The 144,179-nt window shown below is 39.0% G+C and overlaps 6 protein-coding genes across 18 annotated transcripts; 1 reads left to right on the forward strand and 5 right to left on the reverse strand.

The window, feature by feature from the left end:
• Positions 1–2,330: 2,330 nt before the first annotated feature.
• On the reverse strand, positions 2,331–41,258 carry dachs (unconventional myosin-IXb-like dachs). Of its 6 annotated transcripts, XM_089701873.1 has the most exons (19): positions 40,930–41,258; positions 36,225–36,333; positions 34,959–35,168; positions 33,963–34,042; positions 14,523–14,807; positions 13,783–13,964; positions 13,154–13,319; positions 12,730–12,902; positions 12,136–12,335; positions 11,620–11,809; positions 10,617–10,868; positions 7,403–7,639; positions 6,931–7,115; positions 6,315–6,516; positions 5,489–5,737; positions 4,788–5,057; positions 4,258–4,476; positions 3,967–4,143; positions 2,331–3,711 (listed from the first exon to the last, which is right to left on the reverse strand). In XM_089701873.1, the coding sequence occupies exons 3-19, from the start codon at positions 35,105–35,107 to the stop codon at positions 3,619–3,621; spliced, it is 3,309 nt and encodes a 1,102-aa protein (XP_089557999.1). In that variant the 5' UTR covers positions 35,108–35,168; positions 36,225–36,333; positions 40,930–41,258; the 3' UTR covers positions 2,331–3,618. The 6 variants fall into 6 exon arrangements, with proteins under 6 accessions (XP_089557999.1, XP_089558001.1, XP_089558000.1 ...); XM_089701875.1 differs by lacking the exon at positions 36,225–36,333; XM_089701874.1 differs by lacking the exon at positions 40,930–41,258 and having other exon boundaries at positions 34,959–35,165; positions 36,225–36,767.
• A 10,930-nt stretch (positions 41,259–52,188) lies between these two features.
• Positions 52,189–93,128, reverse strand: FASN1 (Fatty acid synthase 1). Of its 3 annotated transcripts, XM_089701872.1 has the most exons (26): positions 92,722–93,128; positions 85,034–85,195; positions 82,461–82,643; positions 76,778–77,544; positions 73,957–74,187; positions 73,516–73,692; positions 73,265–73,405; positions 72,527–72,836; positions 69,590–69,783; positions 69,272–69,500; positions 67,410–67,885; positions 65,374–66,081; positions 64,556–64,795; positions 63,206–63,820; positions 62,897–63,100; positions 59,268–59,401; positions 58,636–59,056; positions 58,067–58,285; positions 57,750–57,861; positions 57,222–57,342; positions 56,949–57,148; positions 55,391–55,798; positions 54,829–55,163; positions 54,519–54,749; positions 54,180–54,347; positions 52,189–53,834 (listed from the first exon to the last, which is right to left on the reverse strand). In XM_089701872.1, exons 3-26 carry the CDS (start codon positions 82,624–82,626, stop codon positions 53,466–53,468), a joined length of 7,176 nt encoding a protein of 2,391 aa, XP_089557998.1. In that variant the 5' UTR covers positions 82,627–82,643; positions 85,034–85,195; positions 92,722–93,128; the 3' UTR covers positions 52,189–53,465. The 3 variants fall into 3 exon arrangements, with proteins under 3 accessions (XP_089557998.1, XP_089557996.1, XP_089557995.1); XM_089701870.1 differs by lacking the exon at positions 85,034–85,195; XM_089701869.1 differs by lacking the exons at positions 85,034–85,195; positions 92,722–93,128 and adding an exon at positions 82,720–83,278.
• A 20,587-nt stretch (positions 93,129–113,715) lies between these two features.
• LOC149484304 (NAD(P)H oxidoreductase RTN4IP1, mitochondrial) lies at positions 113,716–123,767 on the reverse strand. Of its 3 annotated transcripts, none has more exons than XM_089701885.1 (6): positions 123,570–123,767; positions 118,070–118,218; positions 117,535–117,758; positions 116,314–116,627; positions 115,856–116,147; positions 113,716–113,985 (listed from the first exon to the last, which is right to left on the reverse strand). In XM_089701885.1, the coding sequence occupies exons 1-6, from the start codon at positions 123,764–123,766 to the stop codon at positions 113,839–113,841; spliced, it is 1,323 nt and encodes a 440-aa protein (XP_089558011.1). In that variant the 5' UTR covers position 123,767; the 3' UTR covers positions 113,716–113,838. The 3 variants fall into 3 exon arrangements, with proteins under 3 accessions (XP_089558011.1, XP_089558010.1, XP_089558009.1); XM_089701884.1 differs by lacking the exon at positions 123,570–123,767 and adding an exon at positions 121,029–121,292 and having other exon boundaries at positions 113,716–114,471; positions 118,070–118,258; XM_089701883.1 differs by lacking the exon at positions 123,570–123,767 and adding an exon at positions 118,753–119,147 and having other exon boundaries at positions 113,716–114,471; positions 118,070–118,258.
• Positions 123,768–123,772: 5 nt separating this feature from the next.
• TrpRS-m (Tryptophanyl-tRNA synthetase, mitochondrial) lies at positions 123,773–127,778 on the reverse strand. 4 transcript variants are annotated; one of them, XM_089701880.1, is made up of 7 exons: positions 127,464–127,778; positions 127,112–127,333; positions 126,430–126,669; positions 126,130–126,274; positions 125,492–125,643; positions 124,362–124,445; positions 123,773–124,045 (listed from the first exon to the last, which is right to left on the reverse strand). In XM_089701880.1, exons 1-7 carry the CDS (start codon positions 127,743–127,745, stop codon positions 123,788–123,790), a joined length of 1,383 nt encoding a protein of 460 aa, XP_089558006.1. In that variant the 5' UTR covers positions 127,746–127,778; the 3' UTR covers positions 123,773–123,787. The 4 variants fall into 4 exon arrangements, with proteins under 4 accessions (XP_089558006.1, XP_089558005.1, XP_089558007.1 ...); XM_089701879.1 differs by having other exon boundaries at positions 127,458–127,778; XM_089701881.1 differs by having other exon boundaries at positions 127,588–127,724.
• A 255-nt stretch (positions 127,779–128,033) lies between these two features.
• On the forward strand, positions 128,034–132,097 carry LOC149484306 (serine/threonine-protein kinase MAK). Its single transcript, XM_089701888.1, has 5 exons — positions 128,034–129,196; positions 129,282–129,344; positions 130,212–130,322; positions 130,404–130,648; positions 131,993–132,097. Exons 1-5 carry the CDS (start codon positions 128,358–128,360, stop codon positions 132,052–132,054), a joined length of 1,320 nt encoding a protein of 439 aa, XP_089558014.1. The 5' UTR covers positions 128,034–128,357; the 3' UTR covers positions 132,055–132,097.
• A 2,627-nt stretch (positions 132,098–134,724) lies between these two features.
• LOC149484307 (TAR DNA-binding protein 43-like) lies at positions 134,725–135,931 on the reverse strand. Its single transcript, XM_089701889.1, has one exon. The coding sequence runs from the start codon at positions 135,705–135,707 to the stop codon at positions 134,808–134,810; it is 900 nt and encodes a 299-aa protein (XP_089558015.1). The 5' UTR covers positions 135,708–135,931; the 3' UTR covers positions 134,725–134,807.
• Positions 135,932–144,179: the final 8,248 nt, after the last annotated feature.

A 144,179-nucleotide genomic window follows, 5' to 3' on the forward strand; every position in this document is an offset into this window, starting at 1 on the left:
GATAGAGAGTTGCCAAATAACTGGTACTCAAAACATACAACTCCAGGCTTAGAAGATTTATATTTTCAACGAAAGTGTATATTATTGTGATAAGTTTAGAAATAAGTTTTATGTATGTATGGTTTGGCGCATGTTGTAAATAAATAAATCATTATAAATATCAAAAGGGTTTTTCATAATTTCGTATATTTTGACATTTCATACAAAATTTTCCATTTCAATAGGTACGTAATGAAATTATTAATTTGCTCAACTTTTCCTACTTCTCGTATTACTCTCATTGCTATTATCTCAAATTTAGATTGAAAATTGCTTCTAAAACTTGTAAAACACAGCACAATGTACTAAAAGATATGTTATAACTCGGTTATGTCAGACTTATACTAGGGTGGTAGCCGTAATAAGGACGGAATAGCATTAGTATGAATACTTATTACGAAGTTATACTAGGTTACATTTATTTCGTGTTTATTTGTATGATTTTTCCTTATTCTTAGTTTATTCTTTGCATAAAATGTTATAACTCGTTTATTTGTACGGCTGTATGCTTATTCTAATTGAATTGTCAAAATAGTATTACCATTAACCACCTATTCGGAAAGCAGTTTCTCAGGAGAAGAACAGGCAAGAAACTCCGTAGTTGCAACAAAATAACTGCGCGTGTGAAAAGTATTATTAATTTTCTAGTGTTTATGAATTCCCTCATACAATACATATGACATTGTGCAAAACGGCCAAATTTTGCTTAGTTATCGAGTTTAGTATCGTAATATTGTATAGTATCGTATCTACCTCCGCTTAACGACGCGCTGCCAATGTCTTGCTTCTGTCTTCTGTACGTAGAACTTATAGCTCATACCTATTATATTACTTTCGTACGTATTTTGTAGAAAAACTCAGGTTTAAGAAGTTTGAGAATTTTTGGATTTATCTCATAGAATAGTGTAGTGTTTAATCAATTTTTTACATTATAAATGTGTATCGATTTGTCTTACATTTATGATGTTGGTCTGGCGGTTGCAATGAAATGAAATTACTTTTTTATGTAACAAAAAGTTATGATGAAATAATTCCAATAAAATTTAACGAATCTTCATAATGTCTTTTGACCGTCAGACTGACATTAAATTTCAATTGTTTACATAAATTCAACGAAATATAATAATGTTTATTGTATATTTAATTCGATGGGACCTTAAATCTTGTTGTCTGACTTTGCTATTAATCTCTCGGTGCAAACTTGGAAGTTGTTTATAAATATGTACTTTTATAAAAAGTTTGTGTTATAATGTTTTAATAGATCAACTCAAGAAATTGCAATAAATGCAAAACTAGAATAATTATGAAATGTATGAAATTTGTTTAAGATCATGATATGTTATAGCAAATAAATGCTACCAAATTGTTATTATGAAATTGGCCCTTACAAGATATAAAATATCGTATTCTTCCAAGTTTGCTCTGACCTCTAGTTGTTGTGGAATTTAAACTTCTCTATATAAATTATAACTGTTTGATATAACGAGAATATATGAAGTTTATCGTAGACATTATCGTAGGAAGCCGGGTTGTTACGTGTTACTGTATTGAATGCTAGCTTTTCTGTGAAACACGAGATTCGAGAGCTTTTTAACACGCGTTTATTAGTTTTACCTGTATGTAACCGACTCCTAAAGACTATTTTGATCCACTTTAAAACAAAGTAAACAAAATTTTAATTCCAATTTTGTAAGTATACTTTATCAACGGTGACAATACAGTAATTTCATGAGATTAAGCGTGTTTTTAAATAAAGTCTAAGATATCAATACTTTCATTAATATTTTTTGCTCAGACGTGTCAATAAATACATAGTAAAACAGTCTCTCGAATACCGTGTTGGCGTTCGCTGTGTGTTCATATAATATTGTATAGGTGTAGCAAACTGGACGCGATGTGGTCGGACGAAGGACCCGCCGCGCCCCGCGGTGGCGTCATGCGGGAACTATATAACCCTTCTGGAAATATATTATTAATGCTATGGTGTTATATCGATTATGTATTTAAATTGTTGAATTTACTTTCCGTTGATCTCATAAGTAAAAGTAATTTGGTATTTTCAAAACTCAAAACTTTTTGTTAATGTTCATGCATTATTAAACTACCTCCAAAAACTTTTCTTTTCAATTGTTCAAACACCGAGGTTATTGCTTGGTGGATTGAACTCGCAGATCGCGCCGTGTGTGACAAATAAACGAGTCGGTCCCGGAATAGCGCGAGACCGCCCGACGCCGCCGCGTTTACATTCCATACTTTATTTACTGTTATATTGTAATGGGTAAATAAAACTATTTTAAATTATTATGCCTTTTATTATAACCTTAATCTAGTTACCATCTCAGTACAGTAAGGTATCAGACTCATGTTGGCAAGCTTTGATTTGGAGTTTCTTTTTCATTTCCCCACTTATTACATTCCAGATACAGAATACATGAAATAATTTGTTTGAAATGTTTCAATTTAAATAAAAACGCAATATTGAAATACATCTACTAATAATACAAATTATAACACTTATTTTGTCGTTACAATGAAATTGTATTTGTTAGTGTGAGAAAACATAAATTTTATACAATTATCCATAAAAATATGTAATTTAAGGTAACAGCATTCGTCTTAGATATGGTACGTAATTATAGTGAGTTGGTAAATTGTAAATACTGAAAATATTCTTTTAAATTACACTTAAATGTAAATATTTTATAAACGAAAATACAATATAGGTATCCTGCAAATAAAATATGGTCAGCTTACAAATGGCTTAAAATATTCGAATTCAACATTTATAACACAAATACTTTTCATATCTAAGCTTTTTAATCGCTATTTATAGATTCTTACCAAAACTGACCCTTCTAAATTTATACTTAACCGAAAGATAAAAATATCTTACTTTCTCCACTAAAGTTACAGGCGTGTCACGTGACAGACTACAGAACATCCACGCTCTAGCACAAATCTCATCGCTCTCATAAATACTTAACCTACTATTTACAATAAGGCACCATTGATTGTTCACAACGCGATTTATATTATCAAAGATTTATATAAGTTATCATGTTGAGTATGGATTAGTCTTTCAGTTTCGATTGTCATCACAGGCCTCAGCCCGGACTCGTCATAATACTTGAATCATTATTTAAAGTAGCGTGTTATTACTATCGGTAGTGTAAATGTATTTCTCAGTAAAGTAAATAGTCCTGTCTATAGATATCAATACACTGTGTTAATGGAACCAAGAAAAATGGCTGCTTGCAATCGTGATTACTGGTACTAATAATTATTGTAATACCATTTTGTGAGGTATGATTTTTGAAATTACTGTTTTTCAATTTCCTGTATTGAAATTAATCGACATACACATTATTTAACTGTTTCAGAAATTGAGCAACCATACAACAGTGTCATGTTTTGAGTCATTAGCCTACGAGTATGTAAGTCTAAGAAGATTGATGATGAATTTTTTTTCGTGTTTTATATTTTTTCACAGAATTCTGCAGAGTCGGCTTATCGTGAATGTGAAACGATTTCATTAATACAGTTTATTATGTACGTGTTTGTGTTAACGGCTGAGCAAGTCTATGCGGGTGCGGGCGGCGGCGGCGGCGCGGGGCGCGGCGCGCGCGGCGGCGCCAGCACGCTGTGCGGCACCGGCACTGTGCGACCGCACACCTACATACAATATACAGTTAATGATAGGTTACGTTGATACTTATAAATTACTAGCAAAAAAACGGTCTGGGATACCTATTATTATATTTTATTATATATGTGCTATTCTGTAACGAACCGTAATGTAAGTACGATTATCAAATAGGTAGGAAATATTATGTAAGTATTTTTTGTTCAAGTAACTTGAAATTTCTGGGAAAATTTAGGTAATATTTATACTAATGTAGCAGTGATACGTTGTGTAGTGTGGTGTACCTGCACAGTGACGTGTCCGCGCGGCGCGGCGCCGAGCGCGAGCACGGTGTCGCCGGCGCGCAGGCGCACGCCCGCCTCGTCCCAGTCGGCGGCCACGGTGCGCTGCTGCGGGTAGCCCAGCTTCACGCCGTTCGACACCGTGTACGCGCGCGACGGCGGCAACGGCGGCGGCCGTTCCTGCACATGCGACTGCGTTCACTTTACTATCGCACTAACCTTTCTCGATATAACGACAAACAATATCATTACGTATGTGTAATGAACAGTGTAACTGTGTAAGTGGGAACTAACCAAGTCGAGGCCGAAGAGCGAGCAGGTGCGCTTGACGAGCGCGGGGTCGCACTTGGAGTGCGCGGGCGGGAGCGGCGGCTCGGGCGGCGGCGTGCCGGCGATGGGCGCGGGGCGCGGGCGGCGCGGCGCGCCCGCCAGCCGCGCGCGGTGCCGCCGCCACGCCGCCTGGATGCACTGCGCCGCCGCCGCGCGCCGCGCGCGACGCATGCGCTCCAACACCTGTGCGCACAATCAATTTGATTGATAAAACTTGCACACACTATTTAAGCTGTAAAGTGCACAGTAAAAATTGAAATTGTTGTTCTCAACTACATTTTTTCTTAAATAGGTGTTTCATATATGAAGGATAGATTGTTCAAATGCTGCAAGCAAAGACATAGGAACAATGAACACGCTCTCCATGATTGATTGATTAGTAATAATAAGAAATCGATCTGCTCGATTGTTTTATCCAATTACAACAGAGATGTCAGTTCTTATTCGTTAATGTTAAATGTAAAATAGGTTTTATATCGATAACTAGTAGTGACCTGTCTCATCCCCTCGCTGAGGAAGACGTGCCGCTTGCCGATGGCCCAGCGCACGGCGGCGGGCGAGCGCGGTGCGGGCGGCGCGCCGCCGGCCGCCACGGCCCGCAGCACGCGCGCGCAGCCCGCCGCCTCGCCGTCCCACTCGGCCCACTCCTCCTTGCCGCGCGCCCACAGCGCCCGGTAGCGCCCGCCGAACGCGCGGAACCGCATGCGGTGCGGGTACCCGTTCGCCATCAGCTGCACCGTCTCCAGGATTTGTAGCGCTCGCACCTGCCAATCAAATATATCAGTTTAACTTTTTTTTTTAAATCAGGATAGTGATAGATAAAAATACACTTAAGAAGAATACGATACAAAGAAGATAAAAATATTCCACTTGAATTGAAAAAAAAAATATTTTTGCCTTTAAATTCAAAGAATATAAAGGCCTATTCAGATCAGAGCGGAATCCGCTACCGCCGTAGCGTATAGGTAACGTAGTATATTATAGAAACTCTTATCACGTACCGATCTGAGTACGGTAGTGAACAACGGCTGTAGTTTGAATAGGCATCGACAATCTTGATTCAATCTTCTTCTTGTAATAAAAATTCAAAATCTTTGATGTAATGAAATGTTAAAAAACACTTTTAATAAAGATATCCTTGCTTCTGTAGGAGGCCCGCAAATAAACAGTTATATTATTATCTAACAACACGTACCTGCGTAGCGACAGTAGCTCTATCGAACTGCATGGGCGCCTCAGTGGCGTTGGCCCGCAGGCAGCGCACGAAGTGGGGCCGCGCGTGCACGAGCGTGCGCAGCAGGTTGTCGAGGCGCGTGTGGAAGTCCTGCGTGAGCGTGGAGGCGCCCGACAGCGGCGCGCCGGGCGGGGGCGCCGCGCTGGCGCCGCCCGCCGTCGGCGACGCGCGGAACTGCGCGCCCGACGGCCCGCCCGCTGCTGACAGCGCCTGCAACCAAACCAGAATATTATCTTCTTTGTATACTCTGTTATTTTGCATATGCATAGTTTATTCGTAACATAATATTATTAAGCTATTGCATAGCTTCTATAGCGGGCCTTGAGCGCGGGGACCGAATCTAGAAATTGCGTAACGAAAAACCTCACACTCCCCACCACAGTATTACAATAGGAAATAATATTGTAATACTGTGCTCCCCACTCCGACGGGCGTGGAGGAGTGGCTTGAAGGCATAGCATGCAATAGCTTTACCGCAATTACCGCGGCAGTCCCCGAGTGCCACACGTCTTTTTATAGAAAAAAACTTAGAAGTAACTCTGTCATCTATAATATTATTAATTGGAAACAAGATTTTTTTTTTGCCTATAGATGCTAGTTACTAGTCATCGTCCTGATTTCACATGGAGTTAATCCCCTATCAAAAATCCACTAGTTTTAACAAAAGCTAATATTTATTTATTATTTGCTACGTAGGCTATAACACTGCCAAGTTTCATTGAATCTCTTTCATTACTTTTGCCAAATTACACACTTCCATATTCAGTATAAATGTATAATTCTGAACCTTAAGTTCAGCTCCAAACAGATGTGTCGCAAAGCCAAATTCGCAAGCCCTCGTATCGAAGGCAGCCAGCAGATCATCAGGCACAGAGTCGCGGTTGGCATCGAGGAAGTCGGTCGCGTCGTACGTGACCTCGCCCGCGTAGTGGCGCACGGCGAAGCGGCGCGGGTGCGGCGGCCGCGCCTCGCACAGACGCGGGTGACCTCTGGAGAATTATTAAGAATTATCATTTGTGATATTTAGCTATATGAAAATGATAAATAATATATTACAGTGGTTTATGTTTAAACTAAGTTATCTCGTTGAGTTAAGTCAATTAAAAATTAAGATTTGATTCGATGTTCACATATATGTGCATACAACTAACTCAACTTTTTCATAAAATCTTTGTATAAATTTACGATTTAGGTACTAGTTGCCTCTGTATCTTGTTACCCATATTTTTAACTCAATCATAGGTCCCTTAAATAATCGGAGTTTTTATTTAAAGATTAGCAAGTGGAAACATAAACATTTAAAAAACATTACCTATTAATTACATTTGAAACAGTGCATTGATAAATTATTACTTATTTTGTAGAAACTTGGATAACATATTTTGCAGGCTTTAATTGAATACCTGTGTGCAGTCTTGATCCTAGCGACGTACTGGTCGGGCGAGCCGCGCGCGGCGCACTCGGCGTCGAGCGCGGCGAGCAGGCCCGTGCGCAGCGACGACACCAGGTCGATGCACGGCACGTTGTCCACGTACTCCACCTCCAGCGCGCCCGACACGCCCTCCTCGCGGCACGACTCCGCTGACGACTGTTCAAGTGTTATTCATTATTATGGTGCAGCTGGGGTAAGTTTTTTTTGGACCTCTTCAAAAAAGCCACCTCTGTTTTTGATCATATGTGTAATATGCATTACAGTTGATGCAACGAAAAAAATATTAAAAAAAAAATAAATAAAGGAGCATATTTTTTTTAAGTAGGAACGTTACACTTGATAGATTTATCATATTATATTTATGTGTGCATATTATTAATTCATAAAATTAATAGCTGATAATAAAATTTAGTTCTTACTTATTTATAGAACAATCTAGTTACCTTAAATACGTGAGTGTTGTAGAAGTGTTGCATGGTCTCTGCGCACAGATTAGCGCACAAGTGTTCCAGGCGGCTGGGCGCGGCGTCCTCGAAGCCGAACATGTCGAGGATGCCGACGAAGCCGTCGGTGGCGTGTCGCACGGCGTCGTTGAGCGCGGCCATCGAGCGCGCGCCCGCTCGGCTCCGCGCGCCGCTGCCGGCCGTCGACGCGCGGCGCGATGCGGCGTCTTGGTGCACCTTATCAATACAAATACTTTGGTTGTGGATTGTGGTCCAATGATAGTTAAAAAATGTTACATAAAGTTTATACGAATAAATTTTTGATTGAGATTGAGTTGTCATTAACTAAGTATACAGTATTTAAAACGTTCGTTAGTACTGAGAATATTTTTGTTTATTTGTGTAAAAGAACATAAGAGTCATGCATGCCTTAAATTTAAAAAAATGTTTTAAAATTCAAAATGACCACATAACATGTTCTATTTCTAAAAAACAACATATAAAATAACAAGCTTCAACGCATATATTAGAACACCAAATAATAAAATATAATTTTCACATTTTTATAAAATAAATCTCATCCGTTCAACACAATGTGCAATTTTTTACGGTTTGAAATTCAATTGTCAATGAATTATTATCGAAGTTTAGCAAAATCAGTGAAAATAACGAAAATAGTATACCGTATACTATTTTCGTTATTTTAAGTGACGGGAGGTAAAGTAACGGGAGCTAAAGTGACGGGAGTTAAAGTGACGCGAGTGAAAGTGGCGGGAGTTAAAGTTAAAGTGAAAGTTAGTTAAAATTATTTCGATTTAGGGTATAGATACTTAGGGAAACTTTAAATGTAGTTTAAAATAACGCATGACAAAAGTGACGGGAGGTAGTGACGGAAGTTAAAGTGACGGGAGTTAATGTGGCGGGAGGTAAAGTGACGGAAGCTAAAGTGATGGGAGGTAAAGTGACGCAAGTTAAAGTGACGGGAGGTAAAGTTAAAGTGAAAGCTAGTCAAAATTATTTCGATTTAGGGAATAAATAGACACTTAAAGATAATAAAGGGAAAATTTAAAGCTTCACGCGTCCTACGTACATTATTTGCTCGTAACTAAATCAGTATTTTATAGTAGGACGCGTGAGGGGTTATATGTAGTTTAAAATAACGAATGACAAAAGTGACGGGAGGTAAAGTGACGCGAGTTAAAGTTAAAGTGAAAGCTAAAGTCAAAATTATTTCGATTTAGGGAATAAATAGACACTTAAAGATAATAAAGGGAAACTTTAAATTTAGTTTAAAATAACGAATGACAAAAGTGACGGGAGGTAAAGTGACGCGAGTTAAAGTTAAAGTGAAAGTTAAAGTCAAAATTATTTCGATTTAGGGAATAGATACTTATAGATAATAAAGGGAAACTTCAAATGTAGTTTAAAATAACGAATGACAAAAGTGACGGGAGGTAAAGTGACGGGAGTTAATGTGGCGGGAGGTAAAGTGACGGAAGCTAAAGTGACGGGAGGTAAAGTGATGGGAGGTAAAGGGACGCTAGTTAAAGTGACGGAAGTTAAAGTGACGGGAGGTAAAGTGACGCGAGTTAAAGTGACGCAAGTTTAAGTGACGGGAGGTAAAGTGACGCGAGTTAAAGTGACGGGAGGTAAAGTGTCGGGAATTAAAGTGACGGTAGTTAAAGTTAAAGTGAAAGTTAGTCAAAATTATTTCGATTTAGGGAATAGCAACTTATAGATAATAAAGGGAAACTTTAAATGTAGTTTAAAATAACGAATGACAAAAATGACGGGAAGTAAAGTGACGGGAGTTAATGTGGCGGGAGTGAAAGTGACGCGAGTTAAAGTGACGTAAGTTTAAGTGGCGGGAGGTAAAGTGACGGGAGGTAAAGTGACGCGAGTTAAAGTGACGGGAGGTAAAGTGACGGGCATTAAAGTGACGGGAGTTAAAGTTAAAGTGAAAGTAAGTCAAAATTATTTCGATTTAGGGAATAGAAACTTATAGATAATAAAGGGAAACTTAAAATGTAGTTTAAAATAACGAATGACAAAAGTGACGGGAGGTAAAGTGACGGGAGGTAAAGTGATGAGTTGTGAGTGTGTTGTTGAGTTGTCCCAATATATCGAGATGCAGATCCATTCGTTTTCTGGCGCAATGACGTTTTATGATATAGGTACGTATTAATGACGAAGCTAAAGTGACGGGAAGTAAAGTGACGGGAGGTAAAGTGACGCAAGTTAAAGTGACGGGAGGTAAAGTGACGCGAGTTAAAGTGGCGGGAGTTAAAGTGACGCAAAATTAAGTGACAAGAGGTAAAGTGACGGGAGGTAAAGTGACGCGAGTTAAAGTGACGGGAGGTAGTGACGGGAGGTAAAGTGACGGAAGCTAAAGTGACGGAAGTTAAAGTGACGGGAGCTAAAGTGACGGGAGATAAAGTAACGTGAGTGAAAGTGGCGGGAGTTAAAGTGACGCAAGTTAAAGTGACGGGAGGTAAAGTGACGCCAGTTAAAGTGACGGGAGGTAAAGTGACGAGTTGTGAGTGTGTTGTTGAGTTGTCCCAATATATCGAGATATGCAGATCCATTCGTTTTCTGGCGCAATGACGTTTTATACCCAAACTTGAAAAAAATTGCGCAAAAGTACTTTAGTTTCCAAATGAGTTCTGACTTCTGTTGCATCTGAGAGACTATTTTCCAGACATTCAACCGACTTGCGAAATCGCCTTTCTCCGCAAAACTTAAGATTACTTTGTTTTTTAAACAAAAATCTTATCAATTTTAATTTTAATTACTAAAATTTTTAATTGCCTTATTATTAACCTATGTCTCTACTTTTTATATTAATAAAAGAAAAATCTGACTTGTGATTTATTTATCATACCTTCATTTTTTAATTCACATTAAGCGTATCGGTATCGGTATCGGTATCGCCGATATTTTTATAAGAGTATCGGTATCGGTATCGTATCGGCGAAAAGGCGTATCGATGCATACCTAGTAGTAATTAATAATATCAATCTTTTTTATTTTTTGCTTTTCCGTTTTTGAAGTCGGTTGTTTTTAACGTAGTTATTTTTATTTTATTTTATTCTCGCTTTAAAAAATATTGAGGCGCGAGGCCCCTTGTACCGCGAGGCCGTAGGCGGTGGCCCACGTCGCCCATGCCTTACGCCGCCTCTGAGTATACGCTTTCTAATTGCCATTTAGTACGAACCGATTCATTAGAGTCTGAGGACAAAGTTCCGAGGGTAGAGCCGAGGCGCTTGAGCGAGTTGGCGCGGCGCACGATGGTGGCGACGGTGCGGCAGTACAGCGCCTTGGCCAGCGCGTCGCGCGCGGCGGCGGCGGCGGCGGCGCTGGCGGGCGCGCGCACCGCCCGGCCCCGCGCCGCGCCGCGCGTGCCCAGCCCGCGCACCAGCGCCGCCGCGCCCACGCCCAGCAGCGCGCCCGCCGCCGCCAGCTCCGCCTGCGACGCACATGTGCATTAATAAACACATTATATAAACAATTATACCTACAACGAAAAAAGCTAAATATTTTCAGTTTCCTATTATGTTCTACGAGCATTACACGTTTCTAATTTTAGCGTTACTACACCCTAAAACCAAACTCCACCATAACAGTCAAATTAACTATTACATCGTCTTAAATTAACTACAAATTGCCTAGAATGATTTTCAGTTTATAAGGAACCTACTAAAACATTTTTTCATCTTAATGCACTTTCCAGTAAATTCACTCAATTTTATGAAATCGTTATTCACAATAAACTTATACGAGGGAAACAATTAACTGTAAAATTGGAGCTGCCCTAGAATGTATCTTAGAGTCGGATAAAAGTAATTTACACGAGGACTGCTAGGTAATTTTCTTGTGTTTATTATTTTTACTTGAATGTACATAAACTTTTTAAAAGCAATTATTATAATGGCACAAGTAATTGATAACATAACTTATGGACATAAGATATCCGATTCGATTACATTTACGATTATAAATGTGATTTATTTCTAAAGACTTCCTGCGATTTTAATTCTACTTCAATGCTCCCAAATGAACGTCATAACATTATAACGACATAACTTACTACAAAGATGGTACAATAACACAATCATTGATACAAGTCATTTCGAGTGACCTTACTATCAGATGGCCTACGAGTTACACGCCTACCTGTTCTACCATGATATGGATACAGTATATGGTAAGGTACATACCTCGCCACTGGGCTCAGCGGTGCCGTCCGCGCCGTCAGTGAAGGTGACGTTCCCGAGCAGCAGCACGGCGGCGAGCACGCGCACCACGTCCAGGAAGGGGATGCCGAGCACGCCCAGGCAGCTCTTCCACGCCGCGAACCGCGCCGCGTCCTCCGCGTCCGACCGACGTGACACAGATGAAGACAGATAACTGCCAGAAATAAACATATTACTTTGATCCAAGTCTTTAAACGTCCTATGAAGTCAATATACTAGCTATATTGCAACATTTCCAAATACATCATTGAAAACTGCGTTTGAGTTTTCAACTGAAAATTTATTATTGGTCTATTCAGGTGTAATGTAACATTAACGTTATCCTTTGCTTTGTTTATTTCTGTACCGTTATTGTCGTATTTAGTTGTTGCATGCGACTTTATATGATGGGGTGAAATAATTCGTTCTAGTAAGTACTGTATAACAAAACTGAACGGAGGCATTAGCAGTTCCACATAGGAGAAATTATTAAATGCTAACCGTAAGTCTTGCGGCGTGTAGGGGTCGAGGTGCAGCTGCGAGCGCTCGTCCGCCGACAAGCCAGCCAGCATCTGGTAGAAGATGTGGTAGTTGCGCTCGCCCGCCGGCGGCCGCACCACGCGCGTCTGGTCCAGGAAGTAGCAGTGGATCTTCGTGCGGTACAGTGCGCCGTCCGTCACTTGCACTTCGATAAAGTGACCCTGGAAATACAAACAACACACGTGTAAAAAGATAAAACATATAGACGTCTATTGAATACCTGTTTACTTTATTTAGTAGTCAGTTTATGAAAAAAATGTAAAAGATATAGCTATAAGTATCACATAGAGCTACCTAGCTCTATTTCTTCTATTTCTGAATAAAAATTTGTTGGAGTTACATTTCTGTAATAAATGTACGTTATATTTATATTATATTATATGATGATATATTATTTAGATTGTAACAATTACTGACACTGATAAGACTGTTTTAATAAGTAACATATTATAAACTGAAAGCTTAATTTAAAGTTGAGGAACACATTAATCAAATGTTAAATATTGCTAATGCATATCAGACTACATGTAATTAGAGGTATTATCATGAACTAACAATGCGGCTGGAGTGCGAGTTGGCGTGCGTGGCGGCGGTGCCGAGCGAGCGCAGCACGGTGAAGGCGGCGGCGAGGTGCTTGAACGCGTCCGTCTCGGGCCCGCCGCCCGCCACGTCGAACAGCCGCCGCAGCAGCACCATCGACGCGTACGTCTTGCCCGACCCCGACACGCCTGCACAATAGATTATTATTATGTTAGCTCTTTGGTATTGTTTTTTAAATGTATTCTATGTGTTGATACACATATTTTATTACATAATAATATAAATATATAAACAAAATTACGCTAATTCGTATTTTGATTCAATTCATCAATTGACCCATTGATTTTTCGAAAAGCTATTGGATTGAGGATTTTTCATAACAGCAGTATTCAAGTTAACATTAATAATAATCAATTGATAATAATTATATGATGAGCACCGGATAGTATGATAGCTTGTGGGCATCCCGTATCAGCCTGGTGGCGCACAGCGTCGTGCACGAGCCGCGCCAGCTCGGGCCGCTGCGCGCGCGCCGCGCCCGGCGTCAGCGCGTTGGCTGCGTCTGTGTATGCGTTCATCGCCACGACGATCGGACCCACTGATGTCTGAAATTGTGTTATACATAAATTAGAAATATAGAAGTCGAGAAACGAAGATAAGTTCACTTACATTTTTTTTTTTTTTTTTTTTTTTTTTACCTAAAATAATGAACCTAAGGTATCATTATTGAAAATTACGATCTAGCCCTTTACTATAGGCTAATGAGTAATATAAATCTAACTTAATTTGCTAGGTATAGTATGTCTAAGAATGTGAGATGAGTAATGAAAGTTCACTTACATAAAAAAATAACTACAAAGTATGCAATAAGTAGGTAACTGAAATATGTTGTATTTGACTAGATATCCAATATGTTTTGGAATATATTTAGTGCTGGGAAGAAAATACTCTTGGAAAAGATTTTTTAAAGATTTAAAAACATGTTTTCAGCGTTAGGAATTTTGATCCTGATAGCAATATTTGTGTTATAAGAACCTTAAAATGACATGATATATGAAGCATACTCACATAAAACTTATTATGGTAGAACCTGGTCTGCAGAGCCCGTACGAGCGCGTCCTCCGTGAGGGGCCCGCGCAGGTGGATGAGGTCGTCGACGTCGCAGCCGGGCGCGGGCGCGGGCCCGCTCGGCGCGCCGCTCGCCGCGGCCGCCGCGCTCGCGGGGCCTGACGAGCTGCGCCATCTTGCTTCTGGAACATTACGCGATTAGATACTTTGAAAAGATCGCGTTAATTCATGAGCTATGCCTTAAATGCGATTTATTCATTAGTTTAAAACTGGGACAATCAATAGAAACAAATGATTACTATAACATGACTATAACGTATCATTATTTGTTTTTTTTGAAGTGAAAACTTCTTTAGCGGCGTTGGGTATAAAATCTTAAACTCGCGTCAGGACACGTGGCCTGATCGAAAAAGCATAAGACGGATGTTTTTTTTTTTAGCCCTTATATTCCATGCGTAAGACGGATACCTACCATTCCAAAATATCAAACATGCTGAACGTTAATAATCAAGTTTTCACTTCTGCCGGCACTCCCGGAGTGCAACCCGTCTTTTTGAAGTGAAAACTTCTTTAGCGGCGTTGGGTATAAAATCTTAAACTCTTGTCAGAACACGTGGCCTGATCGAAAAAGCGTAAGACGGATGTTTTTTTTTTCATTATTTGACGTACCTAATACCTATTTGACGTGATAAAGCTTGATATCATAGAATGGGCAAGTAGGTATATCGTGGTTAGTTTACCAGGTGGAGGTGGAGGTGGATGAGCCTGATGCGGCGGCGCGGGTGCCGGCGGCGGCAGCAGCAGCGGCGCGCGCGGCGGTACCGCCGGCTGCCCGCCGCTCGCCGCACCGCCCGCACCTGCCGCACCCGCCGCTCCTGCCGCACCCGCCGCTCCTGCCGCACCAGCAGCACCCGCCGCACCGGCCGCCCCGCCCACGTGCAAATGGTTGCGGAGCGTCACCAGCTCCGAACTGAGGCTTAGCAGCCGTCGCTGCAAGTGCACCGCTTCGTTCGAGGATGATGCGTCTGCAAGTTATCAACAATTATAGATAATCGTCATATTATGTCTAGAGTATTTATAAAAAGTTGTGACACTAATGTGCCTGCATTTTTGAATACTAATGAAATTGAATTTATGAATTTAAACTGCAATTATAATTAAAAAAAATTCTACACGCTTTATGGATTTAACCAAGTAAAAATCTTTCAATTCACATCCTCTATTGCAGAAAATAACTGCATTCCATAAGTCGGAGGAAATGGATGCGATCCATAGATCGATCTACGATAAGATTGAAATGAAGTACATTTTTATTTTTATTACAACGTCTACATCTTGCACAAAAAATAATGACTGCAAATATTTTTTAAAGCATAAAAATTTGAACAAGCTTGACAAATTGTATAAACTTTCACTGTACGTCAGAGAAAATATTTTAACGAGCCGGATGCGATGCAACGATTGCAATCGTGAATGAGTCGCGTACCTTGAGCAGCTCTCATAAAAACTGCAAAGCATAACTCGCAACATATACATATATTCTCTTAAAGCTTATACTTCTAAAAAGTTATATCCGATACACAATAAACATAGCAGCTTTGCGTAGTAGTAGTGTGTGTGCGGGCGGCGGGTGCGGGGCGCGGGGCTCGACCGGTCGCCCGCCCGGTGCGCGCCAATGTCGACCTTGTCCCACTCGGCCCAGGAGCCAGATTGCCGTGGAATGCCGCACACGTGCCGCGTCAAAAACCTTTTTATTGTTACGTGATCGAAGGACATCTCGCTGCATCACCCTGCTCAAATATTTTCTCGTTGAGCCTGAGAACTTTATCGCAGCTCAATACGTTACTACCAAATATGCGGTTTGTACTATATGACTATACTACTTATTGACTTTTTTGATCGAGTTACAACAAAGGCTTTATATTTTTAATATATATTTATATATTTCATACGTCACTATGTATTTGAATAACATAAAATGTTTTTACCTACTACAATAGTATAATAATTCCTATTTCCGCTTCTCTGACAGTGCTAGAACGAACGTAACGTTTTATTATTATAGTGAAGATCGCTCCTTCTGAATACGAAAGCTGTTATCAGGTTTTTCCGTCGGAGGCTCACGTTACAATATTAATTATCGCACACTTCACGCGCCATGCCAGTGCTGTGTGCTTTGAATACCATATATTTACGTTAATCTTATCTTATGTTTCGATCGCGTTTTGAATTTATTTATCATGTAAATGTAAACCGTTTAGTAACCTAAAGAAACATATATTTTTTTAGAACTGTAGTAATGTAATTTATGTGAGAAAATCATCTCGAACGCAACGGTAAAAGTAACATCTGTTTGAGAAGCTGTAAATAACTATTTTCCTCCTACGTTTCTTTGAACAATTTCAACAATTTGTTAAACACGGTCACTACAAAAACATCGGATAGGAAACGAAAAGAAGGAAGTAATCATTATAAAGTTAATGAAAGTTGAGCAAAAAATGGTACCAGTGGCTAAGAGGCGAGTGCGGTGGCTCGGCCGCGGGTCAGCCCGCAGCACACTGCCGCGGGTTTCTACTTCATCGCTTGTTATGCACATTCAACATTAACTATCAAAGGCAATATCCTGCTGTTTTATGATTATTAAATGTTATAAAATATCAATTATGATAAAGATTGTTCCCTTATTTAAACTTTATAACTATTTGCTTTGTAACTAAGTATTTAAAATAAAGATACACTATATAAGAGTGTATATTTGTTTATTTAAATAATAAAGTAACAAAAATCTCCGAAACCACTTACGATTTAAAAATTATTCCACTAGCAGAAACATACATTATTCCTTGACGACATTTTATTTTTGCCGTCGCAGGTCAGCCCGGGAGGAGCTTTGACGAGCGTGTAGTTTCATAAACATGAGTAATATTTCCATTATAACGTAGGATTTAAAATTATTAATTACCATGTTGTGTGGAAAGATTAATAATGATTTTACAAAAACATTTTAGAAGGTACATACTTCAGTGTCGTTTCTAAACATTTTAAATAGAACGCTTCATTGTTTCTATAAATTATTCATATTTTTTTTAAAACTATACTCGCATGTGAATGTGTAATGAATTGTTATATATTTAGCAAAAAAACTAGTTTTATTAAATTCACACAGTTGTAATGGTAGCATTGGTAGCATGTTGAGATGACTGCGATATAGGTACATACTTATACAAACTACAGGCACACACACACACAGAAAGCACAACATCACACAATGCAGTATTGTTAATACTCATTCATCATTACACATACACCTCGTATCTATTCGAACAATGGAATTAGTTAAGCTTTTACTCAACGCTTGCGTAATGTCGTTATATTAAAGAAATTCGCAATTGAAGGCATTCAAAGAGAATTGTAACAATTTTCTAATTCTCATCGCATGAGATGCGACAGCCCGAGATACAAGCAAATCACCGAGTGATCGTCGTAATGGTGGAAAAGAGCAATCTCAGGAAAAGTGTACCAGAGCAGGTCAAATTATTTAATAATAATATAATAATTGGATGAGACGATCATCAATAGATGCCTTCTGAGGTATTATCGCTCACCACAGTGAATCGGCCAAAAAAGCTAATTTCAATTTTTTAAGTTTAATTTGATATAATTATAATAATAGGTTACATATCATTTTAAAAAACATATCGCATTTGTTAATGAAATATACAAGTGTGAATTGAATTCATGTTTAACAAGCGTCAAGCACGTATCTTGAAGCTTAGTTATGTAAAAAACTAACAATTCTGACAATAAAGCTGTCTGTATCGCGTTATATCTTGTCTTGTATTATAAATTGAAACTACCATATGTGTTGTCATGTAGTTAACAGCTTGTCATCACGCATCCGCTCGCTTCCCAAGCTATGACATAAAAAAATGCCTTCATACACTGCTAGTATATTATGTTATATGTTCATTATTCATAAGAATGAATGTACATGTTATTTTGCCGACAGCTACGTTATAAACTTAACATTCAAGTTCTAAGCCACACGAGCTTGAACATTTGTTTGAACTTTTTGCGACGGTATCAAGAAGTCATCTCGTCATAAAATAAGATATAGATATGTTATTTGAAGGGTCAACAACCTGTAACAGTAGAGGCTGGTGTGGTCCGGCGCGGGGCGCGGGGTGGTGGTGCGCGCGGGGAGGGGGAGGGGGGGGACGTGTTCCCGCGCACGTGGCTAATCTACGCGATTATTGCTATCGATACAAGATCGGATACATCATTAACTTCGTGGATGTGGTTAAATTCCTCTCTCTGCACCATTTCACATACCTACCTCAAAAGTTAAAACTAACTATTATTTAAATTCTACTTAAAAATTTCGTTGTTGCAGTTTGAATGTTCAATTCCAATGTGTTCATCCCAAATAGGTGGTAGACATATCAAGATAAAATTGTGTTAGTTTAAAAAAAATTAAGCATGAAACCACGGCTCACACATGATCTTCTATTAAAATTTATAATACAACTCATTGATTTATGATCCTTACCTACAATAAAATTAGAGATAAAGGAGTGTATACGATCAAAATATTACAAAGACACACGTCCGCTATAAGCTACGACAAAGCTCGTCACTTAATTCCAAGGTAGTAAATAAAACAAAGGTAAGTGGGATAAGCCGAGATAAGCAGCAATTCTGTGGATTCGCGGAACGATGACAATCTCGCGCGCTCCGGCCGCAGAGACTCGTTACACGTTCCATTGTGATAAGGACATTTGGGTATGTTTATGATAAAGAGGCTGAAGGTAAACGAGCAATCGTGTACGCAAGGGTTTACAGATACATATATAACGCATATGTTTTATTGATAAAATGTCATTGGGTATATTTTTGGAATTTAAGTCCGCGACTCTGTTATAACTATCTGGATAACTGCGACGAATATCTTCGATTTCTTTACTAGAACTGGCGTTAAACTAAATAGAATCTATCACCTAATCCCTTTCCATAAAAGGTAAAAATTTTAATTAAAATGAATCCTCTACAAGAATTCGTATACTATAGTTTAATGTTACTAATTGGTATTTCAATAGTGACTAGTACTTAGCTAAGTGTATGTAGGTAACCAGTTGAGAGAGAGGCAGGTCGTGCGGCGATAGGATCGCGGTCCGCAGGGCGCTGCCGCGCCGCGGCCGCGAGATGCAACCAACTCTCTGCCCTCCACACTACTTATATTTAGATAAAACGTTACCTAAATGACAGTACATATATTACACATAATAAAATAAAATATATATGACCGTTCATATTCATAACTAAAAAAGAACAACGTCTGTCGGGTCAGCTAGTTTTATATATATTTGATGTCGCTATATTACTAAAAGATTCGTTTATACAGCGAATACAAATTGTTACGATGCACTTAATAAGCCTTTTCATTTATTGAATTCTCAATTTTTTATAAACATTCCATCATTACATCATGTAATTTACACCATCAGTCCCGACGCTAATAAATACCAGATGCATTCCAAGCTCTATTGCTTCCGTTAAGCTTTGCGCGCGCGTTGATGTCTTTTATAGCAGCGCTGCGGAGATTCTCATGACTGCCGCTTTATTACTGATTTATTCCTTTTTATTGTCTGTCTTGATATAAACTGGCTTTTATGTGTAAATTGTAATGATTTATTTTTAGAAAATAAAATGTTTTCAATTGCATTCTCTTGCGTAGTTCGAATAAACTTGGCATAATGCAACAACTGACCGTAATGTATATTTATTTACAGGAGATATAAAGTCTGTGACCATAAATGTAAACAGTTATGAAAGCGCGAGAGGTCAGACGAAAGTAAGGGCGGTCGGACCGGTCCCTCCCCCGCCCCCGTCCTGCGCCCGCCGCCCTCACAACCACCTTGCACGATCAGCCAACGCTATAAATATACTATCTTGCTACTAATTTGTCAACGTATGAAACAATTACAATAATATAGCATTAATGAATATATTATGAAAGATAATCCATTGAAACTTGTCGCGTAAGAAGAATAGGACAGTTCTTTGGCATCACTATTATTATATTAGGTATATGTAGTTACATAGGTACCTATTTTGTAAAATTAAAATTTTATATTGACATGCTTTTAAAAGAACAACTATGGAGTTTCTTGCCGGTTCTTCTCCGTAGATATACTGCTTTCCGAATCGGTGGTAAATATTAAAAAATGTTATATGACGAATCAAAAGTACTTCTAGAAGAAGTCTAATTGAATTAAATGTTTGGGTTTGACTATTTAAAAAGGGGCATTTAATTTCATAAATACATATTTACATTTCAAATCATAAATATTCTTACTAGGTAAATGTTCTAACCTGTTAAACCTTTCTTTCGTTTATTAGGCCCTGCGCAGACGGCACACTTTTTGTGCGATCGAGTCTGCGGCGCACAAAAAGTCTGCATGGCGCGCAAAAAGTCGGTCGCGGATTTTTCACAGACTCAACGCACACGACGCACATCTTCGATCATTTTGTCGGCAGAGCTGTAGGGACGTAGACGCTATGGAAATCGTGCAGAGATCGCGAATTATTATTTTGTACATGAAGTACAGAAAAAGAAAAAGAAATAGAGAATTTTGGGTACATCCTATACTTTCGGAAAGCCATGATAATAGATCGCGTGCGTTACGTCCACCCCTAGCAAATGCAGATTGCCTACTAAAGTGTGCGCCGTCTGCGTTAGCGCGCGTTGAAGCAAACGTTCAATTCTTTTCACACACTTTTTGTGCGGAGCGGCGCGCCGCGGCGCGGTGCGATCTGCCCGAATTACACGGATTTTTTGTGCGCCGGACTTTTTGCGCGTCGTGTGCGTTACTGCATATAATTTCATAGGTTCTATTTTCACAGACTAAAAAGTGCGTCACGGATAGTCTGTCGTCTGCGCAGGGCCTTAAAGTGCATCAGTGTCGACAATGTATATGCTACAATTTGCAACTCACAAAGACGAGACAAGTAATGCAATATAATTCCCCACAACACTCTCAGAGCGAAAGGCAAAGCAATAACGACATACGCAAATCAATAATTTCCCCATTATTGCCAACGGGCCGCAGAAACAACGCATTCCATAAGCTCGCCCCGCGGCGCGCCTTGCGTGCGATTATTCTCGGAACGAGTCGTGAAGCAAAAAGCTCCTTTGTGATGTGTCAGCGCGCGGCTCTTTCTATGTCAAGGTATTTTCAGTTCCATGTATATGTCACGGCTAAAGGTAGGTGAGAACATAAACTTAAGATTAGCCGGCTAAACTTAGGTTTATTTTCGACGAGGTGTTAATGTTAGTTTGTTCTATCTTTAGCCGGCTAAACTTAAGTGTAACCGCAGGCCCGTGGCTAAAAATGTCGGGGTGGGTAGATTTGGTTAGCGCCGGGCCGGTGGAGGGCTTGAGGGGCCCGCACAGTGCCAGAAAACACTCGCCCTGTTCCTTACATGTATTATAGTAACCAAATCTACCCACCCCGACTCAGGGCAGAAAGCTGGTGGCTGGGTTAGGTTAGGTTAGAACTCTTAAGACCCGCACGAGCCGAGCGAGCGCAGCGAGCGTGCTGCGGCAGCAGCCGGCGAAGTGCCAGAAAACACTCGCCCTGTTCCTTACATGTATTATAGTAACCAAATCTACCCACCCCGACATTTTTAGCCACGGGCCTGCGGTTACACTTAAGTTTAGCCGGCTAAAGATAGAACAAACTAACATTAACACCTCGTCGAAAATAAACCTAAGTTTAGCCGGCTAATCTTAAGTTTATGTTCTCACCTACCTTTAGCCGTAACATATACACTATACAGGCTTCACTGCTCGTTTATTGCTAACTATCTGAATGTACATGCCGATTGCCGGTTTAATACTATATTATTTAGTACGTAATTTGCTCGTTTCCCTTATTATTTTAACTTAATTTCTATGGAGATGGGATTCTTAACTCAAAAACACTTTTAAAGGAGCCTAGTTGAATAACATGTGATCCAAAAAGGGTTAGGAGTATTTTGTAGAGTTCAATAGAGACATTAAAAATATTTTAAAGAATTTGGCTTTTGTTATAATATTACCATTATTGTTATAGGTATTCTTATGAAAATCGCTTTTTAAGCACGATTTACGTTCAAAAAAAATTTTACACCGTTAGATGATTAAAATTCGCATGGTTGCATATTTATAATTTAACAACAGTTGCATAATTTACAATCGGAATATGATGCAGAGTTGCAACCACAACGCACATGTGTGAGTATATGTATGTTTATGTTATCCACGTGCGTGTGGGAATAAGATTGGTTTGTGCAAAAAGTGCACGTGCCGTGAGCCGCGGTAATTGCTAGCACTTACCCGCCTGCACCTACACTATGTACAACACACACACTATGTAGTGTGTACACACCACACACACACGGACCTATCGCTCACCGGTCATACTTTAGTGTTGTAAAATAAAATTTATAATTAATTAACCGTTATCATTTATTTATATTACAAATGGAGAAACAACTTCTGAAATCCTTTTACAAGCACCTAAGGGCGCTTGTGCACTACAAGGAAATTTACTGTCCGGCATTCCGATTTTTTACGGTCCGGTATGGCATGAAAAAACCGATGAATTGCTTGTGCACCTGTCCGTCTTTACTCGGATCAGTGAGGTACAGTTCAAGGAAGTTTGGCGGTATAATGCTATCATAAATGATTGTTTTTGCATTTTACAAGAAACGAGTAATAAATATAGAAGATGAAATATTATATTACTTTTTTTTTTTTTTTTTTTTTTTACATTAGGATAGGTAGACATTTGACCACAGTCCCACCTGATGGAAAGCGGTGACGCGGTCTATGGTGGTAAATCATGTCTACCTAGAAAATGCCTATTTATTCGCCTCTTGAAGGAACCCATATTGTACTTCTCTGGAAAGACAGACGCTGGCAGGGAGTTCCACTCCTTGGCGGTTCGCATTAAGAATGACGACGCAAAGCGAGAAGTGCGAGCAGTCGGCATTTCCACCAAGTAAGGATGGTAGCCTGCAGTGCGCCTGGATGTCCGTTGAAAAAAAGGGGAAGCAGGGATGATGCTGTGCAGTTCAGTGGCGCATTCGCCGAAGTGTAAGCGATAGAATACCGAAAGGCTGGCAACTCTTCGGCGATGAGTAAGACTCTGAAGGCGGTTTTCAGCTAAGTTATCGTCGCCTATAATTCTTTTGGCACGTCTTTCCATCGCTTCCAAAACATCAAGGTGGCATTTGGCAGTGCCTGCCCACAGGTGGCAGCAGTATTCCACACAAGATCTAACTTGCGCTTGGTAAAGATTTAGAAGCTGTTGTGATGTGAAATACTGCCGCACCTTAGATAGTATGCCAAGTTTTTTGGCTGCAAGTTGTGCTTTGGACACTATGAACCGCCCGAAGTTGAGATTTGGCGATAAAGAAACGCCTAGCATCTCCAAGTGGTCCGCAAATTCTATCGCCACTCCTTGGAAACTGGGAGTCAAGGTGAGAGGACTCTTTTTGGCTGAAAATAGACAAGCCTGGGTTTTTGCAGCATTAAATCTGACTAAATTCGCTTCTCCCCATTGAGATACATTTTGTAGTGTCAGATTCACCCGCTGAATCATGGCCTCCCTTTCCATTCGAATCATGTCTCCTGTAGCACGAGCATTAGATAGGTACCTCTCTACAATGGTGCAATCATCTGCATACCCGAAGATGTTTGATTGCAGTAGATCATTTATGTGAATCAAGAAGAGAGTTGCAGAGAGGACAGACCCCTGAGGTACACCGGCATTAATGGCCAATTGATCAGACGAGCAGCCATCAATAACTACTCGAATGGATCTTTCTCTCAAGAAGTCGGCTATCCAAGCTGTGAGGAGTGGAGGTAAACCGTAAGAAGGAAGCTTGCTTATAAGGGAATTATGCCAAACTTTGTCAAAGGCCTTCGAGATATCCAATGACACTGCTAATGCTTCGCCATGGTTCTCAATAGCCTCTCCCCATAAGTGAGTCGCGTGCACTAGGAGATCCCCAGTTGATCTCTTTGGGCGAAAACCATATTGGCGATCGCTCAAAAGATCATTGGCCTCTAGATATGCGAGCAATTGATTGTTCAATGCACGCTCCATAATCTTACAGATTATGGACGTGATTGAGATCGGACGGTAATTTGTAGGATCAGCACGGCTTCCCTTCTTTGGTACGGGCTGTACGTTGGCAACCTTCCAAGCTTTAGGTACGATTCCGGAAGAAAGAGAAAGGCGAAATAGGCGTGTCAGTATCGGAGACAACTCGGGTGCACAGGTCTTGAGAACCAACCCAGGAATACCGTCAGGTCCGCAGGCTTTATTCACGTCAAGATTTTGCATTATTTTTAAAACATCTTTATGGATAATACGAACTTTAGACATAAAGGAACCGCAGTGGGGTATGTTAGGTGGACTAGCGTTTGTATTATCGAGACGTGAATTATTGGCAAAGAGTGACGCCAGAAGATCAGCCTTCTCTTTTGCTGTATGAGCCAAATTACCGTCAGGTTTCAAGAGAGGTGGCAGTGAAGGGTGAGAAAAGTTACACTCTATAGCTTTCGCTAAGGACCAGAAAGCTTTACTACCGGGAGGGTAGCTTGCCAGCTTATCACCTGTTCGTCGGATATGATCATATCGAGCTCTCTTCAGTACTTTTTTGCATAACTTGGCAGCTCTATTGAATGATCTCTTTCTAGCACCAACATCCGGTAATTTGTGGAACCGAGCATCGACCCATGATTTAAAGGCGTTCTGTTTAGCAAGTTCTGCATTCCTACATTCTTTGTTAAACCACGGTCTAGCTTTATTGACATCGGAAATATCAGAGAATGGAATAAAATATTCCATACCTTGCCGGATAACATCGGCAACATCGATCTACTTCGTTATAAAAAAAGTAAAGTTCCGACAGAGATTTAAAATGCGTGTTTCACTTATTTATTTTAATCGGTGACGAGGAGCTAAAGCTATTCCCACTTAAACTTTAGCTTACCAACACTTACTTAGATAATAATTATAGGTCAATGCTTGGTCAATGTATATAAAAATAACAATACCGACTTCTCAAATCACATTGCCAGCTAAAAGAAAGTAAAACAAGAGCTTGCTTTCAATTAGCATATGCAGTAAAAAGAGCAAAACCCAAGCAAGTGGGCATTCGAAAACAATTATACCTACAGCGACTCGTAGGCGCAAATACCATCCGGAATAGGGAAAAGTGAAATGCCGGACAGTAAAATTACGTATAGTGCACAAGCTAGTATTTAGATTAATTGCGTGCCATACCGGACCGTAAAAAATCGGAATGCCGGACAGTAAAATTCCTTGTAGTGCACAAGCGCCCTAAGACGATGTTTTAAACGTAAAATGCATTACGTTTATTTTGATAAAATTTTGAAGATATTTTTTATAAGTATTGTTATAAGTAATACTGTGTTTTAAATTTTTTTCAAACAGGTCGACATTAATATCTTTACAAGTATAACTCAATCGAGTTTTGGTGATGCGTGAGAAAGTTACATTACGTCGAATCACAGTGTGTCAAATTAATTAGTTAATTATTATTTTTTATTCAAATGTATTGTAAAACTTTAAAATAGTTGATCTTGTCATCTAGACCAGTCTTTCCCAACGTGGGCGATAACGCCCCCTTGTGGGCGCTGCAGGCCTAAAGGGGGGCGGTAAGAGACCCAGAAAAAAAAGGGGGCGTTGTGTAGGGCTTTGGGGTCGATTTATAATTTCATCTATCTAGCTAGGAAGACTCTTAGACACCGACTGAGCTCTCGACTTCGAGAGTCAACATCTTGTGAACATCAACTAATATTAATTAAGATATAGCTCATACTCGGTTCGATATAATAGACCGCAGGCAACTATGATATATAAAAAAGCTAGATACGTTACCCGCTCTCTATTTTGGCAAGAAAAAACTCAGCTAAGTGCCCGAGTTTCACTTAGTCACGCACCATTCAGCGTCGTGGCTGGACGTTCTTTTTATATTTTAATCGGCAGTTGTTATTACGAAGTACATGAGTGAGACATGTATTATGTCTCGTGCGTGAGAGTGAAAGAGAGAACAACTGTATTGGTGATAATGCGTTAGTAAGTAGGTATGTATTAATTACGCTGTTTTTTAGTGCAATGATGTTGGCGTATGCCGCGTCTACTAGTATAATAGAGTCATTGACGGGCAATCATGTTTTAACAAGTTTTTGTTAAATAATCAGATTTGTACATTCCTGTATCAATCGGCTGGTTCTATAATACTTGTTCTTGCCACAGAACATAATATAAAAGAGGTTAGAAAGGCGTTTTAGGCGGGGCAGACGCGCCAAGGATATGAGCACTGCTCACATCTATGCGATCGCGCTGTTTAGTCACTCGCTATCTGCAACGGAGAGAAGTACTGCGAACGCAGCGACAAAATTATGAGAAAATGCCTTCATGTGCGGTAATTACTTGCCGTGCAAGAAGCCAAGTGCTTAACTTAAACAAAGGAAGCATTTCTTTTCATCGGAAAGTAAAAAAACAACGATATTTTAGTATAAGTCTTTCAAAATGTCCTTCAAATAATTCATTACCCAAAAATATACATTGCGGGCTGCATTCGCTCGTCATTTTCAACACGTCAATTAGAACGCGTAATGTAGTGCGTACAAGTGCGTAGCATGAAGCATCGCGGTATTAGCTCTAGTGCTGGGCGTAGTAAAAGATGATATCGATAGATTTTTTCGATCTAAAGATACTCTGTCCGAATACTATAAAGTTGCGTTTCAATAATCAGTTATAAGTACTTAGTTAGCGGTTTTTAAGTATGTTTAAAAAGGGGGGCGTTAAAAAATAATTTATTCTTAAAGTGGGCAGTAGACAAAAAAAGGTTGGGAACCCCTGATCTAGACACTCTTTCTATTCTGAATAACTTTTAAGCTTTTTATGGCAGGTGATATAAAGTTCAATATCAAATGCTAGCTGTGCCGCGCGGTTTCACCCGCATTGCTCCGCTCCTGTTGGTCTTAGCGTGATGATATATTATAACACTGAAAAAAATTTTCAAATCGGACCAGTAGTTCCTGAGATTAGCGCGTTCAAACTTATAAAAGCTCTTCAGCTTGATATAGATGTAATCCCAGAAATGATAATAATAAACGAGTCATCTCACATTTCATTTTCCACTTTAATGTTAACTTGAATACAACAGAGATTATAGAGAAAAGGTGAATTAATAAAATCTTCGAGTCATTGATATCATAATTTAAAAATTTAAAAGTTGTTAATCGACTTAATTTCCATATCGATTTATAATCAATTACGATAACTTAAAAAGTAAATATTTTTTTTAGTACGTTTTTCCAAATTATTATCAAGCAGAAGTTCGCTAGTTTCTGATCACAGACTCGTCACTCGTAGAGTTTAGATCCCTTATATCACCAACGATCAGTAAGATATAATATCATATATAGGGCTGATTTTTCAATTCTTGGTTAAAACTTATTCGTCGAATAATGTATAAAACTACAATTTTAAAAACGTATTCTAATTGTCCGTATTTGACAGTTTACGTGATATTTTAATATTATCGTGTAATACTTTATTGGACGGATAAGTTTTAACCAAGCATTGAAAAATCGGCCCTTAGTCATCTATCAACTTTATACAATTAAACAATCTGACGAGATATTTAATAGAGCCATTAAAAGACAAAGCAATAACGTCAAAACTCTACATTGTTTTCTGACAAGTTTTGGAAACATCCTAAGTGTTTGAATTCCAAACAAGCCAGGCGCCCTCGGCACGCGAGGCTGCGGGAAAAGTTTGTGTTGATAAAAGCATTCGAGAGCGTCGAGAACCTGCTTGCGTCCATTGAGCTTTGCCGCGCAAGGGCCGAAACTTAGATACCTCGTACCTGAGCTGCGCCCGCGAGCCTGCCCCGCCCCCCGCCCGCGCGCCGCACACCCGCCCCGCTCTAGCCCTTCTCACTCACGCTCCCGGCACACCAGCTCACTAATTAAGGATAGTTGTCCTCAACTATGAAATATTATAGGTACATAAAATTTGATAGAGTCGTTCCTATCCTTCTCTACTTTTCTTTCTTTAGTTCTTTAATGACTAATTATGAAAGCCATAGTTGCAGCATCTCATCAAACGTTTTAACGTTTGAAGGCTACTATAAAAATGTAGTTAGACGATTAAAATATAAATTGTTGTCTAATAGACAGAAACATTTCAATAGATACAGAAACGTTATTTCAAATAATTGTGCAGAAGAGAGGCTTCAGGCTGCCAACGTTATATTTAAGCCCTGCGGTTCGCCGTTAGGAGCCGCCGCAGCCTCCAATCCTATGTAATTTCGCAAGATAGAGCCTTGCTTGTATACGCATACTTGTATATGTTTACACAAAACGAGTTGTGCTTTGTTTAGTTGTCTATAATCTATATCGCAGAAGTTGGATACTTATTTGTCCTTTGGAATTAAGGTTTAATTCCAAAATAACGAAATATGAACATAATCCGGCTCGTGTATTTTCTCCCCGATGATTTTGTTTGATAAATATTGTATCTATATTCTATAATAAACATGGACCTTACCAAAGTTTCACCTACAAAGTCCCCACCCACAATCCACATCACACATATTTAAAGCAAAACGAACATTTAGTGACTCATCGTCACAAATTGATCTGCTGATCACAAAAAACGTACGGGAGGCTGCTCCGGCGTTTAGAGCACGCAAGCGCTCTGCGTCCGAGAGAAAATTTAGAGCTTTCGACGGGGCATCGCGGGCCGCTTCCGCCGGAGGCTCACCTTGCAGCTTCTTCTCCGTCTCCCAGAACTTTTGCAGCTCGGTGAAGTATTTGTCCAGAATGAACACCTTGGAGAGGCCGAGCGTGGCCATGGCGGGCGGCGCGCTCGCATCACACTCAGCGGCCGCGCCGCTTTCACTCGTACGGCGACCACTCTCGCGCGCGACTCCCCGCGAACTGCCCGCCGACCCGCCGCCGCCCGGCGCCTGCCCCCCACCCGCCGCCGCCCGCCCCCGCACCCTGTCACCGCTCTACCACCGCTCTACCACCTTACTATCTGACTATACACAAAACAATTCGATATACGTCCGGCCCGATGTATCGTTTCATTCATTTGGGATGTACCAAGGCAATGACCTGGATTCTATGTCTCACCATACCTACAATAATTAATACAATAATTTTTGAACTTAATGCTGAAGTTCGAAGCGATTATGTACGATCGTTTAGAACATTTCATGCATTTAAGCAGATAAAGCGAGCGGCAGGTGGGGCGGAGGCCAGACTGGTTTGTTTGTTTGTAACTCTGCGCCGAAACCTGTGCGCCCGCGCGCCGCCACCCCGCCACCCTGCCTGTGACCAAATTCCTGAAATACTCTCCCGTACTAATCTTCAATAGGAAAACTTCTCTAAAGTACTTAAGCAATCTAATTGATAATTTAGGTTGCCATTGATTAGGTCTAATCTGTCTTTTAATATGCCTCATTCCGTCATACGAAAAATTTGAATTACTTGAAAAATATACTTGAAGAATAGGTGCATACTGCATATTGAGAAAGGTATAAATGCATTTTCCATATTATTGGCAGCAATATATACCGATTAAAATAATACCTTATATAAAATAGCATTACAGGCTACGGCCTATCGCAGGCACCGCAGTACTCTGAATTTATGTTTATTGAGTTATAAGTTTTTGAGGAAAATAATTTATAATTATTAATAACCGGATCACATGGACCATATTAAAGAACATCAATATGAAATTTTTGAGGCTTTAGTGTTATACACATATGCCATCTATGTTCACAATAGAGGACTTGTTTCTTAGAGAAACGTCTACAAAGTTCCATTGACTCGTTTCACTTAGCTTGAGAACCTTCCCACTGATGGAGGTTCAACACAAGACCAACAGAGGGCGCAATGTTCACAGCAAACGCCTTTTCTTTGTGTTTTTACTTTCTAATTTGTAGAGCGGACTCTATATATTAAATTGTACACAGGATTTAAAATTCATCTAAAATTTCTCGTATTTTTTAATTTTACAAAAAAATGAATTCTAATTATACTCGAAGTAAAGTACCTAGTTAGAAAAATATGTTCATGCTTTTATACTTTCCGCTACAAAGCCTTACTGAAACAACTTAAATTATTTAGACATTTATTATTAATTAGATATTGTTGTATCATTTTTTCAGGCTCGCCCTTAACTTTACTCTTAAGAAACTGTAACTTTTGTGCATTAGATAGTGACGGATTATTGTGAATAGTTTCCGTAAATAGATCTTTAAAGGAAACCCATTGCATGTAATTTCCTTCGAATGTAGGCAGCTCTACTTTTGGGGTTGATTTTTCTATATGAGATAGAGAATACATCTTTTTATTAATATCTGTTTTTAACTTATAGTAATGTTTTTCATAATTAGTAAATTGTTCTTCATATTCAGCGTTCGTTCCGCTCAATTCATTTTCTAATTCCCAATGCAAGGTATCAATTGCCGACCAGCGGATTTGCAAGGACTTTAGGATATCCTCAAATTCCCACTTTTCCGATATAAGATCAAGATTTATGTTTGAAACAGTTCGCAAAAAAGCCTTAAAATTAGTTGTTTGTTTTTTCATAAGCTCTTCCGTTTTATTCATATTGGAGATATTGTTGGGAGGTTTTTCTTGATATTCATGAGAGGTTGACGGGGTTTGAAAGGTTGGAGGTTTCATTCTATTCATTTTTCTCTATTTCATATTCTTCATTCAGGGTTTTCTAAAGATTTATAATTTTGCAAGGCTGTCTTTATACAGATATTTATTAAACTAGCTGGAACCTGCAGTGTCATTTGCCTGGTATTTGGCTATAAAATAGCTTACGCACTGATTCAGACTATAATAGATACAATCTAGAGTTGTATATAAGTGCAGGATATAGATATATCCTGCACTTATTATACAACTCTAGATTGTACTATATCAATAATTTCAAGCAAAGTGCGTTGTGGCTTTACATTTTTCAATTCAGTTCAGTTTACACTTGAGTAGAGAAAGCTAAATATATTTTTTTGTAATTGTGTTTAAATGTACATACATATAGCATAGTAGTGCAACTTTCCAAAGCAAATTCTATAATAATCAATATTAAATGAGTTATGAGACACCGATGATATAATAATATACATATTACATACGTAGTATTTTGGATAATGGCTTCTACCCTCTACCCTATAGAAGGTACGTGTAGTGGGAACACTAATGATTGGTAGAGCGAAAATAACGTTTCATGTGATTTTAAGTGTCCGTGACCCTTAGCGCTTACATTACAAGAAGTGTCGCAGGTGTTTGTCATCCGAGGACACATGAGTTATTTATTTTTTATTTTTTGAAGACCTCAATACAACAGTTATTCGGAATAGCCGCGGGTGGTTCGATATTTATTTCATATTTTAAAGCCGCTTCGTTAAGTGCCAGCTAGTTCACACACGGACCACGGTTGGTTCCGTATAAACCGACAAACTTAATTTAGCCCTCAACAGTGACATGGATCATGTTTAGCAACTATCTACAAATGGAATACACTTGAGAACAATTTTTATTTAAATCTTACAAAGATATTGGTAGTTTTATTCGTCTATTTTATTTACATTCTCATGGCATAACGATAATTTTATCCACCTGAGCACCTACTTTCCTGAGCAAAATTATCTTGACTACGGTAAACTGATTCCAAAAAAATACGCTACAAATTAAGAAATTGAAAATGAGGTAAAAACAACAAATATTAGAAAATTTAGATGGAAATGTGAAAACAGAATAAAATCACGGAAAGGCGGCCGCGGCGTTTGAAAAAAATTATAACCATAATATTCTGAGTTTAATCGTCATGTTAATTGGATTAGCTTCTCGTTAAAATTTAATGTATAATTTGAATAGTTTCCTCCTTCAGGCTTCAGCTGATTAATATTGAAATACCATACATTTTCAATTACATCCCGGTAATACGTAATCAAATCTCTCCCGTCTATCCAATGACCGATATCATACATCAATTAATTATTCTTAAAGCTTGCAATTGCCTAAGTAGCATGCTAAGATGAAAGGTAATTATGATGGAGAGTACTAATCTATGAGAATCAGTCATTATAAGCAATGTGGAGCAGGCGGGGTGCCGCGGTGCGGTCGCGTGTCCCGCTTCACGGCTGTTCCGCTAACGACCGCGCGATATATCACTCCGAGCACTCTCTACGTATTAACGGACACGTTACTGCACTTAGCCGGCCACACTTATAAATAACGCTCGACGACTATATTCATTTTCCCCGTGTTCGACTCGTTTTCAGTTTTGGTTTGACATTCTGTTTTTGTTGATGCTAATGTGAGTGGAGCGTAGGAATTACTAGAATATACGTTTGAACGTTTATATTTAGAAGATCCATTATACAACATGTATATTTTCATGTTAGTGTCACAGAATTTAAGTATGTAACTTAATCGGAGGAAATCCATACTAATATTATAAATACGAAAGTAACTCTGTCTGTCTGTCTGTAACTCAATCACGCCTAAACTACTGAATCAATTTTCATGAAATTTGGTATGGTGATATTTTGATACCCGAGAAAGGACATAGGCTACTTTTTATCCCGGGAAAATGACGCAATCCCGGAAATACCACGGGAACGGGAACTATGCGGGTTTTTCTTTGACTGCGCGGGCGAAGCCGCGGGCGGAATCCTAGTACAAAATATATATTTGAACGGTAAGCTCATGGGTTATGCTCGATAACATCTGTATTCTGTAAAATCGTATATAAATTGCGACGATCATAATTTTAAACGGTAGTTTTATTACTAGTTATCTTTTATAAAATGTTGAAGTGAAAAATGTTTAAATCAGAATAGAGAAAGAATACTTCATATTTTGGGCTGGATAAATAAACGCGGGTAAAACGTAAAGTAAGGTCTCTACATGCTCTACATGCTGGTTTATTTCTCCGGCATTATCTGCAATTAACATATAATTATGAATTATGATTGAAGATTAATCGCTCTAATTTCAGCTGATTGCTTACCAGTGGCGACTGGTCAGCGCGACCGGCGAAGTTGCATTGGACGCCCATAGAATGTTAATACGACGTGCGATTACGTGCGATGAGAGGCGCTGATTAAATTAATGTCTTAATGGTAGGAGGCTGCGGACACGCCGACTGATGTACGTGGTATTTGTATACGTTTCATTATCTTGAAGGCAGATAACCATCGTAATCACTTTTTATAGAATTTAGCTTTTAAAAGCTTCGTGTTTTAATTTATTACAATTTACAAGTAAGTTCGATATTATGATATACATATTATTCATAATAGAACACGAGGAAAAGTAGTTCGCACCTGTTACATAAATCGGCAGTCAGTGTAAAATAAATATATCGAATCTTCAATTGAATAAATAAAACGGAAAACATTTTATTTCTATCTACGCGCAGTCTATAATATGGTCGCATTAGTACGTTGAAGACCTGCGTACTCCATATATTACATAGTTCTGCTATAATGTCCTTTTGTATAGTATTTAGAGAGCAGTGTACCGCAGTAGCAGTTCGGTTCGGGCGACACAATGGCGCGGTGTCGCGGAGTCGCCGCGCGGCGCACACGCAGTCAATTAAGGAGGCACTAGCTTTATCGCGATCGGCCGATCGACTTAATCTTTCACCATCAGCGCTTTAATCCGTAATTGAAGGGAATTTATAATTCCCGTAATTTATGCGTTTACTGAGGTTTAATCAGAAACAACAGACATCATTATGCACGATGGGAAATAAAATTTACGGCGTTTCTTCTCGGTTCTTCTCCGTAAAAACTGCTTTCCGAAGCAGTGGTAATTGGTAAAACTATGTTATCACGATTTAAAAGTTTTTCTAAAATATGTCTGAATAATATACTGAATAAATAAAAGTTTGATTTGAAATGTAGAGGCATTATATATAGTTAAGATTAATAGAGCTTTCGATGGTTGTTACACTTCCTGTCACCTGTTTATTAATCTATTATTATTCTTACACAACTGCGCTAAGCACTGTATATTAATATGTAACTGCTAAGTGCTAACGTAGGGTACGCACCGATCCGGACTCGGGCGCGTCGCTGCGGACGCGGCTCGCTCGCCGTCTTTTCCTTCTCTTCCTCGACCATCCGCGACGATCTGTACACACATATTATCAATAATTTATTTAACACAAATACAACTTGCTCATAGATTCTATATATATATAAATATAAAACTCAAAGGTGACTGATATAATGATCTATCAACGCACAGCCCAAACCACTGGACGTATCGGGCTGAAATTTGGCATGCAGGTAGATGTTAGGACGTAGGCATCCGCTAAGAAAGGATTTCCCGAAATTCTTGCGGGAACGGGGAAAAACGGGGATGCACGTACATAGTCGTGAGCGGAAGCTAGTTTATTATATTGTAGTATGTATATATCATAGAGCCATTTACTTGAAAGTTAAGTGACATCAATCATAATATACGTTACGAATTGTATGCTGTGGCATGGCTATGGCTAATCATAATTCCTTTGATATTCATCAAATCATAAACTGTTTTTACTTAATAACAGGAAACGTTTTATTTAAATTGGCGTGATAAATGGTAACGTTGAATATCGATCCAACGAGGTATTTCTATTTTTATTACTAACTGTATACGATACGTGATTGTGAACCATCAATTCGCATAAATCGTAACGAAACTAGTTAGATTGTAATTAAATAATTGTACCATGAACATTACTTTTGGGATACACACGAGATTCTACACGGTATGAAATAAACTCTACGATAACATTATTGCGGATATACAGTGAGAAGTGACAAATTGGAAAATATGTTATTGATAAAGAAATGCCGATTTGTCCTACTAATATTATAAATGTGAAAGTTAAAAACGCTGATTAAACATTACAATACGAATCAAAATAATGTAACTAGTTTTTGCATTATAATATAATATATTTATTTTCCTGTTTGTAAAGTGATGCTTCGTTTCGCTGAATTATTTTTACTTATATATATGGAGACTTCATTCATATGAATATTGAATTGTAACACACCTCCTCGAATGGCGTCGAGACCGGTAAGCGCAGAAGAAGTCAGGGCGCACGCGGTGTGCGCGCAGCAGCACCGCCAGCGACGCCGAGGTGGGCGGCGCGGCGGGTGCGGCGGGTGCGGCCACCTCATACGTTTGGTCCGGCAGCAGCATGCCACGCGCATCGCGTCGCAACCCTGCTGCGGCTCACTTATCACACGTGACAGGAGAACTGCTGCCAATACACAACACAAACTCGATGTTCCAATTATTCCAATTATTATAAAAAAAAATATTTAGACTGAATCAAAGTACTAATTTTGACTGAATCAAAATACTCATTTTTTAAGAATTTTAATAGCAGATCCACTCGATCTGATCCCGAAAAACGAGGCGGCAACCTTTTCACGAATGGTATACAAGGTTTAACATTATCTTCAACATATAGTTTATTCATAATATGTATACAGGGTGTAATCGTAACTATTGCAGATATCAAAACCCTTTAAACTGATATTGAAAGCCCTTTACCTAATAAGTAAAATGACAATAATAACATTTAAAAAATAAAACGGGAAATATCCAAAAAAGTTACGTTAAACACTCCTACATTGAATTTTCCATACATTTTGTGGTCAAAGCAAATGTTTGAAGTGACGTCCTCGTTTTGGAATACCCTTGTATTCCACATCGAGCTCTGTTTACAGTTTCTAAATGAATTTTTATTAAAATTTGTGCTTAAGCACAAATTCAAAAAAAAGAACCAAAATTTTTCATATTAAGTACATGTTTAGGATAGTCATATCTCATACTAAATGTAGGTATGGGGAGTGTTTGGTGTAAAATTTTTGGATATTTCCCGTTTTATTTTTCAAAAGTTATTGTTGTCATTTTACTCATTAGGTAAAGGGCTTTCGATATCAGTATAAAGTTTTTTGATATCTGCCATAGTTACGGAATAATCGCCTGTGCACACTTAACGATCACACTAAATACGTATGTAGTACGTTCATTCCAAGTATTGTGGAAATTTTTCAGCGGTAAAATCAGAGTTCAATACGTTACCCCGCGTACTGATTGAAAGCCCCACTTGATAATGAGCTACATCATTGGCGTGGGAGCTTTTCCTTAAGTTTACAAGATAATTGTAAACTTTGTATCGAAAAAATTCTTAAAAATACATTATAATCCATAAAACTGTCGGAATTGTTCTCTTCATAATGATTGCTAGTGATCGAGTTGATAACATTTTGAGCCACACAATAATAGAATATAAAACACTGGTACATACCTGCGCCGATAATAAGAATGTTTCCTTAATAAGGTAACGCACCGAATTACCGAGATCATTTTAGAGCATTTTAATCGTCTATTAACACTGTATCGCCAGCTCGAGATCACTGCATCCGAAATATTGAACGTTGTTTAGTAAACAGTCCGCGTGCGCGCGCCTCATTACGAGCGGTGAGTTAACAAAATTTATTCAAGACATTAACGCATCCCCATTTTTTTCTTCAATTTAAGGCGGTCGTTATTCTTAAATAATCGTGTGACCAATTCGATCTATCGAAGACTTAACCGGCGAGTGAAGCGGCGGCGCGGGGCCGGTGCGGCGGGTGCGGCGCAGTGGCGAGCGGCCTGCGGAATGCCGCGCACGCTTTTTGTTGAATTCAAAATTCGAGAGCACCCGTCTCAGCCCGACGAAATGTCATCCTTTCATGTTTCTGTATTGCACTTGTTTATATCATCCATTTCGGAATAGCCATTACTTACAACGGCCGCGTCTCTACATTTACGATAACAGTCCTCACGAGTCTTTAAGAATTTAATGCTATTTATAGTAGACTACAGGCCCATGTTGAAAAAATTATGGGTCATTTGACCCACCACCTGACCTATCTAGAATGATATAAGAGCATAAAATAATAAGATTCAGCACTATGACGTCACTCGTAAGCTGTCCACCTGAGTGCAGATGAGAATTCGAAAGTTCAGGTAGAGATTTTCTCCACTTGTCTCCATGATTTTTGTACGGCGTTGCGGAATAATGGCTTAAAAGCAGTATAGAAATAGTATGACACAGATGCCGTACAAAAATGGTGGTCCACAAAGTCGGAATTTATTTTTATTTTTCGACAGTTGCCGGGGTAAATTTGGTCATTTGATTTTGTACGGCATCTGTGTCATACTATTTCTATACTACTTTTAATCAATTATTCCGCAACGCCGTACAAAAATCATGGAGACAAGGGGAGAAAATCTCTACCTGAACCTTCGAATTCTCATCTGCACTCAGGTGGACAGCTTACAAGTGACGTCATAGTGCTGAATCTTATTATTTTATGCTCTTATATCGTTCTAGATAGGTCACCTGGTGGGTCAAATAACCCATAATTTTTTCAACACGGGCCTGTAGTCTATAGGCAATTAAGAACAACAATTAATTAGCTAGAGCCTAGAGGTCATCATAATCATCAAAAACCTAGCGAGGTTAGTCGTTAGAGTTTATTTATTTATTTATTTATTTATTTGATTTGCCAACAGATGTACATCTTATATTGCACGCCTCATAAGCGAAGCGTTGAGGTGGGTACTACTGTCACTTCGCGCAAAACATCTGATTTTTCAAACTTAAAATGTCTTTATGTATCATACATTGCACTTGTAAGATAATACATACACACACATATTAAGAAAAAACACTATTTTTAACGTTCATGATATTTTTGATGTCATTTTTGTTATTTAAACTAGTTAAAAAACAGTTTAAAAAAGTTCTGTCTTGGACGTCCGTGTGTCTGTATGTGCGGATCCTTTTTCTTGTTAACACGATAGCGACCGAAATACTTTACTAATCGAGTCTTTTTTTTTCTCTTACGCTTGAGTATGCTCAGGAATAGAACCCTTTCATTTTTCAGGGTCTGATTCGATGCGGTTTAATTGTTATTAAATAAACAAAAATAATAATTAATAAATATTTATTAAAAAAAAATTATGAGGCGTGCACTTTTGGATTTTCCAAATTATTTATAATATATTTTGAGTATGTGACATAAATTAGCATGCATAGCAAGATGTAGATCCAATTACAGGCAAATACAACATGCATTTTTGAGTTGTATCAAATTATAGCTTCTAATCGTAGTATAAATTCTAATCAGAAAACATTATTCTCATCAGTATAATTTTTATGTAAAACGCTTTTATATGCAAACAAACTAAGAAAGTTGATGTCAACTTTTGTGCTATTAAATAATCTATTATGTTCCCGACAAACTCTAGCAATGACGCTGTTGAAGCCTAAATTGGTTCTATATCTTTTGACAAAAAATACATTGGTTTTCCTAGAGTATCTCCTTGGAACAGCTATATTAATTTTTGATAGAAGATTAGGACAAATATACGAATTTGTAACAATTTTATATAACAACATTTGATCTGCCATCCATCTCCGATGTTTAAGACTTTCCATTTTAAAAAAGTTTAATCTGAGGTCGTATGATTTTAAAGATTTAAGTTTTTGCTGATGAAAAGTAAGTAGATAAAGAAACTTTTTCTGTACAGACTCAAGTCTTTTTATGTGACATCGATAAGATGGATTCCAGACTGGTGAGCAATATTCCAAGAGAGATCTTACTAATGAACAATATACAATTTTTATAGGTAGCACACTTTTGAACATTTTGCAATTTCTCCATACAAACCCAAGAAGTTTTAGAGATTTCGTTACTATATTATTAATGTGATGAATAAAACCTAATTTTTTATCAAATGTTACTCCTAAGTCTCGCACTTGGGTTATCTCCTCAAGGATGATATTATTTATGGAATACGAAGATGATTGAGGTCGTAACTTTTTGGGAAATTTTATAAATTTGCATTTATTTATATTTAACGGTAGCTTATTAGATACTGTCCATTCTGAGATTCGATTTAGATCGTCTTGAAGAAATTTAGCATCCTCTGTATTATGTATATTTTTGAATATTTTAAGGTCATCCGCGAATAGTATAAATTTTGAGTGATTAATTTCATAGGACAAATCATTAATAAAAATTAAAAACAGAATAGGCCCCAAGTGCGAGCCCTGGGGAACACCCGAAGTAGCTACAAATGGCTGCGATTCATAACCATTAACCGTAACTTTTGACGTTCTATTGCCTAAGTAAGTTGCAAACCACTTTAACATTAGACCATGAATACCAACCCTTGACAACTTTTTAAGCAGCAGCGAATGATCCACCTTATCGAATGCCTTACTAAAATCCATATATATTGCATCTATTTCTTGACCTCTATCAATAACATCACACAAATCATCAGTGTAAGTGACCAGATTAGTTAAGGTAGACATCCCACTACGAAAACCATGTTGTTCAGGTATTAATTCGGCCTTTAAGTGGTATGTTAAATATGGGTATATCAGCGATTCAAAGCATTTTGCAAACACAGATAACAGTGAAATGGGTCTGTAGTTTTGAATATCTCTAGCTTCGCCGCTTTTAGGAATAGGAACTATATTAGATGTCCTCCACTGTGAGGGAAAATAACCGCTATTTAAAGATTTATTATATATTATGTTTAATGGCACTGAAAGGCAATCAGCACAACGAGAAACGAAAACAGGAGGGATACCATCGGGTCCAGCGCTCTTATTGATATTCAATTTTCTAAAGGATTTTATCACTGAGGCATTATCCAATACAATTCTATCCAAAATATTATTTCGAGGAGAAGTTTCATCTATAAGCTGTACTAAATTAATCCAATTACTTTTGGTATAAGTACACGGAAGAAAAGTGTTCAACAAAGGCACTACATATATCTGCAGGAGAGGAATAAACAACATTGTTAAGAAGCATTTCCTCCGGTATTATACCTTTAGAATTTCTTTTGGCGGAAATATACGACCAAAAAGCTTTTATATTATTATTACTTAAAGATACTTCGACGTTTTTAAGATATTTTTGGTAGCTTAGCTTAATCTCGTTATGACATCGAGTTCTCGCTAAGTTAAACTCCAGTTTATCTAAAGGATTTTTATATTTCATAAATTTTTTTCTTATTTTTTCTTTTTCTTTTAAAAGTTTTATTAAATTTTTACCATACCAAACAGGATACAAATAATTTTTGTGCATATGTTTTTTGGGAACATTGTCCTCAATAATATGATTAATAATGGAGTAAAACTTTTCTACCATATCGTCTACCTTATTTATGGTGGCTAATTCCGCATTCCAGTCAATTTCATAAAGTTTGCTTTTGATAACTTCATAATCAGCTTTCATGAAATTAAGTTTCACCACTCTATTCTTTTTTAAAAATTGAGAGTTCATTCTTAATGAGCAGTTTACATACCTACTGTTAGATCTAGGACATCGTTTATTGAGGTTGCAAACCGTTATTAATTATAAATCCCATTTAAATAAATATCAGCATATAATCGATCTTATGTGAATAAAATGCATATAAACAGGAATCAAGAGGAACGTCACAAGTGTAATCAAACAAGGGATATAATGAGGCCCTATCTCCCGAGCACGTATTATAACAGTTGTCAGGGGCGCGGAGGACAGAGAGAGCGAAGGTTCGCGGAACCAGCTCCTGTTAAGGAAGAGGTCGGACGAGCGCGCGCGGCGCCGCACCGCTGCACCGCTGCACCACACAGGCCGCACCGCGTGTGACATAGTTCACCGCGGATCGCGATAAGCATATACGATTCACTTTATTCAATGAAAACCTCGTTAGGACCTTTTTCTGCAATTACTGTAATTGAAATGTTATCTCTCTTTAATGGTAATGAATTAACTGGACGCTTTATCCTTTGAAGTGAACACTTGAGTGCTCTGAATTGCTATATTTGTTATGTTAGAAGCTAACACGCTTAGTTAGCTTTTTCTAGATATTTCAAAATTATAGGTACTAGCAAAAAAAGAATAATATTCTCGAAGCATATATTGTCGTAAAGATCTGTATTACAAAACATGTATACCTACCTATTTTTTTTAATTTCCCAAATATAATGTCGCTGAAACCGTACGATCAGCCACAACTTGACACATTGTAAATTGAAATCTGTGAAAGCCGCAAAGTACTTTAAAAACATTGCAAAGGCCTGCCTCCTGCTGAGCAAATTGGTCCCGCGGCTGACGTGCGGTCTGCGGCTGCGGGATGCGCTGCACCAACGCTCTGGTACTCAGTCTTTATATGGAAGCCGATGGTCAATTTCAATTAATACTATGCGCATAATTTGAGGTCCAATTAAGACTTCGCAGAATTACAGCCATCGGCAAACAACTGAATGATCACTTCGACATTTTATAAGCTGAATTTGAATCTAACATTGAACATTGAATCTAACATTGAATCTTCAAATACAATACGCGATAAGAAAAAAACAATATGTATGTTGTTAAAAATTTAATTCATCATATTTTTTTTTCTATACTAGCTGATCTCTTTATTTATTTTTGTATAGCAGGTAGGTTTTTTTTCAAAATATTTGAGTCTAACCTTAATATTTAAATAGCGAGCTTTTATGACCGTTATTAAAGATTTTTTATGCTTTAAGTTTTCATGAAATGAAAAAGAAAATCGATAAAAACACTTTAATATTAACTTCGAACTAACTACTGTAATCCACAATAAGACTACCTCTAGGCTCTACTGATAAATAACACTTTAAAATGAACACCAAATCACTTTTCACTGTAGGTTATGGCTAACAGGTGTGAATAGATCGCGCGTGTACACGGGCAGGGGCAGGGCGGGCGCAGGTCGCGGGTCGCGTCGGCGCGCGCGTCGCTCGCGGGCGCGCACTCTCGACTAGCTACGATGCTCAGCTCAGCCCTCAGCACTCCTCCACGTAACTGTGAAGAGGTTGCTCTATATTTTTTGCGGGGTCGCTTCACGTCACATCGCATCAGCATCGCCGCGTCGGCCGCCGTCGCCGCTCCGGCCACCGACAGCCTTCGTCGAGTTAATTAGGCACTAATTGTATCGCATTGATTTATCTCCGTGCGATCGTCGCTTTTTGTGATATTATCCGAGAACTTTCTTATCATCGTCTAAAATATGGATCCGATAGAGTCATTATATTTACCGGGAAACTCGCAATGATTTTATATAGGTAGTGTTGCTTTTTATAGAAAATGCCTTAAAGATAAAAATATAAGTTAATTCAATACGTTCTTTTATTCACTATGAAGTTGCGCTCTCTCGTCCTCGTTTTGACTGAATATATTTGCAAAACTGTATTCCTGTTAAAGCTCTCTAGTATAATAACAATCCCAATTACATAAAATTAGCCGCATAAGGTCACGAAAGCAAAAAAATCCAACATTCTATTGTTATAGAGCTAGGAAAATACGTGTCGCTTAGTACAAGCTATAACTCCTTAGACGAGTGCAGTGCAGCTATGCAACTCGAGCGCGGCGGCTGCGGTCGCGGCCCGCGGGCTGAGAGTCGGGAGTTGGGTTACACTTTATGTCGCGCCAACGACACGCGGCCGAGACTCGTCGCTACGCTGACCCCAACATACTTTATAAATAAACCATTGACCACAATCCGAACGTAGAATATTCCACATTAGTGGATCCACTCTCATCTACATATTAACATTTATTTTATGGTAGGTATTTTTATGCAGGTCAGCGACGAGCCCATAAAAAATTAGGTAGAGTGATTATTAATTGATCATTAAATTAAAATTTGAGTGTGTTTATAGATACTTGAAGGCGTTAATTTATGACGGCACTTAAGACGAATCCCACCAAAATAAGTATAATATACATATACAGGGTATCCCACTATTGGTATACTAAGCGCGAAGGGACTTGTAGTTTTGCATACACTGATCACGTAAAAAATACTTAAACAACAAAATTACGTCAAAAATTTTTTGCTAAATTTTTCCTGAAAATCCATGTTTTCATCTCTAACTTCGCGCAGACGGCATATACCGCTTCTCTAATGTGAGCATTTTGTCTATGAAAACATAATCTTAAACGATAGCTCACGTGCGGGTGGCAAAGTTGGGCGGGTTGCTTGTTATGGGTGTTCACATAGAGTTTTAAGAATTCATTTATTTGAAAAAAAAATTCGTCTGGAATTTTATAAGTATTTTTTACGTACTCAGCGTATGCAAAACTATAACCTCCTTTGAGCTTAGTATACCACAGTGGGACACCCTGTATATACTCAAGCGTGACTTACATAAATATTTTCTAACATCCAACGAAACTTTTCAATTGATAATTTAGGAGTGTGCAAGTGTCGTATAACCAATGACCACGTTCGCGTCATACAAATCAAACCACCAATATGAGTGCAGTCCAAACCCGACAATATATTTATATTATTAGATTTCCTATCACATTTTAATTATTAAATACACTTTCAATAGTATGTTTTTGAAATAAATGTATTTTCTTTTAAAGGTGTGATTCGAAACGAATTATATCTATTTAATGTGTAAAATACTATTTAGTGTTTATTAATATATTATAGTGTGGTATTATAATTTTAACTAGTGATAATAATAATAATTAAACAGCAGGTCAATTGATGTCATTGATTCTTTACTTAATTTGTTGGCATTGTGCGGCCTAGTTAAAGGCGTCACACACGGTGAACCGCCATCCTGTTACAAATGATCCGAAATTTTGTCATGTGTTGTTTCGGGTCATTTGTAACAGGATGGCGGTTCTACAGGGGTCTTAGTACGCAATGACAAAAAGAAAAATGATGGTCAGAACGCTGATACCGGATACCTTAAGATACTGTAATATTTTATATTAGAGAATCTTAACATAAAATATTATACAGTAGCACCTCGTTAAGTCGAACCTCGATAAGTCAAAAACCTCCAAATCTCGAAAAAATGTCTTGTTCCCTTCCCTTCAAACCCGAAAACCTCCGTTACTTGAAATCTTGACCCTCTGTTAGTCGAAATTATCACCGAGTCCCTCCAAGCCATTTTGGTACATATTTTCACTCTATAACTCGAAAAATTAAATTTGACCTCTGTATCTCGAACATAGCAACGTTTTATTTTACAACCTTTATAACTCGATCATTTGGAATTTATCACCTCTATTTTCGAACAAAAATAAGTTACCGACTTTAACAACTTGCCGACAGTGCAAGTACCTACACTATTGTTTCTTAGAAAACATTTTAGCAGTATACGATAATAAATTTATGACTCATGTAAACACGTGTTTGCATTACGTATCTAATGACGAAATTATCGATTCAGTAGCTCAGAAAACCGATACTAATGATTAACATGACATAGAAGACGTGAATAGTACATGCGCTCCATAGGTTTCCATCAAAGAGGCAAGAACCGCATTGAATACCTTACGAAATTTTATAGAGCAAACCAGTATCTCTGAAGAAGAAGAATTTTCTGCTCTTTATAGATTAGACAATGCTAGAGAACAACCAAATTATCTAAAGCAAAAAAAATACTGAAATAGCAACCAAATTATCTAAAGCAAATAATATAATAAATACTTTTTTAATGCCATATTTTTATTTTAAAATGATTTGAAATAATGTTGATTTGTCATAAATAAAAACATGTTTGTCACCTCTGCAAGTTGAATTTTAATTTATTTTACCTCCCTAATTCAAAATTTATAAGAATAAACCTCAAACTCTTTATGTCGAATCAAAATCCGCCTAAGTCGAAATCCTCCATAAGTTGAAAACTCTATAACTCGAATTTTTTGGCGTCTCCCTTGATATTCGACTTATAGAGGTGCTACTGTAGTATCTTCACCGTGTGTGACGCGCTTTATGGTTGTGTCGGTTGTGTCATTGTGACAGTGTTATTGTAATAAATCTAACTCTCTAGATGCTTCTAGGTTTATATCTACAGATATCAAGAATTGCTTAAATTTCAGTTTTTCATTTCGCCGTTTAATCATGTCCTTGATGGGTGGGATGGATGGGTCCACCCATGCATGCTGGGTGATGGGCGAAGTGCGAACAGCCCATTACCAAACGGTTCGACCACCGACCAGCAATGGAACTATATAAGAAAAAATAATCTCAATCTCCCTAGCAGAACACAGAAAGCTCACGGAAATCTAGAGTCTTATAAATAGCTTTTTTATGTAGGTAATTAAACGTGATTTGTCAACGGAGCAAAAGTAAAACAAATAGTGATCATCATTAAAATGTGTTTATTATAATTATATATGTATATTCACAATTATTTCTTGAATCTTTTAATTACAAACACACGTACAACCAAGAAGCCAATTTAACAAGCGATCGCTTCCAATTAGTTGGAGCATCGGTGTGGGCCTCGATCTAGTCGCGGCTGATAGCACATTGATGGATAGAGACATGGCGGTACGTTCTTCCGGTCGCTCGCGCCGCGCCCGCTCCGACTCACGCGCGCCGGCGGGAGACGCCCGCGTGTTACACGTGTTTCTGTCGGCGACGCGCCGCGCGGCATACTAATGTGCGTGCAGCCGGGCCGCGAGCTGCGGCAACCCGCAACCTGCTCGCAGGAACCGTAATACGACTCGACGCAAGAAATGAAGCAATTGCAATCATACATGTTTACTTTTACACGCATTATACAATCGAGCGGTAACTTATTACATTTGTTCTGGAAGTAGCTGCTCACATTTATGAGACTATTTACGCTGTCTATTTGATTGTTTTCATTTACACAACTCAGGGTGTTAGATCGTTTAGTTTATTACAAATTAATAAGTATGTAGGTATTTAACGATGTGTTGATAAAAATATGAATGAAAACTTGTCAGTGCTAACATTATTTAATTGTCGCAGAAAGGATTCTCACGGGTAGCAACCTTATCGCATGATTTCACTCGAGAAACTTTCATGGGCAGTGCATTGTTATGAGACGTTGATTAAGAGATTTAAGACGCTCTAGGTATAGCAAATAAATTAACAACACGCCATAATATTAAACCCCATCTGGCATGGTAGGTACGATATTCTTTCCAACAAACACATGAGAGTTTATCAATAAGCCAGAGTCTCAAAGATGTTTTCAGTTTTTGTGATAAAAAGATTTAAGTAGTTACTTAGGTATTTTTTTATTTATTCATTTTATAGTTACAATACAATAAATATGATGACCTAATAATATTTTATACATGCGTCAGGAAGCAGCTGATAATATGATAACTTTTGTCTTTCTAAAGACACCTGCAAAATGTTTATTAATGACTAGCGGTCCGCCCCGGCTTCGCCCGTGGTACCTACATGTTTAAACTATCCTATCTCTCAAGTTGAATCGAACTGCAAATGGTGTGCGAATTTTATTATAATCGGTTAAGTGGTTTAGGAGTCCATTGAGAACAAACATTGTGACACGAGATTTATATATATATACATATATGTATTAAGATTAATGTAAAATAAGTATTAAGTAACTGACTTTCCAAAATTTTCTTAAAAAAATAAATATTTTTTTGTGATTTCTGAATAATTTTGGACCTCCATAGGACTTTTTAAACTACCTACAGTTCGACATGGGATAAATAGCATGTCATAATATATGGACACTGGTATCACTTAGAGCTGAATGCAATTCATTATACATCTCTACCCGTTGGGAAGAAAAAGCGATGAATACCTAACACTAAAAAAGGTAAGTTATCGTAATCTCGGTTAATGAAGGCAACGTGCGAACCAAGTATGGGAATATTGGAACGTGAATCTCAAACGAGAATGATAATAATTAGTGAGTAATGAGCGTATATCGCGTTTCGCAGAGCAGAGGCGCGGGCGCGCTGGCCCTCATTAGAGGGGCGGCGCCGCGCACGCACCCGTTGTGAATTACTTTCAAACAATATGAATATTTCTCAGGCTCGAGTTTCCTACGCTGGCGCTGCACTGTACGGCTGTACTGAGTGTACGCACTGCCGCTTTACGAGCCCGTTTCATTCGCCCATAACACAACTACTTACGATTATAACAATGATTTAAATTTAGATTATAGATATGGGATAATCTTAATCTAAATCATTATTTAGCACAGGCAATTTTAACGTCTATTTTGATTATAAAATTACATTAAAAATCAATCCGTAGCTATTTTATTTTTTTGTATAATGGCCAAGCAACGTGTTTATGTTCCTCATGTTAAAGGTTGTGGGCGTGTACCTAAATTCACTTATTTTTAAGATGTTGACAAGTAGGTAAACAATTAACAAAATTTTATATACCTAAAATGTAAGGTTAACTTATGGGAAAGACGACTCGAATTAAATTCGTTACTCCTACTCCGTTTACTATGGCCAAAACACATTTCAGCGACTCTTTTAGTAGGTAGACGGTCGTAGAGACTGCTCAATGAGCACTTTTGCTATTGTATCCCTCGAAGAGCGCATATCTCTCCATTTTTTAACAAATCCAACTCGCTATTTATGACTTTCAGGAGAGAACTACATTTTAGCGTACTTTTGTTCAGTGTTGTTAAGAACGATAAACCTGCGTACTTGCATCATAAACTTGGCTGGGCCAAAAATGATTATAATACTAGGTTCGCTAATTCCGGAAGCATTAAGTTATCGCAACATTTCTCTTCGTCATTTCGTGGTAGTTTCCGTTATGCTGCTTCAAAGTGCTGGAATAATTTACCTCCCCCTTTACGAAATCTTTCTTCAGTGCCATGTTTTAAAAAACGTCTGAGGTTTTTGTTGCTCCAGCATCAGAAGCAATTACCGATAGGAGTTCGGCCCGTCGCCACATATTTGAGCCATTGATCATTTTAAGGTATTTTATTGTGTATTTATATAATATCTAACACTCTCCCACTGTTCGCAAAATAAAATTAAGGTGCACATTATATTTTTTCTCTACCTATGCTACATAAACACACTTTCATAATTATATGTATCATTTAATACTGAATCATTGCATCTGTACAGTCACGTGGTCTCCTCTGAAAATCAGTGCAGCAATACATTTTAAATAATGGTTGCTGCTTTGCTGACGGGGAGTCCTTTTTGCCTCCATTACTTTCTTTTTTTTTTCTGTTTTGTGTATATTATACTAAGAGTTACATGGTGGCAAATAAAACGCTTTCTATTTCTATTTCTATTTTCTATTTCACTCAACATTGCCTTTTTTCTTACTTTTAAGTTTTAATTTAATATATACATTTCAACGTGGTTGTGCTTTATGCGCCCACAACTACTGCACGTACTTTTTATATACAGGGTTACTTGTAAAACACCAGCAACCTCGCAGGATAAGATAGCTAACATCATAAGTAACAACATTTGTTCTACGTCTTTTGATAATTTGTTAGATTTTATTTTCATAAATATAAAATATTCATTTAATTTTCCGTTTGAATATTATAAACTCTACGCGCATCCCAAAAATTACGTAAACAAGAAGCGAACGAGAGGGGAAAGGAGGCGTCGCGTAGTCCTTTCGATAATGAATAGAACATAGACTTACAATTTACAAATGTTAAGAGAGTACAATTAAAACTTTTAAAAAATCATTTAAAAATAATGTATTGCGATATGCCAAAAGTCGTAGAACAAATGTTGTTACTTATGATATATGTTATGAATATTGTTTTCACATTGCTCTATATCTGACATTTTTTTTTTCTGTGTATAATTATTTAACCCGCCATTGGTGACGTGAATTTGACTTACAGCGTTGGTGACCCCGGTCTCACGCACCGGGGTTTTTGACTACGAGTTTATCTGTAATTTACGGTTCATGCTACTTTTCATTGGGATAGATATAAAATTTGATCTTTTATTGTCAATAAAACATAGGTATATAATAAATCAAATCTCTTTTATTAGCATAAAACAACATCTTTGAAATAACTAAAATTGTCAAGTATTTTACCAAAGTTTTTTTAAAACTCAAAAATAAAGCATCAATCTTAATTATTTAACAGTAAAATTAGGCTAAGTCAGTCTTATGACACTGAAAACATAAAATGAAGTAACATAAATGGTAATACTTCGACCAAAAAAAAAAATATACAATACTAAAATCACTCATCTTCAACAGCCAAACAACTAGAGCAAGTTATTGGTACTACGTGCGATCTGGTTCGAAAATATCTGGTTCGAAGTCACTTCCAGATTCACTTTCCGATGACATTGGTAATCTGTCCTCATCAGATACTTCTTCTTGCAAAAGGGCCTCGAGACGACACTGATTACTTTCGTAAGACATGCTGAAACAGTGTTCACAATTTGAACAAAAAACACGGAATTTCTTGTAAAATATCGATCAAATCTAGCAAAACGCTTACTAATAATAGAATTATATGATTAAACTATAAATTACAACAATAGCTTTATCAAAATAAGTAAAATAAAAAAAATACACAATAACCATTTTACTTACTTAGTTGGTGACGCCGGTCTCACGCACCGGGTTGGGGCCAAAACTCAGTAACGTGCGCCCGCGTCACTGTCGTGGGGTAGGGGTAGGGTTGGGGGCGCGAAATTAGGCAGCTACTCGAAACCACAGTGCAATTCGATAAACGGTGACAAAAATATTTGGGTTTCTTTAACTGCCCGGTCTCACAGACATATGAGGTCACCAATGGCGGGTTAAATTAAATACTTAATTCAATCCAATTCTCAAGTAATGCTGTATGTACCTGTAATGAGTAGCCAATTTAGATTAAGACTTTATGTACGATTACTTATATAATGTTACAAATTGAGTTACTGTTGGTGCATCTATAAATAAATAAATAAATAAATAAATGATGTTAGCTATCTTGTCCCGAGAGGTTGCTGGTGTTTTACAAGTAACCCTGTATAAAGAAAATTATAAAATAAATCTTATTCAATTGTGTGCTTGCACATATCATATCGATGTAGAGCTATTAGCAGTAAGCAGGCGTATTAACAACGTACAATGAGTCAATATAACTGAATGAAAATTAAGTCAGGATATCATTTTTCTGAATCAGTATACTTAGGTGATATTTATGTGTATGATGGTAACCTGCAGTGAGTATCTAGTGACTACAAGTACTTAGGTAACTATGTTAAATTCTAAATAACATTCTATCAGGTGACATCGTCCCAATCTCTGTCTGTCTGTCTGTTACTCAATCACGCCTAAACTACTGAACCAATTTGCATGAAATTTGGTATGGAGATATTTTGCTACCCGAGAAAGGACATAGGCTACTTTTTTATTGCGAAATATGTACCACGGGCGAAGCCGGGGCGGACCGCTAGTATTATATATGCGAAAGTACATGGCCATGGGTAACTTTTGACAGCGGTGAAACGACTCATACTAATGCGAATTTAACATCAGGGGAATCCGCGGACAAAGAAAAATATATGAATACTAGCGGCCCGCCCCGGCTTCGCCCGTGGTACATATGAAAAATAGATGTTGGCCGATTCTCAGACTTACCCGATATGCACAGAAAATTTCATGAGAATCGGTCCACCCGTTTCGGAGGAGTATGCAGACTAACATTGTGACACGAGAATTTTATATATAAGAAGATTATTTTCAATAAAAATGATGATGATGATATTGTTCATGAACGCTCAACGACCAGGCGATAGATAGATACCATACGTTCGCTAGCTATGCAGATACTGAGCCATCTGCGCACGCGTGGCCTGTAGATAGAGAGCATAGCGTACGGGATGTGGGTGGGAATTATAGGTGGGTGGCTTACTTTAATCAGTCGTCAAAATTTCCAATTTTAGGAAAATTAGAAAAATGATTTAAACTTTTTTAAATTTTGATGAGTTAGGGAAATTTCGATTGACAGAAAAATTACGATAAGTCAGGAAAAATTTCTATAAGTCAGGAAAATTTCCATAAATCGGGAAAATTTCTATAAGCTGGAAAATTTCCATAAGAAAGGAAAATTTCTATACGTCAGGAAAATTTATATAGATAAGGAAAATTTGTATAAGTCAGGAAAATGTCTATATAAGCCAGGAAAATTTCTACACGTCAGGAAAATTTCTATAAGCCATGAAAATTTCTATACGTCAGGAAAATTTCTATAAGCCAGGAAAATTTCTTAAAAAACAAGGAAAATTTCTATACGTCGGGAAAATTTCTATAAGCCAGCATTCTATAAGCCAGGAAAATTTCTATACGGCAGGAAAATTTCCAAAAGAAAGGAAAATTTAAGACGGGAATATTCCCATAAGTCCGGAAAATTTCTATACGTCAGAAAAATTTCTATACGTCTGGAAAATTTCTATACGCCAGGAAAATTTCTATACGTCGGGAAAATTTCAATAAGCCAGGAAAATTTCTATACGTCAGGAAAATTTGTATACGTCAGTAAAAATTATATACGCCAGGAAAATTTCTTTACGTCAAGAAAAATTCTATAAGCCAGGAAAATTTATATACGTGAGGAAAATTTCTCTTTGCCGCAAAAATCCATAAGTCGAGAAAATTTCGCTAAGACAGGAGAATTTCTATACGTCAGGAAAATTTCTCTTTGTGGGGAAAATTTCGATAAGTCAATAAAAAATAATATTATACTTAGATAAATTATGATAAAATACGTATTTAAGGAGATAGAAACGATTCAACTATAAATTTATATTTAAACATGGTATGCATAATAAATAACCTTATATTTCGTGTTTCTCAGAAATAATTCAGAAGAGAACTTAATACAACGGTTCCGTGCGATGGGAGAGGATACGGAAGATTGCTCTAAACCGTTGTTAGGCGATTGTGAAGGTAATATTATTATTTATTTAATTAAGTAAGTATTTAATTTGATAGATAAATTAAAAAATTTAATCAGAGAGATAATGTAAAAAGCAGTTTTAATCCTAATAATATTGTAAATGCGAAAGTTTGTGAGGATGTGTGTGTGTGTGTGTGTGAGTTTGTTACTCTTTCACGCAAATACTACTGAACCGATTACAGAAGGTAACTTGGATTAACACATAGGGTAGGTTTTATCCCGGAAATCCCACGGGAACGGGAACTATGCGGGTTTTCCTTTGAAAACGCGGGCGACGCCGCGGGCGGAAATCTAGTCGGCTATAAGCCAGAGATGAGATAAATCTTTTGATTTTTTAACGTTCTTAAATGGCTTAACAAAAGCCATTTTAGGTTTTTAAATGACAATTTAATAATCTGACATAATAGGAAGTTATTTTGATGAATATAATAACTTCCTATTATGTCTCACTCCACTCATTACATTTTCCATAAGAAAGGTTTTAAGCATAGGAAAGGGAAAGGAATATGAAATGAAAACAAGATTAATAAAAATAATGCACTTTTATTTATCACAGGGCTGAAGCCAAATCTGTTACTAAATAAACACCACAACAACCACACTCTCGTTTTAACTACTGTCACTTACAACTAGAGGAATGCTATGTATCACAAGCACGAGCCTCGCTCGACCCTAAACATAAATTAATTAATTTAAATATAAATACAATTTAACTAAGAACCCCGCAACTTTAAATTACATAGAGAGGCATCTCGTGCGGGCGGAGCGCACCTACCGCGACGACACTGTGCGAAACCTTCCCCTAACTATTAGATTACCGGTTTGTACTATTGTTGAAAAGCTGTTTTATAATATTATTACATGCCCCAAAACCCTGCGTCGACGCGGTAAGCGTGCGCCGGCCCTTATGCTAGGCCGTCTACGAAACGTAAACGGACTCGCGCGTGTCGTACATAATGCTATGTACAGCGCGACGTGCGTCTCTGATATAAATATTGTGATGTCAACGACTAAATAATATAAATAAACGTCACAAGACACAAACTAAAATACAAAGATCGTGATCGTTCGAGTACGTATGAATCGATATCGAACGGAGGCAACAAACTGGGACCGCAGTTGCGGGGCGACACGCTCGGATGTGCGTAATTCAATAGAAAATCGCGTGCTCTACGCGTGCGCGACCGCAACCGACTTCGCGCGGAACGCCAGCGGCGTCGCTCTCGCGTTCACGTCGACGCGATAAACCTATACAGGGTGTCCCACTGTTGATATACTAAGCTCAAAGGAGGTCATAGTTTTGCATACGGCGAGTTTGTAAAAAATACTTATAAAATTCCAGACACATTTTTTTTTCAAATAGATGAATTCTTAAAACTCTATGTGTACACCCATAACAAGCAACTCGCACAACTTTGCCACCAGCACGTGTGCTATCGTTTAAGATTATGTTTTCATAGACAAAATGCTCACATTAGCGAAGCAGTGTATGCTGGCTGCGCGAAGCTAGAGAAGAAAACATGGATTTTCAGGAAAAATTTAGCAAAAAATTTTTGACGTAATTTTGTTGTTTAAGTATTTTTTACGTGTTCAGTATAGGCAAAACTACAAGTCCCTTCGCGCTTAGTATACCAATAGTGGGACACCCTGTATAGATCTGATGCCATATCCACAAATCTAATATCGTCCACCGAGCACTAGCTAGCGCGCGCGGCGAGCGGCGCGTCGTGCTGCGCGGCGTGCTGCGCGGCGTGCTGCGCGGCGTGCTGCGCGGCGTGCTGCGCGGCGTGCTGCGCGCCGCTACTGCGCGAGCAGCTCGGACACGTGGTCGGCGATGGCGCGCGCCGAGTCGCCCGCCAGGATGGAGCGGTGGTCGGCCGGCAGCTGGCGCACGGCCAGCGGGCCCGCGCACACGCCGCTCAGCCCGTAGTCGGCCGCCAGCTCCACGTAGTTGTCGCGCGCCGTGAACAGCGTGACGGGCGCGCTCAGCTTGCCGCTGGGCGTGTACGAGTCAGCGATGACGAGCTTGCGGTAGAAGGACTGCGCGGCGGCGGCCAGCGCGGCGGCGTCGCGCCCTGCGGCCCCCGCGGCGGGCCCCGCAGTGGCCAGCTCCACCGTGCGCTGCACGCGCTGCTCCCAGCTAGGCAGCTTCGCGAGCTCGTTCGATACCTGCCATTGTTTGTCGGGTCGTTTAGATACTTAGCTTATAAAAATAATGTTTATATGTATACGTACATAATATCTCAAATATTGTCGTTTTAAATAAATGATGATTTCACGGAATAGTGTGACTCGCTTTATTAGTTCATCTTTTTAAAAGTGATCATTTCGTTTTCGACTTAAACACGAGGCGTTAGGTGCACGTATATACATCGCTTCGTTATTCACCTTCGTCCATCGAATAGGGCGAGAGATGTGAAATTATTTCGAATAGTTAAAAAGCGCAATTAAGTCACTAGAGTATTATCTAAATTCTATACAAAGTTAAAGAGGGGCAAGAATATATAGACGAACCTTGACGATGTCGAGCTTCTCGTTGAAGAGCTGCAGGAAGTACGCGAGCGCGTCGGCCTCGTCGGTGGCGGGCGAGCGCGCGGCGCGCTTCTGTGTGCTGCGCCGCGTGTGCGCCGCCACGAACGCGGGCGAGCCGTCCACCAGCACCACGCGCACGCGCTTGCCCTCCTGCACGCACGCCGGCCATTAGTTCGTCGGTCATAACTTATAATATAATATGCATAAAAAAATCATAAGAAAACAAACTGTCGACTTTTTTAATTCGAGTCATATTTAACTAGGGCGACTTTGAAAAATATTTAGCACGTGAAATCGCGTAAGAGAGAGAGCGAAGAGTACCTTCTCGAGCTGCAGCGCCATCTCGAAGGCGACGCCGGCGCCGAACGAGTAGCCGAGCAGCGTGTAGGGGTCGTGGGGCTGCAGCGCCTCGACGTGGCGCACGTAGAAGGCGGCCAGCGCGCGCATGTCGGCCAGCGGCGCGGCCGCCACGCACTGCAGGCCCAGCGCCGCGCCGCGCACGCCGCGCGCCACGCCGCGCAGCGCGCCCGCCGCGCCCTCGATCGGGTGCACCTGCGCACGGGCCGTCACACCGTTAGAGACACACACATGTGTAGTGTAGCACATCCGGTGCAAGCACAAGGAGACTCACCATGAACACGTTGGCTTTGGAGTCCGGCGCGGCGCTGGGCAGCTTCACGACGACCTGCTTGGGCATGATCTCACTCAAGTTCGCGAACTGCGCCAGGTCCGAGGCGGCGCCCGCGGCCTCCTTTTTCGTCGCTTCCTTCGCCTTGTCCTCTGCGCTCTCTTCGCCGCCCGACAGAGATTTTAACTTAGCGAAAGTGAGGGCGCGGATTTCTTGCACTCCCAGCACGAGATCGTAGCCGCGTTCCAGCGTCTGTTTGATTTCGGCGCCCATGAGCGAGTCCATCCCGAGCTCCGCCAGGTTGGCCGTTTCCGATACTTTGGACGGATCTTTGATGCCTACAAAATTAAAAAGTAAATTGTTATTAAAACTCTTCTTTATTTAAATAATTAATATCAAAAGCGTCTCCTAATAATATAAGCATCAACTCGAGCGACCGAATGTGACGCGACATCGAATCGTCGTCTCTTAAAAACTATCTAGCAAAGACAAATAGGAACAACGAGTCGATCTCCTCGTAAATATGAAAATTATCATGCTATAAATTAAATATTTTCGCCCTGACCGAGGATGTTGGCGACGGCGTGCACGAGGTCCTGCGCGGGCGCGGCGGCGGCGCGGCGCTTGTCGGCCAGCACCATGGACGCGCACACGGCGTGCGGCCGCGCCAGCAGCGCGCCCAGCGCCGCCACGCACGACGCCACGCGCTGCGGCAGCGTGCCGCCCACCACCGCCTCGTCGCCGCCCATCGTGTCCGCCACCAGCCCCACCTCGCCGATGGCGCCCCACTGCACGGCCAGGCCGGGCAGCCCGTCGGCCTGGCGCAGCTCGCACACGCGCTCCATGGCCGAGTTGGCGAGCCCGTAGTTGCTCTGGCCCGGGTTGCCGCGCCCGCACGACACGGACGAGAACGCCACGAAGTAGTCCAGCTCGGGGCACAGCTCGCGCGACGCCGCGTCCAGCATCTTTGTTCCTGGAAACGATTAGCGGTGCCTCTTTGATAAACATTCCAATGTATTCTATACGATCAATAATTACAAAATAATAGTTTTATTTTCTTCTTTTTTTACCACAAACAAAAATATGGAAAAGAGGAATAATAAAACGAGCGACTAAAAAATAACTGAGCAGATGATGAGATACTGTTTTAAACTTGAGCGGTATGAATTTGACTAAGCGACAAAGAAACTAAACGAGCGATGAATATTAGTCGGTAATAAAATACAGGTTGAACGTGGGATGTGATTAATCCATTTGAAATATTAAAATGGATAAAAGTGTGCGACTAAATTCTTAGGTGAACAACTAAATTACTAGGTGAGCGACTAAATTAAACGACTATAAATACATAGAGTGTAAATTAAGGGATACATTTTTACGGCTTAAGAGTAACTTCAAATAATTATATCATAAATTAAAAGCCTACTCTGCTCAAAAAAAAATTTTTCAGTGATTCGAAACACCTCATATATAATAAAAATGTCGCTCAATATAAATAAATCATATGCCAAATAACTTGGCCAAATAATGAAAAAATGCTCCTGCATTTTTTCGTAACGTTGTCACATAAACAAATATTAGGTCGCTCAAATATTATAAAGCTGCTCATTTTGTATTTTGAGTAACTCAAGTTAATGTTTGTTAGTCGCTGTTCTAGTGATTTTTCATCGCACGCAGTGGCTCACTTAGTAATTTTGTAACCCCAATTCATTATCTTGTCAACTATGATTTACAGTCACTCGTTACAGTCTTTCGATTAAAATAAAGTGTTATACGTCGTGGCCATATCGTAGATTTGCTCTCAACTGTCAGTAATAGCCCATGGACTTCTTTTGTGGAGTCACTCTACCTTTCTCTTACACATAAACGGTGATTAATGTAACTACTTTACGATATGATCAAATAATTTCGACACGAAGCCGCGTTTTTGGTTGTCCATATCGAAATAGAAATGCGATTATGCGACCAATTCGTGAAATTATCGAATATATCACGAAGTGTGCAAATCTACGATACGGCCACGACATATACATATGTATATCGGTTTTCGGTCATACATATAATACATACAATATGCTTTAAATACAATTTTAACGCGGTAATAACTGAATTCGAGCGCTCACCGTCAATCTTGGGCGTGGCGACGGCGCGGAAGTCGTCCGGCGTGAGGTTCTCGAGGAAGGCGTCGCGCAGCACGGCGGCGAGGTTGAAGATGCCGCCCACCGGCGCCAGCGCGCCCGCGTCCGCCAGCAGCGCGCGCGCGCCCGCCGCCCGCGACACGTCCGCCGTCGACACCGCCACGCGCACGCCGCGCTCGCGCCACCTGCGCACAGGGCGTCGTCAGTGCCTCGCTCGCACACCGCACACCCCCCCCACCCCCACACACACACACGCACCTGCGGATGCACCACGACTGGTAGCCGGTGCGCACGCCGCTGCGCGAGTTGAACACTAGAGCGCGCGCTCCGCGCTTCACGAGCCACTGCGCCAGCTCCAGACCGAAGCCGCCCAAACCGCCTGCACATCACGATGAATTCGATTAATGATCTATAATAAACGCTCCTTAAAATCTTATTTATTTTTTACTAAATTGTCTGATATTTCATAAGTTGTGTAAATTACCGACATTCATAAATGAAAAAAAAATGTATGCGTGTACTAGAGTACACACGTAAGAAGTGAAACTTCTTTATGACCTTAAAAATGTCACGAGTATGGCGCAACGCAAAAATGTCACGCGTACGGCGTAACGCAAAAATGTTACACTAAATTTTTGCAAGCCCCGATAAAGAAGTTTCACTTCAAAATCAATAAATTATAACTGATGAAAGTTTCACTTATTAATTCCATCTTTACGATTCCTAACTGTATTTCGTTTATCACGTTCTACAACGTATCGGTAACGGATAAGCGCGCGCACTGACCGACGAGCACGTAGCTCTTGGCGGGGTGCATGTAGGTGCGGGGCAGCGCGTGCAGCAGGCGCAGCGCGGGCCGCGCGCCGCCCGCCTCCTCCTCGCGCACGCGCAGCACCACCTGCGACACACAAAGAGGTTACTTTCGGTTAAAAAAATCCTTAGTATAGTGTACTTGGTTATTTTTTGTCTCGGTTATTTAATATTATAATTTCGAGCCAAATTACGTAAGTACGTAAAACACGTTGCGTGTATTTTATTCAGAAAATTAGATATGGATTTTGTTTTAACATATCGATCCGGTAATGAGGATCGGCAACGCTGACCTTCCCGATGTGCTTGCCGGTGGCCATGTAGCGGAAGGCCTGCTCGAGCTGCTGGTCGCCGAAGACGGTGGCGGGCAGCGGGCGCACGGCGCCGGCGGCGATGCCGTCGCTGACGCAGCGCACCACGGCGCGCCGCTCCGCGCCGTCCGGAGCCGCGTCGAACAGCGCGTCCAGCAGGATGCCGTGGAACGTCGTGTTCTTCAGGAATACCGACATGCCCTGCGCACATACGTGCCCTCATTGTCACTGCTATTTTATATATACATCTTACGACTTCTGTTTTTATATTAATCATTATAATTTCCGAAAAAAGATGGATATTATGTATGCCACCGGAAAATAAGAATCGCAAATTTATCAATTTCCTTTTATAAGCTTGCGAATCTTGTCTTCCGATGTCATATACACACAATATTTTACAATTCACTGTAAAGTATTGTACTTATTATCTGTATGTTATGGAATCGTTTCATTTAAGAGTAAATAAGTTTTGAACTTAAAAATTATTAAAAATAATTTAACAGAGTAAAATAATTCGTAATGCGGAACACGTATGCGCGGGAACTCACCAAGGGGGTGTTATTGGAGAGGTCGAGCTTGCCGATCTCGAGGAAGCGGCCGCCGTCGGCCAGGCAGCGCACGGAGGCGGCCAGCTTGTCGGCGGCCAGCGAGTTGAGCACGAGGTCCACGCCGCGGCCGCCCGTGCGCCGCAGCACGAGCTGCTCGAACGAAGTGTCGCGCGAGTTGCCGATGTCCTCGTCGGCCAGCGCCGGGAAGCGCTCGCGCAGGAAGGCGCGCTTGTCGGGCGTGCCCACCGTGGCGAACACGCGGCAGCCGGCGTGCAGCGCCACGGCGATGGCGGCCTGCCCCACGCCGCCCGTGCCCGCGTGCACCAGCACGCTCTCGCCGCGCGCCATGCGCCCGCGCACGCTCAGCGCGTAGTACGCCGTCGCGTACGCCACCGGCACCGTCGACGCCTCCTCCAGACTCCTGTCGTCCGAATATCATTGTCATTTCGATCTACGAAACTATTACATCATACATTGTGTCATAAGTACAATAATATAATATAGATTGTCACAAAGAAAATCACCTCTGATCTAGGTATTAGCCCTTCTGCTAAACGATAAATTTAGAGTACAATATTATATACGGTTACTTTGAATGTAACAAGTTGCACATATAACAGACGAGCACTGACCACTCGGCGGGCACGTCCCACAGGAAGCCGCGGTCGGCCAGCACGCTGGAGGCCAGCCCGCGCGCCGCCACCATGCCCATCACGCGCCGCCCGTCCGCGCCGCGCCCGCTGAACTCCAGGCCCAGGATGCACTCCTAAGGGACACCACAGTAACATTCAATAGATCGATTCCATTTCAATTCAATTAAAAAATAATTAAAGCGTTAGCAATCGATGCTAGAAGATATGAGTGGGATATTTGCGTAAACTCATAAAAGGGCAAGTGCAAATATGATATTTATAAAAAAATTATGATTAAAATGTTAGAATAGCATAAAAGAAGGACAACTTCAACGTTTTTATTTTATACTAGATTTCCGCCCGCGGCTTTTCTCGCGTTTTCATAGGAAAACCCGCATAGTTCCCGTTCCTGTGGGATTTCCGGGATAAAACCTACCCTATGTGTTAATCCAAGTTACCTTCTATATGTGTGCTAAATTTTATTGTAATCGGTTCAGTAGTATTTGCGTGAAAGAGTAACAAACACACACACACACACACACATCCTCACAAACTTTCGCATTTATAATATTAGTAGGATTAAAACTGCTTTTTACATTATCTCTCTGACTAAATTTTTTAATTTATCTATCAAATTAAAATAAATAATAATATTAGTATTACCTTCACAATCGCCTAACAACGGTTTAGAGCAATTAGTCCATTGAATGAGTTCCAAGGGGGGTCTAGAGTGCATGAGTTAGTAACGTAAGATGTTTCTTCGGAAACATGTCAAGAGTACCTAGGTAATAAACATACTAAAACCCCGGAACACTAGGAGGAGCCCCGGAGTGGGGGGAGGGGGGGAATGGGTCCATTTTTTCATTTTTCGCTTAAATCTCAAAAACGGTACATGTTAGAGAAAAACTTTCAAGGAAAAGTTGAAAGGCCATAAAATTATCTACAAGTTGTACATAAATCATTTTTTCGTATATCCTACCGTTTCTGAGTTATACGCAGTAAAAAATGATTTTGGCTCAAACAATTTCCCCATACTACACATCAATTGATCAAAAAATATTTCTTTCTTCCAAAAAACTCAAAAGTGCAACTTGTGACCGGTACAGATAGATTGCTCATAATTAGGTCTATCATTGATAAAAATACTAGATTCCACCACGGAGGCGTTTACGGGGAATTGAATTTTATTAGGGTAGTTACGATACTTGAACTTTTTATTTTATTTCTTCCAAAAAACTCAAAAGTGCAACTTGTGACCGATACAGATAGATTGCTCATAATTAGGTCTATCATTGATAAAAATACCAGATTCCACCATGGAGGCGTTTACGGGGAATTGAATTTCATTAGGGTAGTTAGTTAAAAAGACTAACTAGACCTAATTAAGAGCAATCTATCAGTACCGGTCACAAGTTGCACTTTTGAGTTTTTTGGAAGAAAAAAAAATAAAAAGTTCAAGTATCGTAACTACCCTAATAAAATTCAATTCCCCGTAAACGCCTCCGTGGTGGAATCTGGTATTTTTATCAATGATAGACCTAATTATGAGCAATCTATCTGTACCGGTCACAAGTTGCACTTTGAGTTTTTTGGAAGAAAAAAATAAAAAGATCAAGTTCAGTAACTCAAACTACCCTAATATAATATTTTGACAATCGATTCCTCCTAAAGGCTTCCATGGAGGAATGTGTTTATTTTACCAATTATAGACCTAATTAAGAGCAATCTATCAGTACTGGTCACAAGTTGCACATTTGAGTTTTTTGGAAGAAAGAAATATTTTTTGATCAATTGATGTGTAGTATGGGGAAATTGTTTGAGCCAAAATCATTTTTTACTGCGTATAACTCAGAAACGGTAGGATATACGAAAAAATGATTTATGTACAACTTGTAGATAATTTTATGGCCTTTCAACTTTTCCTTGAAAGTTTTTCTCTAACATGTACCGTTTTTGAGATTTAAGCGAAAAATGAAAAAATGGACCCATTCCCCCCCTCCCCCCACTCCGGGGCTCCTCCTAGTGTCCCGGGGTTTTAGTATGTTTATTACCTAGGGACTCTTGACATGTTTCCGAAGAAACATCTTACGTTACTAACTCACGCACTCTAGAACTTTTTATTCAATGGACTAAATCTTCCTTAAAAACGTATTTTATCATAATTTATCTATAATATTATTTTTTATTGACTTATCGAAATTTTCCTGACTTATAGAAATTTTCCCCACAAAGAGAAATTTTCCTGACGTATAGAAATTGTCCTGTCTTATCGAAATTTTCCCGACTTATGGATTTTTCCTGACTTATAGAAATTTTTGCGGCAAAGAGAAATTTTCCTCACGGTTAGAAATTTTCCTGGCTTATAGAATTTTTCCTGACGTAAATAAATTTTCCTGGCGTATATAATTTTTCCTGACTTATACAAATTTTCCTCACGTATAGAAATTTTCCTGGCTTATAGAAATTTACCTGACGTATAGAAATTTTCCTGACGTATAGAAATTTTGCTGGCTTATAGAAATTTTCCTGACATATAGAAAATTTCCATAAGTCGGGAAAATTTCTATAAGGTGGAAAATTTCCATAAGAAAGGAAAATTTCTATAAACAAGGTAAATTTCTATACGCCAGGAAAATTTCCGGAAAATTTCTATACCTCAGGAAAATTTTTATAAGCCAGGAAAATTTCTATACGTCAGGAAAAATTCTATAAGACAGGAAAATTTTTTTGCGTCGGGAAAATTTCTATAAGGCAGCGAAATTTCTATACGTCAGGAAAATTTCCATTAGTCGGGAAAATTTCTATAAGGTGGAAAATTTCCATAAGAAAGGAAAATTTCTATAAGACAGGAAAATTTTTTTGCGTCGGGAAAATTTCTATAAGCCAGCAAAATTTCTATAAGACAGCGAAATTTCTATACGTCAGGAAAATTTCTATACGCCAGGAAAATTTCTATACGCCAGGAAAATTTCGATAATACAGGAAAATTACGATAAGTCAGGAAAATTTCCATAAGTCGAGAAAATTTCTAAGGTGGAAAATTTCCATAAGAAAGGAAAATTTCTATACCTCAGGAAAATTTTTATAAGCCAGGAAAATTTCTATACGTCAGGAAAATTTCTATACGCCGGGAAAATTTCTATACGCCGGGAAAATTTTTATAAGCCAGGAAAATTTCTATAAGTCAGGAAAATTTCTATACGTCGGGAAAATTTCTATGTCAGTAAAATTTCTGTTTCTAAGTCCGGAAAATTTCCATACGAAAGGAATATTTCTACACGCCAGGAAAAATACTACTGAACCAATTACAATGAAATTTAGCACACATATAGAAGGTAACTTGGATTAACACATAGGGTAGGTTTTATCCCGGAAATCCCACGGGAACGGGAACTATGCAGGTTTTCCTTTGATAATATCTTTGTATGTACCATGTTTTTATGCAATAAATGATTTATTTATTTAAAATGCGGACGAAGCCGCGGGCGGAAATCTAGTTTTTTAATAAATTTATGACCTATTTTACACGGAATTCTTTAAAATGAAAACAAAACTAAAAATATTATTAACTAGCAATATCATGGACCTCTTAAAAATGTCTCATTGACAATACGTAATCAGGCTCGTACCTCCCCGGCGAGGTTGCCGGGCAGCGCGTCGGGCGGCAGCTTGCCGGTGGCCAGCATGATGTCGCGGAAGTTGAGCGGCGCGCAGTACACGCGGCACAGCTCGGCGCGCGGCTCGCCGCTCGGGGCCGTGCGCAGCTCGCTCTCGATCCAGCGCAGCGACGACAGGTCGCCGCGCACCAGCGTGTTCACGTACGCGTGCTCGACCTGCGACGTCGACGTTACCGTTAATGCCCTCGTTGAAAAAAGTTAAGGTAAATATCGTGGAATCGGAATTTTTTATAAAAAAAATAAGCGGAGCGACGACGTCACCTGCAACTGCGCCTCGGAAGCGTCGGCGAGCAGCAGATGGCGGTAGGAGCCCCACACGCCGGCGCGCAGCACGTTGACGGGCAGGTCGCGCCGCACCTGGTCGCGGTAGGCGGGCGCGTCGGGCGCGAAGGGCTCGCGCGCGCCGCCCAGCAGGAACGTGCGCAGGCAGCGGCCGCCCGCCTCGCCGCGCAGGCACGCGCCCAGCCCCAGCACGCCCGACGCCGGCGCGCGCGACACCGCGTACACGCGCACGTCCTCGCTCTCCGCGCGCTTCATCGCGTCGCGCAGCTTCTCCACCCACGCGTACGAGTTTTCCTCGACCTCGACGACTATGCTGACTTCGGGGAGCGCGGGCTTCTTGCGCAACAGAATGTAGTCGCTGTTGGCGGCCACTTGGCGCGAGACGACGATGAGGCCGCACTTCTCGATCGCGTCCTTGGAGCCGGGGTCGTCGAGCGCCGCGTGCGGCTCCTCCAGCAGGACGAAGCCGGTGTCGGCGAGCGCGGCCGCGAGGTTGGCCAGCACGCGGGCGCCGTGGCGGGACAGCACGTCGGTCGCGAGCACCAGGTGGCAGTCCGCGTCCGGCGGGCCGCTGAGGGCGTCCTTTTGGGTCACCTGTTTACAAATAATAACTGTCGTTTTTAACCGACTTCAAAAAAAGGAGGAGGTTATAAATTCGGCCAGTATATATTTTTTTTATGTATGTACACCGATTACGCCGAGGTTTCTGAACCGATTTACGTGATTCTTTATTTGTTTGATGCAGGATGGTTTCGGGTTGGTCCCATAAAAATTTCATTCGGGTAGGCCGAGTAGTTTTTATTTTACGAGCATTTTTGTCTGATCTCGATGACTTAATTGAAAATCTAATTTCTAAAGTAACTTTGATTCACTTCCCGCCGGTAAGTTTTATTATCATTGGCTTGGCGCCGACATCAAACCTATTTAATAAATAGCACATCTAAATAGGCATAGTAATTGATAATAATAATATCAAATCTTTTTTATTTTTATAATTTTCCGTTTTTGAAGTCGGTTTTTTAAAGTGAAACTTTTATTACATCGTCTCAAACTTTTTGGTCTGTGTAGCGCATGTCGCGTGTATCGCGAGTAGGTATACCTACTCGGCAGCCGACCGTCACGCGACATGCGCTACACAAAGCAGTGTTCGGAACCGTTCGAACAGTTTCACTTTTACCGTGGTTTCATAAAACCACACAACATTTTTTTTAACGTAGTTATTTTTATATCTGATTTTTTCACACGAAATAGATCAATAGTATTGAGAAAATTAATAAAAATGATATCGAATCGCATGCATGTCGCTGCAGGCCGCAAGGGGGCACTCACCTTGGCGCCGATGTCGCCGGCGAGCGCGGCGTAGGCGGCGTGGCTGGCGCCGGCCGCCAGCGCCGCCTCCACGCGCACGAGCGGCTCGGCCCCCAGCGCGGCCAGGGCGGCGGGCGCCAGCAGCGCGTCGGGCGCGCGGCCCAGCGCCGCCTCCGCCAGCCGCAGCCGCAGCGAGCCCGCCGCCTCCAGCGCCAGCTGCACGCTCACCGTCATCGCGTCGCGCTTCGACCGCGACGTGTCCTGCCCACACACACCGCACGAGTGTTATATCCGCACTTCAAATCGATAGTTTTCTAGCGATACTGTGTGCGTCTATGTATTCGATATTTGGACACTAAAACGACAGTAACTGTCACTAACTCGCTTTATATATACAGGGTGTAATCGTTAAGTGTGCGCAGGCGATTATTCTGTAGCTATTGCAGATATCAAAAAATTTTAAACTGATATCGAATGCTCTTTACCTAATGCGTAAAATGACAATAATACTTTTTTAAGAATAAAATGGGAAATATCTAAAAATTTTACATCAAACACTCCCATACATTTAATTTCCCACACATCTTGTATTCAAAGCAAGTGTTCGAAGTGACATCTTCGTTTTGGAATACAAAGGGCTTTTCGATATCAGTCTAAAGGTTTTTGATACCTGCAAAAATTACGGAAAAATCGCCTGTGCACATTTAACGATTACACCCTGTATACTCTAAATGAATCGGTCACAAGAACAAAATTAATAAAAAATATGTACATATATACAAGTCTATAAAAAGAGATATACATATAACTTAACTTTATAAACATAACACGGTATTCACCTCGGTGCCGACGTTGGCGTTGTCGTAGGGCAGGAAGACGTACTTCTCGAGCTTGGGCGGCGCCTGCGGGTTGGCGCGGCGCGGCGCCAGGCTCGTCTTGACGCCGCGGAACTCGACCCCGCCGCACGCGATGACGTCGATGTCGCGGCGCATGCGCACCGGCAGCGCGCCGCCGCGCGCGCCCGCCAGCGCCGCCGCCTGCGCCGCCGGGTCGATCAGCGCGCGCTGCAGCCGCGTGGGCAGGTACAGCTCGCGCGTGTCCGCGCCGATGATGCCGAACTGCAGCATCGCGTCCATGAACGCGATCCAGTTGTCGTGCCACGCGATCTCGCCGGCCGTGCCGCGCGGGTCGGACGAGCGGATGCCGCGGAACACGCCGCCGTAGTTGTAGCCGCGCAGGCGCAGCTCCTTGTAGATGTCGTCGGAGACGAGCGCGAGCAGGTCGGGCTCGGCGGGCGGCGCGGCGCCGTCGGCGGGCAGGCGCTCGTGCGCGGGCTCGCGGGCCAGGCGCACGGAGCCCGTGACCACGACCGCGCCGCCCTCGCACACGTCGAACTCGCCCGTGCCCTCGAGCACGTTGATGAGGAACCGCACGGGCGCGTCCCGGGACACGATGGTCGCGCGCCTGAACTGCACGTTCTCTAGTATGATGGGCGTCTCTTCAGGTTTCTTTTTGTTTATCTTCGCCATCGTTCTCCACACTAAAGTCTACGGAGTGATAAACATTTTTGTTTATTTATTTTGATCTGATTTAAATAAATAATGTTATGTAACACATTTCAGGCGAAGTTAGAATTTACGACGAAATATAATAATATTATTTAAACTATTAATTAAAATTACGACTGTAAATATGCTAGGTAGATCATAGTAAAAAGTCAGCCGTGATCGTGTGCCAGTTACTGTAAGCGAAACCAGTTTCATTATAGGTAGTAGTAAAATACAATCAAATTGGCATACGATCACGTCTTTCCCACAATTCTCTATCATTATGACGTATAAAAATACGTTTAAATATAATGTGTAATTTATTAGATAATTACTAATTAGACGGTAAACTATTAAGGGTAGTTTAAAGGAGTGACTTTGAATAAAAAAATTTTGTGACAAAAATAATTAATGGGGATACAGAATTACTAATGAGCGAGTGACGAAAAATCAATAGAACAGCGACTAACAAACGATACTTAAAATACAAAATGAGCAGCTTCATAATATTTGAGCGACTTAATATTAGTTACATCCTGCATTTCTTCATTACTTGATTTATGATTCATTTATACCACTGTTTATGCTAACATTTTATCTTAAATGAGATGTCTCGAACAGAAAATCACTTTGATAAATACTGTAATGGGCAGGGTAAGAACTATGAGTTCATTTTTTTTATTATATAAAATAACTATTTGAGGAAACACTATAAGTCAAAAATGACTATCACCTAGTAATTTAGTCGCTCACTTAGAATTTAAATATCTTAAACTATCATACCGCTCAAGCTATTAAAACAGTATCTCATCATCATCACATAATTTATTTAGTAACTCGTTTTATTATTCCCCAATTTTTTACAGTTTGTACATTATAATATTATAATTGCAACGGGGACTATTTTCTTGTTTTCATATTTGAACTTTTATTTACGAGTGTAGTATTAGTTGAGCAATTTTGAACAGGTTTTCGTCATTATTCATCGTGACTTCGGTTAACTTGGATAAAAATCTATAAAACATTTAAAAAATATACAACCGGATCCTATAATTATTTAGTTCCTCATTATAAATGAACTTCATGGGTCGCACAAAGTTACCATTATTTATATAATTTTTAGTTTTAATTTGAATGAGAATGATTTACTGTGGGAAACATATTTATACCCACGACAATGACGTCTTTCATCGTCAGTTGAAACCACTATTCAAATGAAATAAAATCATGTTTTTTTTTTCTATTTACATGTTTTTTTAAATGCTCTAGAGATTTAAAGTAATTAATATTAAATCCTTAAGTTTGCCATGCTATAGGGAGGCACTCACCAAGTATCCGGTGGCCGGGAAGAGGACGCGGCCATCGATGTTGTGTCCGGAGATGAAGGAGTCGTCGTTCTTGGAGATGTCGTACTCGATGACGTTCTCGCCGGAGCGCGCGTTGCCGAAGTCGGCCACGCTCCACTCGACGGAGTGGTCCCAGCGCACGCGCGAGGCCAGGCCCGGCGTGCCGCGCGGCACGGGGAAGGGCACGGGCGGGTACAGCGCGTGGGCGCGGGGCTGCGCGCCCGCCGCGTACAGCCGGCCCAGCGCCGCCAGCAGGTGCGCGGCCGGCGACGCGGCGTCGCGCCGCACCAGCGGCACGTGCGCCGCGCCGGGCCGCGCGCGCCTCAGCACGGCCTGCAGCAGCGCGTGCGGCGCCACCTCCACCAGCACGGCGCGCTCGGGCACCTCGCGCAGCGCCTCCGCGAACCGCACCGGCGACAGCAGGTTGTTCACGTGGTACGCCGCGTCGCTCAGCTTGGCTGCGACGGGCGAGCGATCGTTCACATATTTGTTATACGAACTTTATCGATACTAATATTATAAATGCGAAAGTAACTTTGTCTGTCTGTCTGTTACTCGATCACGAACCAATTTGCATGAAATTTGGTATGGAGATATTTTGATACCCGAGAAAGGACCTAGCTACCTTTTTTAAAAGTTACGATAAGTCAGGAAAAATTACAATAAGTCAGGAAAATTTCCATAAGTCGGGAAAATTTCGATAAGCTGGAAAATTTCCATAAGAAAGGAAAATTTCTATACGCCAGGAAAAACCCATAAGTCAGGAAAATGTTTATTAAGCCAGGAAAATTTCTATACGCCAGGAAAATTTCCATAAGTCAGGAAAATGTTTATAAGCCAGGAAAATTTCTATACGTCTGGATAATTTCTATACGTCAGGGAAATTTCTATACGACAGGAAAAATCCATAAGTCGGGAAAATTGCGATAAGTCAAGAAAAATTTCTATAAGTCAGGAAAATTTTCATACGTCGGGAAAATTTCTATAAGCTGGAAAATTTCTATAAGCTGGAAAATTTCTATAAGAAAGGAAAATTTCTATAAACAAGGAAAATTTCTTTACGTCAGGAAAAATTCTATAAGCCAGGAAAATTTCTATACGTGAGGAAAATTTCTCTTTGCCGCAAAAATTTCTATAAGTCAGCAAAAATCCATAAGTTCCGTACACTTAGATTGGTTGCCAATTTAATACATAATATGGAATTTTTTCCACGATCATACAGCAAAAAAAATAATTTAATTGCAATTTTAACATTGTTCCGGACTGCGGACAAGGTTGCAAAATGAGATTTATTGTCGTCCCAATGTACCATTCACTTGACCGTAGTTTGAAAACTTTTGGAATTATTGTGAATTGATTATCTTGACTGACTGGAGTAATTACTCTAAACCAAGCTCTAAACCGTTGTTAGGCGATTGTGAAGGTAATATTATTATTTATTTAATTAAGTATTTAATTTGATAGATAAATTAAAAAAAATAATCAGAGAGATAATGTAAAAAGCAGTTTTAATCCTACTAATATTATAAATGCGAAAGTTTGTGAGGATGTGTGTGTCATGTGTGTGTGTGTTTGTTACTCTTTCACGCAAATACCAGTGAACCGATTACAATGAAATTTAGCATACATATAGAAGGTAACTTGGATTAACACACAGGGTAGGTTTTATCCCGGAAATCCCACGGGAACGGGAACTATGCGGGATTTCCTTTGAAAACATGGGCGTAGCCACGGGCGGAAATCTAGTAGATAATAATTAATAAATGTCCTTTATGAAATTATTGTACATAGATAATGAATCTGGCAGCACACAGAGCGAGGGGGCGGGGGGGGGACACACTCACCGATGTCGGAGTCCCACTGGTCGCGCGGCAGCGAGGAGGACACCCAGCGGGCGGAGCGCGGCTTGGGCGCGGGGATGACGCGCTCCAGCGAGCGGCGCAGCAGCGGCGCGGCCGCCGCGATGTACTTGCTGTGGAACGCCACGCCCGAGCTGTTCACGCGCCGCGCGAACGCGCCCGCGCCGCTCAGCTCCGCCACGAACTTCTCCACGGACGCCACCGGGCCCGACACCTGCCCCAACAGTTTTCCTTTATTGTAGATTGCGCCAATTGCGAAAGACGCGTTTGGAGGACGCGTACGATGGTGCGGCAGCTACCGACCGTGACGCTGTCGGCCGCGTTGTGGCAGGCGGGCACGACGTCGGGCGGGCAGCGCGCGGCCGCGTCGTCCCACGAGAGCCCCACGGCGGCCATGGCGCCCGGCGGCAGCTCGGCGTCCACGATGCTGCGCCCGCGCCAGTACGCCGCCAGCACGGCCTGCTCGCCCGTCAGCGTCTCGTCCGCGTACGCGCAACCTGCGCCGCCAAATGTATCGATATGAGTTATACGCCGAGCTGGAAATCACTTCAGTGGCCTACTTTAATTATTTGTGAAATTGGTTTCCATTATAACTACTTATAGCGCTAGATCCCACCGCAGAATTACTTCGTTCATAGTTTTTTTGATTAAACCAAAATTTTATGTACTTATATTTATAATTAGGAGAATATAAATATATCGACTAGGTTGCCAGTCAAAATTTGGCCCCAAGCATGTTCAATAAAAAATTTTCACATTGATTTTTTGGAATAAATTCCGTTCACTTGTTATTAATAGTCTACATCACGGCCAAATTCATAATCATCAATTACATAAAGATTCTAAAAAACCACGGTTGCCGTTTTTCATCTGGCCGCAACCCCTTCGCGCCAGGCTGCAAACAGGTATGATTTCAATCCATTTATACGTTACACGTTCATAACGCATATTTATGAATCATATATCTGATTTATATGCTTTAACTTGATATAATAAATCAAGTTAAAGCTATTTTTTTGCATTTATTTATCATATAATATGGTTGCCTAATTAAATTCAGCCGCAAATGAGGGTTGCTGGCTGTTAAAGATGATGAATATTAATTAAAAATGCTTGCGGCCAAATTTTGACTGGAAATCTAGTCGATATATTATAAATTATAATTTATATTCCACTAATTATAAAAAATTTTGGTTTCATCAAAAAAACTATGAACGAAGTAATCCTGCAGTGGGATCTTAGACTATATTAGCTGAAATGACGTTTGTTGCTCTTTGGTTCCTATTATTTCCTTAATGAAGAGGAATTTGAATGTTTTTAAGAATTAACCAACGTAACTGCCCAAATATAAAATTCTAAAAAAAACTCGTAAAAAATTATAAATGTACTTTTGGCACTCGTAGTCAATGAGTACCTGTCCTGTACCTGTCAAGTAGTACTACTTTAAGACGTACCTGTAATCACCCGGCTATAAATTTATGGATATAGATTTTATACAAATCGGTTCGGTTGTTTAGGTGTGAAGAATATCGAGGAACTTACAGGTACCTACTTTCGCATTTTCTACATAATATTATTAGGATGTTATGTTTCTTACGATACGCAAATATAAGCAGTTTTCGTATTGGTACGCAATCCCTACATTTTTTATTAATATTATTACATCATAATTAATAATTATTTCATAATTACTTTTTTAATTGCAACATTCACAACAAGATACACGCTTATAATAGGTGTTCGCTGTGTGACTAATTGATCTTAATCTTATAATAATAATAAAAAATAATATTATGTTGATTTTATTCCGTAAAAACGTTAAAGTTCCGTATTATTAAAACATTAAGTAACTTAGTCTATTGTTATCTTCCTGTCACGGCCGATCATTAGATTCATTAGATCATTAGATCATTTAACTGATTCATTCTCGATGGGAACGAGCCCATTATTTATTAAGTACTCGGAATAAACGGAATATTTTTTAGTTAGCATGTTAATCGCTTTGTTTATAATAATAACGGTTTTTGCGTTTGTTTATTTTCTTTTATTCGTTCAAAGGAGAAGTTTCATGATGCTAGGAATATTATATACATCGTAATCGTGTTCAAATATAGATCAAAACTAATCAATAACCGAAAGCATTTCGGAAATCCAACGATAAATGCCTTAGATATAGATTATTGAAGTTTACTTATTTTGGCACGGCGCGGAGGTCTGTGGATTCGATTCGCCTGTGACGTCATTGGACCGCTTAAAGGCAGATTGTTTTGATCATGTGTATTTATTTATTTAAAACTTTTATAAAACATAAAAGGAAAAATAAATAAATAAAAATATTGCTCATACAGTTAAAATAATATATAATATAACTAGCGGTCCGCCCCGGCTTCGCTCGTGGTACATATTTACGTTTTCTCTACATAAGAACCATCCTCGTACTTCAAGGAATATAATAAAAAAAGAATTATCGAAATCGGTTCAGCCGTTCTCAAGTTATGCGCTTACCAACACATTTTGGGATTCATTTTTATATTATAGAAATAATATATAATATAACTAGCGGTCCGCCCCGGCTTCGCTCGTGGTACATATTTACGTTTTCTCTACATAAGAACCATCCTCGTACTTCAAGGAATATAATAAAAAAAGAATTATCGAAATCGGTTCAGCCGTTCTCAAGTTATGCGCTTACCAACACATTTTGGGATTCATTTTTATATTATAGATTTTAGGTAAGTATGGTAATTTGTTTCAAATTGTTTATATCTGAGAGTATTATTTATTTGCTGTATTTATTTATTTCAATATAACGGAAGGAGGTTTCGAGGTCGAACTTTATTAATTATTTAATAATTAACAATTTGCGTAATTTTAATAAATTTAATAGAATTTTTTCTTCAAACGACCCTTTTATGACCTACATAGGTCACCGCTACGGTCGACTTTTATCGATGACCATAATCACTACATGATAGTATAAAACAAAGTCGCTTTCTCTGTCCCTATGTCCCTTTGTATGCTTAAATCTTTAAAACTACGCAACGGATTTTGATCCGGTTTTTTTTTAATGAGTATAGTGATTCAAGAGGAAGGTTTTAATATATAATTTATTAAGTTTTAGACAAAGCGGGCGAAGCCGCGGGCGGAAAGCTAGTTACAATATAATTTATCAATAGAACAAAATCGAAACCGCTGCATTGAATAAGATAAGAGATGACACGATGGATCGAATGAAATTACCGATCTCGCCCACGGAGTGTCCGACGATGCCGTCGGGCACTATGCCGACGGCGCGCAGCACGTCGACCAGCGCCACCTGCACGGCGGCGATGGACACGAAGGACGCGACGACGTCGTCGAAGGCGGAGTCGGGCGCGTCCGTGAGCACGTGCAGCAGGTCCACGCCGTGCGGCTGCAGGGCCGCGGCGCTGCGCCGCACGCTCTGCGCGAACTGCGGCAGCTGCAGCAGCGTGCGGCCCATGCCGGCCCACTGCGAGCCCATGCCCGAGAACACGAACCACACGGGCCGCGGCGAGCCGCTCTCCACTTCCTGCGACCGCCCGACGCAACGTTACATATACTATTTCATTCGAAGCGATTATAAATTCAAATATTATGTTTTTGGCGAAACTCGATAATACATATGAAAATATGTTAAAAAGTCAAACTCGTTCTACAATTGAGGATGTAACGTTGTTCCTCATTACGATACTAGTTTTATTAGTAAACGGAATAACAACTAATAAAAGTTTAAAAGTTTACATTATGTTAGACCATAGTGGTATCGAAACATATGAATATATAAGTAACGATTGCGATAAAAGTTAATGGAATCGATAGAATCGTGTGCGAAAAGAGAAGCCTCATAATGAATGGTAGTTAAAATAAGACAAAAATATATGTCTCGTAAGTAGGCAACTCTTGGGGCGGGAGTGCGGGAGTGCGGGAGTGCGGGAGGGCGGGAGGGCGGGAACTCACGAGGATCTCCTGCGCGGGCGGGTCGGCCAGCAGGCGGTACCCGCGGTGCGCGTGCCCGGGGATGTTCTGCGCGTGCACGGCGTCCAGCAGCGCGTGCAGCCCCGCGTCCGTAGCGTTCTCCGCCGCCAGCTTTAGAAGTTCCTGAATTCACATTCAACGATTTCAAGTCGACCATCAGAAATTAATCGAATAACGTAGAGGGATATAGGGATAATCGAGTGCGAGAAGAGAGAGATACGAGTGGGGCGCACCTGCACGGCCTCCTCGGTGCGGCCCGAGGCCAGCACGAGGCGCGGCACGGCGTACTGCGCCGCGGCGCGCGGCCGGCTCGGCTCCGACTCCAGGATCACGTGCGCGTTGGCGCCGCCGAACCCGAACGAGTTCACCGCCACCAGCCCGCCCTCCCACGCCGTGTTGCGGTCCACCACCTGCATGTATGCATTGTTATATGCGGTCAGATCGCATTGTTAACTCGAAACTGGCGAATAATAACAATAAAAATGTATTTGCATAATACGTCTACGAGAGATAACAGTGTCGTATCGACACGTTAGGCCGAAAAGGCCTCGCGCGTTATGTTATATCACGTAATAATATAATAAAATTTTATCAACATTTGTATTCATCATATTAATGTTGAACGATAAAAAAAAATTGAAAACGCAGAATGAAATAAGGGTGCGACGCAATACCTTAATGCGGCCGTCGCTGAGCGCGGGGATGTCGGGGTTGGGCGCCGCGTAGTGCAGGTTGGCGGGGATGCGGCCGCGCTCCATGGCCACCAGCACCTTGGCGATGGAGCACAGGCCCGAGGCCGGCTCCGAGTGGCCCATGTTGGACTTCACCGAGCCCAGCAGCAGCGGCGTCGCGCGCTCCTTGCAGAAGAACTCGGCTATCGCGTTCACCTCTTGCGGGTCGCCCACCTGTCGCAACGAGCCGTTCCTTTACCGACCTGCTATAGAGCCAGCGGCCATATTCTGATGCATTTTTTGAGTACATAGTAATTATCTAATCGGTCAAAAATTTTTAATTTTTCTGTGCGTACGTAAAGTTTATTTCATTACTAGATTTCCGCCCGCGGCTTCTCCCGCGTTTTCATAGGAAAACCCGCATAGTTCCCGTTCCCGTGGGATTTCCGGGATAAAACCTACCCTATGTGTTAATCCAAGTTACCTTCTATATGTGTGCTAAATTTCATTGTAATCGGTTCAGTAGTATTTGCGTGAAAGAGTAACAAACACACACACACACACACATCCTCACAAACTTTCGCATTTATAATATTAGTAGGATTAAAACTGCTTTTTACATTATCTCTCTAATTTTGCGGCAAAGAGAAATTTTCCTGACGTATAGAAATTTTCCTGTCCTTTCGAACTTTTCCTGACGTATAGAAATTTTCCTGGCTTATAGAAATTTTCCTGACGTATAGAAATTTTGCTGACTTATAGAAATTTTCCTTATCTATATAATTTTGCGGCAAAGAGAAATTTTCCTGACGTATACAAATTTTCCTGGCTTATAGAAATTTTCCTGACGTATAGAAATTTTCCTGGCTTATAGAAATTTTCCTGACGTATAGAAATTTTGCTGACTTATAGAAATTTTCCTTATCTATATAATTTTGCGGCAAAGAGAAATTTTCCTGACGTATACAAATTTTCCTGGCTTATAGAAATTTTCCTGACGTATAGAAATTTTCCTGTCCTTTCGAAATTTTACTGGCGTATAGAAATTTTCCTGGCTTATAAACATTTTCCTGACTTATACAAATTTTCTTTACATTTTCCTGACTTATAGAAATTTTTCCTGCCTTATCGTAATTTTCCCGACTGGATTATTCCTGACTTATAGAAATTTTTGCGGTAAAGAGAAATTTTCCTCACGTATAGAAATTTTCCTGGCTTATAGAAATTTTCCTGACGTATAGAAATTTTCCTGTCCTTTCGAAATTTTCCTGGCGTATAAAAATTTTCCTGAGATATAGAAATTTTCCGGACTTATGGAAATTTTCCTGTCTTAAATTTTCCTTTCTTATGGAAAATTTCCTGGCGTATAGAAATTTTCCTAGCTTAAAAACATTTTCCTGACTTATACAAATTTTCCTTATCTATATAAATTTTCCTGACGTATAGAAATTTTCCTTGTTTATAGAAATTTTCCTTTCTTATGGAAATTTTCCAGCTTATAGAAATTTTCCCGACTTATGGAAATTTTCTTGACTTATAGAAATTTTTCCTGACTTATCGTAATTTTTCTGTCAATCGAAATTTCCCTTAATATTGTTAAAATCATTTTTCTAATCTTCCTAAAATTGGAAATTTTTACGACTGATTAAAGTAAGCCACCCACCTATTCCCACCCACATCCCGTACACTATACTCCCTATCCACAGGCCGATGGCTCAGTATCTGCATAGCTAGCGAACGTATAAACTCGCCTGGTCGTTGGGCGTTCATGAACAATATCATCAGCTTCATTTTTATTGAAAACAATATTCATATATTTTTCTTTGCCCGCGGATTCCCCTGGTGTTAAATTCGCATTAGTATGAGTCGTTTCACCGCTGTCAAAAGTTACCCATGGCCATGTCACATTAAAACGAATAAACACACTTTCGCATTTATAATATTACTAGAGGTCCGCCCCGGCTTCGCCCGTGGTACATATTTCGCAATAAAAGGTAGTCTATGTCCTTTCTCGGGTATCAAAATATCTCCATACCAAATTTCATGCAAATTGGTTCAGTAGTTTAGGCGTGATTGAGTAACAGACAGACAGACAGAGTTACTTTCGCATTTATAATATTAGTATGGATGTGTAACCGCTTCTAGGCAAAAACACTGTAATTAAATATTTATTAATTTGAATTGTTCTGGTTTTTATTTCTTATTGTTTGTTTTTTAACAGACTAAAGGCGTATTTTTTTTTCTTTGTTCGTGTTTCCTGATATAATATAATACAGTTTCATGTTTAAATCTATGTATATTTATGGAACTGGTTCTCATTTTTTTAACAGAGTACCAGGTTTATGGTTTCCTATATATGTATTTATGGTGCTGAGATATACTAACATCCATGAGGGTAGATATAATTATTTTATGACATATGATTTTTTTTTATGTGTGTACACCGATTTCGCCGAGCTATCTGAACCGATTTACATGATTTCTATTTTAATTGATGCGGAATAGTTTAGAATTGGTCCCATGAGAAATTTGATGAGCCCATTAGTTTTTATTTTATGAGTATTCTTTTCTGATTACCGAATTTGAATCCCGTTTACCGATTAAGCTGAAATTTTGTATGTAAATTAGACAGCCATGAAAAATTATCATGACATAGAGCTAATTTGATAATGGAATCGGAAGGTTAGGGTCTAGTTAGGGCCCGATCGAGGAGCCAGAAAGCGGCCATAGTAACTATTTGACAATACAAAAATACACTAAAGTATTCAATAAAAATAAGTACTACTTTCTATATAAATAAATGTATTTGGTACGTTCGCCGTACCTTGGTGCCAGTGCCGTGCGCCTCGACATAGGCGACGTCCTGCGGGCGCACGCGCGCCTCGCGGAAGGTCTCCTCGGCCAGCCGGCGCTGCATGTCGCCCGTGGGGAAGGTGATGCCCTGCGGCTTGTGGCCGTCCGTGTTCGTGCGCGCGCCGCGCACGGCCGCGTACACGCGCCGCGCGGCGCCGCGCCGCTGCAGCAGCACGGCCACGGCCGCCTCCGAGCGCACGTAGCCGCGCCCGCTCGCGTCGAACGCGGCGCAGCGGCCCTCCGGCGACAGCATGCTCAGCCGGTGGAAGTTGAGCGACGTGCCCGGCTTCAGGCACAGGTTGCTGCCGGCCACCACCGCCGCGTCGCACTGCCCCGCGCGGATGGCGCTCACCGCCTGCGCCAGCGCGAACATCGAGCTGGAGCACGCGGTGTCTATGGCGTACGACGGCCCCTTCAGGTCGAACGTGTACGAGATGCGGTTCGGAAACATGGCTCGACAGCACCCGGTGAGGGCGTAGCCGTTGATCTTGTCCGGGTCCGAGGTCCACAGCTCCTCCGTCTCGGAGTTGGAGACGCCGACGAAGACGCCGGTGCGCGAGCCGCGCAGCTCGGCGGGGTTGAGGCCGGCGTCCACGATGGCTTCGTGCGTGATCTCCAGCAGCAGCCGCAGCTGCGGATCCATCAAGTGCGCCTGCTTCGCGTGCACGCCGAAGAATGTGGCGTCGAAGTGGGACAGGTCTTTTAACTTGCCATTGCGCTCTGGCAATCCGTGGAGACCTGCGCAAAATAAAGCAAAATGAATATATTTGATTTCAAAACTGTATAGTTTACGGTCGGACGATAACTATTTGGAAAATAAAACATCACATGATTATATCATCTTATAAAATCTAATGATATTGTTAATAGGGGTTGTAACTAATCATAATGTGGTATTACCTACCACAAGTATACTATAAATATCTCACTTGACGTCAATTGAGTTGTTTTTTTTAGTATTGAGCACCAAAGTTGGCATAAACGATCAAATTTACATCAGAAGTGAATATTTACTTTAACCTGAAGGTCATTCGAGAGCCTTCTGGTGATATTAACGCGAGAAATACCCAAAGAAATAAAAATAATAAAAACTCCGTTTCTTTACGTAAATATTATTTATTTCCTGGTGAAAAGTATAGCGTGCACTATAAAAATGTTGTAGTACTCTGCGAAATAAAGACGATAATATTTTATTGAGTAAGCTGATACTGCCGCATGAGTCATGCACCCATTCCGCATCAAATGCTCATTTAGCGGGCGAGTGAATACTGAATGGAGGCTCCCGTCCGCGCTGCTCGCATTCCGCCGTCAATTGTATCGCAGAGCTATCGAACGATCAACGATCCTGCGAAAGGCGCCGCTGTGTGCGCTCAGCGCTTCCGTGTGGACGCTCGCCGGCCGCCGCTCGCCGAGCGCTGTGTGCGACGTGCGCACACAGCGCTACAACAACGCCCGCGGACGCCACAACGACGTGTTTTGTATAATGTACTAGCGGTCCGCCCCGGCTTCGCCCGTGGTACATATTTACGTTTTCTCTACATAAAAACCATCTTCGTACTTCAAGGAATATAATAAAAAAAGAATTATCGAAATCGGTTCAGCTGTTCTCGAGTTATGCGCTTACCAACACATTTTGCGATTAATTTTTATATATAAGATTACGATCACGCCACCACCAAAAGAAAAGCGACTCGACTGCACCATTGCAATAATAACAAAAATAATTGCTTTTAAATTTTTTATTACTAACGATTTAAATATGTAACTATTAAAATGTACTTATTACACATCATTAATTTTCTATACAATGAAAAAAAAACGTATATTGCGTCATTTCATTAAATGTTGACGTAATCTACTAAAATTTAAACAGTGCCTCGAGGCAGAATCCGGGCTGCAGTGTATATTTCTGCAAAATTGTACTGTGTACACAATACCATTTATTTTTATTTTATATTTTACTGGTGGATACCTATTTAAAGATTGACTGACTAAAAGTTATATATATGTATATATAACTTTTTATTTATTTGCAAAACAAAGACATTTATGTTTTATTTCTATGATAATATATTTGTTAATTCTATAAACGTTCCTGCTAAATGACCTTGAAATTTCTTAATAGTTAATTATGACCTAAGCGGTGCCAAATGCGTAACCAAAACTGTAAATACAACAGAGTTACTGTGTGATGTTTATCGAAACTATGAGGATATAATAATTAATAAATAGTACATGTATGTAAATTCAGTATACAGTCTCATTCATATTCACAAACATCGATACAAGCACCTACCTAACAAATAAATATTTTAAGAAATTATTTCCACAAAAAAGTTCAGATCTACATTACGTATATAAAGAAATCATAATATTATGTAACGGTTTGACAATATGTACCTGCGACATACCTATACATATAAAGATAATATCAAAAAGCAATCGATAAGCGGAAAACGCATCCGATTTAGATAAGATAGTGCAGAATACTCTTAATAATACGAGTATATCTGATGCGTAAGCGACGAATTAAGGTCTCGGAAGTCGCGCCCGCTTCTTCTTATCACTGACACCACACTATTCCAATGAATTCTCATTTCTTAGTAAATACGACTCATTCATTTCACACTCGCAAGAATGAGCGAATCCATCACAAATTGATTGTAATTCCGCGTGACAAAAACAACTATTATGTATGTATTTCCATACTTTTATGTATTATGTTTATCAACTCAATTACACTTTACTATAATGTAGGTAAGTACTAAGTACCTATTCATTTTATCATAACAGTTGTTGTTAATACTTTACTGCATTTTACACGGTGAAAATGTAAGTAATGACGCTTATCGATATCAACATGTAACATCAGCTGATGCAAACTATTTTTATCTTTCCTATTTTCGCACGCGCTACTCTACTCTGTACACTAAACTAAAACTACCGGACTAGAAGTTTTCACTTAGTTCTAATGCAAATGGGATTCTAATAGGATAACTACAGAATATTTATTATACTCTGTCCATTATATTATTTGCTTTTTGACAGCTTCACGCCTATGTAGGATTGTATTGTCTATGTTAAAATGTCATACAAATAATTATCGTACTTCATGGACAGGTCCCGCCCACTTAGTGATGTCTACACAGAATTATTCAATGATGGGTCGATAGATTATAATAATCGATAGAAATACTCTGTAAAATATATCCGATACAGAAAAACTCTTCTATTATGTTATATAATTTAATCGTTAAGACAACCAAATTGTAAGATAGAAACCAATAAATAATAAAATATTAGTTTAGTTTAGTTTTAACATACAATGCATAGATATATGGTCTTATTATTACATATCTTATTAGTACGTTTACGTTGTAATTATTTATTACGTACCTGATTCGATTTATGAAAATATTTTGAATTTATAATTTAAATAGTATCACAATCGATAATCTTTTGAACATCACTTCTGGTATCACCCGTCGAGCTGTCAAAAAGCAATTCTTATAGTGGACAGACTATAAATGTTTAAATTTATAGCACACTACACGATCCTCAAGGCTCTATTTAACCCGGGGAATATATTTTGCAGTTATTGGTGATGTATTCTATACAGTAGGTTACATGTACACAAATAAAAATCTTTCTTCTATACCTATAATACTAGCGGTCCGCCCCGGCTTCGCCCGTGGTACATATTTCGCAATAAAAGGTAGCCTATGTTCTTTCTCAGGATCTAAACTACACTAGATTATATTGGAACGTACATTGTATTTGTTTCGGTTGGACTTGTAGATATGTAATGTAGCTGTAACATCCTATAATGATTTATTTATTTATGTATTGCCTATCAAACTTTCACTTGCTTTTTTGAGATTATTTTAACACAAAATACATATTAATGGTTTAATGAATACTCGTACACTATCAGTAGTATGACATATATTATACATAATTTGGTAACAATGAAGTTCAAATTATACAGTTAGTACCTATATCTACTATAGGTAATATTATTATGTCATATCAATATGAATCGCCGCGCGAGTGGCGTCCTAATCGATTTAGCGTAAAATGAAATGACCAAAAAGCGCTCGTGACGTCATAACGCGTCAAGGTCAGTACAAAAAATATGACACGCTTGGTTTTCATACAGATCGCGGTACTTGCGTTGTCTACTTAATATACATGTCTGTGGTATAGACAGCTTAGAATAGACAGCGATAGAGAGTAAGCGAAAACGCATGCGAGCGGATGCCATCTTCAGGTCTATTCTCTATCTACTCGGGTTATAGTCGTGAATAACAAAAAGTTCGGATGCGTACTTAATTATAAAAGAACGACAATAAATAATATTTTTTTTTTAATTATTTGGTTCACAAATTGAAATTGACACATAAATAGCCTTAAAAACAATTTACCAAAACAAACATTTGCGGTGCAACTCCTAAACTAGTGAGCACATCGTGCAAAAATATATCGCTCTTTACTAAAGGCTTTTATATCTTTATTCTCAATGTACTTTTTATAAATCAACATAATATAAGATATTATGTACATTGCTAAATTACTAATAAGTAAAGATTACGATAAATGGATTTTACAATAGTTCTATGTTTTCATTATAATATTTGATAGTATCAGCACAAATTTGAACATGATTTCGAAATAATAAGGATAATTGCAAAAGCAAATAGAATTGGAGAAGGAAAACCCATGAGGATGCGTGAGCGAACGTTATCAGCGCAGGCCGCAGGAGCTCTGGCAGCGCGCGGGCGGCGCGGGGGAGAGACGCTCCAGAAGGAACGGAAAACGCTTTATTTTCCTACACTTGGCGCGTCAACAGAACATGTTTACGTAATCTGCTACTTGTTTACACAAACATGTGTCAACGGTAAAAATCAAATGTGAGTTATTTTGATTTCAATGAGGATGAATTAATTACTAAACTATATTTCCTTCACAAATATAGTCACTCTCAAACTCAATGTAGGGTATATTAATGTTATGGATTCAAATATTTAAATCTTAATTATGACAGTTTTAAGAAAATTATTATCTTATTTGCGAATGTTTATTGCAATTTGTTTTTGTACACGAGACATCGTTGAATGCTCAAGGAGAAAAACAAAATAAAAACCGTTTCTTTCCTTGATTCTAAAATGCTTGTCTATCATCTATTAATTATCTAACTGAAAGCAACACCATTCAGGAGTGACGTTATGGTTGAACAAAAAAATCAGTATGACTGCGTAGTATATGTGTTGGTATATGTATTTGTATTATGTACATCAAATCGAGAAAAAGCGAATGAGATGAGATGCTTCACCGGCATATTCTGACTAAACGGTTGACAGCAAACTATGACCAAAAATGGTGGTCTTTATTAGTCAAACAAAAAAGTATGTGGTACTACTAACTAGGTATATTTAACTTTTATGTTAGATTTTTTTAATAAAAAAAAATATGTAAAGCTGAGAACGTTTTCTGCATGAATCAAGAACTTTGTTAACAAGATAATTTTTATGTGAAATAACAATATAACGCGAACGCCCAACGAAGCGGGCACGGGTCAGATGGTCCAAGTACATCAACTTTGTCATTAATTTACTCTATAACATGTAAACATAAGAGTAGTAAATAAGAATTACCGGGCGTCCAGCGTCGGTCGTCAGCCGTCACCAGGTCGACCCCGTCGAACAGCTGCTGTGCGAACTCCTCGATGTTGTCGGACTGCGGCAGGCGGCCCGACAGCCCCGTCAGCACCACGTCCTCTTCGCTCGCTGCCCGCCCGCCGTTCATCACTGCACCCGGCATCGTAATCTACGCTCGATCTGAAATTTAAAGGCTCGTCGTTAGTTCAAACACGGTATTAGCATAGCGATATCGGGAATAGTGCGGGACGCTAACCTAGCACGAGAGTCAAGTTCGGCGGCGGAGGATAACGTTGCTAATTGGAGGTGCGAGTCGCGAGTGTATCAGCATCAGCTCGCGTGTCGGCCGCGGGAGGTGCACGCTGCGAGTGAGCCTGCGGCCGCGGCGCGGTCGGTTAAAAGGGCGCGATAGCGGGGTCGCGACTCGCCACCACGTTTCCACGGAGCCGCGTTATCGCGCCGCAAGGACGAGCAAGGTCGCCGGCTCTTCCGCACCCTAGCTGCACCCGCACAGCCGTCCGCTTGCGCCTCGTAGCCCCTTTCCACTGACTGCCACGTCCAGTGTTCGTTGCCCGGTGACGAAACTCGAGAGATGCTACATAGGTGATAGGCGTCCGATTCGACCTCTGCACGGTATCTACGATGCGTCGATTGCGTGACCCGCCGATCGATTGTCATCATATTATTATCTGTTGTGTGTAAATCACGCGCAGTTTGTTGCGGTATACATGTTCTACGCAGATATTGATTCAGATAGACTACGTAGTTCGTTAAATGTTCGGGGCCAACGCGCCGCTCCCGTAGTCCCTTGGCCCCGGCGGCCGCTGCCGTCTCTTTGTATTCCAATTGAGTAGACCTATCGGCCGAGGCACTTAAAGTGCGACACGGTCACAGCCGCCTCTTACGTACTACAGATATATATATAATCATACTTCAATTGCTTTACATTAAAATTACCATTACCGATGTGTTATTTCAAACTATAATAGGTATAACAAAAACTAACATAGGTAAAGCAACGATGTTTTGAGTAACGCCTGGGCGAACCGGTGAAATGAAGAAACATAATTCTCTTTCTACATACATTTTACGAATGATTAATTTCTATCCATGCTAAATGCAACTTATTTTTATTAAATTCGTTAAAAAACTATAAAGCTCGGAATAGAATAATACTGGTAGAATATAAAATTAAATGGTAGAAACAACAAGGGCGCAAGTAACAGGCCCGAACTCAGAACAGAGCCGGTAAAATATAATAATATTGCGGGGTCCGCATAATGTTTCCGTAGAGATACAGTGTTCTGTGCTGAAACGCAATATGGAAATACGTCATGTAAACCTTCATCTCAGTTATAGATGGTTATAGGTAAGTACATAACAATTGAATTAACAGAACATACCATCAAGGTACCATTATTCTCAATATTTTTTTAATATAATTCTGATAGAAAGATAGAAAAGGCTGAAAAATTATGAATTAGGAACTATTTTTATACAACGACGTTGGTCAGTTTTCAACCGACTTCATAAACGAGGAGGTTCTCAATTCGATTGTATTTTTTTTTTCTTTTGGATTTGTTACCTCAGTACTCTCGATGGAGTGAAATAAAGAAATGTAATGTAGGAAAAGAAAATATGATTAAAAACGCCATTATAAAGGTTGATGAATTTAATTTTCTTGATCACAAGCTGGTAACAGGTGCTTAGTGCTTACACAGAACTATAGAGTTCTGTGGGTGGAGATGGCAATAACAGACACGGCGGGGCACGGCGGGGACCGGGGCACGGACCGGGGTCAGCGCGGGCACAGCGCGGGTGCGCGGCTCACAGATAACCGTGGAAAACTACACTCTGTAACCGTTTCGCTTAATTATTGTATCAGGAATGTTTACATTTAAATTTCACATTACTTTGCCACGACGGAGTTATCAACATCTCATAATCATCTCTTATTATTTACTTTTATGAAATTTTCATATACTTTTGAACTCCCAATAATTTTAAATTAGCTTGTTCAAGCAAACAAACAATATTACAAAAGCTTTGTTTAATGTAATATCAGTATATTATATAGCCGAAACCACTATACAACCTAAAAAAAAACTTTAGAGGCGTAAAGGGACACCAGGGTGGAACGAAGTTTACGAGAGAGAGACAGACGCGCACGCCGCTCGTCACAACTATAGCAAAAAGTGTCGTTACAACTTTTCGGCTTAATTTTTTCCGTCTAGCCCCCTTTCGCAACGCGCGATAAGGAACTTCGATCCAATAATCACAACAACAACAATGCTATCCGAGAGACACGTGTTTGATGTCTCGAATGAGGAAGATATTCCATAAAAAGTCGATCGATATTGTTGACTCTAAATTAATGGCTCCTTATGACGTTCATGAAAGAAAGATAGAACTACTAATATTTTTCAGGACATAATATTTCAGAACATTTTTCACACACGGCACGCGCGATCACTAAGGTTTTCGCGTGTGTTATGGAAACCAAATGGCTGATAAACATACATAATTTTAAAAATTATATGTGTAATACTTATACATATCTAGATAATTACCACCCAGACACAGAGCAAACATTGATGTTCATCACACAAATATTTGCCCTGGGTGGTAATCGAACCCACGACCTCTGGCTTTGAAGGCAGTGGTGAAAATGCGTCGTTCAGAAAGGGAGACCTCTCAGGCTGAGAGCCTGAGAGTCTCAGCATTTGCTGCATCTGCAAAACAGACAAAACGCTTATTTATGATGAACGGTTATTACTTATTACGGAACGGAAGCTAAAAAGTAAAAATTAAAAATGGTTTCAAATAAAATAGTATCTAGTTATTATACATTCATATTTCATTATGTACATATATTGTAATTTGTAGGTACTTTCATTTTGATCGATTTTAATTAGTAAGAGGATTGATTATATATTATTGAGATAGATTGAGATTTGGGATGGAGCATGAAGATTTTGCACACGCACTTGCCTCCATTGCATGCACAAGTGTAGGGATGTGTTACTAGTTCCTACAACATTGTAGGCGTATAGTAGTCGGAGTAAGCCAAAGGAATAGTGTGTGATATTAGTTATAGCTCTTTTTACTATGTGATAGAGGATTAAGTTCGAGTGTTTTTGTTCCTTGTTTTTATTGGATTTTACATAACAATTTTTATTTTTATTTTTATATTGTAATTTATATTAAGTATTTTTTTTTACCAATCGTATTATTATTTTATTTGTATTTTAATTAACCAGTGTAGCGACACCTCGCTCTGAATCGCGCAAGTGAAATGTTTTCGCTGCAGAGCATAATATATACAACTTTCCGACATCATCCATCGGGGCCTTCTCGGCCGGCCAGTCGAGTAGACTGGTCGAGGATCCTCTCTTTTTCTACGGAGGAATTACACCTTCCTTCCTCCACAGTGGTGACCCCGACGTGATATGAACACGCAACCTTCTGATCTGACTCACTGGAACATACCTGGCACTGGAAAGGCAAACTCGTACTACGACCTCCGGTCTCGGAGGGGAGTCCTGTAGCGACACCTCGCTCTGAATCGCGCAAGCGAAATGTTTTCGCTACAGAGCATATATATAACTTTCCGACATCATCCATCGGGGCCTTCTCGGCCGGCCAGTCGAGTAGACTGGTCGAGGATCCTCTCTTTTTCTACGGAGGAATTACACCTTCCTTCCTCCACAGTGGTGACCCCGACGTGATATGAACACGCAACCTTCTGATCTGACTCACTGGAACATACCTGGCACTGGAAAGGCAAACTCGTACTACGACCTCCGGTCTCGGAGGGGAGTCCTGTAGCGACACCTCGCTCTGAATCGCGCAAGCGAAATGTTTTCGCTACAGAGCATATATATAACTTTCCGACATCATCCATCTGGGCCTTCTCGGCCGGCCAGTCGAGTAGACTGGTCGAGGATCCTCCCTTTTTCTATGGAGGAATTCCACCTTCCTTCCTCCACAACTATTTTAATATTATTATTATTATTTCAAGTCTATAATTTACTATTGTATTAAATTTTTTTAATAATTGTATTTCAGATTTATTATTATTGTATTATTAAATTATTTGTGCAATAACATAATTAAATAAAAAAATGTCTCTGGACTATAATCCACTAGTGGCGCGAACACCTTGTGATGGCGAGTGCCTTTTAAAAAAATTGCATGGAGGAGGCAACTCTTAGCGAATGGAAGAACGTCTGAGTGACAACCAATAGCACGTTCTATAATCGAGGCATAGCGAACTCTAATCATGTGATACTTATAGGCAGCATAATTGTTAATTTAACCTTTTTCTAGAAATAAATGTTTTTTCTTTCTTCTTTCTTTCTAACTAATTAATTATTATTACTACTCTGCGTCCCGCGGTCGCAGAGGTTTGTAGATTCAAAAAATTCGCGCCAAACAACATTTACTAGACTTTGATAACTTAGCCCTCCTCGATAAAAGGGGCTATCTAACACCGAAATAATTTAAAAAATAGGACCAGTTGTTCCTGTGATTAGCGCGTTCAAACAAACAAATTCTTCAGCTGTATATTAGCAATTAGTATAGATCAAAAGTAAAATGTCGGTGCCGGGTGCAGTGAGCAAGTGGCGCGAGACGACGGTGCGGGTGGTGCAGGGGGAGGTGGGAGCCTCCATCAGCTGGCGGTGACGTCAGCTCGCCCGATCGGCACACCGACCCCGCAGCGCCGCACGTGTGCCGGACACCACGACTACACCTACACCACACTAAACCTTTTATTGAACGATATTACATGCATTATATCGCTCATTTGCGACAAGAACGTGTTAACGAGCATATGTATCGTTATGGAATAATAATACAGTAGAATCCGGCGCATCGCGCTCTACTTGCTGCTAAAACGCGATATTTCTAGCTCCAAAAATGACCGAGTTATGAGGGAAAAGGTCGGCGACTATCGGTTTAGCGAAATTTCTTTTCGCTCTTGAATTTAATGCAAGAACGGTTTAAGTCAGTTGTCGCTACTCCCTTTAGAAGGAAACTGCTGCCCGATTGCGGTAAAAACGTAACAGCTTATTGTATCACGGTTTTGCTGAAAGGTAAGTACAGCTTATTGTTTTTTTACTGATTTATATTTGCAGCTATAACGGGACATTTGTATGTGGGTCATTATTGTAGTAAAAATAGTATTCGCATGCTACGGTTTACATAGGATTGTCCCGTTGTTGCTGAAATAAACAATGTTTTTTGTTGGTTAATTTAAGATGTTCCGTTACAGTTGATAATAAAAGTACAAAATGTTTGGTATTTATGTTGGTTATCTCAAGTTAACACATTCTTGATAAAAAATAATACATTTTTATAACGAATACGCTACAATGTTGCATTATAAATGATAAAAATGTTGTCTGATTACTTAATTTATTTTTCAGATGGAATCACGGTCTAGGAAGCTAGTAAATCTTGTACGAGAAAATATTCATTATTTTATATTACATTCACTTAAGTTAGAAAAACGAAAAGATCATACCGATTCTCAAAATACAAATGAATTAAACAATCAATTTATTTTATAGCATAAATGAGTAAAAAATACCGCTAATGAAAAAAAAATTACAAATCAGTTAAAAAATGCAAGACAGTCCTACGAATCGAAAGCATCACAAAAAAACTGTGCCGCCCCGTCAACTAAAATCCTGCAAGGAAACCTGCATTTTCAAGTGTCAATTTTTGAATAGTGAAATACTGAAAGATTACTGGAATTTAGGAGAGATCAAGAAGCTGTCTCGAGACAAGAACCTGTGATTTGTTTTGATAATATGTTTATTTGAATTTTGATTTATGGATGACCGCGGGACCCGCAATAAAGATTAGTTTCCTAATATTACTGAGATAAGCAAAATATAAAACAAAGTCGTTTTCCCCGGCCGAATGCTTGCCGTTTTGCAATTTTGATGCAGTTTTTGTTAATTGATAAAGTGATTCAAGATGAAGGTTTATATGTATATTGTATAATAGCATCCATAAATAGGTGAATAAATACTGTTATTTTTGACGTTTCTAATGTGATGTCGTAAATAATTACATTATTTTCCGCCTGCATTGCAAACGCATTCTGAACCCTACGAGATTTATCAAAATAATTTACCTACCAAGTATTTAACACATGGAAAAGTCTTCAGAAAAATCGATGGTATCAGGATTGAACCCGTGCGAATTCGGGGCGGGTCGTAATATTATAATTGCCAACGGTTGTGAGTAAAAGTAAAACAAAAAATATTAATGTCTGGTTATAATTGTATATTTTTTTAATATGTACCTATATTACTTGTATTTCAGAGAAAGTTACACAATAATTTCGCATCAATATCTTTCATTTTGTAAAACAAAATACAAAAATAAAAAAGATTTCTACTACAGTAACACGTTTTCATTAAAATTGCCCATACATTTAGATTACTGATTATCAATAAAACGTAACAATACGACATAACTTGTAAAGTTTTAGATTTTTATTCAATTTTTTTTTTCAAGAAAAATGATACATATCTGTTTGTAACGCAATACTGCACACTTTTTACAAGAAAAACGCAACAAGAAGGGCCCTTTCTGATATAAATAATCATAATAAATTTAATAACCGACTTATTGTTCTGAATACAATTTGATTCAAAAAAACGAGAACGTTTTAATATGTTGTATTGAGCTGAATAGTCTAAGCATAATAATTAAAAAGTTACAGGAATTTTAAACTTTCAAATGCGTTTTCCCAACAATTGAGATTTTGACTTTGTCACGTTATAGAAGCAAATGAGCGATATAACGACGCACTTCTACGAGCCTCGAACGTTGTATGTAAACACTAAACAGTATAAAATCATAGATGCCACAATTATGTTTACCGACCATTGAAGGTTGTGTAAAGATAAGCATTAACGTCACATTTTTATTCGAATTTTACCAACACCTTTGTTTGTATCTGTTTTTCCGGTCAAATCAGAAAAGGCCCCATAGCTTGTCATTAGCAAATTATTATTGGAACGAAGTTTATTATTACACTAGCTTACCGCCAGCGGCTTCGCCCGCTTTGTCTAAAACCTAATAAATTATATACTAAAACCTTCCTCTTGAATCACTCTATCTATTAAAAAAAACCGCATCAAAATCCGTTGCAGATTTAAGCATACAAAGGGACATAGGGACAGAGAAAGCGACTTTGTTTTATACTAGGTAGGTATGTAGTGATGATGATAGTGATAATGTTGTACATTATACATATTATAACACACAATTCCTGCTCTCCGCGTGCAGTATGCACTATGCACCGAACAGCTGACGCAATTATGTGTTGTGATTTGTGATTTCTGGGTTCGCTACATGGAAGAAAGTACCTACATTAATTTATAACTGAATATAATATTATCTTGCTATACAAGAGCACTGTTGGCGGCGTTTTTCTTTTAGGCAAAATGATCATTTTATGACCAAAGGGCACAGGTAGAAATTTTGATCGGTCCGCCCCGGCTTTCGCCCGTAGTACATATGAAAAATAGATGTTGGCCGATTCTCAGACTTACCCGATATGCACAGAAAATTTCATGAGAATCGGTCCACCCGTTTCGGAGGAGTATGCAGACTAACATTGTGACACGAGAATTTTATATATATATAAGATAGGTAGGTATTATTTTATTTTAAAAATGTTTTCTTAGATACCTACCTACGTAATGTAATAAAAAAGATACCTATGTCTATTTTGTGTTTTTAGTAGGTACCTAGGTAGTTACATATATTATAAACTAGTGGCCCGCCCCGGCTTCGCCCGTGGTACATATTTCGCAATAAAAGGTAGCCTATGTCCTTTCTCGGGTATCAAAATATCTCCATACCAAATTTCATGCAAATTGGTTCAGGAGTTTAGGCGTGATTGAGTGACAGACAGACAGAGTTACTTTCGCATTTATAATATTAGTTTGGAAGTAGGTATGGATTGTTTAACCTTGCAAAATTGTACAAAATTCATAAAAATATTTTTATAGGTAAATATAAAAAAGGACAGGACCAATCAAGGTTTAAAATCACTACCTAGGTACACAACGGATGAAATACCAATATATTTAATATTTTTAAATTATATCAGTCACTTCATAATTCATTAATAGCCTAGGCTCTCGATTAAACGGCGTTGTTTATAGTACTGTAGGTACCTACCTACTAGGCTACTACCTACATAATTTTTTTTCAATAGAAGTACATATACAGTATGATTATTGTTTACATACACGTACCTATAATGAATATTTCTATCCTTTCTTACCTTCAATTAATTACTTAGGTATTTGTTTATAGTTTATAGTTTTATACCTATATATGTATCTAGTTACTAACTACATAGGACGTAGGATCTAAAGATGCATGTACACGATGCATAATATTATTTTTAAGTTAAAAACATTTTACTTCCGCACAAAAATAACAAAAAATGTGTAGAATAAGATAAGCAGGACGTACCTATCAGCATCGCATCGACGACAGCGCTATCTGCCGTGAGGTGTGCGCGAGTAGGTAACTAATTAACTATAAATAAATATTACAAACCTTCAAATCGTGTTATGTTGATTTGTTTAATTATTCAAGCTCATTTTAAAGAACAGTATAAGTCAAGATTACTCTATTTTTTTTTTTTCAAATTATAATGCACAAAGTTCGCCACTACAGCAACTTTTGGATCAACTAGGTATCAACCTATCTAGGTAGGTACATAAATATTATTTAAATTACATAATATAAAAAGGAAACATTTTTATAAATTATACCAATAAAATCAATAATTACCTAAGTAATACCTAACTTACTTGTTTATAATTTTAAGAGTAGTTTTTTTTTTTCATTTAATATTCCTGTATTACCTATGTACTGAAGTACCCATGGATTGGAAGTATCTATTATATGATTATATTATTTAGATGATAATTTAGCATATATTATGTACCTACTTAGTAGTATGAACCTACCTACGTTTATTTACATTATACTAGGTAGGCATCTAACTATATTGTTTTAATAAAAAAATGTATTTAATACAATTTAATAATAAATCAGTCCTAACTCCTAGAATCTAAGTACTAGGTATATGTATAAGCATTGAGTTAATATATATACTAGTAGACCACATGATTAAAATATATTTTTTTTTTGTATACTTAGTTATAGGTACTTACCTAATTACCAAAAATCCGTAATCATGTGATAATATTTTGATTCCGTTATAGTTAATACAAAATAATTATAATTAAAGGTACCTACTTAATTGGATTCAAATATACATAATATATAAGACACAATAAAAACCTACCTAAATATAAGGTACCTATTAGGTACAAAATTATTTAATATTTTTATTTTAGGTATGTACCTATAAGATCGTGATATTTCACTAACATAATAATATTAAGTATGTAATAAATTAATTGGGGTTTCTTTAGAGAACTGCCGCACGTATTATAGGTTTTTTGTGGGGGGGGGGATGGGGGGGAGGAGGGGGGGACCCTCCCACCAAAAGGGGAAAGTTAGGAAACCAATAGTTTTGGAGAAAATTCAATTTTCCTATTCTAACCTCAAAATGTATGGAATTGGTGTAAAATCATTTTAACTAAGCATTAGACGATAGTAACATATTTTACGATACATAAATAAAATACGAACAAGTTGTGAAAACCTATGTAGTTTTTTTTGTTTGAGTGGGAATCGCCCTAAAGTAGCTTCTGGCACTCGCCGGCCGCTGCCGCGGCACGCTCGCTTCGCTCGCTCGGCTCGTGCGGCAGTTCAAAAGTTAACCTAACACGCTCGTCGCTTCGCTCCTCGCTACCTATTTGGATATTAAAAATAAAAGTTTAATAGTTTTTTAACCTACCTACATAGATTTTTTTTTGTTTGAGTAGGAATCGCCCTAAAGTCGCTTTTGGCACTCGTCGGCCGCAGCGTAAAGTCACAGTACAGTGAAATGGAACGTCTTGTTCTGCTTTTTTTGCACAACAAAACGGATAAATGCACTTTTTTCGCAAAAAAAATTATTAACTTTAAAAATTAATAACTAAAAAACTACAAGATTCCTAACGATAATATTTTGGAATTACAATCTTACATTACCTAGCTAACTAAAAATATAAATATTTCCAACAAATTCGTGCGGCAGTTAACTAAAGCCAACCCAATTAATTTTAATACATAAATGTTGACAATTATTGTCTGCAATACTCACATAAAATGTAATAAGAAGATTGTAATTGCCTGAAGTTCAGATAGTAGGCGAGCTTCAGCGTGGAGTCGGTAGAGCTGTCACTGCCACTTGCCACCTTATTTAAAAACGATATTATGTTCACGTCGTGTATAAATTACGTATCGTTAATGTTTCGTATCGACCGGCACTCGTTCTATTATAATATGAAGAACGGACGCGAACTATTTTACTCGATACGATAAAGCAAATCGTCGCGAGAGCGCAACGCGACTGCGAGTCAAAGCCGACTCCTTGTGCGAACAGCGAATATCTATCGCAGAGTGTGCGAGGGACGACGGTCGGCGGAGCGGGGAGGGCGCTTTGCGTTGCTATGGTGCGAGATCAGGCCACGTGCACGCGGCCAATGGAGGCTCGGTGTCGGGTCGTGGTGTGCGTCTCGGAGCCGGCACGCCGCGGAGTCGTGGCGGCGCCGTGACGCGGCCGCGCGGTACAGTCGCCAGTCGGCCTGCGGGCCCGCGCCGCCTGCCCTGCCGCGCTGCGGGCTGCGTGCGCCGTGCTGTGCGGCGCGCGCGGCCTGGCCCTTGACAGTTGTGGCAGTCGCCGCTGCGAGGTGACGCGGACGCACGGGGGCACAACCCCACATTGACATTCTTCGATCAGCTGACTGACACGCCAGACTTTGATAATGCAACTTGGATCATTGACCTCGTAGCTCTCACTTAATATCATTGTTGATGTAGAAGAGCTTGCTCTAGGCAAGCTAATATACTACTTATAGTACTAGTTACAGTATACCTCAATTAAGGAAAGCTGGCATGTTCACAGTACTCACACTTATGCAATTTCACTTACAGTATGTTCAAAAATAAATGCGACTCTAGTTTCATTTTAGACTTGAATTGTAAAATGGATGCGTTGTAGATAAATATATGCAAATATAATTATGAAAGCTCTCATAATTTACCTGTAAAATTATAATTTAAAAGTAAATCAATTGATGAACTTAATTATTTATTCTAATAATAATCAATTGGATAAAAATTAATAATCATTCAATTATCAAAAAATAATTAAATTTCAGGTTATAAAAACAATACAAATAACACGTGCGCTCACTCCCAACACACGGATGGTTGTTTTTTAAAGTGAAACTTTTATTACATCGTCTCAAACTTGTTGGTCTGTGTAGCGCATGTCGCGTGTATCGCGGCTGCCGAGTAGGTATACCTACTCGGCAGCCGACCGTCACGCGACATGCGCTACACAAAGCAGTGTTCGGAACCGTTCGAACAGTTTCACTTTTACCGTGGTTTCATAAAACCACACAACATTTTTTGATAATGATTTAAATAACGGACGTCTTCTGCAGTTGCGGAGCAGTCTTGTCCTCACTTTGGTCGAGTAAAGATATCTAAGAAATATTATATTTATAGTAAGTACGTAATACCTACCAATACGCGCTAACAAATATGTGTTACATGTTTATTGTATAATTTTCACTCTATTGGTTTTCTCAAACTCAAACACTTATACAATTGGACTTCTTCTAGAAGCACTTTTGAATCGTCATAACAGTTTAACAGTTTTAACATTTACCACCAATTCAGAAAGCAGTATCTATAGAGAAGAAGAAGAATCTATTTAATCATAATCGTAATCTTCTACTTCACTGAAACTTTCATCGCTCGAAGAACTCGATGTTTCGTCGTCTGAATTTCTTAATGTTATTATAAATGAGTCAGTGTAATTATCTACTTTTGGTTCTAATTGAATATATTTTTCCTCATGTTCTCGCGTCTTTCTCCAAACGTCACTAAACATATCCGGACTAATAGCATTTGCTTCCTTTCTAAATAATTCTTCCACAGTTTTCAAGTTAAAGTTCACATTTTGTGATGCTACTTTCCCTTTAATTATGCCCCATAGTAACTCTATTGGGTTGAGTTCTGGATGGTATGGTGGAAGGCGCAATACACTATGTCCATGATCTTTGAGGATTGCATCAAGTAAAAATTGTGTATAGTTTGGCTTATTTTTTTTAATAATGTCATAAAGAATAGGTATTGTGTTTCTTTCTGGATATGGTATATTATGTTTGTCCAACCAAGCTAACATGTCACTTTTTCTTGAATTCGATGTGGGCACTGGATCCGATACGACGTTGTGGTATGATGCATTATCGAGTACTAAAACTGACTGAGGTGGTAAATTTGGAAGAAGTTTTTCTGTGATCCATTTTTGATAATTACGAGCATTCATATTACTATGATAGTCTCCCGTGTGCTTTTTTGCTGGATAAATAAGCAAAGCTTCTGGAATGAAACCTTGTTCTGAGCAGGCATGGACTATTACTAGCATGTCGCCCTTGGAAATAGGTACTTTACAACCTTCGGTTGTTTCGTCGGACCATGATCGTGACATTGTATGTGAACTGTGTATATAAGATTCATCCGTATATATTATTATCGGTCGGCCTTGTGATCTGTATTCTTGTAGTTTCAAAAGATAAAATGATCTTTTTAATCTGACGAGAGGTTTCTCAATAAGTAATTTTTTATTGTTTTGCGTCTTTCTCCATCTAAATCCCAGCCTCCGAACGATCTTCCTTAGTGAAGAAATGCCACCCGCAAAGTTAATACTGCCTTTCAACACTTCAAATATTTTTTTTAATGTTGGAAATTTATGCTGAACCAGATGGAAGTTGTAGATAGTTCGCCTTATCACTTCTTGGTCAAAACTATCTACTGTCGATTTTTTTGCTAATCTTGGTCGCTTTTTACCCGGTGTTTTGAAAGTAGTTTGATGCACAAAAATTTTGGAAGTTGGTGGCTCTCCTTCTTTTGAGGTAGATGGTTGTGATATTGCATCAGCTTTAACAGCCGCTGTTACCTGATTGCGTACTTCACAAACAATTCGTTGAACACTTCTCTGAGAAACACCAGTCGCCTCTGATGTCAAACCATACAAATCCTTCATTAGAGGATATCCACCATCACTTTTTTTATTATGATGCATGAAATAGTTAAAAACATTGTACACTATTTCACGAGATTGTCCTGTTAAAGTTTTGCCGGAACCAATTCCTTCTGAAGACATTTTATTGTAATCTCCAAATAGATTAATAAGGACAAGCACCGCACGTCAATCACACGTAACTGTCGCTTTAAATTCAAAGACGCTCAACTAGTGCACCAAAAAATATTTGTTTTGAGAAAATATTATCTATGCTTAGGAATGCTTTTCCCTTATGCCCGAGATCCAAAAAGCTACTTTTTTATGCTATGATAGCAAGCTAGTGTCAGTCAGCTAGCAAGCTTCTGGCTTCGTGTAGACAAAACTAGATTCGTTTCTAAGCTAGAAAAATAGTTACCTAGTTGACAAGCCAGGACAGTTTCAATAGGATGGAGTTCTATTTTTAGGCGAATAGGCACCCCAACCACTGATTTTACTATCTTAGCTTATGTACTGTGTTTATGTAAAATATAATGTGGTGCAAGTTGACGCCTTTGCTGTTATTTACCAATGATTCCGGTTAGGTTTTTATCCGGATCCACGAAAAACACAAGCCGGAGAAACGCTTGGGATAGTTAGCCATCTGTGGCATCCTCAGAAGGTACATCTATATCATCACGGGAATATCATAATGTGGGTCCGGATCAGGAGTCTACTTTGGCGCATGAACCCAGCGCGTTTGTTGGTTACAAAGGTAGTATAAAAACACGAGGAGGTAGTAAATTAAAGTAGTAAATTAAAAAGTAGTAGTAAATTAAAAAGTATTGTCTCATACAAAGTAAAAATGGACCAGAAATTCTTACTCATGAATGATAATGTCCCTTCGCATACGACATGACAGGGAACGGCCGCTCTTCGAGACCAAAATATTCAAGTTTTAGACTGGCTTGCATATTCGCTCGTCTTTTAATTCTATTGAATATGCTTAGGATATGTCACAACTAAGCGCTCTAAAAGATTTTCCGCAAAATTTAATTACGGAACAACAACTTTACGAACACTTCCAAAGAACACATACCGCAATAAGACATTGGTATTCAATTTTAAGTAAGAACAACCGATATCGTTTGTAAATTAATGTAAATGGTGATAACTCTGATTATTAATTAGTAATTTGACTTTTGAAAAAAAAATGCCGATTTTAGTCAAAATTTATATTTTTCTAACAAGATCCTTATATCATCCAAATTTCCACCTTGGTGAGAATAATTGACATTTCTAATGAAAATGAACAAAAAATTAAATGATTTTATTAAATACTGTAAAATAGTCTATAATTCTTCCATTTACTGTATCACAAAATTCTTCATAGATTTTTAGATATTCGTACTACACCAATTACATCACCCTGTATTTATAAACAATTGCAAAATATGACACATACATAGGCCGGGAGATACTGACACAAAATTTCGGGTCATTTGTAACAGAATGGCGGTTCTACAGAGGTCTTATTACGCAATGACTAAAAGAAAAATGATGGTCAGAACGCTGGTACCGGCGGACTAGTCGCGTGGGCGTTAGTCGAACTCGTCGGATAAATAGCGAAAGTCCAACGATTTGTAACACAAAAATTTTAGAATTTACTGATAGCCCTTAAAAAAGATGTAGGCGGTAGTGTAATGCCATACTTTTCCGGTGTAACTAACAGCCCCCCATACCGACGCGATGCGTTGATTTAAAAAAAAAAACAATTCAACCATTTGTACCAGGCTAACTTTTGCACAGGTAATCATCATCGTGCAGACATTTACGTCATTTTTCTTTTTGTCATTGCGTACTAAGACCCCTCTAGACCGCCATCCTGTTACAAATGACCCGAAATTTTGTGTCAGTATCTCCCGGCCTAACATGTGCAATGTGTAAATGTGTTGACGTTCCAGCTCTTCTTAATATACCTATACTAGTTATACATAGTACAGTGTACGATTCATGATATTATCGGTGTGTTTTCTAACCTAGGCACTAAATATTTCTACTTTTTGCCAAATGAATAGCTTTTATCGTATTGACTGGCTGGTTGGCTTGGTTGGTAGTGGCCCTGCCTTCAAAGCCAAAGGTCGTGGGTTCGATCCCCACCCAGGGCAAATATTTGTGTGATGAACATACGTTTGCTGTGTGTCTGGGTGTTAATTATCTAGTTATATAAGTATTTATTTAAAATTATATATATATATATCTGTGGTATCTGGGAGACACCTGTTAACTCCAAAAAGTTAAATTTTCAGGAGAAGCAATTTAACATATTATTGGCTGCTAAAAATCGGATATAAGATATAAATGAATTATGTCATATTATAATGAAATATCATATATTAACCCTTTTTTTGCTTGTACAGTTTACAAAATTGACGCAGTAGTTTAGCGAATAATGTGACTTATCAGATTATAACCAAAAAAAAAATATTGCAGTGGAATGGACTTATCTCAAAATGAGCAAAATAAAAATAATGATTATTTCATTGCTATTCATTTAATTAAAACAATTTTACGTTATTTTTGTTATTTTTCTTTATTTATAAGTTAATTTCACAATGGAATCACTCTTATGGCTAATTTTAATAAAAGTATGGACTTAACAGGAGTGTACATGCAACGAAAAATTTAAATAAAGGCACATATCAAATAAACAAAACAAAAGAATTACTCATTTGGATACTAATCATAATCTTCTTCGCTATCTGAGTAGTTTTCCAAAACAGAAGCTGATTGGTTTAAATTAGAATAGAAATCGCGATATACTGGATCAATGAATTGCATAAGATCCATTAAATCTTTAAACTTTTTGGTTAAAGATTTAATGGATCAATCGCCAATCCTCCGACATATGCCTGTTCAGGGAGTAATGTTTCTAAACAAAATATACTTTGCCTTCCTCTTCTTTTCATTGAAAATGTCCTAAAAGGCTCTGATTTCTCCAATGAATACTTAAAACTTACTTCCGCTGATTTTTTTTCAAATTTTAGCTAGAAAATACTTTTCCAAGCAAAAGATTGTTTTGAAATGTCAATATTTTTTTTGACAAAATTCTTAGTAGTTTCGAAAAACCGTAAAATTCGGTTTGTGTCATAAATTTCACCGAGAAATTTTTGCTTGTCATTTTTATAACATTCAACTGCAATATTCGGGTTGTACTCTTTAACAAATCTTTCTATCAACGCATGATCACCGTCACACTCTAATAAAATTAGTGTGACCTGGCACGAGAAACTTGTGGTGGATTTCGGTAGATTTTTGAGCCAATGCAATACAATACATAACAGGTAATATACAGGGTGGTTCTAAATTACGTTGACAAATTTGAAAATAATAAATTTAAAAAATGGGACATGCTGCGTTGCTTTTGTTTTTTAATTATTATTTTCACATGATTTGGCGCCAACTTATAGTTATTTGTGAAGAGAATAAATTAAAAATTAGTAATTTTTTGCAATAATATCCTTATATGGTAAGCGGCAGTGCGAGATACTGTGACTTTAATACAATGTGCTTGGCCATCTTGGTGATCGTCCGGGAAGAGGCAGAAAAAGAACCCTGAGGACGCCTAGGCTTCGACATATCGTCAAACAAAGATTGACCCGCAATCCACAAGCCAAGGTGAGAAAAATGGCTCGAGATTTAGGTGTAAGTCATTCAACGTTGCAACGAGTTGTTAAAAATGAGCTCAAGTTAACAGCATACAAGCTGCGAAAAGCGCAGCGGTTGGGTGATAAAGATAAAAAAATACTCCTTGAAATAATATGTCGCTTACTGAAAGCGCGCTCCGCTGGTGATGCGTGGAAAAATATTTTTTTCACAGATGAAGAAATTTTTCCGATTGAACAGTCTCATAACCGCCATAACGATAGAGTTTACTCTCCTAGTCGCCCCGGAGCCACATCAATTATCCCCCATCGGCAAAATGGTGGTTATTTTGAAAATAAATAGATATTTACATTAAAATAACACTGTATTTTAATTATTTAGTAGTCACCGTTATATATACCAAATTGGAAATATAAATCCAAATCTGATAAGTTGCAATAATTAACATGTAGGTATCTCATGTTTTTGGTACATACGCGGTAACTGGGACTTAACAAGTTTTAGTCCATAGGCATAAAGCTTGGAATTAACATTTATGTACTTGTTATATTAGTTATCAGGTTTGGCATCAAAAGTTACTATGATATATTAATGATAATTATAACATATCTTGATTGTAGCAAAAAATCTTGGATTTAACAGGAGTGTACATTTTTTTTTCATTTACTTCCCGTGGACGTAGAGATATCACGCCTGGATCAAAAAAATCTGCGCTTTCTGTACTTATCAAACATGTATCTAACAAAATTTTGCCAAAAATGGAGTTAACAGGTGTCTCCCAGATGCCACAGATATATATAGGTATATATATATACATATATGTTTATCAGCCATCTGGTTTCCATAACACAAGCGAAGGCTTATAATGGGATCAGAACGTGCCGTGTGTGAAAATTGTCCCGAAATATTTATTTATTTTATCGTATAACAGCTGCTTTTTGATGATGTGTTTATGATTCCATTTCCCCATATCTAGAATTCTAATATATTCGACTCATACGTCATACGCATACCCACCTTGTACGGTGTACCCACCAATCTCCTATGACCTATAATATTCCTTCTCGCTTTCGCTTTCATTTTGATTTCATGATTCGCGGTCCTATTTGAATTTTGTAATTAGTAATTAAAATTTTAAATTCCTCAATCATTCAACGATAAAGCGATTCGAATTGAGATACAGTGCGACACAAAAGAGATGAAAATAAATGAGGGCGCCACCGTCGCTCATATAGCAACACTGATACTGCGACGCAAGCGATCTTGATACTATAGAATAAAAATCCAAAAATCTATATAATATAATCTAAAATAAATACCGCGATTTAGACCGTTATAATTGTTTCATTGTAGCAATAGTGTAATTTAAGACAAAAATACATTAGTATTTTAATTGACCTACCTAGGTCAAATTTTACTTAAATGTATTTGGAATTAGTTATTTTATAAAAATCGGTCAAGTGTTTAGACTGCAGAGGCGCACATAGAATCAAACATACAAACAAACAAGCATACATGCAGCTCAAACACATTACCCTCTTTCTGGGTCCGTCGGGTAGAAAAAAACAAGGCGATTTGAAAACCACATATTTTTATTTTTTTTGTAGATAAATTTTGTACATTAATATAATTCATCAAAATCTAAATATTCTACTCCTTCAAAGGACTGATCATCACTCTGTTTCGAAGTACTGGCAAGAGGGTACGGGGCATCTTCAGTATCTGTAAATATGATACAGTAAATATGCTTTTTTTTCTTATGGTTTGATTGATTAATAGATAGAAAGCTGTATGAAAACAGTTATCACTATAATATGTAGTAAAATCTAAACTAGGTACTTTATTTGAGGCTGGTTGGATTGGATATAACTTCTTGACTCAAATTGTGCTGGTCGCACTATAAAAACTAGTTTTTGTTTACATACAAATAACCTCAAATTAAATTGCGAAAACGTAATAATCGCCATACATACATACATTAAACACTCGTTACTAATGGAATATTCTATTTTACGTAGTACTGAGCAAAAATAAATGGAATCTCACCGGTATATTCTGCTGTACGTTTGTAAACGTTTTCCAAATCAGTCAATAACTTTCCAGCTTGAAATTCGGACAAACACCGAATAAAAACTTTATACACGACATCACGGACACCGCTACGTTTAACCTTTTTCATGATGTCTCCTTTTTTATTTAAATTTCTTGTTCTAAATAACAATTTTATCTCAATAATTCTCCACTTCACGAAAAAAACAACAAATTTTTATTCAACTTGACAGCTACATTGCCAATTCAGGGTTGCCAGGTAATGAAAAACGAATTAGTTCCAAAATAATTAATTTCATCTCTTTTATGTCGTACTATAGGTATGACCGTATGATGAAGAGGTAGCCTGTAAGTATAAAAAAAAAAAAATAAAAATAAAATAATATTTATTAGCAAATTTTACATACTTAGTTCACAATTTTGCTCTGCCTTCTGAACTAGGTTAATACCTGTGTCTCAGAAAACAGTGCCTTCCCTTATGAGTTCATACAAGTATTATAAAATACGTAAACAGAATATTCTAGTTACAGATTAATAACAATTAAAGAATAAAAATTACTAGTTAATTATAAATATAATATATATATATATGACGATACATGAATTGGACAGGTGGATAAGCGTGAGTATGTGTGTGTGTATGTGTGTGTGTGTGTGTGTGTGAGAGAGAGTGTGCGTGTGTGTGTATGTGTCAGTGAGTGGAATATTATGATTAATTGTGTTTTTGATTTTGACACCTATTTAATAAAAGTGAAGAGACTTTCAGTTTGGAGATAATCCAGATTTTTGAGCCAGTTGATAATGAATTTTTTAAACCGATTAGTAGTCATATTTATTATTGCGCTTATGTTATTAGTCGGGATTTTATTATATATTCTTGGAGCAATGCAATTTAGCTGTCGTCTTGCAAAACTAGTTTTAGTTATAGGTACAGGGCACCGTAGTTTTCGTTTTCTTGTTCGAGGTAGTTTGTGAGCTATTAAACGGTGATATCTTAGCAGAGCCTTCAGAACATAAATCTTACGAACTGAGAGAACTCCAGTTTGTACATAAACATCCGCTGTCGAGTGCCTGTATGGTAGGTGCATTAGAACTTTTAACACTGCCCGCTGTGCACGTTCAAGTTCAAGCATTATTGTTTTAGGGGCCCCACCCCATGACGTCACACAGTAATTTATTAAGCTCTCACACAGTGCTTTGTATGTTTGAGTAAGCAGTTTCTTATTCGCTACTGATCTCAGTTGCTTGAAAATGTAAATTAGCTTTCTAACTCTATTGCAAACATTGGTGATCTGGTCTTTCCAACACAATGTATCATCCAGAAGAACACCCAAGTATCGTATACATGAAGCTCTTGTGAGTACTTTACAATTACATTTGCTCAAATACCTCCTATTACATGGAAATGTGTGAAGTTTTATAGATAAACTTGTGGATGGGCCGTAGGTCTTTGTCTTTGTGAAACATAGGTATTTCGTTTTAGAGATATTAAGTGTAAGCAAATTATCTTCAAGCCAGGCTGTGACATTTTGCAGGCCTTTCTCAGCGTTACTGTGGGCTTCTTCCCAATTGTGACCGCGAAATAACAATACAGTGTCGTCGGCAAACATCTGTATGTCTGTATCGGTAGAAATTACTTCAGGGAGACTATTAATATAGATTAAGAAGAGGGTAGGTCCTAACGTGCTGCCTTGTGGAATACCAAATCTACATGATGAGGCATCACTTATATCGTTTTTAACCCTCACGTACTGCTCTCTGCAAGACAGATAACTCTGAAACCATTGATGAACATGACCGCGAACACCTAAGCTTTCCAACTTTGATAATAGTATCGGGATAGAAATTGTATCAAAAGCTTTTTTAAAGTCAAGAAATACACCAATAACTTTGTCCCCTTTATCGAGGTATTCATATACTAATGTCGTTAATCTCAATATAGCTTCTTCCGTGGATTTTCCTTTCCGAAATCCATATTGAGAATTTGTTAGTAATTTATTCTTTTCTAGAAAACTTGTTAGGCGATAATTTACTAGTCTTTCCAGAACCTTCGATAGAGTTGGAAGTAACGAAACAGGTCTGTAGTTGGTCACATCTTTTTTGTCCTCTGATTTATAAATAGGCGACACGATGGCTTTTTTAAAAATGTCAGGAAATTGGCCTTGTTCTAAACTCAAATTACACAAGTATTCCAATGGACCAATTAGTAATTCTTTTGCTTCTTTAATAAGCCTACTTGATATACCATCAAGCCCAGGAGCACTAGAAGCCTTTAATTCATTGATAATTTTACCAATTTCGTAGGAATCTGTAGGTACAAAAGACATTGAATGAATCATAGAAGTTGACGATTTAATTTGATTCGCGAGATCGTTTTCAGTCTTATGTAATATTTTTAATATCTCTTCAGCTAAACTCCCACCGACAGTTGTGAAAAAATTATTAATTTTGTTTAAAGACTCTTTAGTATTACTACCAATCGTAAGAAGCTCCGTGGGTAAGTCATTCTTCACTTTCATATTACATACATCCTTTATAATATTCCATGTTTTCTTAATATCTTTCTCATTGTGTTGTAATTGCATTTGATAGTATTTTTGTTGTAAAGATTTGATTATTTTATTACAAGTGTTTCTATACTTTATATATGCGCTTATTGTTTCAATGTCGCTAGGTCTTAACTTGGCTTTTTTATGCAATTTGTCTCTCTTACGGATTGATCTTACTACTCCTGTTGTTATCCATGGTTTAAGAGGCGCCTTCTTTTTAGACAAATACTTAACCGTAGTGCACTCCTTAATAATTCCACTGATATTGTTTACAAGACACTCAGCACAATGATTAACGTCACGCAAAGAAAAATACTGGGTCCAGTCTATTAAACTAATCTTTTCCAATGCTAATGGGTAATCTAGTACTTGTATTGAAAGATCGGTTTTCAATCTTGCGATCTTGTTGTTTCTTATTTGTAGTAAAATAGGACTATGATCTGTTAAGGGTGGAAACACCATAGTTTGCCATTCATCAGTCGTTTTAACCATAAAGTGGTCAAGACAATTGTTTAATCTTGTCGGACATGTTACACCCAATTCCAGACCATGAGAAGCTAAAATACACAAGTATTCGTTTAAATGAGGGCTTTGAATGTCGTTACAGATAGTATTAATATTTATATCACCTGTAAAAATTACGTGCTGCTGTTTTATTTCTTTAAGAATTGTATCCAATCGTTCTAAGTACGGTCGTGGATTTGTATAACAAGGTGGTCGATATGAACAGACAATGGAGTATTTATCAATGTTAAGAATCAAGCAATTACCATCCACCATTTCAGGTTCGGCGGAAACAGCTTCTAATGATTTCTTAACATATACTACCACTCCATCATTCTGATTCAAATATTTATTAGTATAATACACATTGTAGTCGATTAAGTTTGGTGGAGGAACACCTTCTTTTGACCAGCACTCAGTAAGAACAATGACCTCCATTTGTATGGGAAGCGTTGTAAGAAAAGCCGTCAATAGATCGAAGTTATGATGTATACTTCGTATGTTTATAGTAATTACATTAAAGAAATTAGAACCATTCCGTAAAAGTTGTTTGTTCTTGTATATTTCGTCAACTTGGATGCAATTCACTGAAACTGCATCCAGATCGGATATTATAGTGTTAAACGAGTCGAATTTTTCTAGATGTAGTACATTAGTTTCATATTATCATAACCAATTTTTTTTTTTCGATGCTTAATCCTCAATACAAAAAGCTGAAGTTGATCATATTTTAAGAAACACTTTATTAAAGGATTTATACATTCAAATGCTTGACTTTTTTGTGAGCGGTGTTGGATGTGAAGTAGTGTTTTGTATGTGTGGTGATTTATGTATGTAAGTTTGTTGTGATTACGTTTAATATCTACCCAATGCCATAATATCCCATGAAATATACATATCTTTGAATATATCATAAAAACTACGTTAAGTACTAAACTTATAATGCTATTACTAAGAACAAATAGTCATTTTTCACTTAGTTTTTGAAGATCGCCTTCGCAGTCGATTCGAAACTGTTTGGACCCCTCAGATTTTCTTAAATATATACGCCCATAGGAAATCCAACAATAAGTATAATTATATTCCTTGGCAAACTCTCTGCATTTGTAAAATAGCTTCCTAGCACTTGATGTTAGCGTTTCTGTTATATATACTGGTGTTTTAGTATCGTCAATTTTAAGATTCGATGTGTTTAATTTATTATTTAAATTTTTTCTATTAAAAGTTTTTGTAGCTGAGATAAATTTATCTTTAGTTATTTTGCTGGTGAAATCGACAATAATAGGTTTGTAGCTATCAGTCTTAGTATTTATTCTGTAGATATCTCTAATACCCTGTTCATGCATCTCAATTTTTAATAGTGTCCCGATATTCTGCACTATATTTATAAGGTCACCCGTAGTCTCAGACTTTTTTTGTTTGGGTATGTTTCGAATCTCAACTGAAGAACTTTTCACATGTCTCTCCAATGATTCCATTTTAATTTCAAGGTCATAAATGTGCTTCAGTTTTTCTTGATTTTCTTTTTGTAGAACAGAGATAGATTGCATCACATCATCATATTTGTCACTAACAAATTTTACACTTGAATGCAAATCTTTATATTCGCTACGAAGTTCATTAATGTTCGTGAGTATAGCCTCAATCTTATTATCCTGAGATTCTTTCCAGTTGTTTAAACTACTAAGTAATTCTGCCTTAAAAGCCTGTAATTCATCTCTCATGTCTTGATCATGTTTCCGTTTATTCCCGCGTGTAGTAATGTTGGTAGGGAAATCACGAATATTATTGTCATCTCTGCACGTAGAAATGTTGGGTGCTGAACCGCCATGCGGTAAAATTTCCAGGGGTTCCAAAGTAGACCCAGTAGGAGGAGGGGTTCTTTTAAGAGGCATGGTTTGAAAAGTATGAAAATATCATTACAAAAAAATAGACATTTTACCGACATACCTAACTACCTAGATTTTTTATTTCACCTGTGGCGTGGCAGTAGGTATTTACCTATTAAATAATTATTTAATTTTACCTATATAATTTTGAAGCATGCTTCAAAATTATTATAAGAATCTTCTATCGATCTCTCTTATAAACCCGATAAAACAAATGAAAATAAAACCGTGAAATCCTGAATTATTTAGTTACTTACAAATAAAAAAATATTTAAAAAAATTCAAGGCCTTCAAATTTTCAGAAACAGGCTAAATTGAATGAGAACACAGGGGAGGCACCAACTTATAAATATGTACCACCAAAAGGCCGAATATTATTTATTAATTTAACGAATACTCGGCCCATCTCTAATATAAATATAACTACTAGGTAGGTACTATAAATAACATTTTAGAACGGACTGTGGATGAAGTAGAAGTCGGAGCCGTTTTTAGTTTCCGCCGGTTTCCTCATATCCTAGCATCGCGTCGCAACTGTAATCTTGTTTGGATCTTACAAAATCAAAATCTTGTTTACAATGCATATATAATTCGTAAAAAAAATTATAATACTTAAAAAAAAAAAATTATAAAAATTATAATAATTAAACTAATTGGTAACAGTACTGAGAAGGTCCGCATTTTTATATGTATTATGTTTCGCCATATAATTCGTCGAAGATGTAATAGGTACTTAGGTATATCCAGTTGATAAAAAAATCTTGTTTTGCCACAAATAAACTCGTGTTTTAGTACCTATATATGATATTAACGTGATAATTACGTGCTGCCTATCTGTTTTGTATTAATAGGTAGGTATGCGGTATGCTGAATGTCATTAACTTGAAATTATCGAGGTCGCTGCTTTATCTCATACATAATATTATAATATGTATTTATTTTCGACTTCAAATTATTTCGATGGGTTTCCTTCATTATTATTTTTTCCAATAAAGATTTACTTCACTTCTCTGTTCCTGAAATGTATTTGTTCGCTATTTATTAAAAATAGCATGATTTACTTTATACCTATTGTACCTAGTTATATCATGTGTTTAAAAAAAATACTTTTTTAATTACATGCATAGTTAAGTACTTACCTAGCCATTTGCATCATAAAATGATAAGTCTACAAATGGGCACACCTGTCTAGATAGAGCCTTAGATTCACTCTCGCCTTGAATAAATCCAGATTATAGGCACAGTCATGGCACAGTCCTTCGCAGTTCAACTATAACAGAGGGATGTTAGCAGCCAATGTTCAGTGGTGCTATACTGCTATAGGGTGGCCGGTGGAATGACATTATGTACCTAGTTCCGTCGCAAGTTATTTTAGGTCTATACAATGTGTATATTATGACATAACATTGTCTCTATGATATTATGGTCTATTTTCTAGCTTGTGTAGCACGGTCAATTTTGATCGAATTTTGATCAAATTTGATGATTGAATGATCATTGATATTTTACCTAGGTTTATTAATTGCTTTTTTACGAAATGTAACAGTCAATCGTGCGCATAATTGTTGTTCGCAATTCACTCCCATGATAAAATGAACGTCCATCTTATCATTATTTTAAAATCATATTCTTAATTAGTATATAATAAATAAGTAATACATAAATATTAAAAATCCGGATTCACATACTCTCGTTTTTAATTGATGCATGTTAAAATATGTATGTACTAGCTGTTGCCCGCGACTTCGTCCGCGATTACGTCGTTTTTCGTCATTCGTCGTTTAAAAAAATACGTGACACTTTATTTTTGAATGTTCTTAATTGTCTCTTATAAAATTTAACTAAATTAAAATTGAACACTGATAAGAAAATCTTAAAATCGGAGGAAATCGAAAATCTGAGGAAAACATGAATGAATGTGATTTAAATTCTACATTACTTAGTATTTCAAATAATAATCTAAATTAAATGTAGATTAACAGTTTGAGCGCACCGTTATAGAATATATTGTACCGTTATAGTGTATTAAATTACGTTAGTTTACATAGTAACAAAACAAAAACACGATGACTTTCTTTCGCGCTCGGTACCACAAACTAAGCATGTTAATGGTACGTGGCCCGCGTCACTTGACCCCCCGCGAGTTCCCCTCCGTTGCTATGCGAAAATACATTCGTCGCCCTGCTGTAGAAAAAATTGTAATACTGTGGCCTGGGCGTTATAACACGCCCAGGAAGTTCCTGAGTGTCGATAGACGTCCGTCTATCGGCATTTATAACAATTTTATATTAATATCACCATTCACCATCTTGAGGAAAAGCTTCTAATGTCGATTTAAAACTGCATACATACGAATTAACCTGATGAAACATGTTCTAAAATTGTCCTTACTCCACTTTAAAGCATTACAAAAAACATACTACGTTAATATCGCCTATACAGAAGATGATCTGTAATCAATTGTGAGGTTATAAGCAAACCCACTTTTATATTTGTCGGACCCCACCACCGAATTCGTAGATTGATCTTCTATGTTTACCTCTAATCTAAGTCATTAAGACTATGTCGAAATCTGTCTGCAGTAAGAGGGGCCTTTCGCTATTCGTCCGTTTCCAGAGACCGAATAGTTTCAATTCTTAATCTTTCATTAAACAAACTTATTAATCGTTTTTGTCTCAATTAATTGTAATATTCGCGTCCTTACTCTAGTCATTGCTTATGCTCATGTTCATCTTCAAGAGATCGAATAATATTATGGTGCACCCTATCATTTGTCAAACGGTCTTCATATTGAGTAAAAGTTTCAGATTCTCGAGATAAAATATGACGGCCGTGATCAGCTGTGAGACATTATACCCTCTCAGTGAAGGTTTCGGTCTCACGGGATAGTACATGCCGTTCGCGATCAGCTGTGAGCCGCAATTCTCGTTGTGAAGCGGTTTCAGGTTCTCGGCATAACACAATATGTTGTTTTCGGCCTATAGTAAGCCTCTTACCTCTAACGATTCTTGAGAACTCTTATTTCTCATTTTCTTAGCTTTGCGCGATTTTCGAGACAAAGATTTTTTAGGTGGCACTGATGCATGAAAATAAAAATTGAGTTGAAACGGACTGAGAGTGTTATAGACAAATATAATCAGAAAGCTTCGAACTCCTAAGCTATCGGAAGTTACACGTGTTATTGTGAGTCAACCATAAAAGATATACATTTATGATGTCGGGAGATATTTTTTATATAATAAGGAGAACATTTCTTTCATACAATATGATTTCTGTGTAGCTTTAACTCTACTTTTACTGCTCTGCTCAGGAATATGTAAAATAATTGTACCAAGTTTCGTTTAAATCCGTCGAGTAGTTTTTGTTTCTATAACGGTTATACGGACAGACAGACGGACAAAAATTTTACTGTTTGCTTCGTTGGCATCAGTGTCGATCCCTAATCACCCCGTGATAGTTATTTAGGAAATATATTTCATGTACAGATTTAATATAAGTATTTATATAAGTATTTAGATTCCAATTTCCATGTAAATTCGACTATACAATAACTAACAGACAACGCAGGTTACTCTCGTTTCCGTAAGTTGAGGCGGCTACATATTCGGTCCTCATAACATCACTTTTAGTGAACGAAACGACAGCGCGGTTTAATTCGATGCCAATACCATCAGAAAAAAGGAAATATTTTTAATTGTGAAAAAATATTATGATTTACACTATTAACACTATTTTAATATAAAATATATGGCTGTGAGTGTGTAAAAATAAATCCAGCTAGTTTCACATCACACTTATGTTTATAATTAGCTATACGACATGAAAATATACATATTAATTACCAAGCAATAATCATACAGGTAAATACTGAACAAAAGTATTAACAGTCAAAGTTTATTTTTACTAACATTTAACAACATGTAAATGATGAAGAAATAATAATTATCAACGAACTAACCTTTTCTATAATACTTAACACAGCACATTTTTTAAATTATCTTGCTCTGCTAAAAAATTTGAGGGTTTTGTTGGAACTTTAATGTGTCAAAACTATGATATATCTAAACTACGATACAACTTGCATGCGGAAATGCTCATTACAATCTGTGAATTTAAAGAATAACTAACAACATACTAATCAATTTTATTGAGCTGATGAATATCTTTTGCCTGGAAAATCACCGCCGCCTAATAAATATACTGTGTTTTCTTATAAAATCGTAACATAATTTCTTTTATCTACTAAATTTTAATAAATAAGTTCTCTTTGTTATTTTCATCTAAAAATGAGCTTGAGCTTATATTAGGCAAAAGTATACATTAAAATTTCAGGACCGCACCTTAAATGGGGCGCTTGGAAAATATGCCTACGGGTTATTAATAGAGAAATGATACACAACAAAGTTATGTTGGTTCCATTTTATTTATAAAATATAATGAAAATGGGCAAATATAAAACATATTATGTAAAATGATTAAAAATAAATAAATGAAGCAACTACGATTCAAAGAAAACATCTTTTTCAGTGTGAAAATGCTCTATGCAATCCTGGATGATGAGTATATCATGTACTCTCATCCCAGTACGGTCGATAGCCATAACGATAAATATTATAATCAGATAACAGCAAAGTCAGAATAAAAATCATAACTTGTACAGTTGTGAGTGCAAAATTTATGTTTCATTTGGCAATAACATTTTTTTCGGTACTAAAACGTAGTACTTTGATATGTGGTTGGCTGCCCCTTCTCTCCTTCCTGAAAAATATCCTCCAAAATTACCCGAGATACTTCCAATGATTGAACCATACGTTGGACATTAGCTTCAGTCAAAAATTGACGAAGCGGATGATTACTAATTTCCACTTAATCCTCGCTGCCACTATCTTCATCATCAAATCATCAATTTTCAAGTGGTGTTGTAAAATTGTCAGCAGAAATCGTCTTCCAAAGGCGATATAATTTTATGAACATTGAATCTGTAAATAAAAAATCAAAAGTTAACTGTAAATCTATAAAAAAAGCTACTTACAAATAAAATTTTATCAACAAACTACTGTTCCCAACGCACCTCAAAATCTTGTAAAAGTCAAAAAGAATTCATCATTTTATTATTTCATTCTAAAAGTGTAATATAAAACCTTTATAAAACCAATAAAAATGTTGTGTGGTTTTATGAAACCACGGTAAAAGTGAAACTTAGGCACAAAATTATCGTATTTGTACGATAATTATCGTACGGTTCGACCGTCACGCGACATGCGCTACACAGACCAAAAAGTTTGAGACGATGTAATAAAAGTTTCACTTTAAAAAACATGAATTGCTATCATTATAAATAATAAATACCTATAAAAGTAACAACTTACCTTTTGTGGGAACGCATGGTGAAAATTCACAAAACACAAAGATTGAATTTGATATTTTTGGTTTTATGACATTCAAATGCTTTATAAATATAAATTTATAAATAATAAATTTAGGTCGAAAAAGGCCCGAATTGCTTCGAGAAAAGGATGGTACGGCCGTGCCGCTTTTTTTTTGCGCGACTTGGCGGGGGCACTGCCGTGCCCCCAGATAAAGAATAGAAACATTCGATCACGAAATTATGTGGGTTCGAGTCCCGCCTCGTGATCGAATTTTTTCTATTCTTTATAAATTTATAAAACACGAAGATTTTAAAAATGTAACCAATTAACACAATCAATATTAGATTAATTGTAATATTGCTCTGAGATTGTAATGGTGTCTAGTTTGACTTAAAATAATAAACATCTACCCTCACTTTTAAAAATGTAGTATATTCACACGAAATATAAGCGCACCTTATAGGGAAGGGAAGATATGGGTTAAAGAGTTAAATAAATAACATGATTATATTTAAATTATGAATTTTCAACAGTATTTTCAGTAGTGTTAACATGTAAATTGATTTGATTTTTACGAAATCTCATAGATGGCGCTGTTTCAGATTTGTCTTTATACTACTAAATTCATTAAACTGTTTCTCTGCCCAAATTACGTAAATGACATAGTTTTTATTTTGTAAAGCTAGATAATAGCATGGCTTACTCGAAACCAACATTTAAACATGAGTCTTTAGATTGTACGCTGTCGTAGTACACGGAATATGTAAGAAAAATAAAGGCTCACAGCTCCTCCCCCGAAGGTAATATCATGATAATATGTTTAAACTATCCTCACCCGACCTCTTAGGAATATTCATGCAAAATTTGAAGTAAATCTATGCAGTACTTTTCGAGATTAGCTCGGTCAAACATACAGACAAACAGACAAACAGACAAACAGACAAAAATTCTAAAAACTATATTTTTGGCTTCTATATCGATTATAGATCATGGATTATGTATTCTTTTAAAAAAATATTCGATGTACAGTTTTGACTTTCCTACGATTTTATTATATGTATAGATTGGTATTGAATTCGCAAACCGGCCGTACCGGTTCTCCGACGTCATAGCGGTCATGTTTATTATGTTCCTCCTGACTTGCTGGTGTGCGCGTGTTGTGTGCGGCGACGCACCGACCGCGCCGCACGCGGCCGCGCGCACACCGCGCGCCGCGGCGCACAGCCGCCCGCGCCGTACAGCACATCGAAGGGGTCTCACGACTTTACAAAATAACCTAACGGACTTATGGGAAAAGTAAATTCTCAAATAATAATTATAAATAAAGTAGGTACCTAAGTACATAATTTGCATAATATGTATAATGTCAAATTATTTTGGAGTGTAGATAACTTAGGCAACGCTAGAATATCATCCACTTAATTAAACCGTGTTTCGCAGCTGAGAACTGAATTCAAGTTTCAACTGATAATTTTATCGTATGAAATATGTATTAAGTACTAAGTACTAAGCAGATTTTAAATACGCGTTGACAACGCCACCTAGCGGCCTAACTTCGTTATACTACAATCATAGCGTTAAAGCAAAGAATACTTAATAGTAGCTAATGCGTTAAAGTATACTAGCTTTTCGCCCACGTTTTAAAAATAACTGGCATAGTTCCCGTTCCCGTGGTATTTCCGGGATAAAACATCCTATGTGTTTACATAAGATACCCTCTATTATATGCGAGCTAAATTTCATTGTAATCGGTTCAGTAGTAGGTATTTGCGTGAAAGAGTAACAAACATACACACACACACATATCCATCCTCACAAACTTTCGCATTTATAATACATATTAGTAGGAAGTAGGATAGGATATTCTATGATCTTATTACAATCGAAGGACCGAGGACGCCCTACTTATTGAGAGCCATGAATTAAGAGAAGATAAAAAGTAGCAAATGTTTCGAATCACATTGTATCAACCTTGTATCAACACTTTTTAATGTCGCAGAATCTAACGGCGTTATATACGTTAAAAGCGGGACGTACAGGAAAAAATAAAAATACCAATTATTTTATTCAAAACATAATTTTCATTAACAAAAAAAATAATACTTTAATAACTATAACACTATTAACGTTCTCAAAATGAACTCCCTAGATTCCAGTTCGAACGCAACGCCTTGAGCTATTCTACGTAGGCGCGATGGTGTCTGCGGCGGGTGGGGACGGCGCGGTGAAGTCGAGCACAAGCTTGCCGCGCGCGTGGCCGCGCTGCACGCGCTCGAGCGCGCGCGCCGCGTCCCACCACCCGTACACCTGCTCCACCTGCACCTTGAACTGACCACCACCGTGACACTAGTTATTAGTTGATGCGGGCGGGTGGGGCGGGTGCGCGGTGAAGTCGAGCACGAGCTTGCCGCGCGCGTGGCCGCGCTGCACGCGCTCGAGCGCGCGCGCCGCGTCCCACCACCCGTACACCTGCTCCACCTGCACCTTGAACTGACCACCACCGTGACACTAGTTATTAGTTGATGCGGGCGGGTGGGGCGGGTGCGCGGTGAAGTCGAGCACGAGCTTGCCGCGCGCGTGGCCGCGCTGCACGCGCTCGAGCGCGCGCGCCGCGTCCCACCACCCGTACACCTGCTCCACCTGCACCTTGAACTGACCACCACCGTGACACTAGTTATTAGTTGATGCGGGCGGGTGGGGCGGGTGCGCGGTGAAGTCGAGCACGAGCTTGCCGCGCGCGTGGCCGCGCTGCACGCGCTCGAGCGCGCGCGCCGCGTCCCACCACCCGTACACCTGCTCCACCTGCACCTTGAACTGACCACCACCGTGACACTAGTTATTTCATATTACTTGAGGTTTCATATTCAATCTAGAAAGCTGGGATCCGGTTTTTCCCACGTAGACGAGGAAAAAATTCCCATGGGAATAAAATCTTTATCGCGGTAAAGAAATACGTCATAACGTCGATGACTTTCTAACTACCTCTACTAAGACCACCTTAGACACAAAAATCGTATAATGAAATCGCGCTTTTGCGACGTGAAAAGACAACAAATGGACAAACAACCATGCTTCTCATTAATTATCTATATTTTTAGTACATATAAGAATACGGAAAGTAGTAATAGTGTAAGGGAAGGTATATAATTACGCGAGTCACTCCAATTTGATGCGTGGCGCCTTTATGCTAATAGCATTCATGTTGTGTGGTCATAGTTAGTTTTAGAACTTTGTTATATTAAATCATGTATGACTGTTGTGTTCTTATAAAAATAAAAATAAAAAATAAAAATAAAAGCATTCTAGTAAACGGGTGAAGCCGCCGCGTGGGTACCTATCTGTGAAACTATGACACCTTGGCCACGGACACCGGCGGCGCGACCGACGGCGCGACGTGCGGCGCGGCAATTCGCGCGGCGCGGTAAGCACGCCACGGGCAGTTGCGTTCGCCGCCGCGACCAGTGTAGACGAGGAGACGAGATGGCTTTATCAAAGTTAGCTCGACGTTGTTTGGAGAGTAGCAGCTTTTTTGCTCAAGATTTAATGTTTGGAAGATATAGTGGAGTACACGAATTAAATGGAAATCGTGTTACAGACGGAGAATTCCACCAAAAATATGAAAAATATAGGCATGATGAAAAATTAAGTTGCGGGGTGGCTAGACTTCCAAATAGCTGGTCTAGCTAGAATTTCTGCAATAAAAGCTTCCGTCTCCATTTTCGCGAAAAAAAAACAAACTACATATTTTAAATTAAGTTCGCTCCGGGAGTAGTCGCCGCGTCTGCCGCTCGACTCCGTGGCCTGCGCCGTAATAACTTACAACTTACAAGTTACAAGTTACAACTTACAATAGATTGGGGTTCAGGCCCCCTTACTAGGTATAACCTGTATTAAGGGGACCTGTTCCTTCCCTAGGATTGATTGCAAGGGTGCATGAATTAAAAAAAGAGAGACACATAACTCATACATTTGTTTCGATCGCTAGTCGTGCCGCGCGATTCGCTCGGGGAAATTCGCCGGTCGTCTCGCTGGTCGCCGCTGCGCGTGGCATGCCCAGTACATTTCCATACATTTGATTCATTCGCAAGACGCGCCGCCAGTCGCGCCGCGCGAATTTTCGCTATAGCGAATTGTCCGTGGCCAGCACGTATAGCTCGGTATAGCCTTTTGATTAATTTTATCGGCGTCCAGTATTTACCTTCCCCCGTTCCGCGAGGCGCCTCAGCATCTCGATGTCATCGGCGCGCGGCACGAAGTAGGCCCAGCGCACGTGCGGCGGGCAGGGCGCGGCGTGCGGTGTGTGCGTGCGCGCCGCCGCCAGCGCCTGCCCCGCCAGCGCGGCCAGCGCGCCGGCCGCGCCCGCCGCCAGCCCGCGCGCGTCCGTCAGCGCCAGCAGCGGCGTGCTCAGCGTCACGTAGCGCGCGAACCGCCAGCGCCGCGCGCCCGCCTCCCACCCGCCTGCGCCGCAGCAGTCCAGTATCACGTCGTACCTGCGACGCGCGCGCCTCGTTTAGTTGCGGACTCGATAAATAGTTAATTCAATTATTGTTGAAACTTGAAATCTGTCGTGTATAATAAACATTTCGTTTGCCACCCGGTTTTATGTATGATTTTATGAGTCGTTTTAATTTCAAAAAGCAAAATCGACAGGCTTACGGTCCGGCGTCATCGAGCTGCCGGTCGTAGTCGGGCGCGTGTCGGTCCAGCGTCGCGGCGGCGCCGAGCGCGTCGGCCAGCGGCGCCAGCTCGGCCGCGCAGCCCACCGCCACGTGCGCGCCCGAGTGCGCCAGCAGCTGCAGCGCGGCCTGCCCCACGCCGCCCAGCCCCAGCAGCAGCGCGCGCGCGCCGCGCCCCGCGCCCCGCGCCCCCACCCGCACGCCCGCCGCCCGCAGCGCGCTGCACGCCGTCAGCGCCGCGTACAGCGCGCCGCCCGCCTGCCACTCGTCCAGCGACTGCGGCGCCCGCCCCGCCTGCGCGCCCTCGTTATCGTTATTATTACTCGTTACGATAATAGTATTGTCCGTTTATATTCAAAATGTCATCGAGAGTCTGAACTTTTTGAAATTGATCTTTACAGATAAGTTGCTCAAAATATACAAATATGTAGTTACAATAAAATATGTATAGGAAAAATAATAAATACAGTTAAAAAATATATGTGCGTGTACACACGTAAGAAGTGAAACTTCTTTATGACCTTTTTTTTTTTAAAATACAAAATGTGTGCGTGTTGGTACTAGTGTACACAGTACACACGTACACGTAAGAAGTGAAACTTCTTTATGACCTTATTTTTCAAAAAATAATTTACTTTAAGCAACTTTACAGAAATACGTCGAATCACGCGTGGTAGGGATAAGAAAAAGATGGCGCGTAACGGAAAAATGTCACGCGTAACGAAAAAATGTTACACTAAATTTTTTTCTACGAGAAAGAAGTTTCACTTCAAAAAAACTCTTAACCCATTGAGCCCCGAACGGCCCGATCAGGCCACGAGTCACGACACAATAAATTTTCTATTGTGTCTGTGATTCCAGGGCCTGATGGATTAAACTCATGAAATTAATGTACCGAGACCGATCCTTGATACAAAGTTTACAAACTTTGAATTCAATCAAAATTCAATGTATGTGTAAAGTGGGTCAAAATCCAGTCTAATAGGAATCAGTTACATACTGAAGCTACAGCTTCAGGTGAAGCTAATTAAAGCGTGTTTAACATACGCTCAAGTCTCAACGCGATAGCTATAAGCATACAATTCTGTATCGGGTTTTATTTTTTCTTGACAAGCAATCGTTCAGAGACCTTTAACACATTTGCTTCTTTATTATGCGCATCATATTAAATTCAGAGAGCAGCGGAATCGGAGGCACGCACCCAGCGGTCCTTGACGAGCACGTAGTCGGCGAGCGCGCCGGGGCGGTGCGGCGGCAGCACGCCCCACACGCGCGCGCCCGGCCGCAGGCGCGCCGCCGGCCCCGCGCGCTCCACGCGCCCGCAGAAGTCGCGCCCCGGCACCAGCGGCAGCTCGCCCAGCTCCGCCGCGCCCGCCGCGCTCTCCGCGCGCCGCAGCGCGTTCAGCACGCGCGACCCGTACCCACCTGCTCCCGCGCAATATATTTATATGTTCCCGAGCCGCATTCCAAGCGCACACACAGTGAAAGCATATTATGGACGGCAGACGAACCCGGATATAAATTCAAGTACTTCTATACCGCATGTGTTATTGTGATGTATAACTTAAATTTCTGTAAAATTTTATCGGAGTCCTTCTAGTAGTTTTTAAGTGAAAGAGTAACAGACATCGATCCATCCCATGCTTACAAACTTTGGTGTTCATAATATTAGCAGGATAGTAGAATGAGTTTGAGTGGCCAGCCAAACTCACACATAAGGCAAAAAGTAGACATACCGAGCATAGCCACATCAAGTGGATTTAGAGATGCAGCATGCACTTTAACGAGCACATCATCAGTGCTCCTCAGAGCTGGCACACGAGCGCTGTCCAGTCGCAGCTCTGCCAGGCCGCCATAGCTGTGCACTCGCCACGCCCGCATTCTGCTAGCCACACTTTTCACTTGGCTTTCTAACATTCTTCTTACTGTAATAACGTTATCAAAATTAAATCATTAAAGCAATTTTGTGAAAAAATAAATATTGTGTTAAAAAGTTGAAAGCATATCCATTTCCATTCTGTATAAATAAAATATGTTATTTCTTTCTTTCATTCTAGTTTTTTTTTACAGTAACAATCATTTACAATATAAGTGAAATTTCAGCGTAGTTTAAGTAGTGAAGTTAAAATATTCAATAACCTGTATCTGGTTTGAACTAGGGACTTTAAAAAAAAAAACAATCTGTGTTATAATCCCTACAAATAAAATAAATGTTTACGTCTTTCTAACCTTCTTCACACTTAAACTACTGAAATGGCATGAATTAAATTTGGTACATAAAGACAAGAAAGACAGTCAATCCTCAGGACATAGGATAGGAATAACCCCTAGATCCCAAAGATTAACCTCTGCACCGAAGAGGTTATGGCGATTTCTATAATTATATTTTGAATATTATGAAATCCTTTTTTATACTCACTGCTATAAGTAATGAAATATAAACTGCTCTGAGATTTCGACCATACAATTAAAATTAAAGTTTTGATGAGTGAAAAGAATATTTATAAATAACAGACTTTAACTCTTTTTTTGTACTCTCATAATATGTATAAGTCTATAATTCACATCATATAGAAAAATAAATTGTTAAGGCAATTATCATGTTCAATATTTCATTTATTTTAGTATGTATTGCTAGTAACGTTAGTAAGTATTCCAATTTAAAAAGAAAATTTTCCTTCACATTTCCTTCTTGACTACAGTTTTACTTTGGTTTTGAACTTTTGAGTTTTGACTTTTGAGTTTTGACTTCTGAGTTCTGACATTTACACAATCGGAAGTCGGTTCGGTACAAGAAGCTTATATCTTATACACTGGAGATTTCGGTATGAACATTTGACGTGTAACAAGAAAATTGTTGTGTTCTATCACTTTCACACCTAACTCGGTATTGCCACTGTTAATACGAAGTTTTCCCAAGGCTACTATGTATGCTGTAATATTCTGTGCAAAAGGTTAGTTTTTGTACATGAGTTTGTTGATAAATTGCCAACAACGTCATTCAGAAGCATTGTTGCATGAGACAATTATTATTTATGCTAAATAAAATAAGTATCTGAACCAATTATTAAAAAGCGATATTCCCTGATTATGGGTAGTTACCATAATAAAATTGTAGCAACTCTCACTTTGACAATATGACATAAGTGTCAAAAAAATTGCGTCGCTTCGAATATTTAAGTTAATATTGTTGCGTATTTAATAAATATTTTCCGAATATTAATAATGTATTGCATTGTGAAAAATTGCAGAAGTTTTTGGACACCAAATTCTGGCCTATAATTTCACAGGCAAGTGTATATTTACGTTATTTACAATATTCCTCAATACTCATGCATTTACCTGTTTAGAATCATTTTAATGGCAAAAATCGTCAAATTTATCATCATTTTACTAAGCAATCATGTTAAATAAGTTCTTTTCCTAATACTTTCATCATTTTTCAACAAGTTTTCAACAAACAAATTTAACAAGTAAGGTAACCATGATGATGGGTTTTTACGGATAGCGACGATAATATATTGCTAAACAATATTATGATGAACATTTAGAACACCATTTTAAAATATTTTATACTATCTAGTAATGAAACAACACACGACATCGGTATTGCACTCACATATTGTGGTTTGTTCTTTTTTACATTGAAATTTATACTTTTTAACCTAATATTTTTTTGTTTTACGTATTTCAGCTTTCCAAAAATGAAATAAAAAGAAATAAATGGCTGTCCATAGTGCCTATCAAGGGTAAAATTTATCAACATGCCAGAATATGCAGTTTGCATTTTAAGCCTGAGGATTACGGTCCAGAAAAAAAATACCTTTTGAAAAGTGCTATACCTTTTTATTTACCACATTCTTGTTACTGCGTCTCAATTGATAAAGTAATTTTAATTATTCCATCAGTCCCCGGAATCACAGACACAATAGATAATCTATTGTGTCGCGCCCTGATCGGGGCGCTCGGTGGTCAATGGGTTAAATTATAATTAACCACCATGAAACCATTAGTAACCGTAAGTACAGCTCCTGAAAGACATACGAATTTCTGAGAACTGTAATATCGTTACCACACATCAACACTAGCGATGCAACTCTCCCTTTGGAATATTGAAAAGTTTTAGACTGAAGCTTGAGTAACCAAAACGATGTTTTAATGTATGTAGCAATCATTTTAATTAAAAAATCGTAGTATTAGATCAAAAGTTATCAAGCGTTATTTAAAACTATCATTCTCTACCAATTAAAATGGTATGTACCTATAAAGATGATAATTATTCATGTAAGTTGACCAGTAATATTATAATATAAATACTGTTAAAAATATATGTCGTTATTATTTATAGACCATGATTTTTAGTTTTTTTTATTTCGAAAAATCCTGAATATACAAACCAGTGTGGTCACCCACAGAAAGAGACAAAAAACAACACTGACGTCATTCAAGGTTATATTTTCTTGTGACAAGTTAATGGTCATAAGTGCAATCTCCAGTGTATTAGATATAAGCTTCTTGGTTCGGTAATATTATTATGTCACCTGTCAAAAGTCAAATTCATTTCTCATCGGATGCCTTTCGGATGCTGACACTGACCTGTGTACTTAGATCATTAAGTAAGTTTAGTTACTTAATGATCTAAGCCTGTGTAGTATAAAATAAACACAAAATTATATTATACAAGTATGTACCTACTTGTATATAAGGGCTTATGCAGAAAGAAAGCTGGAAACTTATAAGCGCTTACCGGCGCTTGTCAGCGCTGGTAACCCGCGCAGGAAAATATATGAACACGCGCCGATAAGCGCTGAACGGCGCCGACAAGCTTCAATGAGTGCTGGTTAGCGCTGGGCGCTGCCATATAAAATTTGTCTTGGTCTGCTTTAACCTGCTTCCTTTGTGAACGAACGAACCAGCGCTGACATGCGCCGGTAAGCGCTTATAAGTTTCCAGCTTTCTTTCTGAATACGGCCTTAGACGTGTGTGCTTAATTCGTAAACAGAGATTGGTTTCTCTGTCTACGGCTTAATTTCTCCGAGTGTGTGCTGGTATGATCACTGTGTGAAGACTGTGTGTGACTGTGTGCCTATAATATATGTGTAATTATCACAGACTATACACTATACAGCTCTGCGGACGCGGGGCCTGAATATAGATGTCAATGTCACGTCAAATTTGAATATAGACATTTGATAGACTTGTGGATAGACATAAAGTAGGTAGTAAGTTGCTGTGGTAGTAAGTAGGTACCACTATAGTTAATAGTACATAGTACATACTAGTTACTACTTTTTTTGTTTTAAATATAACAGAACATACTGTGGAACATACGGCATACCTACCAGGCTACCAGAATCCCAAAACTACTTTCAATCAAAATGACAAGATACTGTATAAACTGAAAAACATATTATATTTTCTACTCGGTGCAGCTCCTACTTTTATAGTGAGCTTGCGTGTGTTTTACGCTAAGCATGAGAGATGAACACAGCCTTATCCAGGAGTAGAGTGAGCGCAGAGCAACTAGATCTGCTGCTGACGTTTATGGAAGAGCACCCCGATTTTGCGGCAGGCAAACAATCTATTTACTCTCGATTCAGTGCAAGTAAATTGTGGCGGCTTCTTGCTGAAAGACTTAACGCTGCCGCGGCAGATACCGGTGGAGCTCGCAAGTCACCCGATAAGTGGTGCCGGGTATGTGATTATTAATAAAAAAATCTAAAGTATACTTTGAACATAGAAATCTAAATAACAAGACACTAGAAGTCGTAAGCGCGCGTGACCTTGTCGCCACTCGGGTGACTTTCACACCACCAATGTGTTCGTCACTGTTCAGTTGCTCTGGAGACGTATGTGTGTAAACATGGTGTGTTTCAGCATTTCCCATTGCGGAAATTCTTCCACAAGTTGTAATTATACTAATAAAGGAATAATATTTCATCGGTAAATATTTTTTTTAGAAATAATGTCGTTTTTCCTTAAAATTATAGAATATTTACAAGTATTACGAGTGTCACCATAGTAATCGAAATAACAATGAATGACACAGTCGACCATTCTTATTATCACGTTTAACACAAATTTCAACCTTATTGGAGCAAAAAGAAACAAAACGTCTCATATACTTAGGGATGTTATTCTAAAATAAACTGTAAATTCGTGCGTTAGGATACATATTAAAAAGCTTAATTTAATATTTAAGTTAGTTTTCACTAAAATCAAGCTGTCCAATAAAAGGCATTGTTTACTTGTGTGTACTGTTTAGCTATCGGTTTAAATGTGTTGATTTTGGCGACAGCGGTTTTCATACGAATTATGACATTATAGCACTTCTATGTGTCTTGTTATTTAGATTTCTATGACTTTGAATAAGACCTACTGAACATTTCAGTGTGCTGAAATTTTATTCATATTTAATCCTGAAATCAATCTTTTTCAGTACTGGGCAGATGTAAAGTACAAAGCTAGAAAGAAGTCTGCTGCAGGAGGCGCTCTAGGGGATCTTTCGAGTGCTGAAGAGCGGCTACAGAACCTCCTTAATTGTAAAGCCGAATGTTTGTATCTTGAACCATTGTTATTATTTGCTTTATATTATAACATTTACTTGAGAGCTGGAAACTCGAAATGATTATCCTATGTTATCTCTCATCTAATAAGTGCTACACCTTCAAGCGGCAAACACAGCCTGCAATAATGTATACAAATAAAATGTTTACATATTTTAAAACTAATATTTTATAGGATTGAATATATTTAGATAGTTTTGAAAAATAAAATTTTAAATGGAAATAAGGACTAAGGATACTAGAAGTGATAATGCCAACCTGTGGGAGATGGCTGGCAATGTGTACAATACAGACAAAAAGTCTTATCATATTTCCTTTAGTATATCAGATCATTTTATAACATTTAATAATAATATAATTGTGGAAAAGAAAGTGGAATCATATATAAGAGGAGGGTTTTCAAAAACTTTATGGGTAACACTGAATCAGTCTTAAAACCTCCTGTTTAAGATTGTGAATTTTTATGTGATGCATTTATTTAACATTTTAACTATTAGACACTATTTATTCACAAAGTTTTATACAATTAAATTGTATTATTCAGAACATCTTTAGATAGTTAATGTAATCCATTGCAGCGAGTAGCGTAGGCGCCGGCGTCGGCGGCGGACAGTCGGACGAGGAGCGCAAGCCGTCGTTGGACGACGACATGTACTCGGAGGGGTCGGGCGCCGCGCCCGAGCCGCGCCTCGCCACCGAGGAGCTGCTCGCCGAGGCCGCCATGCGCACCGCGCTCGCCGCCGAGAAGCAGGCCGAGGCCGTCGCGCAGGCCGTGGAGCTGCTGCGCGACGTCGTGGCGCTGCTGCGCGAGCGCGCGCCGCCGCCCGCGCCCCCGCCCCCGCCGCCGCACGAGCACGCGCTCGCCATGCAGCACCACCACCACCGGCTCTAGCGCGGCGCGCGCGCGGCGGGCCGGCGGGCCGCGGCGGGCGGGCCGAGCCCCACGCGCGCCGCCACGTCGGCGTACACCTCGTCGGCGCGGGCGCGCGCGCGGGCGGCGCCGTGCTGCAGCGCGTCGCGCAGCAGGGCGGGCCGCGCGCGCAGCTCGGCGGCGCGCGCGCGCACGGGGCCCAGCGCGCCGCACAGCGCCGCCGCCACCTCGCGCTTGTACTGCGCCGTCGTCAGCCCCTCGCTCTCCTCCACCACCTGTGCGGGCCGACAGACTTTTGAATGGTCGATATCGTCGCCGTCGATAGAGAGGGAGATAATAATATGATGACTAGTGATACGATGATATTATAAGATAAATTAGCTCCGGTAGTGGCGCGTCGAACTGTGTCTATTTAGCCACATTTTCCTTGTCACTTTTTCTCTAACAAATGGTTCTGTTGAATCGTGCCATCTCACTTTGACGTCTAATCGTGTATGCGTTAATGTGCCTTCTTGGAGGATCGAATGTCGCGTCGGTGACCTATCTACACTTTATAATATCATTGTTGATGTCACGAAAATCGACCCTCACCTCCTCCGGTAACTTGTCTGCCGCGAGACAGTGTAGCGTGATGAGATTAGACACGCCCGGCCGATTCTCGGGGTCGAACGTGACCTGCGACAGTGAAAAATACGATGATATGCTATGAGATGTAAGATGCAACTCGATAAATAATAATCAGAGTAAAATAACGAATGTCTTTTCTTTTCCTTCCCTTTGAACTATGTATTTATTTATTTATTTTGGTAATCCAACAGCTTTACATTTAACAAGACCACTATTTTGCTGATTAACTGAACAAAAAGCCAATAAGGATTACAACATAATATCATTCTCAAGAATAGACTATAAACTAGTAACAATAATATTAATAAAAAACATAACATAATGAGTGTGTGTGTGAGAGTGTGTGTGAGTGTGTGTGTATGTGTGCGTGTGCGTGCGTGTAGGTGTGTGCGTGTGTGCTAGTGCTTGTTTAAAAAACCATTTATTTTAGATATTTCATTAGTAAAGCGTTGTTTAGAGAGTAGGAAAATGTCAGCACTTGCGTACTCAGCGTTGTATACACGCATAATGCGATTTAACACACCGTTTCGTGCATAATTAGTATTAACTTTAGGGATGTAAAATAAGTTAGTCTGACGTGTACGAAAACCGGGTACATTCAATTGCATCGATTCAAGCAATTCTGAGCAGTCAATGTGGTTATTCCATAATGCGTGAAGCAACATTAGATCACTTCGTTTACGTCGTATTTCTAGCGGTTCTATTTCGTAGCGGATACAAGCTTCATCATAGCTGTCAAAATAAGTAAAGTTTTTAAAGCTTAAAAACCTGAGAAACCTTTTTTGTATTGATTCTATTCTATCTATGTATACGGCGTAGCTGGGAGACCAAATACTCGACGCGTAGTCGAGTATGCTTCGAATATAGGCCGAATATAGAGATTTTATACAATTTATGCTGTTAAAATCTTTACATGATCGCTTTATGAAACCAAGTTGTTTATAGGCTTTATTTACAATGATGTCAATATGTTCCGACATAATCAATTTTGAATCTAGCGATACGCCTAGATCACGTACACAGTTCACTTCTTTTATCAAAACATCGTTTATTTTATATGTTTATGTATGAGTAAAAAGACTGAGATACTCGACCTGCGGCGTGAAGTCGGTGACCGCTTTCCTTATCTTGAGGGCGATGGTGTCGTCCGAGTCGCTGAGCAGCACGCGCGACTTGGGGTCCGAGTCCGACTTCGACATCTTCCTGCTCGGGTCGCGCAGGCTGCGGATGCGGTCGCTGCCGTCCTCTGAAATACAGGCAGCTATTATGGCAATAGCCTTCACACTAATCCAGATAAAACTTTATTAACAATTAACATAAAGCAATAATCGGTTATTTCAATACATATTAAAAACAAACACTCCAATTTTATTTATCCTAATTTTATTATTATTGGTATAGAAAAGAGACAGTTTAATAGATACATGTATGTTTTTGAAGATACAGTTCGATCGTGAATATGAGGAGTCGATAACTTGCGAATTATATTATCAGAATTAACGATATATTCCACTAGCTTTCCGCCATAGGCCTCGCCCGCGTAGTCGATGGCGATTCCTGGGTTTTATTCACATAGTCTCCAGTTCGGGATTTCCTTGATAGAAATTATTCTACATCATCTCAAGTGTCAAACTCTCTTTCTGACAGGGTTACATTTGTGGTGGTTTTTTGTTATAATAAGAATAGGGAAGGGACTCTGGCAATATATGAGTCAAATGAAAGTATGTCGTACCGGGCAGCAGCGCGCGCGGCGTGGGGAAGGCGGGCCCGAAGCGGTGGCGGAACGTGCGCACCAGCTGCGACGCCACCTGCAGGTGCTGCAGCTGGTCCGCGCCCACGGGCACGTGCGTGCCGCGGTACACCAGCACGTCCGCCGCCTGCACCAAATAAAACGACTCACGCTATTCAATATTTTTTTTTAAATCATTGCAATTATGTAATAAATAAACGATAACGATTATTGTACCGTTTATTTAGAACTCCTAGTCGGTGGCCTAGGAGTGCAAAAATAAAGGTTCGAATGACAGTAGACCTGCAGGACGGGATACAGCAACAGGCCCAGAGGCACCTCCTTGACGGCGGCGGCCTTCTCCTTGTACTGCGGCAGGTGCGCGAGGCGCGCGTGCGTGGCGAGGCAGGCCAGCAGCCAGCACAGCTCGGCGTGGCGCGGCACGGCCGACTGCGCGAACAGCACCGTGCGCGCCGGGTCCACGCCGCTCGCCAGCAGGCACGCCGTCAGCTCCAGTGTGCGCTCCCAGAGCGCTGATGGATCCTGAATTCCAAACACTCCATTCCATATTTATTAACCACTCAGGATTCATTTCTGTTCTGATCTACTTCAGAAAAATAACATAGTAAATCTAGTCAAAGACAATATTTAATCTATACAAATGTAAACAAGGTAATGCGAATGAATGTATACAGGGTGTAATTGTTAAGTGTGCACAGGCGATTATTCTGTAACAATTGCAGATATCAAAAAACTTTAAACTGATATCGAAAGTACTTAACATAATGAGTAAAATGGCCGTAATAAATTTTTGAAAATAAAACGAGAAATTCTGCAATAGTTACGGAATAATCGCCTGTGCACACTTAACGATTACACCCTGTATATCAAAGTATTTTATGATGGTCATAATATTTATTCCCTATTTATTATAAAAGTATATATTACGTATATCATTACATAATATATAAATAACGATGCTCACTTGTTTAGTTGTCAATGCATGTAAATCAGCTATAAATATCATAACATCATTGCCTTCATTTTGTAACTTAACACACCGCTGCACTGCTGAAAAATAGTTGCCTACATGCAGAGTGCCTGTCGGCTGCAACCCGGTCACTATTCTCTTAGGCCAATTCCTTTCGGTATCCTTATTCTCAGTTGCCATTTCAGTCTTTTCATTTTGTTCAAAATCTTCTTTCAGCTAAAATTAACAAAAAATATTATAAACAATTACTGTATGCTTCTCAAACATTTATCTAAGAAGCATTCAATACACACTAAATTTTTATTGTAAATACATAGCAGTGGGCACATTATTTGATAACCTTTACATTATTGAGTTGTGTATGGACGAATTGAGCGGAATATCGTTTCCTAAAGCTTAAGACGAAACGAAGCGAAGACTTTTTCAAGATATTCATTTGAATATGAGCTAAGTAAAGCTTGAGGAGATACTTTTCATAAATTATATCTTTGCTGATTTTAATAAGCAAAGATGGATGCAGGCCGCCGGTGACCGGTCGTGGTGGAAAACCCTGAGGGAGGCCTTTGTCCAGCAGTCTGCAGTGGACGTCCCACGGCTGACACGACGACGACGACGATACTTGAAGCATAATTTTTTTGAGTACCTAGTGAGTGTTTTGACTTATGACATGTGTCAACTGATAAGGGATCAATTTCAATTTCCAAGTGAGTGAATCATTTTCGTTTTAAAATAGGATCCAAGTTATTTTCCCGTGTAGTAGGACATATTATTATAAAATAAGATTGTGTGTAGGTAATAATATATGGATTTGATTTTAAAGTGAACATTTACAAAGTATATTTATCTGTTATTTACGAAATATGTATAAGCACAGATCTAACATGTATAATCGTGCAATGAATTCATTAGAAATTTCCATAGCAACGATTTTTGTCATCATTGTTTCATTTGAGACTGAGTAATTAAGAAGAATTTTTTACCAAAAATATAAAGTATGGTTAAAGTAGAGTATAGTATAGAACAATGAGAATATTATACTGAGCTCACAAAAAAATTAAGTTTATCTCCGACATTTTTACAATGAGCACTTCGATCTTCAATATTGTAAGGTATTCTGCATTCCATTAAATTTATCCATTCTAAAATAATTTAATGTACTTCTTAAATTATAATCTCAAGTACAAACCGATGAGTGAGTTTATAATATATTTACGACCTAGAGAAGATAATAAATTTTATTATGAATCGCTACGTAATGCTACAGCAACTCGGTGATGGTACTTATGGATCGGTAGCATTAGCGCAACGCCGAGATACTGGTGAAAAAGTAGCTATCAAACGAATGAAACGCAAGTACTATTCCTGGGATGAAGCGATGAATCTCCGAGAAGTCAAATCACTAAAGAAACTCAATCACGCAAACATCGTAAAGTTACGCGAGGTGATCAGAGAAAACGATACGCTTTATTTTGTATTTGAATATATGCGGGGCAATTTGTACCAACTCATACGTGATGCAGAACGGCCGTTTGCCGAACCAGTTTTGCGAAACATTTTGTACCAAGTTTTGCAAGGTCTTCAACATATGCATCGACATGGCTTTTTTCATCGTGACTTAAAACCAGAAAATTTATTATGCGCTGGACCCGAGCTTGTCAAAATAGCTGACTTAGGCCTAGCAAGGGAAGTTCGATCTCGACCACCTTACACAGATTACGTATCTACTCGATGGTATCGTGCACCGGAAGTTTTACTGCACGATACTCACTATGGCGCGCCGATAGACCTATGGGCTCTGGGGTGTATTATGGCTGAGCTTTACACATGTCGACCCCTTTTTCCGGGCAATTCAGAAATAGATCAGTTATATAAAATTTGTTCAATATTGGGGACTCCATCTCGTGAAGAGTGGCCCGAAGGTTATGGTCTCGCTGAAGTTTTAAGGTTCAGGTTTCCCGCCAGCACCGGCATTCCCCTCGGGCGGGTTGTGCAGAATGCTTCTCAAGCTGCCGTGGCTCTGCTGGCTGCGCTGCTTCGTTACCAACCGCGAGACCGCCCCACCGCAGTGCAAGCTCTTCGGTATGATACAACTACTATACAAAAATTTAGTTAAATCAAATAAATAAATAAATACTTAAATAAATAATAAATAAATATTTTCCAGATTTCCTTATTTTGCAGTCGGTACCGCATTAGTTCTTCCACCACCAATATCACATTCAAGAAGGTTTGATTAGTTTTATTGTTGTTTTATTAATTGTTGTTTAAGCGACTACCTTATCTTAGTGACTATAGTCGAGCCAATTTAATAGGCAACATTTGACGTCTATAAATTTTATCTTCGAAGAGAGGTAATCTGCTTAAAAACATCGATTAAAGTGAATTAATCGATACGGATTTGAAACATTTGTAAATCGAATTTATTAATTTATGATGATTTTTGTTCACAAGTAATCAATGCATTCGATTCTAGATGTCAGATCTCGATTTTTAGAGTAACATCTCTGGTATTTAAAAAGAAAAAAGGTTTATTGACACAAAATTGTAGCGACGTCAGTTCTTCAATTCAGAAATTGTTTATTATGTTTAGAATGGTTCATCAGTAAAATGAAATCTTAAAATTACTTGTATCGGTCATTATTATTATAAATATGTAATCGTTATTGAAAAAAGTTAAGCAAATGTGCAGATCTAACAGAAAGAAATATCATGTTATTCTATGTTGTCGTTACTAGGTTACGTTGTTGAATTTTGTTGAACTGTCAAATGTTGCCTATTAAAATGGCTCTACTATAGTGTCTTATAGATATTAGTCAATTTTTTGTTTGTTTATTCTTTTGGTTTTTCATAGTAACTACACACATACAATAATGTTATATCGGTATCTCTTTTTTTATATAAAAATAACTCTTGCTTCTCTTTTTGATAATTTACTTGGGCTATCTGGTTCGGCTTGTTACCTACACTCCTATAATGAGATTATATTATCGACCCAAAGCTTAGAGCATTAAACTCTAAGATCAAAAGTTTCATCCTGTTTCATCTATGTATAATTGTATAATTCAGTCGTAAATGAAGTTAATTAATATTTCAGAAGCAGTACGCGTGGTGAAGCGGAAAATATTGTTCCAAACACTAACGAACTTAGCAATCTACCTGCTGTCGCGTTGATGCCGCCACAGGACCGTTTCGCAGATATTTTAGGGTCGGTCATAAATTGGAAACATGTTGGGACTTTCGATCGATCTTCTCTTTATAAAAATAATTTCGAAATTTTGTCGTATAGGGGTGAAGTGGTTCATTCGTCTCACATTTCCCGGGCTGGTGTGGGCGATAAGCGCGGGCGCAGCGTGCTCGCGCCGCTGCAAGCGGCCCCCGCGTCCAAGGCGGGCCAAGCGCGTGGGCGCGCGTGCGGCGCGGGCGCGCTGGCGGAAGGCGCCGCGGCCGCATATCTGAACACGACGCGTTATGTCACAGGCGCCCGTATCGACACTTCCCTTTTTCGTCCACTCCCGCTCCGTTCTTTGCATGGTATGATGAAACAGAACGAAATGTCTCGTTACCCTATTGTTATTATTGTGTCTAATATTTTTTTAGGGTTCCGTAATGAAAAGTCCGGAATACTCTGCATCAATCAAAATAAGAATCACGTTAGTCGGTTCAGTAAAAGCGGCATAATCGATGAACATACATATATATACATATAATATAAACATATTATACCGGTCGAATTGAGAACATCCTCCTTTTTTTGAAGTCGGTTAAAAATAGAACAAATATTTAAGATATAAAAAAAGTGATTTTATGTATGTTTTTGTAAGCAAGTTTAATATTTTTTTATTATAAGTTATTAACAGTAGCGACATCTATTTTCAAATTATGGTAAAGGAACAGGCCCATGATCAGCTCTTGAGTATATTGGTCCATGATATTTATTATAAAGAATATTATATGTATATTATAAATGCGAAAGTAACTCTGTCTGTCTGTTACGCTTTCCCGCTTAAACCTCTCAACCGATTTTGATGAATTAATTTGGCATAGAAAATCTTTAGACCCTGAGAAAGAACATAGGCTACTGGCTACCTTTTATTGCGAAATATGTACCACGAGCGAAGCCGGGGCGGACCGACAGTATACCTTAATAATTTAATATGTATTGCGATTAAAAGGTGTCATTTAATTGAAAAAAGAAAAGAAGCTAATAAATTCGTCTTAAAATAGACAATTTTAACTTGAGACTCTGCTGGAATGCGACATATTAGTTTTTTCTAGGTACCCAAAGTACCCAAGTATGTAAAACTGGTTATTAACTACTTAGTTTGAATTACACTTCATTATTTTATTTATTTTGGAAAGGTACAGCCTATAATATTAATTATTATATTATTGAAAATAACATCTCAAGTTATTTCGTATGGGTTATAGAGTCTAGAGTTTAGACTGTGGCAATTACTAATAAAAATCGAATGGGAATCATGGGAAAAACTAAATAACATTTTTTAAAAGGCACAGATGACCCGGAATAAATAGGCTCAATATAGATTATAGGTACCTAATGTTCTGTCATTCCGGAATAATATAGTTTTCTACTGGTGAAAGCACGGTGTAAGAATACTTATTTCAAACTGGTCCAGTAGTTTCAGAGCATTTGTCTTTTAAATAAACAAATTAAATAAAAATTATTTATTGTTAAATCATTTTACATTTTGTAGTATTGTGTGTCTTTATAAGTGAGGATAGTAGTCAGTAGTAGTAGTCTTTATATTATGTGAGTAAGTGAGGATTAAATGAAATAAAAACTGACTACCTAATAATAATAAGTCTTAAATGTTAAAAGTTGTTCATTTTATTTATATGTTTTTATTCGTTTAGAAGCGGCGGCCGTGGGTAGCGGTGCATCTCGCGTTGATTGGGCTGCAAAATATCTACGATAAAGACATCCTTCATTATAAATAAAAGCATTTAGATATAATTTTGTGTATTATTATTTTTCCTTTAAATAAAATATAGTGTTAGACGTAACATTTGATTTAATATTTTTGTGGATGAATAGTTGTCAATATAGCTGTCACTGTCACCTGTCAGAACATGCTTAGCTGTCGAATACTATAAATTGCCGCTTTCCTTTGACTCGTGGTGCAATCGTACGGATCGTGCCTAGGGGCTCGGACGTTGTTTATACGACGTTTGACCCAACTACCTTCACTTTGCTAATAGTCGGTGACTTGCTGCGATTTGTTAATCAATTAGGTAGCTGTGTAGAATCGCAGTACATTCTTATTACATTCAAACTAATATTTAACCCGGCCTCGCTGGTATATTTCTTATATCAGAATTGGGATAGAATTCAAGCCCACTATTTTTAAATGTGTTTATGTTTACGTAGTTTTGTAACTGCCATTTGTGTTTTTTTTTTCGTGCGTTGTGTAAAGTAAAAGTTTGTTACGTGGATTATTGTAACGGGAATGTAGTCCATCGAAGAAATTGTGTGTGCTATCTGGGCTGCGGTCCAGTGTTTTTAATAAAAACCTCTCAGTTCACAGGTAAATTAGATTCAGGGATGCGAGGGCCCTACGAAGTAGTGAACATCCTGCCTAGTGGTCGATACGAGTTGAAACTCGTTGTGGTGACTACGGAAAAGAAGACTCAAGCCGCGGCACAGCATAATATGGTGCCCTGGCGTGGCGAGTGGTGTCCTGAAGCATGTGCCGAGTTTTTTTGACGATGAATGTTATTGGCTCGTAGTGATTCAAATCGCTAGTCGAACCCTGGCGTTGAGGTATTGTCTAGTCGCTGACGTATCGTAGTGATGTATTTCACTAGTCGTACGAGCGTAGATATACCGTCAAGTCGCCGTCTGCATGTCCGTAGTGAGTTGTCTCGCTAGTCGGATTTGAGCGTTGAGGTATTGTCTAGTCGCTGACGTATCGTAGTGATGTATTTCACTAGTCGTACGAGCGTAGATATACCGTCAAGTCGCCGTCTGCATGTCCGTAGTGAGTTGTCTCGCTAGTCGGAGTTGAGCGTTGAGGTATTGTCTAGTCGCTGACGTATCGTAGTGATGTATTTCACTAGTCGTACGAGCGTAGATATACCGTCAAGTCGCCGTCTGTATGTCCGTAGTGAGTTGACTCGCTAGTCGGAGTTGAGCGTTGAGGTATTGTCTAGTCGCTGTTTTACTAACGAGTGCGTAGAAAAGTATGGTCAGTGTGGCCGAGGCAGTGTGTTTTTGAAATCCCGAGATGAACTACCGTTGTATTGTAATACGAGAAAAGGCGTACGAGGACGTACGTTTGTCAGTATGGCCGTGTTAGACGTAACATTTGATTTAATATTTTTGTGGATGAATAGTTGTCAATATAGCTGTCACTGTCACCTGTCAGAACATGCTTAGCTGTCGAATACTATAAATTGCCGCTTTCCTTTGACTCGTGGTGCAATCGTACGGATCGTGCCTAGGGGCTCGGACGTTGTTTATACGACGTTTGACCCAACTACCTTCACTTTGCTAATAGTCGGTGACTTGCTGCGATTTGTTAATCAATTAGGTAGCTGTGTAGAATCGCAGTACATTCTTATTACATTCAAACTAATATTTAACCCGGCCTCGCTGGTATATTTCTTATAATAGGGTATAATTTACCATTGCACATCTATACTATCTACACTAATATTATAAAGAGGAAAGGTTTGTAATTATGTATGTATGTATGGTTTTCACACATAAACTACTTCACCGATTTCATAAATTCTTTCACCATTAGAAAGCTGCATCTTCACTGAGAAACATAGGTTATATTACATTTTCAAAAAAAAATAGAGATCCTTACCAAAAATGCAAATGTAACCCAAGGTGTAAAAAATTCCTTAATAAAAATTCTGTCATCGCGTGCGCTGCGGAATCTATTCCTTGAAGTACGAGGATGGTTCTTATGAAAAAAAACGTAAACATGTACCACGGGCGAAGCCAGGGCGGACCGCTAGTAATATGATATCTAAATAATATTAGCTAACACCACAGACTAATAATAATATACTATGTATACAACTAAAACCAATATTATAGCATAATACCACAGATGAGAAATCAAGCCTCATATTAAATAGTATAAAAATAACCGACTTCAAAAACGCAAAAGTAAAAAATAAAATAGATTTGATATTATTAATTACTAGATATTATGTAGATGTGCTATTTACTAAAAAGCTTTGATGTCGGTGCACGGGCTTAATACTGTGTGCTTATTGTTTGTATATACGTCTAATATAGTAATGTTTTCCAAACTTTACATACTTGATGTTGAGGCTTGATTATCATTTTTGAATGATATAAAGGTTTGCTTCCTATGCAGGTACAGGCCTAATCCACCACACTGGACAGTGCAGGTTGGCGGATGGCATATGTCAATATATACATATTATGTATTTCGGCTGATGATGATGAAAGGTTTGCAATGATGCAATAAGGCAAGATCATCATCAGGCGAGATCGTGGCCAAGCGCTCCCCTATTGTACTGTAAAAAAAAAAAAAAAAAAAAAAAGAAATAACTGAGGATGATCAATGGTTGTTATATGCAATACAATACTTAAATAATACAAATAATTGAACTTCATACAATACTATATATTATTTACATATTTGCATTCATATAAAATCTGTGAACAATCAACAAGGCGCAATAGGCGTCACTCATATTTGAGGTAGGGTTTGGTATCAGGCAATGCTGCAGTGTGTGAATGGGCCGAGTGCTGCCAGGCGTCGGGGGGCCAGCTGTACACGCGCGGCGCGCCACCCTCCAGCAGCCCCCAGCCCAGCAGTTGGGAGCGCGCGCTGCGGTCCCGCTTGGGGGACGCAGTTGAAATGTTCACTGACACCCCTTTAATAATGTGGTCTTGCCCGCATAAGGATTGGGCAACCTCAGGGTCTAAAAATGTTACAAAGCTAAAAGCCCGAAACGGTTTAGGCACAAACACATCAGTCACCTGTCCGAATGCACCAAAGTACTCTCGGAGGTCATCAGCTGTGAGGCTTTCGGTGCAACGTCCCACAAAAACTTTACGATGAGCTGCAGAGCCTCCGTCCTTACTATTAGGGATGCGTACATCGCACCAACGACCGTCGATCATGTGTCTTCTTCCGAGGGCTCTCATTTGAGCCTCGTAATCAGCGAACTTAATAAAACCGAAACCTTTAGAGAGTCCCGTTTTCGTGTCCCGCTTCACTTGCACCATAAGCAGTTCTCCAAACGCGGTAAAGTAATCACGCACAGCGTCCTCGCCCGTCTTCCACGGTAGCCCGAGTACTATGAGATCCGAGCAGCGCGGTCGAGGTGCAGAAGTTGGGACATCCGATCGCGGGAAGGCACAAAAATAGCGAAAGGCCGCCCACCCCTCTGCTGGCGGTAAGACACGGTCATCCGACAGTCGCAATCCACGTAGTCGACCTCCGGATCTATACTTCAGGCCACTAGCTCCAGCGAACTGCGCGGAAATCGTGCTCAGTAACAAAGAGCCGTCTTCCTCGGTTGGCAGCTCGATGGGCTCATCTTGTTCGCCCTCGCTTACTACCACGTACTCTATCGACATCTCGTTTACCAACCGACACAAATAGCCCAACACCACATTGCGTTCACTTTACATTTCAAGTTAGTCAAAATTCGTGGTTTTTTAAAATTTTTATATCTTTTTTTCGATAGATTTGTTAATATTAAAGAATAAGTAATAATTCTCTTGATAAATAAAAAATAATTACGTGAAATATCAACTCTATCAGGTACTTTGTGACAGTTGGATGACAGAACGAGTATGACGTTTCATTTTCGAATTGCCATCGTGAACTAACTGGGTCTCGGAGCAATTATCAAGCCAATTAGGTATAAAAAACTCTAGAGGTATAAAAAAACTCTAGAGTAAAGACCAATGCAAATAATTTAGCACCCCATTAATGGAATTTTCAAGCGCGGATCCAGGGGGGGGGTCACGGGGTCATGACCCCCCCCTGGGCTAGGTCCACGACCTAAGTGGACCACTAATTTAATATTAACTTTTTTAAATTAACAAATTAATACTGTTCAACATGATGTTTTTATTGAATTTTGAGACATAAAAGTAATATAGAACAATGAAATCAAATACAAACGGTAACGGAAGAGAATATAACAAAAATTATAGAAAAAGTTTATTAGGGTCGACCTGTGGTCGTAATTAAAGGACAAAAAACAGGTTTATCGATTTTTAAAAAAATCTATAACTGCGGAATAAAGTGTAATGGTAAAGTTGTATATAATTATTTTTTTTCTACAACTTTTGCTGTTACACTTTTCACACAAAACCTTAAATATCGAAATATCCCAGTTCGTGGATAAGACATAAAATAGCAAAATTTTTTTTAAATGAACAATACAAAATACAGTCAAATTACAACAAAAAATCGGCAAATGCGCGTCGGACTCGCGCACCGAGGACTCCGAGCAAACATATTTTTTCATTATGTTGTATCTTACAATTTTGTTTAAAGGATTTTTTTCTTTATCTGTGCTTGTAAGTGCTTAAGTCGTTGCTTTTAACCAAATTTCAAGACTGTGTTCACGGGAAGTACCTTGTAGGTTTTGACTGATGATTCCCTTGCAAGTATAGTTGCGAATTACAGAATATGCGGCTCTAATTGCTTTTTCTTCAGATTGCGTTGACATAGAATTTGAATTAAATAACAGATTTAAGTTATTATAGACCTGAGTTCTGATGTGAATATCAATTAAATACATGTATATTTTTACTTAATTTAATTAAATAATTAGGGTTTTCGCAGTTATTACTACATCTGTGCTATAACACGATACTTTTTACTCAATTTCAAGACAGTGTTTACGGGACAGGGTGCTCCCTGCAGGTATTGATTACCTTGCTAATGTAGAAATCCTAGTCCCCTGATGCTGTGAAAAATTCAAACGTTTTAGCCAACGCAATCAAAAGATGCAGCTGTAAATGCTGAAATTTTTCGCAAAATTCGACACTCCCTAAGAAATCAAAACCTACAGGGTAGTTCCCGAGTACACAGAGTCATGAAATTTAGTACAATCAAACGTCTTATAACGCAGACTAGCTTACCACCCGCGGCTTCGCCCGCTTTCTCTAAATCCTTATAAATTATATACTATTCCCCTTGAATCACTCTATCTTTAAAAAAAACTGCATCGAAATTCGTTGCGTAGTTTTAAAGATTTAATCATACATAGGGACAGAGACAATGACTTTGTTTACTAATTGCGAAAAGCATGAATTTTTCCTTAGGTTATAATACAAACAAATATTTATAAAAAATTTTAACTTAGGTACAACCCTGTTACTCATGAACGCTGTATTAACTGACATGTATTAACTTGATATTCATACCAAAAACTCAATTCTATAATACCTTTACGCTATAATAAAATCAAACTTCTATGTCAACGAATCAGAAGATACAGCCGTAAATGCCGAAAAATTTCGCAAATTTCGACATTCGCAAGGGAATCAAAACTCAAAACCTACAGGGTACTTTCCGTAAACTCAGAATCTTGAAATTCGGTACAAAGCAACATCTTATAGTACAGATACAGGAATAATTGCAAAAAATATATATTTTTCAAGTTTGTCTGCCTATCAAGACCCTTTTTCTCAGGAACGCGTGGAGGTATCAATCTGAAATTCATACCAAATACTCAAATCTACGTGTGCCGTCAGCACATTACAGTTACTTATTAGGTCAGGCATCATGTAACATTAATATGTATTCTACCAATTGTACTTCAGTCGTAAATTGGCTCCAATATAAAGAGGTTGTCAATCCGTTGTTTCATTTCCGCTATCCAAAATATATAAAGCCGCTACAATCTGGTGACCCCGACAAACAACAACACCCGACTAACCACAACGCCTGACAACGCTACAACCTGACAACGTATTTCGTGACCTCGGACTTAACACGAAGCCATAAGAATATAAAAATGACAACTGAAAATAGAGCTCCGTCAGCAAGCCCAGCGTCCGAGTTAGCAACAGTAACAGTATCATCTAGAATACCGGAATTTTGGTGCGATCAAGCTCGCTTATGGTTCGTGCAGTGTGAAGCCATCTTAACACCTCAAAAACTAAGCGACGAGGCGAAATTTAACTTAGTCGTCACGAAATTGGGAAAAGACGTCATTCAACAAGTAAGCGACATATTGCTTCAGCAGCCCCAAACGAAGAAATATGACACCTTAAAAGCAAGATTATTAGCAGTGTATGAAGAATCAGAAAACCGGCAACTCCAAAAACTTTTGAGCGAAATCGACCTTGGCGACGAAAAACCCTCTCAACTCTTGAGGCGCATGCGAGATTTGGCCCGCGGAAAAATTCCCGATGAAACGCTGAGTATCATGTGGCAAGGTCATCTTCCAGCTGCAGTACGCTCCGTTCTCGCCGTCACCGACGTAAAAGATTTGGAAAATTTAGCTACGATTGCAGACAAAATTATGGAAAATATAAGACCTAATCAAATATCGGAGGTTAGTAGCAAACCGTCGACGTCAGCTGAAACCGTTTCCGTGCTGCAAGAGCAAATAGCTCAATTGACTCTACAAGTGATGGAATTACAGAACATTTATAGATTGCAACATAAAAAACGAAATTATAATTATCGTAATCGGTCTAGTTCGAGATCCCGTGGACGTAACATGATACGGCGTGAGCCGCGGAGCGCCGACAGTCTTTGTTATTACCACGCGCGATTTTATCATAGAGCTAACAAATGTATAGAGCCGTGTGCTTGGAATAAAAAACCTAAACAGCAGGAAAACTAGAAGGAGTGCAATCGCAGGCGGAGATTTGCACTATTAAGCCATCGCACCGCCTTAACATTACCGATAGAACATCGGGACTAAATTTTTTAATTGATACGGGAGCGAATATATCAGTGATCCCTGTGACTAAAACTGTGCATAAGCGACCGAAGTGCGATAATTACGAGTTATACGCTGCTAACGGAAGCGTTATAAAGACTTATGGTGTAAAGGCACTTACATTAGATTTAAAATTACGTAGACCTTACCGGTGGACTTTTATTATAGCCGAAGTGAAACAAGCAATATTAGGTGCTGATTTTTTGGGACATTACAAACTTTTAGTGGACATTCATCGTCAAAAATTAATTGATACAGTGACAAACTTATGTGTAATCAGTTCAGTAACTTTGAGTAAACATATACCAGTGAACACAATCGACTTTAATCATAAATATAGTGATCTGTTATCGCAATTTCCGAACATTACTAAGCCAATGCGTTTCATAGAGACTCCACGACATTCTATAGTCCATCACATCGAAACAAGCGGCCCACCCGTATTTTCGCGACCGCGACCTCTACCGCCTGACAAATACAATAAAGTTCGCGCAGAATTTCAGCGAATGCAAGAGATGGGGATTTGTCAACCATCAAAAAGTTGCTGGGCCAGTCCTTTACATGTGGTAATGAAAAAGAACGGAGATATTAGACCCTGTGGAGATTATCGACGCTTAAATGCGATAACTAAACCAGACAGATATCCCATACCGCGTATACAAGACTGTACATACCTATTGACAGGAAAAACTATATTTTCAAGGTTAGATTTGCAACGTGCCTATCATAATATTGGTGTCGCCGAATCAGATATTGAGAAAACAGCCATAACTACACCCTTCGGCTTATATGAATTTAAAAGAATGACTTTTGGACTTAAGAATGCAGCGCAGACATTCCAACGATTTTTAAACAACGTTGTGTTCCGTGACCTTCATTTTCCAACTGATTCCGAAAATGGCGAGAAAAGCGAGGAAAACGTTCCATTTTTATTTTCCTACATCGATGACGTCATCATTGCGTCATCAGGACACCAGAGCCATACGAAACACTTACGAATGGTTTTCGAACGTTTGAATGAGTTTGGAATCACTATCAATTTATCAAAATGTGAATTCGGCAAAACGGAATTAAGTTTTTTGGGATATAATATTTCACAACAAGGATTAAAACCATTAGAAGATAAGGTCAAGGTCATAAAAGAGTACCCAAAACCACAAACAGTCGAAGAATTACGACGATTTCTAGGAATGCTAAATTTCTATAGACGTCATTTACCTCACGCTGCAGAAGTACAATCAAAACTAAATCAGTACATACATAACTCCGGCAAGAAAGATAAAACTCCGATACAATGGACTGATGAAGCATCAACAGCCTTCGAGCAATGTAAGGAAAACCTTCAAAGTGCCGTTACATTGTCATTTCCCGCCGCAGATGCTACTATTGCTATCATGACCGATTGTTCTAGCACATGTGCCGGTGCAGTACTTCAACAGAGAGAAGGAAACTCATGGAAGCCTCTCGGATTTTTTTCACAAAAATTAAGCGAAGCGCAACAACGCTATAGTACATTCGATCGAGAGTTGCTAGCTATATACATGGCTATAAAACATTTTAGATATATGGTCGAAGGCAGGCCATTAACCGTGTATACTGATCACAAACCTTTAATACATACATTCAAAAATAATACAATCAGCAAAAATGATACGCCGCGAAGATTACGTCATCTCGATTTCATACTGCAATTTTGTACATCAATCGAACATATAAGCGGATCAGAAAATGTAGTGGCCGATGCATTATCAAGGATAGCTACAATAGATATGCCATCGCCCATCGATTACGAAAAGTTATCAAAAGCTCAAGAAAATGATGAGGAACTCAAGTTATTACTACAATCGAAAAATCTAAACTTTAAAAAGATAATTTTACCGCCTAGTAACATGCCAGTGTATTGTGATGTAACTATGCAGAACGCAAGACCATATTTGCCCGAAGAATTTCGTATATCGGCTTACAACGCCATACATGGAATTAGTCATCCTAGCATACGTACGACACGAAGACTCTTGCGAGACAGATTTATATGGACATCTATAAACAAAGATGTTACCAATTGGACACGTGCATGTATAGAGTGTCAACGTTCCAAAGTACATAGGCATACTATTTCGCCTACTGGAACTTTTACGAAAAGCGACCGATTCGAGCATTTGCATATCGACATCGTTGGTCCTTTACAATATTGCAATGGTTATCGATACATTCTAACCATGATCGACAGAAGTACCTCTTGGCCAGAAGCTTTTCCCATAAAAGATATTACAGCAGAGACTGTAGCTGAAATTGTCTATTCAGGATGGATTTGTCGGTTTGGAAGTCCTATACGGATAACTACCGATCAAGGACGACAATTCGAGTCAAGTTTGTTTACAAATTTAGCAAAGCGAATGGGTATTAAAAAGATAAGGACTTGTGCATATCACCCGCAAGCGAACGGTGCTATAGAAAGATGGCACAGAGTATTGAAAACAGCTCTTATGTGTAGAGGCAATGCAGTCGACTGGGTTGGACAATTACCATCTGTTTTGTTTGGACTAAGGGCGAGTCTACGAGACGACACACAGACAAGTGCCGCCGAAATGGTTTATGGTGAAGCAATAAGATTACCCGGAGATTTTTTCCAGCTGCAAAGGCCTAATATTTCCGAGAATGAAACATTCCTTAGCCAACTGCGTAAAAAAATACACAACATATCGTCAGTTCCTAAAAGAGAGTCCAGTAAACGCAATATATTTGTTCATCCAGAATTGCAAAAATGCACACATGTATTTGTACGTTGTGACAAAATGGTAAAATCGCTGACACCTCCATATCGAGGACCTTTCAAAGTTTTGGAAAGAAATGATAAATATTTCAAAATATCACAAGCAGACAAAGAGAACATAATTAGTATTGATCGTCTTAAACCAGCCTTTATAATAAACATTGATGACAATAGTCCGAATACGGTAGCGCAAGCGCCTAATGTAAACAACTTGCCGACTGTAACACGATCAGGTCGCATTGTTAAACCTGTCGTAAGATTTAAATTGTAATTAGAAGTACTTACATGTTTATTTTATTTTTTATATCAATGCATTATGTTTATATTAACTTTTCAATTTTATTTTTACATTTATTTCTATTGTTTTATTTACATTTTTAACTGTATAATGTTGTTTTTTGCTATATACACTTTTATATACATTTTATTATATACCTTTTTCGATTATATTAGACAATTTTGAAATTAGAAATTTAAAGTTCATGCTAAAGATTATTTTTTATGTTTGTGATGATTATTATATTGTACAAGTAATGTTTACTGTTAAAAAAAATTTTTTTCAATGTATAATTTTTTTCCAAATTTAGGGGAAAGCTATGTGCCGTCAGCACATTACAGTTACTTATTAGGTCAGGCATCATGTAACATTAATATGTATTCTACCAATTGTACTTCAGTCGTAAATTGGCTCCAATATAAAGAGGTTGTCAATCCGTTGTTTCATTTCCGCTATCCAAAGCTGTGTTCCTTAAAGCTGTGAAAAAATCAAACTTATAAGCCAACGCAATCAAAAGATACAGACGTTTATGCTGTAAATTATCGCAAATTTCGACATTATCGCAAGGGAATCAAAATCTATAGGTATTGTACTACGTCCCGTGAACACAGAGTTCTGAAATTTGGTTAAAAGCAATGTCAGCACAGATGGAGGAAAAATTGCTAAAACATACATTTCATGCTAATCAACATTCGCAAGTGTTGCCAGGAATCAAAACCTAGAGGGTACTTCCCGTGAACACAGAATCTTGATATTTAATAGAAACTTACGTCTTATAGCACAGATAAAGGAAAAATTGCAAAGAGCATAAATTTAATATAAAAACATATAAAAATGTTTGTACACCAGGTTAGGTTAGGTTAGGTTAGGTTAGGTTAGGTTAGGTTAGGTTAGGTTAGGTTAGGTTAGGTTAGGTTAGGTTAGGTTCCCGTGTGGAGTTTCTGGTCTCCCATCGGGCGCGTCCTCAGGTGGCGGATAGGGGAAGGCCTCCCAGATATGGGGGGTACCGGTGGTCTTGCCGGCGCGGACCAAAATCAGCGTGGAGGAACTCGAGGGCTACCACGTCCTCGTTGCAATCTCTGCTTTGCAGAGAAATTGCTGGGTTTGTTTTCGAACAGTGCTGCTTTTGCGGCGAGGTATGGCGACCAGTGGTTGCGGACGATTTAGTCCTACTGGACGACGGGCTGCTTTGCACCGATGGATGGCGGTTGTATCAATCGCGGCGCGGCGGGCTGGGCGGCAGGCTTTTCTGTCGCCTGGTTAGAGGCTTCGGCCTCCCGTCGGGCAACCTGTTATCCGTCGTAGTGTTGTTGTCACGTCTAGCAGCTACGACGGACCAGGAGGCTTGCCTTAATCGGCTGGCCTGAGAGGAAGGACACCTCATCAAAAACCCTCAAATCCGCGTTGTAGTCCAGCGGCGTGGATTTCCTGTCCTTCCTGGACAGTTTGGCTCGGGAGAGCGTGAGCTTTTAGCTGTGTACACCCATGGATACCGCCCGACCTCCATGGTGTAAAAGGGTTATCCGGGTGCAGGGGGCACCGCCCGGATGGACGTTTTATATCCCCCATACTCGTGGGAACAAAAATGTCCTTTAACTCTGAACCGATCAACGACGACTTTAGCAAACACACAATCATGGACACTGAAAACTTCTATGACCTCGAAGACACTGACGGAAGTATGTCTCCGGCGCGTGTCGAGACAAGGCGGGGCAGGGCTGTGCTGCGTTCAAGCTCCAGCTCTGTCAACAGCATCATAGAAACGGATGGAAAAGACAGGCTGTGGCGGAAGCGGACGCTGGACACCAGCTGTTCTGGTTCCGACACAGAGGATGGCACAGGGGTTTTTACATCCCCATTTATTAAGACCACCTCAAAAAGAGGGAAGGGCCGCCCATCGGGTTCAAGCGCCACTCGGCGCGAGGCCACATTCGATATGACGAGGTTGCGTAAGAGGGAGTTGGAGGCGCAGGCCGAGAAGGAGGTTGCTGAGTGCGCCGAGCGCATTGAAGTGGCGCAAGCTAGCGCTCCTCTCCCTCCCATTCCAGCAAAGACAAACACGTCGGAGGCTCTCAGTCGCCGCATTG

Source organism: Colias philodice, chromosome 12, assembly GCF_061535455.1.
Source record: "Colias philodice isolate Cphi_HAF_F1 chromosome 12, ilColPhil1 Martin Lab GWU primary, whole genome shotgun sequence".
Classification (NCBI taxonomy): domain Eukaryota; kingdom Metazoa; phylum Arthropoda; class Insecta; order Lepidoptera; family Pieridae; genus Colias; species Colias philodice.

Excerpts from the sequence above, each read along its gene's own strand:
- dachs (XM_089701875.1), bottom strand. The coding sequence starts at position 35,107 with ATGCTGCTGCCGGACCAAACGTATGAGGTGGCCGCACCCGCCGCACCC. Across the intron at positions 13,965-14,522 it reads TCCACCTCCACCTCCACCTG|AAGCAAGATGGCGCAGCTCG; the intron begins GTAAACTAACCA and ends GTAATGTTCCAG. Across the intron at positions 7,116-7,402 it reads ACAACACTCACGTATTTAAG|TCGTCAGCGGAGTCGTGCCG; the intron begins GTAACTAGATTG and ends ACACTTGAACAG.
- FASN1 (XM_089701870.1), bottom strand. The coding sequence starts at position 82,626 with ATGCCGGGTGCAGTGATGAACGGCGGGCGGGCAGCGAGCGAAGAGGAC. Across the intron at positions 59,057-59,267 it reads TGGGACGTGCCCGCCGAGTG|GAGTCTGGAGGAGGCGTCGA; the intron begins GTCAGTGCTCGT and ends TTCGGACGACAG. Across the intron at positions 55,799-56,948 it reads CGCCACGCCCAAGATTGACG|GAACAAAGATGCTGGACGCG; the intron begins GTGAGCGCTCGA and ends AATCGTTTCCAG.
- LOC149484304 (XM_089701885.1), bottom strand. The coding sequence starts at position 123,766 with ATGGCGAGCGCGTGCTCGTGCGGCGGCGGGGGCGGGGGCGCGGGCGGC. Across the intron at positions 117,759-118,069 it reads ACTTGATGTGGCTATGCTCG|GTGGGTACGGGTCGCGCGTG; the intron begins GTATGTCTACTT and ends GCGCGGGAGCAG. Across the intron at positions 116,628-117,534 it reads TGCTCGTCAAGGACCGCTGG|GCGGGGCGGGCGCCGCAGTC; the intron begins GTGCGTGCCTCC and ends GAGGGCGCGCAG.
- TrpRS-m (XM_089701879.1), bottom strand. The coding sequence starts at position 127,745 with ATGCTTCAAGTATCGTCGTCGTCGTCGTGTCAGCCGTGGGACGTCCAC. Across the intron at positions 126,670-127,111 it reads ATGCATTGACAACTAAACAA|GATCCATCAGCGCTCTGGGA; the intron begins GTGAGCATCGTT and ends TTTGGAATTCAG. Across the intron at positions 125,644-126,129 it reads GCCGCGCGCGCTGCTGCCCG|AGGACGGCAGCGACCGCATC; the intron begins GTACGACATACT and ends CCTGTATTTCAG.
- LOC149484306 (XM_089701888.1), top strand. The coding sequence starts at position 128,358 with ATGAATCGCTACGTAATGCTACAGCAACTCGGTGATGGTACTTATGGA. Across the intron at positions 129,345-130,211 it reads CCAATATCACATTCAAGAAG|AAGCAGTACGCGTGGTGAAG; the intron begins GTTTGATTAGTT and ends TTAATATTTCAG. Across the intron at positions 130,323-130,403 it reads CGTTTCGCAGATATTTTAGG|GGGTGAAGTGGTTCATTCGT; the intron begins GTCGGTCATAAA and ends TTTGTCGTATAG.
- LOC149484307 (XM_089701889.1), bottom strand. The coding sequence starts at position 135,707 with ATGTCGATAGAGTACGTGGTAGTAAGCGAGGGCGAACAAGATGAGCCC.